This window comes from Diadema antillarum, unplaced genomic scaffold (genome assembly GCF_040938485.1).
Source record: "Diadema antillarum isolate AM-2024a unplaced genomic scaffold, OU_Dant_1.0 seq00001278_RagTag, whole genome shotgun sequence".
Classification (NCBI taxonomy): domain Eukaryota; kingdom Metazoa; phylum Echinodermata; class Echinoidea; order Diadematoida; family Diadematidae; genus Diadema; species Diadema antillarum.
The window spans coordinates 435,086-579,264 of NW_027272058.1; the positions used below are offsets into that span (position 1 = coordinate 435,086).

General features: G+C 38.0%; 3 protein-coding genes across 3 annotated transcripts; all 3 read left to right on the plus strand.

The window, feature by feature from the left end:
• Positions 1 to 4,129: 4,129 nt before the first annotated feature.
• On the plus strand, positions 4,130 to 94,556 carry LOC139745584 (liprin-beta-1-like). Its single transcript, XM_071655977.1, has 25 exons — positions 4,130 to 4,963; positions 8,817 to 9,046; positions 32,732 to 32,803; positions 33,978 to 34,091; positions 35,092 to 35,223; positions 36,011 to 36,073; positions 36,899 to 36,961; positions 42,183 to 42,231; positions 43,169 to 43,230; positions 43,748 to 43,826; positions 45,798 to 45,895; positions 46,819 to 46,971; positions 50,727 to 51,311; positions 59,778 to 59,982; positions 74,052 to 74,208; positions 74,901 to 75,044; positions 77,919 to 78,069; positions 80,520 to 80,720; positions 81,368 to 81,490; positions 83,863 to 83,910; positions 90,436 to 90,561; positions 91,609 to 91,797; positions 92,375 to 92,560; positions 93,304 to 93,381; positions 93,974 to 94,556. The coding sequence occupies exons 1-25, from the start codon at positions 4,891 to 4,893 to the stop codon at positions 94,016 to 94,018; spliced, it is 3,426 nt and encodes a 1,141-aa protein (XP_071512078.1). The 5' UTR covers positions 4,130 to 4,890; the 3' UTR covers positions 94,019 to 94,556.
• Positions 94,557 to 108,430: 13,874 nt separating this feature from the next.
• Positions 108,431 to 118,905, plus strand: LOC139745581 (putative ammonium transporter 1). Its single transcript, XM_071655974.1, has 11 exons — positions 108,431 to 108,527; positions 111,168 to 111,257; positions 112,257 to 112,487; positions 113,168 to 113,250; positions 113,955 to 114,089; positions 114,926 to 115,156; positions 115,909 to 116,047; positions 116,691 to 116,785; positions 117,327 to 117,453; positions 117,956 to 118,051; positions 118,811 to 118,905. Exons 1-11 carry the CDS (start codon positions 108,443 to 108,445, stop codon positions 118,903 to 118,905), a joined length of 1,407 nt encoding a protein of 468 aa, XP_071512075.1. The 5' UTR covers positions 108,431 to 108,442.
• Positions 118,906 to 124,874: 5,969 nt separating this feature from the next.
• On the plus strand, positions 124,875 to 139,380 carry LOC139745582 (putative ammonium transporter 1). Its single transcript, XM_071655975.1, has 11 exons — positions 124,875 to 124,926; positions 130,555 to 130,644; positions 132,087 to 132,317; positions 132,983 to 133,065; positions 133,465 to 133,599; positions 134,590 to 134,820; positions 135,642 to 135,780; positions 136,944 to 137,038; positions 137,467 to 137,593; positions 138,632 to 138,727; positions 139,283 to 139,380. Exons 1-11 carry the CDS (start codon positions 124,884 to 124,886, stop codon positions 139,378 to 139,380), a joined length of 1,368 nt encoding a protein of 455 aa, XP_071512076.1. The 5' UTR covers positions 124,875 to 124,883.
• The last annotated feature ends 4,799 nt before the right edge of the window (positions 139,381 to 144,179 follow it).

Below are 144,179 nucleotides of genomic sequence, written 5' to 3' on the forward strand. Positions count from 1 at the left end.
TTTACATTGATCATTATAAAAATGGTGTGAAATAAACTGCATGTACAGTTTAGTGCATTTTCTACAGACAAGTACAAATTAGGGGTTGCCATATTAAACCATAGTATCATGCTAAAAGCGGTGAATGACCACTTCTGATCAGTTGACCCCAAATTGCTACAGCTTAATAATTCACTTTGGAAGTTATAATGCGCGACCTCCCACTTCAATTATTTCCTGTCATTGACCCCTTTGAAGCCCTGGAAATAGTGGAATAATGACTGGCTGGTTTGAGTTCATATGTGAGTTCAATTAAAGCCTGTTCAAATAGTGATAGGTTCACTGCACTCGTATTACTTCATAGGGATTATAATTTCACCATATTCCTGTGTCATGGTGGTACACCGATATTCACATTACATTGTATTCATTGTTGTGAATTTTCAAACTTTCAGTATTAGCCACTCCGAAGGTCCTTCAAAATACGCAGCCGTCTACTGCTTCCTTTAATACTGTATCTGTTTTCACTTTCATTTTTGCTCTGAGCTGGTTTCCTGGTTGTATTGTGAAGTGAGCTTTAATTGATGTTGTTGTTTTCTATCTGTCATTTCTTTTCTGTTTTTATTAGATTGGAGGGGTGGGGGTGGAAGAAGGGTATTTGAAGACAATGTACCAGCTGTGTTGTTTCAAACATCCAGTGTGTGTACAAACAGCATATGTGTGCACATTCCCCATGCTTGAAGAAAGCTTGTTAGCAATGTAGCAGCATGATGTGTATAATTGACAGTCTGCTGCAACCTTTTAAGGCAATTATTTACTGAGAAACTGTTTGATTAAAAAAAAAAACAGCCATCAAATTTCGTGATAAAAGGACAAAGTGTTAGTAAAAATACTACAATGCATGTCGTCTTCAAAAAATAGAATTTTTCAATTATTTTAAGTGACAATAATTTGATTCCCCTGTTGTAAAGCTCAAGTTCTGCAACCATTTTGATCTCAGATCCATACGCAATACATGTCAAATTCTTGAAGTAGCAAAAGCTACAATCTTTGGTGAACATTTTGATAACATGTAATGCGGTGTCTGAAATAGGTATTAAAAAAAACCTGAATCATTGAGTATGCTTCTTCACCTTCAAAATGTAACAGCATTTTTGTGTGTAAATTTGATGTAATAGAGCAATTTTCTGATGATGGTGCATTTTGATTATCAGTTGAGGAGCTGTTTTCTATTAAAGTTCCTTAAAAAGTCTGGCATTGGAAGACTAGCAAACGTGCAGATAATCTGCCCAATTAGGCCTAATGGGCTCAATTCTGGTAATTAGCGTGCAGCAACATCACTCCTATTCTAAGGCTGAGTGAACGGTGAAAGGACTTGTTGATTGATATTAATGTTTAGAAAAAATGATGATGTAACAGTCTGGCCCTTAGGGTGTCAGACTGTAAATTACTTCAACATCCTGCTATTTTCTCTGTCTTTCTTTTGGTCTTTTTTTTTGGGGGGGGGGGGGGGGGGGGTTGAGTGATGCAGAGTATTCACTCCCTGTTCTGGTTCTATGGCAGTTTCTGTCTAATATGTGATGTTAAGTTTGATGCTAGGTGATTTGTGTGGTAAGATGTCAATCATAAACAAGCTAAGCTATTAATCAAATACGATGTATTACAAAAGAAATGCATGTGAGTGTACAGCATTTTTTGTGGGGAGGGGGGGACAAAAAAGTATTATAAATGTAAACAGGGGTGGATCTAGGAATTTTGTGTAGGGGAGGGATAGATAATACATAGTGTACATACATATGTACCGTTTTATCATCAAGACTTCAACTTGCAATGTAGTTTCCTGGTTTCTTTAATAGCTCTCCAAGTTCATCTGTAGATCATGTTTGCGTTTAGTAGTGCTACCCTCATAAAATTCATTTTGTCATCATTCAGGAACTTTTTAATAAATTTTTGTCAGCATGATTTGTATAGTCTGACTGACTGAAGGTTGCTTTAATAGGGATCAGGGGTGATGATATGATTGAGATACAGCACTTGTATTACTGCCGGGGCAAGAGAACCCATTACATTTAACATGACCAGGCAAATACAACTGTTCGGATATAGGAGAGGGATGTGCTAGTTGCTGTATTAAGATACGTGCTGTAAAACACGATATTTTCACGGCATGAAATTTTTGCGAATTGGAGCCGACGGCCTTTATATTTGCAGCATGAAATTTTCGCGAATTGGCTCTAACATTCAATGCATAGGACCTGTAGTGTAGACAAGATCTTAAGCATGCATTTTAATTTTGCGAAACTTGGCTCTAGCAAACTTTGCAAAATTAAAATGCACACGAACATTCCTTGCTTTACAGTATACAGTGTGTACATGTAATTATGATAATTAAATGGTAGTTAGCATGGGGTTGGAATAAGTCTTGGCACTGCTTAGGAGGATAATGATACAGACATGCTGGTAGCTGAGTGGTATCGTGGGGAGCTCCAGAGGATGCCCGCTGCTCCTGGGTACAAGATGTACCCCAGATGTGATGACCCATGCCCTGCTTTATACTAGATAGCATACAATCTGCAGGTGACGAACTCGGCCTATATGTTCGCAGTTACCATGGCAACAACTGAAATGTTTGCTAATTTGAATGGCCGTATAGCTAAATTGATCCCATGGAAACTGGCTGTCAAATTTAGAAAGTGGCAGTTGAGACAGGAGGGGAGGGGGGGGGGGTATGTTTTAAGCACATGTGCCTGGTTGTGACAACGTCATTCCTACCTAGGAAGAAGATGGTCCTTGCAATATGATAGTGTGAGAGAGATATTTGAAGAAACATCAGTGGGCGACAATTTGGTTATTCAAAGTGCCTAGTAGTTTTTCATTAACCCATATTTTTATCATGACAGCTTGTAAAAAAAACCCAAACAAACAAACTACTTGAGTTGAATGTTTCATTAATGATCTTGACCTTCAATATTGAATACTGATACATTTATATTCTCTCCTCCTCTATTTGTTGTTGTTTGATTGGTGACCGTTACACAGTTAGGAAATATGTGTTACCTGTACCATGGACCTACAGCTTGTACGTAACATGCCTGTAGTGTACACATTAATTTCTTGACAAAGTATGTACACATGTATAATGTACAATTGTATCTCATCTCTAAAGAAATGGCTGGAAAATTGAAATTGGAGGTCAGTCTTTGTGCTTGATATTGTTTGAAATCGTGCCTTCTTTAAATGTTTTCTAATTAAGTCTGTGAGAAAATATTTCACATTTTGTGGTATGGTAAAAAGCATATAGATGCAGTGCTATACACACGCATGTTGTATCATCAGCAAGACTATTGAACTCTTGACTCATCTGTACAGCGCTGTAGATGGAATATATTGATCGCCAAGGGCAACGCATGCAGGCCATTAGTTGGCAGCCATCCGAGAGTTGTCGCTGGATGATTTGGGCAATCAGTGCTGATTTGCGAAGTGATTACAAGCGCCGTGGCTCCAAATTGAATTTGGGCGCCCGTTGCAATTTTTCGCCGAGTACGTCTGAATCCTCCATGGATTCTACCTCGCTTGGGGTGAATTCCATGGCAATGACTACCATCAAGACACTATGCTCTTTGCCTGAAACATGTTCTCTTGTTTGAGTTCATTTGCCTCCTTTGCTTGGGGAAATAAATAACAAATTAAACATTCTATATACAGCATGTCCATTTGAATACAGTGAATGCAGAGATAAAATACTTTGTAGTAATTTACAGTAGTAATACACATCAAATTTTATCTCACTTTTATTCTGATTGATTTTATGAATGACATGTTGTGTTTATTTCTTGCGCATTCCAACAGGAAAGTAAAGGCGTGGGACTGTGCTGAGGAGCGCTCACAAGCCCCCTATCTACCATCTGGGCAAACACTTCAGGTCTCCCCTTATCTCATTCCGGCGCTGCTTTCCCCATGAGAGACCGCGTTGCTATGGGAAGTCACCGTTGAAGAGAGCCATCACCTGACTTGGGATGTCAACGTCGTGATTCCCGATGGTGATCGCCAGTCATCTTCTGCTCGGCAGTGGTGAAGTCTTCTTCCTCCTGCAAGCGATAACCAAATTTTGATATTCTACTTCTTTGATGATACTTTGGGCTCTCTCTCATTTGGCATCCCTCCAGCAGTTGCTAAATGTCATTTTATCCTAACGGACCGTGAGCGTGTGATGACGTAGAAGGAACTTTAATACTCTGCCAAGCAAATCAACTCACTTTTGATTATTATGCAGACCTTGCTCGAAGTCACATGCGAACAGAAGAGAAAATATATTAAACCGGAGTCTTTGTGGTGGACCTAAATTGGGTTGATGGAGTGCCCTTCTGAGGATTTCGAGCCAAGTCCGGAGTAAGATTACAGCGCCCCCTCTAATCCTACATATGTATGTCAAAGGAGAGAGGTGCGAGCCTCATCGACCGAGTTTTGGAAACTAAAAAGTGGATGCGGTAGCCATAGCAACGGTGCAAGAGCATTTATACTTCTGTGTTATCCAGAAAGCACAACATGAAGTGGGAATCGTGATGATGGAGACTTGTGAATTATCTCTTCATTTTTGAAGAAAATGCTAAAACGTGATTTGGCAGCTACATGTAGATGATGAGAAGATTTTCCCAAATGATGTGACCAAGAATTGCTGCACCAATTATTTTTGTTTTTACTTTTATAGGCGATGTGACTTCATTGGAACAGAATACTTAATGAACAACTCCATCACATTTTCCATTAATTGATGCTTGAGGAAAGGAGTATTAGCGGATTCAAATACATGTACGGTGCAAATGTACTTATCTCTGTCTGGTTGAAATTCTCAAAGGCTGAGACTTTGTGCACCACGGAATAAATTCAGGGAAGGGTCGCCAAGGCAACGGGATGACGAATCTTGCATCAGATGCCAGCCAGATGCTGGCTGCAGCGCTTGAGCAGATGGATGACATTATTGCAGGTAATTTGGTCAAATGCTGTGAAATGTTCTTCTTGCTCTAAAAGTGGTAGTACATTGTACATTGTAAATTCTCTAAGTTCTTTCTTCTTTTTTTTTTTTTTGGGGGGGGGGGGGGGCGGGGAGGTCTCATGGCTTTTCTGGAGGTACATTGTATAATGTTTGAAAACATATGACTATAAAATGGAGTATAATTGTAGTTGTACCCGTATGCCTGAACTCTCTATGAAAAGAAACAACAGGACATTTACAGTAAATGACACATGTTTTTTCATTGATACACGTAAAAGTATACTTCAGTTTGGGTGCAGTGACGTGTTTAATGCCACTTGCTCTCTTAATAGCATGATTTGTAATCATCATGATTTCTATTTTGTTTATAATCTACGAGGGTCTGCAAATATTCCTGTCTTCTCTGGTGCTTCTTGATAACAAGTCAGTGGTAATTCCAATTTGTCAGGGCTCTTCTATTGATTTGTTCTTGCTATTTAGAATCAGAGAGCAGGCTTACTGTAACTCTTGGGTATTTGAATAAAAAGATTGTTCTTTAATATTCTTTGTAACGAGATAATGTGCCAAACTCTTTGGACACACACACACACACACACACACACACACACACACACACACACACACACAGACATGTATGCTGTACCTACTATTTGAGTGGGGAATGTGGGAGCTTGATCACAGCCCACAAATTACTCACCTCCATGTTGTTATTAATAGCGGTCACAAATACAGAGATTACGTCCCAAATTCCCCTCGGGCGAGAAAAAAACAAAAGAAAAGTGGGCCACGAGCGTAATTAAATGCCTCCGATGATTCACCTCGCGGTTGTCTGCCATTCTGTAAAAGCTTCCTCCCGAAAACGACGTAAACAGAAGGAGAAGAAATAAAGAAGGGCAGAGTGGACATTTTCTGAATATTTGTTGAAACACCTGCGTGTTTTCAAAAAAGACAGTTTGGCACACAACAGCTGATAACATCTGTGACTGTCGAAGCGGTAGAAATATCGCCGTTGTGCAACGTTGTCGTGGGCATACAGTATATCTTAGTGCTGCACAGGGATACACACTATTGTACATGCTTTGGGAAGAGCTGTCTCGATTGCTTTGTGTTCTGTCACTATGTTGGGTGAGTCAAGTTTTCCACAAAAATTTTCTCTGCAGGTTTTCGCAAAGTTGTGTGCACAATGACAAACTTTGTGTTTTTGTAAATTTGTATGTCATGTGGTCGTATTGTACAATTGTTCTATTGAACATATCATGTCCTTTTTCCCCTTGTGTATAACTGTATACTCGTATACATTAGCTGGTATTGTACCTGTATGGGAAATCACACTAACCACGTGAAGACAAGGCCATGTGAAAGTTCTTCTATATAATATACAATAGATTGTGGACTGGCATCATTCCATTTTGATTTAGAACCCATATTTTCAGGAAAAAAAGCATGTTTTTTTAATTTTTGGTCTGTAAGTGTAAAAATAATACTGTCATCGTTATTATTTACAGTATGATTATTGTCATGGTTTTATTATGTACATTTGTATATATGATCATTCTCATTATCATGAATATTGTTTGATTTAAAAAAAATGAGATTGTGAAGGCAAAGAGAGAGCTAATGGGATTTTATTTTCAATGGTTAAAATCACATTCTGAGATTTTAGTAATCACACTTTTATAATATGGTAAGTTTTAAAGTTTGTTTGTTCCTTTGGCAACCATGGAAATTGAATTCCTTTCACAAGCTGATACAGAGGAAGGTGATTCAGACCTTTCCTCATAATAATAGAACAGGAAACTTCTTTACTTGTACAGTGTATGATATCTTGGAGGAAGCAGTACTATAGATTTCCAGTGCATTTATTTGGACCCCGAAGAATTTGGACTCGAAAAATTCCGACCGCTATTCTTGGTATTAATTGCGAGCATATTGTCACATAACATGGGGTTATTTCTATATTTCTTTTATAAAAAAAACCCAAACAAACTCTGAAGTGTATTATTGTATAGATTTCATACATGATGTTAGGAGACATTATTCTTCAACCATGCAAAATTTTGTGATGTTTGCAAAAGGGATAGGACCTTTAAATGTGAGCCACTTATAAACTTCAAACTAACCAGTTGGAATAGTACACCACCCACTCATTTATAGAGACAGAGCTTACCCAGGGGGTGAGACTGTCTGATGAACCATGCAGCATGAAAAACAAAACATTCCTCATCTGTCAATTGCCATGTTAGTGTGGAAGCTTGTCGCAATGATGAATGTGGTTTTCATGCATCCTAAATAATGACTTTTGACTTTTAATATGTGCGACGTGTTTGTTTGGCTTTTCTGTTGTTGTTGTAGTTGTCAAAGGAAAATGTGTGGTTTACCCTTGGAGCTTTACTTTTGTAGGGTAGGCATTCTTGTGGGCAGCTCATGCGTGGTGGGATGTACGTGTTAATCCATTCTTACACAGGAGGCTATTAGATGGGTAGCTTAATGTGCACCGATAACCAATGCGACACAATACAGTGGGTCTCTGCTTTCTGTGAAATCAAAGCACTGGCTTTCGTTCGGATCCCCTTTGTTATTGAAGACTGACAGCCCACAAGTTCTGAAGTGGGATTTTGTGCTGTATGTACAGTACACCTTGGCTATTTTCTGTTGTCGTTGATAGCTTTGTGTTGTGTCCAGCTGATTTCGCATTGAGCCCTTTAACACCGGGCAGCATTTTGGATGACCACCGGCTATTGTTCACGTGTGTGTTAATGACCGTCGGGTATTTCCTGGAGTGTTTCTAAATAGCGCCTGTGAAATCATACCCATAAACCCTCTCTGTGTGATAATCGTGGTCAGTTTCCTGTGTTTATCAGTGTGTGAAATCCTGAAACTCTCGGCCCTTCCACTCTTCAGTGGCGCATCAGTATTAACACGGCTGCGTGGTTGTGTTGGCTGGATGTACAATTATCTGAATAGCGCAGATTGTCTCAAGGTAGTTTTATAGTCATGCATTGCACAATTGTGATAGTGTACTTCTTGTTTGGAATGCCCCTGTAGTCCATTATAAAGAGGAAGGAAGTATTTTCACAGTTCAGGAATTGAGATCGCTGTCTACAGCGTTTAAACGTATGACACAGAGTTCTTACACACCGTCAAAGGTAACTGCATGGATGTTGTATAGTATCAGGCAGGAAATTACTCAGTTTACAAGGAAACCTGACATTGATCACTGGTCGTTTGCAGAATTTGGCTGGAATATCATAGACATTTTTTGTGCGGAAATCAAGGTACAGTATACATGATATGCACTAGCACATACTTGTAGGTACATTCGTACATTGTGTATCTTTCGTTCGGTCAGAGTCATCTTGTAGTATTGACATTTGTGTAACTTGCCATTGGTGCCAGATTGTCTTTTAAAAAAATGTCAATGTGTGCAAGAATTTTTGTGGAAGTTCAGGTGTTAAGGTGAAACAAGGTGCCTTTGTGTGATTACAGTGTTTTAAACAAAAGATGTTTGTATACCAACTTGTATTTTTTTTTTGTGTGTATGTATGTTCAAGCCAAATTTATTTAAAGAAGAAAAAAAAAATCAGTTTCTTTTTTAATGTCGATAATTTCAATGCCGAGTGTGTGCTGTCTTCCCTTTCTGTGGTGCAAGTTTAATGATGTTCGATTCTAGAATGCCCTACTTTTTACCAACAAAAGTTCTCTATTCTGCAAAATTGAGTGCCTAGGGGTACTACATTGTACTTGTACAGGCAGCTGGGATCTTCCTTTGCCCCTGTGCCACCGCTGACATGATCTTTCTGTGCCACCTTTGGTCTGCCACCTCTCTCTCTCTCTGCGCATGTAGGAACTCGCCTGCAATCGATGGACTACGAGAACGACGTCGTCGTCAACGAGAACCGGGTGAACATCACGCACCCGGTGGAGAATGGCTCCCACGCCGACGTGCCGCGTCTGGTGGACGAGCTGCGCTTCGCCGCCGAGCGAGCCATCGAGAACGGGGAGGAGAACCTCCTGAGGGACCGCATCGAGGACTCCACCAAACAGTACATCGTCCGGTTGCTAGGCGACCAGAGGGTGAGTGGATGACCAGTTGTCTTTACTGTATTTAACTTCTTGCTTCTGAGATAACATAATGTTTCCCCAAAGAGTTGGCACATGACATGCAGTGTACTGTAAAAGTGGATGTTTTCATGTGACTAATTTTTCACGCTCAGCCGGGTAAGAAGAGCTTCGCGTGTATTTAATTCTGCGTAATCAAGACACCAACTTCTGAAGCATATGGCTAGCAAAAATATTTGCGTGCTTTTATTTTCAGGCTAGTTTCTGGTTGTGCGAAATGTGTGAAAATTTCAATACTGTGAAAGTTACCACTTTTACAGTGCATGATTGTTGGCACACAGAATGATCCATCCTATTGGTGCGGAGAGTCCGGAGATGAAATCCAGAGGCTTATTACATTGTACCTTCCTTCAGAACCTATAGCCTTTCATGCTGTGACATATTAAACATTCTGTATATTCTGGACAGCAAAAATCATCATTCTGTAATGTTATATCATATTTGTTTGGTAGTTTATAAAGTGCCTCGAAATGGAGACAACTCCTTCAACCTATTTAAATGTGGGAGTCAGTGTCGTAGCATCACTTTAAACAAACTCTACCTACATAGCTAGTTATGCAAATTGTGTACTCGGCTGTGGTGTCTTTTTGGTTTTATGCTTGTGGCGTGTACTGAAGATTTCTCCGGAGCCAATTTCACAAAATTGTTCCCCTGACCGAGAACATCCCCAAGAACAATGTGGCTCTACTGTCAGATGATCATGTCTATCCACTTTGATTGCTCGCTGGTATTCGACAACCCCATGTACAATCTGTACATTGCAGTTGAATGCAGTTGCTCCTGCAGGCATTGGTTGACATTACATGTACCTTGCATCATTCAGAGTACAATGTAGCAAGTCGTATTGCTTCTCCACCAAAGTGATGTTTCGTGTGGTACAAACATGCAGAAGTCCCAACGGAATGATGGATTTTAGTTGTGGTAATGCATCACTTCACTGATTTCGCAGTTTAGTGGGGAAACCTCACCGACACCACCATTACACCAATATTAAGATCTACAAGCACAGACCAGGAAGAGCGGCTCTATTAAACTAGACCTGAAGTACAAACCTCTTATAAGTGTGCAAACCACTTTTCATTGTGGTTTGATACTTGTGTATTATAAACAATACTACTAAAGATATTTATTGAAAGATGGTTGTTTGAAAAACAAAACTGAACAAAGCAACAGAAAGTACTCAAATATTGAACATCTGCAAACCAGAAGTGGACACAAACATGCATGGGATGACTTTAGTAGATATAAAGATATGAGGATAGTTTGATAAAATTATCAGTATCAGCAAAGCAGAACTTGGTGCTGTGGAAAAAGTGCAAGCCATGAGCGACTGTACAATGTTGTGCATGCAGCTCATCTAGCAGGCTTTGCCTCTGTTTGCTTGTCTTTGACACACTACATTGTAAATGTATCCAGGCAGGACCACAAAGCAAACACAAGCAAACACAAATGAACAAGAAATGCATATTTGATGTTCAACCATGACTGTGACCTCGCTGCAGCATGCATTAAAGCACTGGTTTAATAGAAATGTCCCGGATCGGTTTCCAATGTCTCTAGTCTAGCTTAGCTTAGAAGTTGAAAGCTGCCAAGAAATGTTGGAAACTGATGCTCAAACTAAATACAGACTCAAAGCTAGTATATTTGATTGATCTCTTCTTTTGGAAGAATGTACATGTATTCCCTTGCAAATGAGTATTTACTGAGGATGTACAATGTTTGATTAAAAGGGTGTTGCATTATAGCTAGAACTGAAACAGATTATAGGTTTCAACACCAAACTTGAACCACAAGCACATTTTGCAGAGAAAGTAGAAAACAACAACAAACAAAACTGATAATGTAACCTTGGAACAAAGAAGACTTGCAGGTGTAGTTGCCATATCAACATCTAACATGCCCACAGCTGTTTGGTATTAATACCTCTGAGTCCTTTCTTTGCCAGGGATGTTAGAGAGCATGTTCAACACTATCTAGGGTTTTCTTTGCTAACTGACACTTTTTAAAGCATACATTGTACCTGTACAAAGGGTCCAAAACAACGTCATGGTACAACCCTGTGATTCATTGTATTAACAATATCGTTATAAAACATCAGTGCACATTTAACACTCCACTCCTCACTGCTTCTATTCTTCAGGTGTTTGCTGTATTTGCTTAAGGTAATGTTTGCACTCTAAAAGGTACCCTGTAAGATAAATATTGACTTGTGGGGATTATGACCGTATCTCTCCCTCATATCAGCAATTGTCACGTTTCTTGTCGTGATGATGTAGTATCATCTTAACAACAATTAGCTGTTTGCTTTGCAATGTAGACTATGCAATTGTGAGTGGAGTATGGACAAACTCTTTTGATTGCGCAAGGTATATTATGATAATGCAGAAATAGTACTTTGAGTTCAACAACTTTTGAAAGAGTTTCTATATGTAATTCTGAATTATTCTGTGAAGTTTGTTGAATCTTGTGTTTCAGGTGCTAATTATATTGTAAATGTTTTATGATGAAAGAGTAGAAGAAAGCACTCTAGAAAGATTTTCTTGGTCTGGGTAACCCAAGGAAAAGAATCACTGTGCCATTATCTGGTAGTAAACTGTGTCAAAAAGTATATTCTTGAACCCAAAACCAATATTATATGATATATATTTATAGTATTTTTTAAAAATTATTTACACGTCTTTCACTGATTACATGTACAAGGAAAGATGAACATTTGAGAGGACAGCTAAAAGCAGTTTTTCTACCAGTAAGCATTTGTGTGACCAAGCCATGCCATGTGTTTTGAATGTTTTAATTTTCCAACAAACGGATCAGTTTTTCAAACTCATAGAAGGGTTTGAACGTTTGATATTATAAAGAATGGAATATTTTTTTCGAGGAACTGTCCAAACTTTGCTTGAAAAAGAAAAGGAGCAACATACAAAACAGAAAGTTCCTGATGCTTTTTGCATCGAAGAGAAGAGTGCACAGTTGCAAAATACTATCTTCTTGATGTAATAGTAAATTTATTCATTTTCAGTACATTGTCATGGAAACAGTATAGAAGCTGTAATATTTTGCATCATAAATTCTTCACAAGATTGAAAAGTACAAACAAACAAAAACTATTCAAATATTTGGGAGGAGCAAAACCTTGTATTTGTTGAACTCCACATATAGTCAGGTGTTTTCCTAATATTTCGCCTTTGGCGGCAAAGTGTAATACATGTCATCTCTTCGTGCGCTCAAGCATGACCCTGAGTCGGCTTCCCTTCATCGGCCAATCAGAACGGAGTGGCACCAAGATGATATTGGATAGGGCATATTTTTAAAGAGACATGACGAGTTATTAGAAGAGTTGCCTATTGATCTTGTGAAGTAAAGAGACAGAAAATTACACTCATAAAATTATGTACAATGCATAACATGCAAAGGCTCTTAGAAACACAACATTTCACTAGAGAGAGAGAGAAAAAAAAATCACAACATACCATGTATGTTACTTTAGATACTCGGTAATTTTGGAAGATCCTATTCCAGTATATTTTCCGCTTGGCACTGAATGACTGTGCTTTAAACTCATGAGATTGTCTTGAGAATTACAATTATTGCAAGTTGCTGAGTTTTCAGCTCTAGAAAACAAGATTATGGCAAACCTCTTACAAAGGATTATAGTTCTCAGGTGGAGTGGGTATATGCACTAAATGTCAGCCCTGTATTTATAATGTGTAAGAAGTTAAACATGTTACAGTCAAGTCTCTAACGTGGATGAGATGTGGGTGCATGAAAGCATGGTATATTGCACATGCCTCGTGTTGTCAATATGCTTCACATGCTGTGTAAACATTGCAAGACAGGTGTACTGTACAGTTATAGTGTACATGTACAGTATGTACCCTTGTGAGTGCATTTGGGGTAGGGCAAGTCCAAGATAACACGCACGTTACGTATGGGACATTCAGAGACTTTTATGACCTGAAAAATAGTGTTAATGGCCTTTGATAATATTGAACTTCATCATGGTGATTGATATCTAGAAGAAGTATAATCTTGTAAAAAATTGAGAAAAATGACCTTGACAATTATATTCTAGAAGAGAAAATATGTGCCGTTACGTATGGGACCAGAAAAATTTTGTTTTTCTGAACATTTTTTTCAACCTCAAAACTCTCTGAAAGTATATCATTTTACAACTTGTAACTCACTGTGATGAAAGTCACAACACTCAAGATTATCACAGGTAAGTTTCATGTCATTAGGCAAAAAGCTCTAATTACAGGTTCTAATTAAAGACAGACATGACGTGTTACGTATGGGACAGTTACGTATGGGACAGTTTGTCCCCCATTCATTTAGTGTGTGAAGAACCATGTTTATGGGTATTTTGCATAGTCATTGAAGTAGAATCAGTTGAAACTACTCAAATACTGATCCAGATTGTCAAGGAAACAATATTCCCCAAATATTCACCATCATAATCATATTCAATCATATTTGTATATTTTTATGACCAACCTGGGTATGCATGCCCTTTGTCCCCCATTCGTTAAGTGTGTGGAGAAGCATGTTTATGGGTATTTTGCAAAATAATTTTGCAAAATACCCATAAACAAATTTTTGCATAATTATTGAGGTGGAATCAGTTGAAATTACTCAAATACTGATCCAGATTGACAAGGGAACAATATTCCCCAGATATTTACCATCATAATCACATTCAATCATATTCTATATTTTTTATGACCTATTTTTATCAGGATAGTTACTACTGAAAAATTGAATACCTGGTAGTTTAAAGTGTTTACTTCCATTGATGAAGGGCAGTTTGCCATTTAGTTTCAATAAAAAACAACTTGACACAAGAAATATTAAGTTTAATAAATAAGCAATACCTGCTGCGTGGAACCCCAGTGATCGAGTATACATATATGTCTGTCTGGCTGTCAGGTCATTGATTCGAGTCACACCTCAGTATGTATACCCATGAATTTTGTTGTGGCTACTACTGAAAACTGAATAAGGACAATTTGTGTATCACTTGCAATTAAAAAAAAAATCATTTTACATTTTATTTTTTTTCTATATATATCACAACCATTTCAAATTGGATCTCCATCACATAAACTTTGAATTCCTCTAGTCTTAGGATTTTATGCTCCTAAGTAATTCATATAATTGGTTTCCAATCATCTCTTTAAATGTTGAAAACTGAATCCCCATTTCTACAAAAAAACTATACCATCCCTTTAATGCTGATTTTTCATTGTGTATTTTGCCATTTTCCCCTCCCCCTTTCTGAAAATTGTTCAGTCAAGTTCATGTATTGTTTCAAGTGTCTATAACTCAAAAAGTAGCTACAATGTTGGGATGCTTTCTTCAGGATGATTGACCATTTGTGTACTGAGAGACCTTCCCAGCTAGCTACATGCATTCACATGCAATATGTATGAGGATGTCCCATACGTAACGCACTTGTCCCATACGTAACATTATTTCAATGCCTAATAAAAAATATTTCTTTTACTTTTTTTTCTTTTTTCTCTGGTATTTAATTTCTCTAAACAATAAATTAGAACTTTCCAAAAGGGCATTAAAATAACCTTAGCAATTTCAGAATAAACCTAAAAAAATGACCTCATTTTGTTACGTATGGGACATCTCATGATAGGACACGAGCTAATTTGCATAATCATTTGCATAATCCCTAAATTTTCATACCAAGTTAAACTATGTGATGAACTTCTTATGTCCACATATTAATCAAATATTATTTGCTTTCCTTTGAATTAATATGAATTTTTATAAATGTCCCATACGTAACGCTGTGTTTCACATATATGCAAATGAAGCCCTTGAAATTTGCATAAATTTACATAATATCATTTTTTCCTCCATGGAAATCAAAACTTCAACTCATAAGCTTCAAAATGATACCAAACATGTCAATATGGAGCAAAGATGAAATTTTGCCTTCTGAGGGGACCTTATCTTGGACTTGCCCGGTAGTATATCACACAAAATTTGTTTTACATTGATATAATGCTTTGCTGGCCATGCAACATGGCAAGTATTGTACTGTACCAGAATAAAATGTAACTCACAGGCTTTAATGGGACTGTACAGTAATGGTTGAGGTGAGGATTCAGGTTTATTACATTTTTTTGGTGAAATAATGAGAAACCTCCTTGAAATATGAAAGAGCATGTATGCGTATGTAATTTCAAGAAGGATTCAACATTTATTTGATGAAAATTGGCCTTGAAATGGCTGAGCTATCCAAAAAAAGCGGAGCTATCCAAAAAAGCGATCTTAATAAAATTGACAGGCCACGACTTTTATTAGGATCTCTTTGTTTTTCCTTGTTTTTAGATATCTCAGTCATTTCAAAACCGATTTTCATTAAATAAACTTTTGATTCTCCATACAATTGTATGCTCTTAAACATTTCATAGAGTGGTTTGTAAATATCTCGCAAATCCTTACAAGCTGAATTCTTATCTCAACCAGAACTATACAGTCCCTTTAAATATGTTTGTGTGCTTTCACACGCGAGGACATTTATTAAACTTTCAAAATACGCACTGTAATTCTTCAAGCTTCCGTTATTGAGATTAGAGTTTGATTAATCTAGCTGGGCAGATGACCAGACCCCCGATTGGCCTGTGTTCCATATCTCTGGGAGCAAATTGGGCCAGAATAATTTGATTAAGTCTGTCCAGAACACAGTGAAACATTCATTACGATTCCTGCAGACGATTGTGATGGTATAGTGGGTACAGCGAGGGAAAGTGCATGAAGGGGTTTACATTGTGAACCAATAGGAGATGGCTTTTAGAATGAACTTTGGAACAGGGGGGCATCAGATGCTGTCAAAAACTTCCTTCCCATTCAAATTCATCAAAACATTCATGGCTCATTTCATCAGAAAACGAACTGCCCAGAAATCAGCATGCACATTTTGAAATTCATTGTTTAAAGCAGAATTCTGTAAAAGCATCCTTCCTTGCAATGCCATTCATTACAAGTTAATACACCTTGAATATTTCTTTTTCAAAAGTAATAGGTCTACAAATGTATCTTTGGTTTCCTATAGATTTGTTTCAAACAGAAATTATGTAACTACCCAGCTCATTTTGACATTGACACAGTGTGACAAGATGCATTGTGCACACCTTTTGTTACATCACACTTCATACCCTTTATACACACAAAAAGATCTAAATTATCCAATAATGAAAGTTTGCATTGTTTCTGCCCAAAAGATGGGGCTGTAGGCAAAGCAATCAACAACAACAAAAATGATATTCCACTTTAATTTGCCAACCCCTATAGGTCTCGGTGTCTGCTAAAAGTCAAGTCACTCCGTCTGAAGGCAAATGTCATCAACTGATTGGATTAGATGGAAATGGGAATGTTTAGTCATAAAGAGCTATTATCGTCAAGGCAATTATCTGCATTTCTACATGACAAGCACAAATTGCAAACTCCAAGTTTAACGCAGGAGATTAACATTGAGTGGGCTTCATTTGCCGGAGGACAAGAATTTGGGAAATTCACGTCATATTCAGCAGAATTCTGCCACCTGACATTTTGACACCACAGTGTGTTTAACTGTTTATTCCCTTGTCTGTTTTCCTTCCTTCCATCTTGTGAGTTTTGAAATCATTTTTATGATCCATCGACTGTCTGCTGTTTCTTCTCCATATCTTTGTACTGTCTGTGGTGTGGTTGTAGTGTACAATTACATTAAACTTCAGTTGTCTTAGCAGGATACAGTTGTATACTGTGTTTGTACATTATTAATTTCATGCAGTAGAGAATATGCAATTACATTGTAAAGTCTAGACACAACTTTTGACTGATGGACGGACAACCCCAAAACAATGCCTCCGGCAACACTTTGTGGCAGAGGCATAAAAACCCTGGCTGCAAACTTGCATTTACAATGTACAAGTGTACTGCATTTTCATAAAACTTTCCATGTGAGTACAAAGAATACTCTGGCAGGTTTCAAGACAAACTTACAAATTTTGAATTCGGGGCACTACAGATGTATGTCATCATATCAAAGATCCGTAATACCTGCACCAGTGAACGCTCGCCGAAATCGCCTGGATCTGACTGTTTGTTTTGCGTCCTGCAGTCGCCAGGATGAATAAAATGAGTGATGGGATGTGGACTGCTGTCCACTTCGTCTCCGTGCCCTTTCACTATTTTCTGCGCGACCTTTCAAAGAAGATATCGCTCATCACAGCACGGAGAGGCAGCTTTTCGTTGCTCTACTCTTGCTGAAAAGCCGACGAATATCAAGTTTCACAATCAGTATTGACCAATGAAGAGGAATCCAAATCTTATCTGAGTATGGTATGTGTGTGTACATCTGATTTTTGTGTTTCACAAGCATGCATGACATGGGAAGTTTCGCAGGACTCTGTGCATATCCCAGGCTTTGTGTTTACCACAAATAATAATCCTCTTGACATGTATGAATTCAATTCCTTCATCTCTGCAAGAAAGAAAGAAAAAAAACCCCAGTCAATTATCAGTTCTGCAAATAGACCTGCGGTACAAACTACTGTAAAAGTGGAAATTTTCGCGGTGTTGAAATTTTTGTGCATTTCGCGCAACCAGAAAATAGCGCGAAAATTAAAGCCCATGAATATTTTTGCTTGCCATATGTTCCTGTGCGTGATGTCTTGATTCCGTGGAATTATAAACATGCGAAACTATTCTGACCCAGCCAAGCGCGAAAAATTAGTCGCGCGAAAATATCCACTTTTACAGTATTTTTTTTGGTGAAGTATAATTAGATCATCATTTTGCAGAGATTTTTAGTTGTTCATGTACTGATCCGTTTTCTTCATGTTTCAAAGTGTAAACTCATCAGCTGTTACTGTACATGTGTACACATTGTAAGTTTTCTGAGCACTACAATCTGCAATAATATCCTGAGCATTTGACCTTGAGTATGAGGCAAGTGTTGATAGGGGGATTCCCCCCAGACTTTCGAAAACTCCATCACCACCACCGTGCCTTCAGTTGAGATGAATGAATTGCATCTTTTCGTTTAGATTGTCATCATGTTTCAATGAATGCTTTTTAAGTGTCATCTACCGAGAATCGTGAAGAAACACAACAAAGGAAAGGAAGTGAAGAGGAGTGCAAGGACCATTGTCATCGTATTACGAAAGTGAAAGTTGTGGTGATGTAAAAATTTGATACGGATAAAACTTTGTGTTTCGATGTCAAGCTGTTGGCTGCAATGAGGATGGCTTGGTTTGACACTTGATTAGTTAGGTTCAGACGACAGGCCCTAACCTCGAGGTTAAGCTCTTGCCCCCCTTACTTCGATGTGCATCCACAGGATGAAGCTTAACCCCGACGTTAAACTCCTGCCCCTTTGAATGCTTTGATTTTTGTGTCCACACGGTGCTTAACCATGAGTGGGGACCCCCCCGTGGTTAGAGCGCTAACCCTGAGATATCTCGTGGCTCTTAACATCGAGCTAACCTCGAGGTTTGCTAACTACGAGTGCGTCTACACGGTCCCTAACTACAAGCTTAACCTTGAGGTTTCCTAACGTCGAGGTTAAGGCTTGTCGTCTGAACGTAACTACTGTCATTACAATTGTACTGTAGGTGCCAAGTATCCCTTATTCTGCGGGAGAATTCCCCGAAATGTATGCATACTGTATCTCCTCCACACTTCCCTGTGCATTCGTTAATGAGCCAAAATGGTCACTTGGTCTATAAGATGCAACCTGTTCATTCTTTGTTTGAACAAGACTTCCATGAATTGGTATGTAGCTGTACACTGTACATCAGGCAAGCTTGTATGCATTTGGAATTTTGTTTTGAAAATGAATGAAATGCCTGGTCAACTGAAGAAAAAAAAGCTTCCGTTTTAATAGAAATGTGCACATGAGCTAATTACAAACCGGCTTTGCGCAACACATTAATGAGAGTCTCTAATTTGGGAATTACTTTTTCTTTTTCATCATTAAAGATGCATGTAGAGTATACGCAAGATTATCTCACCAAATTTCCTTTGGTGTCTTCTCTTGCTGTACTGTGGGAATGCTTTAATAGTCACCCGGGCAATTGTACCACAAAGTTATTGCCTTTTTGCTCTCATCACCTTATGAGCATAAATAGTACAATGTAGGTGAGCAAGAGGATTATGCCTTGAATGCTTCCAACTGGATCTCCATTTTGCTGTTGTTTTATGCTTTTGCCAAGTTTATATTTGGCAACCTCAGCTGCTAGTCCATGTTTTTGTACGCCCGGCATCGAGATGCGAGTGTTTTCTGGTGTGTAGACCGCCTTCTTTACGTCAGAGATCTTGCTGTCAGAGATCTTGCGTCAGAGTAATATTCGGCAGTGTCAGGGGTATCTGTCAGATAAACCAGGTGAAGTGGATTCCCCAACTTCCCACTTCACCCCTCTGAGGGTAGGACAGCTCATGTGGAGGGAAATAGGCCAGCTGTGGCTTTAAAGGGAAACATCACGCCACATTCAATTTGATTTTTTTTTTTCGTAGAGTTTGTAGTAAAGTCAAACAAATAAATCGGACTGAAAGTTTCAAATATCATATGAAGAAAGTTGGAATATTGAAGTTTCATAGCATTGCCACACATTTTCTCTCAAACTGGATTATCTTTATTACAAGCACATACAAGTGCATTGTACATGAATTATATAGATTTTGAAACAAATTGAAATAGGAATATTATCACTTTATAACAAATTTCTGTTCTTGGTACAATAAATGCACAAGACTGAAATACCAATTGTATTTCTGTCTATAATATGGCAACATATAAATTGCTTTGGTTTAAAAGGTATAATTTTTAAAGTATTCTAGCCATAGAATGATTTTAAAAATGTCTCAAAATATGAGTGAAATGATTTATCGAGTAAAAACAAACAAACATAGGAATGCTGTATGAAAGGCCAGTAATGGATTTGAAGATGTACAGAGTTCTGTAATACCCTTGAGTGGCAAAGAAAAATTATATTTTGTAAAACAAAGATTACATCTGTATATTACTACAAAAAGACTTCATTTCAGGTTTATGATTTCATTTTAAATAGTTAACTTTTCAATGAATCTTAGAAAAAAGCAATTGTAGTGGTAGACATTTCTTTTTCAAGATTATCGAGAAATGAAGGTGAAATTTGTGACAAATTGCCAAGCTCTTGATCTAAAATCGAAATGTGACGTGGGGGCCAGTTGGCATATCCTCACATGGGACTTTTTTTGTTGGAGTAGGCTTTTTATGGTTTTAACAGCAAAATTGATGATTACCAGTGCTTCCTTTACAGTCAATGAATTGCTTCTGTATCACTTCCAAATTTCACAATTATTTATCGGAAGTTAGGTATTCCTTCACCAGCATTGGACTGCGCTGTACTCAAATTGATACTCAGCTAGACAAAGCTTAAAGGGCTAGTACAGTTTTGGTGGAGATGAGAATTGGGCTTTTAACTTTTTGCAGGATACCAAGAAAACACTTATGATATAGTACAGAACATACCATTTTGAGAGGGATTCAAAGTTTATTTGACGAAAATCGGGTTTGGAAAGACTGAAACATCCAAAAACAAAGTAAAACAAAGCGATCGTAATAAAGTGTGGGTCCCACACTTTATCAGAATCGCTCTTTTTTTGATATCTTAGCCATTTCAAAACCAATTTTCATCAAATAAATGTTGAATTCCTCATAGAACTACATGTTCTTTCACATTTTATAAGAGGTTTCTCATTATTTCACCAAAAAATGTTAGAAACCTGGAATTGGGTCTCAACCATAACTGTACGATCCCTTTAAACTTGATTAACATGTACCTTGTACCTACTTTTAGAATAGAGTTGTGTAGCTGGTGGTGCAAAAAAAAAAGATTTGAGTTCATCAACATCATATGAGACTCACTGAAGTTTGAATGGTTTTGAAATGTTTCAGAATTACTGTAAAACACAATATTTTTGTGGCATAAAATTTCCGCGAATAGGAGCCAGTGGCCTTTTTCACAGCATGAAATTTTCGAGAGTTGCCTCTAACATTCAATGCATTTTGTAGACAAGAACTTTCACGTACATTTTAATGTCGCGAATTTTGGCTCTCGCAAAATTCGCAAAATTGAAATACACGCAAAGGTTCCTCATTTTACAGTTACAGCACAATTGTCAAAACTTTTGTGTGGTGGAGTTTTTTTTTAGCGTCAATATACAGCTCAAGTTCATCAATTTCTGATGAAAAAAGTGAGCCATTTCCATTTTAAATGGCATTTTCAAGCAATTGTTTAAAAGTACATTGTATGTAAAGTTAGTATGATTTTCAGGGATATTATGGGTATGATGCAAGTGAATTCAGGTCACATGACTGAGGCAAATTCTGCGAAAGTGCTGATGGAGAGAGAGAGTAATCACTTGTCAGGTGATTACAACTTCCTTGTTGTTTATCCGGTTTGCCTCAAAATATTGCCAATGTGTTGCTTTCGTTCTGTAATGCTCATTGAATATAAAATTTCCCCAGTGAGGTTCATTCCCGTTGTGTGAAAATAAGTACTCATGACTTCCCTACATATTGGAGTTGGCATGACTGACTGTGCAACAATTTCAACCCACGCATTGTGTGAGGTGCATCTGATCGCCGTGACGACAACACCGAAATAGTTCATCTCACCATCTCACAACATGTGACATGCCAGTGATGATCAGACAGTACAGAATGGTGTGAGATCATATTCCTTTAACACTGCCAAATGAGGGGAGGGAAGGGGGGCATTTTGCTGCTGAAGTTATTTTCTGAAGTACTTTCATTACATGTAGATTGGTACAAACTCTGAACTTTACTGCACATCCTGCTTTGCAGAGCGATGATATGAAACATGGTTGAAGGTATTACACTTTGAAAAATTCAGAAAAAGCTGCAGAAATTTGCCAATTTGCAACAGAAACATGTCCATTTGTATGTTAATCCAAATGTGTTGTCAATTTAAGGATCGATACTAATTTATTGATTAACATTATAGATGCTTTTTATAATTCTGTAATAAGAAGAGAAAAACAAACACTGTCGTATAGGGCCTTAACAAAGAATTAGTTTTTGTGATTTATGTATGTTGTAATTTTGTGAAATACCTGAATAGAATAGAAAGAAAAAATATTGTACTGAATCACAGAAATTTGATTGGGGATTCAACTGTATCAGAAATAACCAAAGGGGTAGGCCTACTATATTAAATGTTCCTGAGGGCCAGTTAAAGAGGAGCGAAAAAGAGGGCATGTTTATAGCGAAACTTTCAAGGTGGGTTGTCAGAAGCAATGATTTCCCTGTCTGGATGAGACTTGACAACTTTGTCTAGGAGGATGACCCAGAGAGGAAGAGGAGAGGCTGTTGGGGATTAGGAGGGTGGGGGAGTTTTGAAGATGGAATAGAGGTTGTGAACTAGTCTTAGGTCAAGCCAGTGACTCTTTTATCAGTGCAGCAATTACTTGTTTCATGTGTACTTTTATAGCTATTTATCTCATTGATTTATTAACAGTCATGCACACATGCAGAAAGTAAGCCAGAGTGTTTGCTACTGTAGGTGAAGTATTGATGGAAATGACATTACAAATTTTTTATTGATATTTTCATAAATTTTTCTGTTGATGATAGCAGTTATTGATAAAGCGGTTCAGTCATTTGGCAAGTTAACAAATTGAACTCGAAACACAAAATATTTAGTCAATTCTGTGTTTGAGATTTAATAATCATTCATCGATATACTCCGTATTCTGTTGTCAATTCAGTTTTAATCCATGTGGTTGAAAAAAAAAAACAGCTTTATTGTTTCTGCTGAGTTCTATTAAAGCCTGATCTTGCTTGCTAAAATCTTACAAACTGTCCGTGTATTTAGATGGTTACAATAACAAAAACCACTTTAAGCTTGTTTTTCTGTTTTGCATTCCGCCAGATTGCTCTGTACGCAACAGTGTGTATAAAAGAGCCTTGTTACAATGATTTTGTTTTCATTTTGATAATCTCATTTCTTTTCTTTATTTACCTAGTACAGTATTTCAAATATTTATTTGGGTGTGTATCAATGTATTAAATTTCATATCCAATATTCATCATTTTGTTTCCATTTTTTTTTTTGTATAATTAGTGTACAATTGTATCTATTTTATGAATTCTTGAATGAGTTTTTTTTTTTTGTGACAAATGACCCAAAATTGCCTTGTATACCTTCTGCAGAATATGAGCATTATGATATTACAAGACAGCTAACAAAAGGTGATTGAATACAACATGTAGTTACCTACAATGTGTGTAGTACATATAATTCTCTGGAGACTACAGTAGCATCATAAGGAAGGTCTTTGAAATATTTTATGGTGGGTCTTATTTGCTGAGTCTGGTGAAGAATTCTAGGTGTAAGCAGTATCACGTCAGTGATTTGAAGCGCTTGACAGGGTAGGTAATAGACCATGAGCCAATAATAGGATCGCTGGCTGTACCAGGTGGCTAGTCTTTGATGATAGACCTCTGTTTCAAGTGTTCAGTCCGATGCTGACAGAATAAAGCAGGCATATACAGTAGGCCTATTAACATAGTACATCATACGAATGCTGGATTTGCTGTACAGTATTAAAGTATGATAATGCTGTGGTTATTTGAGGGGGGCTGTATTCAAATCTAATTCAAGGAATATTCTCTATACATTAGCACCTGTTAAACCCAATATAACATCAATATACAAGGCATTGTGGGCTAAAAAACAGTACACGTGTACTAGTAAACTACTGTGGAGCAAGAATTTTTGCAAATTGGCCGGTGCCGACGGCCTTTTTCGTGGATTGAAATTTTTGTGAATTACCACTAGCATTCAATGCATTTACATATTGTAATGTAAACAAGAACTTTTGCATGCATTGTGATAAGTTTGCAAATCTTGGCTCTCGCAAAATTCATGAAATTAAAATGCACAGATAAGAGACTGCTTGTTTGAAAGACTTTTTGAAATGGTTCGAAGAGGCTGCAAATTTTGGCCGTTGTATAAATTGGGGTATTTGTAAACCTTTAATATAAAATGTAGCATAATCATTTCAGTATTCAATGTAGGCCTACATTGTATGCAATGCCCTCCATTCGTATTATCTGTTGAGGACGGACTGATTTTGCTTCAACATGCATTTCCCATAGACACCTGCCTGAGTATACTCGGGACTCGTCCTCAAGGGGTTACATGTACATTTTAAGTTGCTCTCATGCTATGATTCCTGTGCACACAAGATTGCAATCATCATATTCTTTAGAGTGCAGTCTGTCAGGCACCCCATGCAATTTTAATAGGAACAGAGAAACCTTTTGAAGTCTCTTTCCTTGAGACTAGCCTCAAGTATACCCTCAGATTATACACTGTCTGGGCCTGGTGAATTACTGTAAGCCTTTCCACTTGACATTGGATGCTAGCTGAACTGAAAGTACCGGGAGCGTCACTTGGAGAATACTTCTGCCACTGGGGCAGAGTTTTTTGGTGTCATGGTCCGTCAGCAATGTCCTCTTGAATAACTGTGACAACTTCCAGATACACATGTAGATCTGTTGTGTTGCAGGCAAAACAGATGTAAACAAAACTCGGAGATCGTAAAAATACCACATGACTCAGATGGGGAAGTATGCCACCGAAAGTTGAACTTTCGGCCCCCACGAAAACGACCAACTTTTGAAATCTTATCTCCGTCAGGGCTTTCGTTTTAAAGTGGTGCTCCATGATCGGATTGATGCGTCTCCAAAAAGTTTTAGGCTGGTGAACTGGAGACTTGGGCCCCGTTGCTAGAAACTTTGCGTTTAAACGCAACTTGCAACTGATTGTCACTGGCCAATCAAAATCATTGTTGCATGCATGTCTTTTTAATAGGGCAGACCCTGAGCCAATCAGAATGGTTGTTTCAAAATTAGCAATTATTTGCAATTGATTGCAACTTTCTTGCAACGGGGCCCTGGCCAGATACGTACGATAGGTTCGTTCACAAGCACATCTGAAAACGGCAGTTTTCAAAACCCAATTTTCGGGATGGGATGTGAAAACTGATAAATCTTGTCTGTGGACCCCCCCCCCCAAAAAAAAAAAAACAAAAAAAACCAACAACAAAAAACAAAAACAAAAAACAAAAACAAAAAACAAAACAACAACACACACACAAACAGACAAACTATACAATTTTACAGTGTAATTGTTCTCAAATGCATCTTTATTTATCCATTTATCCATAAAAATTTATCCATTTTTATCTTAACCCTCACAATGCATTAACTTGCCACATAGGGCCTACAGTATATTACACTGAGGGGTGGGGGGGGGGGGGAATTGATGCTTACCACCAAGTCTCTACTTTGGGGTTACTTTGTCAGATACAATGATATTAAAGAGGTTGCTAGTTTAAAGTAGTTTCTCTGCTGTTTTTCCCCATAGTTGAACTTTGATGCATGGATGGTTGTGATGAGGGAATTTTCTGTCCAGACAATACAACTTGTTTCGAAGTGCATTTGGTAAAATTGCCTTCAATATTCTTCATTAATTTCAGTTGTGGTTCCATCTCGGATGCATGGCAGCTCACATTCCTCTTATCGAGAATGGTAATGGAGATTGACTCTGTCATGGGTTGCATGGGATCAGCATATTTTTATACCAGTTATTACACTAGGGAAAAAGATATATATAAAAAGGGTTGAAGACTTAAATCAAAAGGGCAATACCATTAGTACCGAAAACCATGGAATTTGAAAGGACTGTCAGTGTGGAAATTGCTCTGTTTTGGGCTTTCTCCACGCCGCGATTCTACCGTGTTGTGTCATGATTTTTGTGAATCAAAACATTCCTATGTCAAGGAAACAGGAGATGGATCTCGAGCCTTTCATACTTCGCTTGGAGTTTGGTTGAGAAGCTCAGGGAATGATTGGGACCAATCTAAGAAATGAATGAACATCTCTGGTTCAGTTTTTGGTCAGTGGTGGTGGCACACTCGTGCATACTGTGACAGTGCCTTGTACGAAACTCTGTGAGTATGAATTGCCTTTGGGCGACCAGTGCAACAATCATTCGTGGGTTGATCTGCACAGTTGTCTGGTCGATGGAAATTGTCGTGAGGAGGAAGCTTGTTATTTTAATTAGACTCTGGGTCGGTATGTGATTACATCAAGGCTATTCAGACATTGATGCATGGCTCCGTGCCCTGTATTCTCGACGCTAGTCTAGCCGTGCCAGTCCCCATGCTTTGCGGGACGACGCAGCGCAGATTGACTTCGGTTGCCTAGTCTCGGCTTTTGTGGTTACACAGCCAAAATCTGCACAGCAAAGAAGACCCCAGTGCGTCAGTCTATCAGTACGTGTCCAGATGACTGGTGAACACCACCTGTATGGAGGGCGAAAACCAAGGGGGATTTGAACCTGGGATCTTGGAGAATCTCGGTGGATTTGTGACTTTCTGTTTTCTCTACCAGCAGGCTGTCTGGCAGTAATCTCCTTTACCCCTTGTTATCGCAGAGATCCGCAGCATCACGCCGTCGCCTCAAGAGCCTCCGAGCTACTGTACCTGTAATTGATGTCAATGAATATAGATTGATCGGTCGATGTGTTTCAGCGTCACTGTTGTCATATATAAATGCCATCGATGTATGATGATCGTAGACTCACACAAGGTTGGCACCGTGTGCTCATAGCACTTGATATTGCTACAGCAAAGAACTAACCCTATGCCTCTACAGTAGTCGATGCATCTCTGACTTTTAGAACTCGGAAGCTCACAATTCGTCACCAGGTTGTACCCGTTCTACATGGGCGATCCCCCGATCGTTTTGGTCCAGTTCATTCATATATCTGTGTCTGTCTGTCATCCAGCTCTGATACAGCGACTTGGTCCACTGCTTACAATCGTAGGTACAGCACTACGCAGCATTGATTGACAATTACCGCTCTACCATTCCACCGTGTGCAACTCTGTGAACAACTTCCCCCGGAGCCGTATGCATGCAGGGCCTGGATGAAGTCCATTGTACCTCTGCACTGAAATTGGCACCGCATCACTGGTGGTACCCAGTTCCGTTTCAGCGAGCCCCAGTTCCGTTTTAGTGAGCCCCAATTCATTCATCCAATCTCACTCATTTTAAAGCGTCATCTTTTCTTTTTAAAAAGCGACACCTGGGCATTGTACATCAAGACACTGTTTGAGCAGGTGTGCACGATGTAGGCCTACTTGCACACAGATAACATAGTCGATTGATCTTGAATTGTTTGCCGATACTACCCAGGGTGGTTTAGAATTGCACACCTTGCAAAGAGCCCTCACACTCTTCTCGGGCTAGGAAAAGAGAAGGAGTATCTTGCCAATATTGGTGTAGCTACCGGCATCAATACCTGGAATACATTCAAACGCAACCAATAGAGAGCTCAATCTTGTCAGCATGGCTAGAAAATGTCACCAAATGGAGTGGATTTTATACCGCACAAACCAAGTAAGTTTTAAGTCTTTCCTTGATTAAGTCTAGATGTATTTCCATCTTAGTCTTTACATTTTAATATGTAGAAAAAGAAACAAGACAATTTATTGCTGTGGAAATGCAATCAGATTGTCCATGTGTATTCCCTTGACTGGGCAGTATTTGGGGTTTTAATGTTATGATATTTATCGCGTTGAGGAAAAATATATACTGTCTCCTGTGACCGTTATTAAAGGAGTTGCATAGTTTTGGTTGAGATGGGGGATTCAGATTTTAACTTTTTGAGAGATGATAAGAAACCCACTTATGAAATATTAAAGAGCATGTAAGAGGAATTCAAAGTTTATTTGATGAAAATTGTTTGTGAAATGGCTGAGATAACCAAAAACAAAGTAAAACACAGAACATTGTCCTAATAAAAGGTGGGTCCCACCTTTTATTAGGAACCTTTTTTATATATATATCTCAGCCACTTTATTACCAAATTTCATCAAGTAAAGCTTTGAATTCCTCGTAAATAGAATTGTATGATCTTTCATATTTATTAATAAAAGGTTAAAGAGGTTTCTCATTATCTCACAAGAAAAGATGGAAACTTGAAAGCACATCTCAACCAAAACTACAATGTATACCATCCCTACAACGCATTTTTAGCAGGGATTAATCTATCCTGATTCTTATCTCAAATATCCAAAGATGCCAAGTTCAAAAAACTTTTATAAGTGAGATTTAATGACTCAGCATCTCGGCGCTTGCGCGCATGCGCACGCGAACGAGGGGGGTGTCCCCCTCCCATGGTAGGGAGCTTTTTTAAATCATTAGCTCTTAATGATGCGATCTGGTGCATACTTAAGTGACTATTTTTTACTAATTTTGAAAGGCAAAAGGGAAATATACCTTCAGTTGCAACTATCACTTTAATCCTTTGAGCTATGCTCCTTATTTTTGGCCCAAATTGCAGACTTCACCAGATGCGTGAGAAAAATGGGAGCCATGCGTGAGATCGTGAGACAGACCCTATATAAATGCTTGAGTCTCACGCAGAATATGTGAGACTTGGTAGCTCTGAATATCCCCCATCTTATAAGGTGTGGAGGGACGACAAGGATAATCATTCCCCCCCCCCCCCCCCCCCCGCCCATATTTGGCTTCATTTTAATAGCCATGTCAAATTATTGAAGAATACTGGTTATATCCAGGCATGAGTCTACCACTTTAAAGCCTAACCCTCTACCATGTTTTAATACATAGGAGTTGACTCCGTAAAGGGACCGTACAGTTTTGGTTGAGACCTAATTTCAAGTTTCTAACTTTTTTTGGTGAGATAATGAGAAACCTCTAATGAAATATGAAAGAACATGTAATTCTATGAGGAATTCAACGTTTATTTGATGAAAATTGGTTTTGAAATGGCTGAGATATCCATGAAAGAGCGATTCTAATAAAGTGTGGGACCCACACTTTATTATGATTGCTTCGTTTTACCTTGTTTTTGGATGTTTCTGTCATTCCAAACCCGATTTTCATCAAATAAACTTTGAATTCCTCTTTTTAAAATGGTATGTTCTGTACAATATCATAAGTGTTTTCTTGGTATCTCACAAAGAGTTAAAAGCCCAATTCTCATCTCCACCAATACTGTACCATCCCGTTAAGCCGTTAAACACTAGTCCCTAGTATTCTCGGGCAGGTGTCTATGGGAAGTGCGTTATAGCAAAATCAATTCATCCTCAGGCTCAATGGGTTTAGTCCAGAGGGTGTGCATAGACGAGGTGTTACAGCAAGATGAGATTGCATTAGCTCAATTGAACATTCACAAAGGTGCACGAAGCCTGTTGTAAGAGGCAAAATGGATTCGGGGAAATAAAAGAAGGACATTAAATGTGGAGTGACTCATCTTCGTGCAATCTTGTTATCTTTTTTTTTTTCTGTCCCCATATTTACCTCTGCATGTGTATATAGCCCCTAGCACTTCTTGTCTACACAGGTATGACAAATACAGTGCTTGTATAGCCCTGGTTTATCTCTGACAGTCCTTGTATTTGCATATAATCAATGGCAGTAAGAAATGGATCACATTTGCAAGTAGCAGACACTCTTCAGATGTGATTGTGCAGACCTTCTGTTGTTACAAAGCTATTGTTGTATGTACTCAATTGTAGATGGGGAGGGTGGTGTTGAGATATTTCACAGTCATTCATATTCTTAGGCAAAGTTTGGGTTAGGCCTATTCATAAAGAAATGAATATTAAAACCAATGTCTCATTATGTGACATGCAGTTTATGAAATTTTGCTGAACTTTTCACCCACACATGCTTTTATCCAAACATTCAGTTGTGTGACCTTTGCTACATGTAAGTACTGTGCCTGTATGTAGATATGCTTTGTGTTTTTCCATCGGTGAGCCTTTGCATGACACTGTGTATCTTGATTTGTTTATCATTCATGTAATTAGGTTTGTGGATAATGAAAATTAATTGAGGGCTCTATTCTTGGGGGGGGGGGGGAGGGATTGTTACTCTGTCTATGGGTGTCGTGCAAGACAAGAGAATAAGTACGTTTATCTTTATGAAAACTGCACAGAGATTATCAACTGGCAATTCGTCATGGTTGAAGCATCCCTTTAAATCCCTCTGGCCATCCTGTAAATTTATGGCCGCTGTCCCCCTAAACTTGACCCCCAGACCAGTAAGACCCCTGACCAGTAAGACCCCTGCCCGTCCATCCCATCAAGGAAGATTCTCCCCAGTAATATAGTGGAGTCCTTGTTCAACGGGGCAGATGGCAAAGTCATTGCATTGATCCATCCATCACGCCTCTTACTCGCTGGCATCCCAAGATTGCCTGGAATGCGACGAAAAAGCCTTGTCAATTTCGGCGGAGCCTGGGCGAAATCCACACTGATGAATTTACTGCCCACTTAGTCTTGCCCTCTCAGACTCGTTCTTGGAGTAGTTCCACACCTGCACAAGGGCAACATAGTGAAATCATATTTGCGGGCTTAATACTCTTACAGTGTACATCTGCTGGATTGTACAAGGGTCTGCAAGCAATTTAAATGCCATAATGCGATAATAATCTGATATGAATTATACTAGACTAAATGATTATTTCAGCCATCTACATGGGTTCATGCCTGCCAAAACTATGTTGTATCAGATCCCCCTGAACATATGACAGGCGGTTGCAAATTGCAGCAGGGTGTCAATAATTCATGAATTGGAGACCATCGAGAATTACTCGGGCCCTGTCCATATCGATGGAAAATACAGTGTATACTGTAGGCCTACACTCCGCGACTTTGATATCACTTTATACTACTAGATATTGATAAATCCGGACTACGGATTCCGTATATTGTTCTGAGTCACATACTATGTGTATTGCATACCGGTATATATACGTACCTGAATTTACAGAAGAAAAGACAAGAAATTTACTGTATCAACCAGTAGATGTAGGGGAGATTTAACAGTCCTCCAGCTAGTTTATATTAATGTCTTTTTCTATTGCTCTTTTCATGCTGGTGTCTGTAGGGAAATTCCATTGTGATATCATATTTCTTTATAGGAAAACTGAAAAATCAGAGAAATCAGGCCTCCTGTACATTGTATATCCATTAAATATTGGTTTCAAAAAATTATGAACTGTAAAAATGTCTTTATACAGAGTAAGACAAATTGACAATTCTATACGTGATCAGGGAGGTGCTTACCTCCTTGGTGTGATCATAGTGTTGGACAGCTCTGTTTTGTTCACAAAATTTTAGTGATCTCCATTTCTCAAATATTTTAGAACAGACAGAACCTACAATGTATAGCTGTTGAGGAGGACATGCAGGAACAGATTAATTCTTATACAAGAACAGGTCTGGAAAAAAAGAATTTCTGTGGTGAATTTGCACTGATCTACATGTACACTGCAGGCCTACTACTCTTGAGTTGTTGTTTTTTTTAAATAAAACTGCATGATATTGTAATGGAATTTCCCTTGAACTCATCACTTCAGTGATTAAGGCAGGTTTAAAGTGATCCTCTTTTTTATGGGGTGGGGGGAAACTCTCATGATGTAGAACAAATTGTGCTGCTTTCATCTGTTTGGACAAAAGTCAAGAATCATTGCTACATGTATAGGCACTTAGTGTCCTAGGGGAGCTAACCCCATGGAGCTGGTCTGGCTGGCACGTTATTGAGATGTGCGCACCACTGTTCTTAAGACAGGCTATAAACAACACAAAAGAAAACAACAATCAAACAACGACAGCTAGAGATGGCAGTGCATCTCGGCAGCAAGATGTGGCATTGACAGTCGGCCGACCCTCCTAGGGTTGACTGCCCAAGCGATTCATCATTATCCGTCTCCTTAATGAGGGATTGACGAGTGTTGCCGTGGAGAAACCATCTGGTATAGCGAGATGGGGGCGTCTTGGTTGGAATTTAGAAGGGACAGACAATAGACGCGCAGGGAACCAGCTTTATAAACTGTGATTTGTGACACCCTCACGTTATGTAATTACCCGGACGACTACTTGCTTGTGTGTCTACAATTTGTGCTGGTATTTGATATTGTTACCGCTGTAATTTGCTCTCAAATTTTGTCACAGGACTGTGATGTAGACGGCGATGTCAGTTTATCACCTCATGTTGTTTGGTTACAGTCTTTTTTGTTTTATTGCATCTGCAATAAATTTAATGAGAATGAGTAGTTGCAGGTATTTGAGAATGAAATTCGTCCATTAGTTTTCATCTTCCATTTTGTTCAGACAAGACGGCCGGATAGCCTACATTCAGCTTCACAATTGTAGCGCTGCTGGTCTTCTATGCGGTCCAGTTGTTAAAATTAAGGGAGACCATGTCACTTGATGAAATGCAACCTGCTCTTCGAGATATACCGGATCTTTTATGTGTATTGGTTGTGACTCTTTCATGCGTGGGACTTCCAATTTATGTCATTTACGAGGGACAGAGTGTTTCGCTTCTGCTTCTATAGAGGGGACGACATGTTAACACACAACATTGCTCAGCAAGACTCCTCGCCGCTCTGATCATCATACTGTACATCATACAAAAATTGTACAGTATGTCATTTCTTCTTCTTTTTTGTGATGAACAAGTTTCCTGATATATGATTTGAATTTTGACAAGTATTATATTGTTGTCATTTTATTTTACAGGACATGACAGATGCTGCGTCAAATGAGAAGATCAAGAGACTGGAAAGTGACAAAAACAGTCTGCAGTTACAGGTAAAGACTTTACAATTATGAATGGACCAGTTGAATATTTCTGTGAATGTACACTGTACATGTATCTAGACATTTGCTCCTGTGGCAATTGCTCCAGTGTTATTTTCTCCAAGGACGTACGGTTAGGGTTAGGGTTGTGATAGGGTTTTATTTTTACTTTATTGTGAGGATTCAGACTAGGGTAGGGGTTAAATGTTTGGGGTAGAATTTATGTTTGGCAGAGCCTGCAGATACTTCATGGGAGGAAATATCATGGAACCGGGGAACCCATTGTCACTGCTGCAAATGTTTTGAGGGCTCTTTTGATTTTGTTATGTGCAATTTTTGTCATAAAATGAATAAAGGGATGAGAGCATTGTAACTACATTGTCTGTATTTTCCAGTTTTACTAAAAGTCTCCCTGTGGAGGAAGTCAGGTGAGGATGTGTGCAATATTTTTAGATTGCCAGTTATTTCATTGCCATGGCATTACGTTTATTCTGTCCACCAACCTGGCCATATATCTGTGGCAGATGTGTTCCAATTTTGTATTGCAGCATGCTTTGACAGAATCTAGATACCCATGGGTTGGGGGTCTAGTTAGACCAAGGTCACAGGTCAAAAGGTCAATGAACTTTCTGTAAAAAGCAATTTACTCTTGATATATTCTCACAGCAATGCTGTAGGATCACAGAATTCACACCACTGGTGCATCAATTACTTGTACATTGTAGCAATTACAGGTACTAAGTCAAGTTTTAGAAGGAAATAATTCAGTCAAAAGGTCGACAAGCTTTCATTACAAAAAAAAATCTACTTTTCCAATAAGCTTTTTCTGCCGATTAAAAAGGATCATCATGTCTATTATTTTATTTTTTCCATTTCAATGTATAGTATATTCCTGTGTTTTATGTACAATTTCAAGCAGTTCATGATTTTACTTCATTTAAAAATTCTGTTCACTTCGTCATGTACATGTACATGCATTCTATTTACCATTGTAATCTGGGGGCTTTACGCCTTTTCAAGCTATCGCTTTTTGTAGTCCCCGTTCTCCTCATCAATATTTCTTTTTTTGCCATGTTGATCTCACAATGTATTTGTTTTTATGATGATTGAGATGAATAAACGAATTGAATTGAATTGAATGTTGCATTTAGCATAAGGTGTTTTCCCTCTGTGTTTGACATTAAAGGTGAATGTCTTGACGGACCAAATTGAGGTCCAGAATGAGAAGATCCAGGAACTGGAGCTGGCGGTGGCAAAGAGAGGCAAGGAGCTTAGTGCTGCAGAGACCAAGCTACTGCAGGTGGGTGGTGGTCCTCCTCTTAACCCATTCCCTAAGGGAACCTAGTGGCCTGTGTATTAAGTCTATGGGGATTTCGGAATTCAGAATGGATCAGGGGGGCATTTCATGAAGCATTTTTGTCCGACAACTTGTCGGACAAATTTGCTCTCAGCCAATCAGATGCAAGGATTTCAGTAGCTTTTAACATTTTGTCAGACGAAATATCTGACAAAACGCTTCATGAAATGCCCCCCTGGTCAAAGGGGCAAGTTACAAGTTATGTTTTGGATATAATTTCCACGTCATGTAGTGATACACAAATCGATGGTGCCATGCATAGATTTGTGGAATTTATGATGGTTCTCGAGCAAATAGACCAATCTTCTGAAAAAACCGTAAACAAATTACTGTACATCTGTATACACTGAATATTTCGCGAGGTTTTCATTTTCATAAATTTTGTGGGTTGGATGCTATTCGCGAATTCAAAAACATGCGAAATGATCAACTTTGGTCTCAACGTGAATGTGATGTGCAAGCATACATTTCTACATTCATTACTGTACTCCACAATTATGAATTTAACCACTCGCGAAATTGTAGAGAAGTCCTGATTCACAAAAAATTGGACTCCCTATGCCACATACAGCACATTGAACAGTTATGATGACATAGGAGACTTGTTACATATTTCGGTAATGTCGCAGTGTGATATTCTAGGGAGAAGGAAAGTATGACAGAGTTCAGCCTCCACATAGTAGAACCAATTGTTGAAAGGGATTGGAAAGCAAAAGATGCATTTTTGCTGGCATTGTACTGCAAATCTGTTTTATATAAATGTGTAGATTGACATGAGGTTTGGATGACTTAAAAAATTCACATGTCATCAGTGCTTGGGTTTACAGCATTATATTCCTGAAAAATTGATATGAAGGACTTTACAAGTAATTTGCATATATCTCAAACAGCAGCTTACCAGGCTCATATTTCAATATTAATCTTTTGTCCCCTGTTCATTCAGGAATCCGAGATTCACTGTGAACTCGAACAGAGTCAGCAGAATTACGCAGTGGAGGCCTCGCAGCTGAAGGCGCGACTTGATGCTGTGGAGAATGAAACCCTCGTCGTCAGAGAACGTGCCATCATGGCCGAGGTGGGCAGCGACCAGGGGGGCATTTCGTGGAGTGTTTTGGTCGGATATTTTTCTGACAAATTGTTACAAGCTACTGAAATTCTTGCATCTGATCGGCTGAGAGCAAATTTGTCCAACAACTTTGTCGGACAAAATACTTCATGAAATGCCCCCCACGGATCTCTCTCTCTCTGTATGTCTGTATGTCTGTATGTCAGTCTGTCTGTCTTTCTTTTTCTGTCACTGTCTCTGTCTGTATGCATGATTGTCTTTGCATCTATGTGTTTGTCTGTATCTGTCTCTTTCTTTCTATCTATCTATCTATCATTCAATCACTCCATCAGTCTGACAGTGTGTTTCTGTCTGTCTGTCTCTCTGTCTCTCTCTTTCCCACCATGACTGAGAAGGCAATGTGAACATTTCTGAAGTCTGGACTGAACAACCTTTGTATTGCGTTACCCATTGTTTACTTCAGATACATGATATTGACAAAGTCAGATGAGGTGGTGTATCAAAATTATCATGTTTTATCTAGTCCATACCACACAGGATTTACATTTGATCATTTCCTCTCTTTCCAGGGTTTATGTAGGGGATACTCCAACTATTCAACTCACAGATGTTAATGTATGATTATACTTTCTAATTCTAAGTATGTGTATTTCATATCATCATTTAGTGAATATTTTGGTATTTATTTTATGTTCACACATGTTAATGTATAATTACACCTTCTGATTCAATATATTTCATATACACTGTATTCATTTAGAAAATATTTTGGTATTTGTTTTGTGTTCTTTCCCAGGCTAACATAGAGGAGAAACAGCAGGAGATGGATCAGCTGCATTCCAAATACCAACAGAGTCAGGTAAGGTCCATTCCTGTCTCCCGTAGTCATGGCAACTCCTCAGGGGAATATATTTGTTGACTTTGTTTTCAATGTGTCTGTAGCATTGTACCTAAGATTTTGACATGCAAGATCAGAGAGGTGAATTTCCAACAATGAATCGAATGCTGATGATAATAGTTATGATCGTAATAAGGAATCATTGATGTTCATGCTCAAAATTATAACAATCTTGGTCTATATTTGCTAGAGATGTTTCCGATGCTGCTTGTCCTGTTCTTGGTTAACCCTTATTAGCTCAGTAAAAAGAATTTCAACAAAAATTCGCTTATAGATTATACAATGAAATTAAAAATTTCAATACATTTAATGTTTAAATTCTTTACTTAACTTCTTTACTTACTTAACTACATGACAAGCCACAAAGATTCCAAATTTGATTGCATTTTCTTTGTCAGTGGGGAAGAAAGTGAATAAGACTAGAAGTTTCTGAAAGAAATAGAATTTACATAGATAATGAGACAAATTAAGCATAACAATAGATATCATCAATTTTACTATACATTCTTTTAAAACGCATGATGGGAATCCGACATGCAATGGTTGTTCACAATTGGTCAATAAATAGCCAAGGCATTAAAAAATGGGGAAGCGGGGGGAGGGGGCAAATTAGCTGTGAATGTTTCTGGTTTTGCAGTAATCACATGATCCTCTTTCAGCCAATCACGAGAGGGTACACATGTTTTTATCCAAAATATAATGAAGATTTCAATGGCAATGACGATGTTGTTAGTAGTGATAATTTTGTCTCATTGCAAGGCATTCTCCATCAATCCCTCTCTGCAGAAACTCATCGCTGAGTTACAGGCAGAATGTCACACGTGGCAAGAGAAATACATGGAAACACAGGTGAGCCCTTCTGCCTGTAAACGCTATTAGGTCATTAGGATGCAATGTGGCAACACAATAGAGACTTTGATGGCAAAAGGAAGCAAGTGACAAAAATCCTCCAAATCTCAATTCGTTTATACATTTAGCTTTGACCTAGTGTGTTTCTACTTACACGCCAAGTTTAAAGCCAGAGCAAGTCATCCTAATGAGAGGTGTCTATGAATTGAAAATGTCATGATTTTGCTCCAATATCAATGAAAAATGTCAGATACAATTTACCATAAACTTGTTCGAAGTCATAGTGATGTCACTTGCTTCCTTTTGTCGAGCTAAAGGGCTGTAGTTATCCCTTCTCCCAGGCCATGGAAATACACCAATATCAGAGCTGCCTAGTCTCACTGGCTCTGGAGGAGGCTACCTGAAAAATCACATACATTTGTACATCTTCATGTTCTGGCCGGAGCCCATAAAGGCTTCCCTCATTTTGGAATCATTGTGGCCTCGTCAAGTACATTTAGCACTCAATTAACTCCCTGAACACTCTGTGGAATCTCTCTAAACTTTGATGCGGAAACGTTGGCTGCCCTTCCATTGGCTGTATGTTGTGTGGAACTGGACTACAAAGATACCTCAGTCATGAGAATGGAGTATGATCAATAAGGGCAGTATAATTTCTTGTTGTATGTGTATGTTTAATATGAATGAAATGGATACTCACGATATCCTTGAAAATGTCATTGTGAAAATCTCATAGTTTATATTAAAGGATATGACCTTGTGGGTAGCATGCCTTACACCTGTATCTTTTTGTAATTGATATTTATGTGCTGCAGTTTATGGTAAATTATGTTGGGGGAATATTTGCTATGCTTGCCAAACACAATATACAATTGTATAGTGCCAGTTATCTGCAGTACTGGATTATCAGTGTTTTTTTTCTTTAACACTATGTATGTTTGTAGACAGTAATGTGTGCTTTGTCTGTGTGAAAGCTGGTTCAATATTTAATTCCCTTTTTATTGTCCCTTCCAACTGCATTTTTATTTATTTATTTATTATTATTATTTTTTGTGCCTCCTGCCATACAGTATAACTTTGAATTATTTTCCACAAGGTGTTCATCTTAAACATATGTGTCTGATACCGTCCATGTGTTTTGCTCCTTGCAATGGTTCTTCCGACCTTTGACCCAGGTCAAGTTAGTTAGGTCACAGACTGAGGCAGCCGAGCTGAAAGCCCGCCTCCGCTACAGCCATGTGAGTGACCCTGGATGAGTTTGTCGCCCTCTATCTTTCTTCACCTTTTTTTTTTCTTTTTACTCATTTGAGAATGCTGTTCCACGGAATGCTGTGATTTTTGTGCACTTTTGGATCGTTTGTCTCACCGTGTCCCATTTTGTCAGTCTTACCAGTGTAGTTTGTTTGAGTTTGTCTTTACATTATAACTTTTTATTCCTTAGGGTCATCAAGTTACACTTTACAGTACAGTGAAATATATTATGTAACAATTGTATCATGTTGTAGGAGTGTAGCTAGTTTATCTCTCTAATGAGGTAGAATTAGTATTGCTATCTTGATCGTTGATGTTATCGTCAGCAGAATTATTCTAAAATTCCTGTCATGTGATAGAACAGACAAGTTTCAATAGTTGTTGGTACATATTGCTATTTTTCTATCAGCATTATTGGCATTATTCATGCTGATACTACAGCTTCTCTCTCAGTTTCGCTATCACTCTCATGTTAACATTATTTTAAATAGAAATATTACTTCCATGTAAATTGAAAATAACAGAATTCACTTTTAATGTGGGTGCAGTTTAGAAAGCAAAATCAAAACTCCATCTGTAGGAAACATTAACGTTGGGGACGTTTTGGAAAACAAAATCAAAACTCCATCCTGAGGAAATAGTTATGAGGTATCAAAACTGTACATAAATCTGTAAACATGTATCAGTATCAGTGACCAGTTTCTTGTCCCTAGTGATTTTTATTCATTGGAATATTTACTTTACTATGAATCTGAACTTTTCCCAAATTTGCATCTACTGCACAGATGAGGCATGTCTTTGCGTTTCGGTCACGTGTTGCATTTCCTAATTTTTTTGAGTCAATTTGGATGTCTGTGCATTTGCCACTACATCTCCGCACAATCTGTTCACAATTTTTGTGTACGGTACACATTCTCTCTCTCTCTCTCTCTTTCTACACTCTATCTATCTGTCTAAATCTGTCTATCTGTCTATCTATCTATCTATCTATCTATCTATCTATCTATCTATCTATCTATCTATTTATCACTTTACAGTTTATATCTAAATCTGTTTGTCTGTCTATCTATCTTTATCTATCGATCTGTTTATCTATCTACAGTATCTATATAGATCTGTCTATCTCCCTCTCTTTCTAGAGAAACCTAGATGATGCTCCTTCGTGGCACATCTTTGTTCCTTCCATGATAAGGTTTTAAAGAATGTGACATGCTATTTATGGAATATTCTCTGCAGTAAATACTTCACCCACAATTGGAATGCTGTGTTTGCACTCTGACCTTTGAACCTTAGCACCGCCTGCAGATGGAGCAGCTGGGTTTAATGGCATGCAGGAATGAAAGGTGATAGGTGCCAAGGAACAATGTTACAGTTGTTGCCTTGGTAACTGCATCCAAGTGTATGGTCCTTTCACGTACAGTTGGGCCATCAGTTTGATAGATAACATGCCGTGCTTGGCTCCTCTTTCATTATTATCTCTTAAATAGTGTAATTCGTAGATGTTATGTTATTGTCTTCTTTTTGTTTTTTGGTGGGGGATGCTGTTGAAGTGGCATTTATTGCAATTATATCACAATCATCTCCTTACTAGATAAACATACTTTTATAGAATTAAAGTTTAGGGTTTAATGATGCCATGTTGAGCTGAAATTACAAAGTGTGTAAATATGCAAATGCAATGGAGTGAATACCATTTTTGTCATTCTGTAGATTTGTCGGGCTGTGACTGCTAACACAGATGCTTTTCTCCTGTTCTCTTTAGGTGCACATTTTACATCTAGATTCTGTGGAAGACTTCATCAGTTTAAGTCTCCATCATAGCATGACCTCCAGCCATGACCTTTGACCCTGCTCGGCAGATCGTATGCCCATCTCCCAGTACCCGTGCTTGACCTTTGTGTTACATTACATTTGCGTAGCGTAGAAGAGCAGGAATGCGGCCACAATTACATTTTGACCCTAACCACCTCTTTAATCCCCTCTCTTTGCCCGTTACACTAACAGAGAATGGTGTTTAATGTTCTGTTTCCATAGGTCTTGATGATAATGGTTATCAACCATCCACTCCATGTGGAGAGACTGCATTGTGCCTGCCTGCATTCTCACAGCATGGACTTCAGTAATGGCAGTGCCAGTTTCTGCGCGTCATTCAACTTTGTTGGGAATGAAGAAAGAGATTGTTTTGTTTTGTCTGGGAAGAGGGGTTTTGGAGTTTCTGCATATTCCTCTTCCTCGAATATCATCTTATGTGACCCATCACCGCAAAGGCCAGATAAAGTCGGCAACCAGTCATTTTTCTCTTGTGGTATTTTCAGCTTTTCTCGAGAATGAATTGAATTACAATAAAAATGATTATGTTCAGAATAAAAAATAATGATGTAGAAATAATTTCAGTCTGTAGACCTATTGGGAAGATACTACAGTATGATGAAGGCATAAAAATTGCAGTCGTAACATTTCTAGTTTCAGACTCTTCAACTTTTTCCAATGATGCATACTTTGCCCCCACTTAAAGTTTCAAGAATCTACAAAATGCCGCAGAGGTGCTAAGAAACCTGGCCACCCGAGAAACACAATATAAAAGAACAAAACGTTGAGTCGTGGTCAAAGACTTACAGCTCTTTGAAAAACTGGTTTGATCAATTCAACACACTAATGGTCCTACATCAAAATTCAACGGAAAAAAAAAGATGTATCAACACATTTCAAGCCTTTGTACTTTAAACCACAGATACTGTGTATTTAAAGCAGACTTTTATTTGCATTTTTTTTTCCTTGTTGCAAATTTTGCAAAGGTGCTGTTTATTCATCTTTAAAGCTGGGGATTCATCAAATTTTCTCCTGAAAAAGGACATCATTTATCTCTCATTCCTTCACTGTGGGTCTGCATTGTGTATTACAAGCACTTTGTAAAAACAACAACAAACTGTTACAAGTCCCAACTGACTATGTATTATACTTGCAAAAACATATACAGTAGTTGGGATATCAAGCAGTTGATTGTGAACAAATATCAACTTTCGTATAGATTTCAACTCAGTCACTGTACGCAATGCATCTATCTTTTACTAATGAGTACAGTTTTATCCCAGTCACATGATGATGTGTCACATAATATGTTGTTGTCTGCCATCCCAGCAAGATCAAATGCATTCTTTCTGCATCGTCGCATGTTTCCAGAGTCAGTGTGTGCGTCATTTTCCAAGTATTCTTGATTCTGAACTTCCTCTAATGGACGTGCGTAGACAAAAGAAGTATGAAACTGATATTGCGGAAATGGTGGAATATAATTTTTGTATTCTTGTTAATCTGTAATCATCATATAAACTTTGGGATTAGTTTCTGGTATTGTGAGAGAATTCAACATTCAGAATTTTAAAGTGCCCAAGTTTTGTTTATATCTTCTAATTCTTTGAGAACTCAAAGGATTGATTACTCTCTTGTTGCAATAACATGAAAAATTGAGTCTGGAGATATACTGTACTTTGTGATAAGTTTTAGTGATGATTTATTCTGTGTTAATTGGTTTATTTGTTTGTTTGTTTTTTCTACAATCCAAATGTTCAACATTGAATACAAACTTTTGATGATATAATGATTTTGAAATCAACTTTGGAGTAGGTTAACTTCAGAAAATATCACAGTGGAGAGAGAAATGAAGCACAATGCTGAACATTTTGATTTGTAAATAGAAGTGATATTGTAAAGTCTTTACACTTCAGCCTACATTTGTAACTTGTTGAGACTTGCCGCATGGAAATTGCATTTCTGTGTTGCCTTTCTTTTCCAGGAGTAAGGTAAACAGATTTTTTTGTCCTGCATTTTTCTATCGTTGTTGTAATTGGTTTTTATGAATTTTGATTTTCCCAATTTTCAAAGTTTGATTTGATATTGTCTTTTTAAATTCACCCCTGGTATTCTTGATTTTAAGAGATTCTTTCTGCCATATCTGTTTTGCCCCTGCATACAGGCTCTCCTCGATGACTTACAGACGAAACAGGTCCGCAATTTGGATGAAGGTATGTTTGCCATTGGAACTTTTCTTTTCGTATTAGAACTTTTTTTGCATTGTTATGCTTTCTTCTTCTCCTTGCCTCAAGCCCTAGACTTGAGAATTTTGTCTATCTTAGTGCTTGGTAACCTTAAATACTCCCCCCTCCCCCCCAATACTCTGCTGAGTATTATACTGTGTAATTCTGTCTTTAATACGTGTAAAGATCACTGAAAACTTGCTTCAGAAAATTCAGGCATTGCACTTGAGATGAAGTTGCAAGCAAAGATTTTTGAAAATGATTTACAATTGGGTGTGCCCTTTTGTTGATTGATCTCCCAGTGAGTCAAAAAACATGATTATCATGTTTAGAATATGCACTTTAGTATTTGTGTGGCTTCCTTTCGCTGAGGACCGTGTAGCTGTGATCCTTGAAAGGCCATCCCGATGTGTACCTGACATTGTTTTCCTGCTTTGGAAGGTTTTTGAGAGGATTCTTTCAGGATTTCAGTTCCTTCGACTTGAAATCTGAGCATTTCGTTTATTATTGATAGAAATGAGACATGCATATTTCATATGATTGTTTTATCACTTTCACATAACTTTTTGAGAGAAGTGAGTGCAAAACTTATATGCATTTTAAATCTGGAAATAATGAAAGAAAGTTGTGACAACTACTTCTTCGAGTTTGTTTTGTTGTTGCTGTATCTCGAACGAGATCCTTATTACCTACTTTACAGTGGACAATATCATAAATTTAGTTTGGGTGTTGTGATGTCTCTACAGAGGATACTCATAAAAACAACAAGATTTGACTACCACATGCTCTATTTTATTCTCAAATTTTGTTCTTGCTGTTTTGTGTTATATCACACATACTGAGTGCAGTGATGTGACAACTCAATGACTTATATGTTTCTCAAGAATTTTTTTTTTTCTTAACATTTATTTTTCTTTTCATGCAGAAGTTGAGAAGGAGAAACTAAAGATAGCAGTCGACAGCCTGATCAGTGGGACCAAGGAGAAGGTGAGGACACAAAACTTAGTGTGTAGGACTAAGGAGAAGATTTTTTTGGCAAACATTTTCTCTTAGTCATTGATGTAGGGATTTTTTTTTTCCGTTCAGAATATTATAACGGTGTTCAGTTTGGTATTTTAATCAAAGAGCTTATTTGATTGTCTTTTTGAATATTCATTGAGTCTGTCACCATACACTCGAGTAAAGTTAGCGCTGTACAAAATACAATAATAAAATCAATTAAGTTGAAGCAAAGTTTGCTACCTACAATTTGTACTTTAAGTCTCCATATCATATAGCCTTGAGTTGTAATAATTCATTGAGTCTGTCACCATACATTTGGGTAAAGTTCACCTGTACAAAACAGAATAAACTTAAGATTAAATTCTTAAAGTCTTATTATCATATAGCCTTGAGTTGTAATGATAATGGACTGTTCAGTGTACGTTCAGTGATGAAAGTCAGATCACCCGTGGCAGGCCTATAGCTTAATAGTCATATCCTATATTTCTTTCCCTCTGAACAGGACAAGATGATCGAAGAGCTGAACAGACGACTGGCCAAGTTTTACAGGGTTCAGGAGCTGGCTGCAGCCCAGGGCAGAGGTATATTCAATAACACCATTCTTTATCTTTAATATGAACTATGCCCATGCTTCCTTCTACTACTTTCCTTCTATCCCCCCCCCCCCCCCCAACTTTCCACCTTCTCTACCTTGGACTACCTTCCTTCATTCATAGATTTCTCAGTAAGGGCTGGCAGCAACTCAATGCAAGGTTGCTATTAAATGGAGCCATAGTCTTTTTAATATCATGGACTATTTCCTTGTTACTATCCACTTCTCTTTCTGTTTTGTCTGTTACTATCCCTCTCAAATGCCCCACCTATCTCCCTTTCCTCTCAGAGAACTGTCATATACTGTACAAGCTGAAATTTTCAAGGTGGTTTTATTTTCGCGAATTCCGCGAATCGCCTTTGAACCGCGAAAATAACGCCACGCGAAAATAACAACGCGAAAATAACAACACGCGAATAGCTAAGTCCAGTTAGACCCTCGCAACCGCGAAATTAACAACACGCGAAAATGTCCTCCATGTAGCAATTCGCGAAAATATCTGTATGCGAAAATTTCAGCTCGTACAGTACAATGTAGGTATATTCCTTGTTTGCATTACATCATGTTTATGTTTATCTACCTCCTTCCTTGCCATGTTATCTCAATTCACCAATACTGTACACTGTAGTTATTGCTGAATAACCCATAGACATTTAATAGCAAAAAAGAGTTACACTCATCTACTTCCCTATATTCTAAAAGGAAAACTGATTTCTTTAGTAACAGCTTTCGAGAGCTCTCTGCTAAAGTTGCTAAAAGAATCATAATATAATTATTGGAACGTTTTTGTAAACAATATTTTCGCTGTAGGCCTACTATTCGCCCCTATCCCTGCCACATCCTCCTCTACCCCTACCATCCCTACTATCCTCTTGATACTAATGATTGTTTTCCGCAAAATTTCGTAAGCTGCTTGAAATATCGCTTGCACACATAATAAGGAAAAACCTGTTTTTGCTCCCTCATATAACATTCCTGTAATTGTTTTTTTTCCCCTTGATTTTATTCAATGAAAGAACCAAGGAGGTTTAAGAGATGGGAGATCCAACTGGCTGTAATTATTCAAACAGTTGTCACTTTTCTATTGATGTACAAAAGAATTCCACAGGTGCATCTGTGCCTTTGGTGACGGGGTTTGATGCCGCCGTCTTGCTGAGCAATCTGAAGATTCATTTTGAACGTTAACTTAATGTTGGCTATATTTTGCTTGTTTATCTATTAATTGAAATGAAATCTCACTTAATGATAAAGCTCATTAAACAAAGGTCAATCCCTTCAAGAAATATGTGCAAAAGTGTAAATCAGAGCTGTATCATGTGAAAGTGTTTAAAACTGTACCCCCCTGGAAAGCCGGTTTTATCACTTTTCCACTTAATTCCTCCAAATAAAACTGATATGGAATAATCTTCGAGTATAATTCTATATTAATAGATATATCAGATTAGTGGCTGGGCACGGCCAGTCGAGTAATTTTCATTTTCATTTCATCATTTTTTGCGCAATTTCTATTCGCGCATCCCCATGTTTTTACCATTATATACCACCTATCTTTTATAAGTAGGGATGGCGAAAAGTAATTACCATCACAAAGACATATTTTCATTAGAAAGTGGCTGATGATTATGCAATGAGACATGAGTCAATTGTCTTCCTATCTGTGGGGCAGATCCAGTTTGCCACATGCTTCAAATACTTTCGAGTGGCGGCATCAAACGTGACTTCAAAGGAAATACGACAGTTGTGACTCCATTCTCTTGAACCTCCTTGAAAGAACAAAAGACATTGAAAATGCACATGTATTAATCTGGAATCTCATAAAGTGAATAAGTTTCTCTTTCTGAGAAACTTATATGATGTAATGTTTGTATCCTAGTAGTAATGGATACAAATTATATACATGCATGTCTGGTTTTGCAGTTTTACGGTAGTTCATATTTTCCTGTCTCAAATTTTTTTTCAGTGGATATTGGTCAGCTGCTGGACATTGAGAACCCTCGCACGGACAGCACGTCGACCTCAAGCTCTGCTACGGGAGAGACTGACACCTCCAGGGAAAGTGTGAGTAGCACCCCATGAGTCTCACACACTTTATAGACACTGCTGTAAAACTGGAAATGCTCGTGTGCATTTTAATTTCAGGAATTCGGCCGTTCCATGGTAAAAGGGTCTATCTTGAGAAATGTTACTTCGGAGAAAAACGGGTTTAAAGTTTGGTGTATTTTTCATATTTAATTTTTTATATTTTCATAATACATACCACTCACAAGCCATTCTCTTTACAAACACAAGAGGCAGACATACAAATACACCAAACTTTAAGCCCGTTTTTCTCCCAAGTAACATTTCTCAAGATAGACCCTTTTATCGTGGAACGGCCGAATTTAGCGAAATTAAAATGCACGCAAACATTTGTTCAGAGATTGGCACAGATCAGTGGAAACACGTTGTTCAGCGATGGAGATTACCTAATCACTCTCATGTGGTTAACATGCCTTTGAATAGACTGAGGCACATTGCTACATCTGATTGGGCTCGCTATTAAACCTACCACTGGGTCCAAGTTTAGATTGATGAACAAATGTTGATGAGATCCTTGGCAAGTTCAGCTAATGGCTTATGTGCATGAAGGATTAAGGATTAAGGATTAAGTACATATTAACCTGACCTGTTTACTGAAATATGTTCTGGCAATACTACTGTCTGTGCCTTCTCCAGGAGCAAGGCCACATGTCTTATGATATTCCAGATAGATAATGTGTGTGTGTGTGTTTGTGTGTGTAAATTCCTCTCATTTTTTGTTATTGTTGTATAGTTCTATTTCTGTGACACCACAAATTATTGTGAAGCTCCTGTCTTACAGAGGCCTGCGCAGGAATTCATCAAACTGTGAAAATCAAAACTTTTTAGCAGATTGTTTGGATTTCCTTCAACCTGATCTCAGTGCTTCACTAACAAAGAAATGCTTGCTTCTATCCTTTCAGAGGCAAAATGCACAGGGGTCATCACCTTTGACCCCCGAAATGGACTTCAAGCACGCCATAATGGTGGACAGGACGGAGGACATGTTTGGCGCCAACGCGGGTCGGCGGTCGGCCAGCCTGGAGAACCTCCAGACGCAGCCCCACCCCTCCACGGTGAGTATAGGCATCCCCGCCCCCTTGGTGGCACTCTCTGCATGCAGCCAGTGCATCCACGGTTCAGACCACAGGTCCCATGTGTGATTCTTCCCTTTAAACGAGAGTCTTGCCAACATACATGTACATATAGCAGTGATATCCCTCAGTGGCCGTTGACCATCCTTGTACATCTCCTAAATCCGAGTCCTGTTTGACACCCTAGAGATAATTGCAGTCATTGAAAGCTACAATTTTCACAGTTACCATGGTGATGGCTTGGGTGCTCAAATGTGATTGGTCCCTTCCTAGCTGACACCATAGCAACTGAAATTATGGAAAGTTTTAATGACTGCAAATTTCTTCTATAAGACAGGCCCTAAGATATCGTTCAAGCAAGGCTCAACTTCCTTGAATCTCTCACAAAGCGGCCAGCATTTTTTGGGAAGGCCACATGCAAGTTGAACCCATCTATGATAAACTTTTTAATCCAACTTTTATAGGAGGCCAACTAAAACCTTGTTTTCCCAGTTGCAATAATAATTCTAAGGAAAGAAAAGCGTGGCTTTAGAGATCATTTCTTTAATAAAGGGCAAGAGAGTCAAGCTGAGAGAGAAAACTTGCAAAACTGCCTCGCCCCAGAGTAGCATACCACAAGTAAAAGGAACTCAACTGTTCACACGCATGCATGTAGGGAGAAGAATCTTATTTACACTGTTATCAAGTTTAAGGACAGCCCTGCCATTTTTATTGGGCATGGAACAGGGGAAAAAAACAAGAAAACAAGGGGCAAGTGTTATGAAGATGGCGGCGCATGGGGATGCAGCATTTCACACCTCAGAAGCCAACTTTGGCCAATCCTGTGAAGTTAGCCATTCTGAAGAGCGCCCCCACTTGGTACAATAGCTCTCAGGCAGGCCCCGCATGGTCCTATCCCACGGAGTATACCAAGTTTTTAATCCTCATGAGTGTAAACGTGCCACAACTAAGCACTGAGTTCTTACCTAGAGTGACCATTCTGAGAGTGTATTTGCCGTAGGTGTGTTCTCACTGAGCTGTGTCCTAATCAGACAGATGCACGTAACACTAATACTTGAAATGTTGGCACATATCCTTCAATATTTCAATACAGGCTATACCTCCACAAATTTCTAGTTTATTTGATCGTATCAAAAGTTACAACATATAATGTTAATTTTTGATCAGCATCATATGCATGCGTATTGTCTTGTATCTTCTCAAAGACACAAGTTGATTTTTTTTTTCTGTTAATATGTTTTAAGGAAGGTTTATCCTTTGTATTTTTATAACATGAACAAAATTGAATGTGATGGAAAAAAAAAGATACTGATTTTCCTAAAGTTAGTGCCGAATGTCAAGAATAATGTCATAAATATTCATGAAATTCAGCATCACTAATATAAAGGACGGAAAGTTGTATGTCATGGAAGAATGTAAATTAAAAATGAGCATTGGAAGCACATAGATAAAAAAGAAACTAATCAGCAAGTGAACCCCAACTACCTATGTCTAGGAGGATCTTTGTGTAATACCCAGTTCATCTTCACTGCCATTGGTGATGAAGAATCAATGAGACCCTTTTACAATTCTGCACAGCTAACCTCTTTTTGGTTTGGTTGCACCCTAATTGAACCAGTCTTTAAACTAATTGTTTACTACCTCCAGTGCCTATCAGAATTACTACATGGAGCTGGTAAAGCTAGACTACAAACTTTGTTTCTCGTTCCTGAAAAAAAAGTTCTGTTGGAGCAGATTGTGAACTAGTTGGTACTGTAGTACCCTAGATGTTTTTTAATTATATGTTTCAAGTACTGTATACGCTATATATTTCGCAGGGGTTTTATTTTCGCGAATTTCGCGAGTCGGGAGCTACAAGTGTATTCGCGAAATTAACAACACGCGAAAATATTACCTTCCAAAATGAATCCCTTGCCTTGATGATACGAACATTTCAGTACTAGAGTACCATGTCACGGCTTACCGAACAGACCATACTGGCTAAGCTTGTTTACGCACGTCCACGTCTACTTACGAATACTGTAGAGAGCCAATCCATTATCGCAAGGGGACCACTCGTGAGAAATCTAGTGCGATGGACTTAACCACTTCAAAAATGTTGAATTCTAACTTACTAGTTCGCAGAGTTTGGCAAGTCTTTTTCATGCAGTGTATAACTAGTATCATTCTTATATGCTAGTAAGTTGAAAATTCACACTTTCTTTGCCACTTCATATTTTCTCTGGTCCCCCAATCGCGAATTTAACCACTCGCGAAAATGTGTGATATCGGCAATTCGCGAAAATTTATGTATGCGAAAATTGTAGCGTATACAGTATGTTTTAAACAGGCCCAAGTGATAGTTCCTTGTTACTGTTATTTATGATAATCAAATTGACATGATTACTATTATGATCATTTTTCATTGCATTTCAAGTCAACAAAATATACCCCACAAAAATTGTGACATTGGTAGAACAATATGATAATGTCAGTACCTACCCTACCATGCCATATTTGTTGAAAGAAGCAGAATATTAATTGATGATACACCTTCACATTTTTTCATGTTTCACCCACAGTTAAATCATTGCTTATTTATTTATTTATTTATTTATTTTTAACATCCAAGAATGTTGTTTTTTGATTTGTCTTTATTTTCTCACCCTGTAGCGATTGAAAAAGGCTAGATCAACAATGGTAAAAACCTGCTTAAATTTAGGACCAAAACAAAAAGTATTGCATCATACTCCTTATCTAGAAAACTTCCTTTGTATTTATACATATCACTTTCTGAAATGGCTATCCTTCTTAATTGGTGTTTCTCAATTAAATATCCTATACCTTCGTGTACAATAATGCAAATATTGCCTCTAATGCATCATCATTATAGTAAATCCCTGTACTGAATGTTCATGAAATTCCTGTAATAGTGTTTGAAGCTTTCATAGACTACCTTCTGGTTATCATGTAGTTGTAGATTGACATTCTTAATTGAAAAAAAATTTGGACCTGACTTGCATGCAAGCCTTAACCCACTGAGGACGAGCTGATTTTTTTTGCTATAACATTCATTTCCCATAGACACCTGCCCAAATACATACTTGAGCAGTTAGTGTTCAGTGGGTTAAAAGATACAACATCTGTAATGTTCATCCTCCTGTTCTTCCCTGTTGTATAGATCTGCCACAGCAGGTAGATATCAGAAATATTATATACAGTACATACATCTAGATATGTTTGTAGTATTGTCAATGTCTACATGTATGTGAATTAATGTATAATTATATCAATGTGAATATATTTGTTTCAGCATCATGTGTTTGCTATTAATCTGATCTACTTGTATCTATTAATATAATGTATGAAATATTGTTGTATATATTCACCTTATATTCTTAAAGTATATTTCATATATATTTCATAAACTACAGGTTGTCTCGTAAACATGTGTGAATTTTCCGTGTGAATTTCAACTTCTTGATAATATAACAAATTTGTATAAAATAATGACATCAGTCACTGTGTGACACATGCATTTCATGACTTAAAATTATTGCATTTTGAGCATTGTGTGCATTTTGGAGTTTCTCTTGTTTTGGTTGGACAGTTACTTTTCCTTCAAACCACCACAACTTGTAAAAACTTGAGTAACTACTACTACCATGTTCGTCAGTGTTCTTTTGAGGAATCATTGTGTTTGATCATCAACTACTTATATTTTTGCATTGTCCTTGCATGTTTTTCTGCCCTTACAGAATGACCCCCCTTCTGACAGTACTCTATCCAGTCTTACTCCCGACACAAATGACTTGAGACCACTCTCAGATAAATCCCCCCAATCCTTAGAGGTCCTTGAGACCCCTCCGACATCGGAGGCTGAGCGTAGCCCTGACCCTCCCGCACATAGTCCAGATGCGGCTGACCACTCCCTACCGGAAGACATGCTCCAACTGACCGCTGAGCTCACCGAGGTGCCTCCCTCGGACACTCAAAAGACCCTGCCCTTCCCCGTCCACTCTCACAGTCCGCCAGACGCTGTGAAGAAAGTCAATTTCAATCTCGACGCCACCACCGAAATTATCACTGACCAACGGAGCTCGGTAGGTGACGACTTTTGTGACCTCGTAGAGGACGAACACGTAGCTGCGTTCCTTAATCAGGGCCTGATTGCCAGGGAACTGGCCAATGGGAACGCAGCTAACGAAAACGGTGCCACCGACTCTAATTCTGACCCCAACCTGACAGACTCCGACGACGCGGACGTAACCCCCTTCCGACGCGATGCTACCAATCTTCCTGGTCACATGACCCTACCTGCTACGAAAACAGCAGACCCGGAGGTAAACGTTCAGTCTTCTGTACCTATGCCTTTTTTTTTTCTCTCCAACTTCAGCAAAGAACCATTGCGCATCATCTTTGCGATACATCTCATGTCACTCTAACAGCATTCATCTGGCCCGTAACTCATCAAGTCTTGGGAACATATTGCTGCAGAAATTCTAGTGTTGTCATGAAATCGGCAACTCTGAATTTTTTTGCATATCTTTTATTCTCAGTAAATTGGTAACTCTGAATTTTCTTGTATATTATTCTCAGTAAATTGGCAACTCTGAATTTTCTTGTATATTATTCTCAGTAAATTGGCAACTATGAATTTTCTTGCATATCTTGTGTAGTGGAGAAAGATTCATTGAAAATGGATAAATTCATTGAGTCTGCACAAATCAGAAAAAGCTGTACAAAATGTATCAATTGAACAAGAACTATTGTTGCCAATTTAAGAATCACTTGTGAATAAGGAATAAAGAGGGTCATAAATTTGTGCACCTAACCACACAACTTTTCATTAAAATATCAAGGAGGGACTTGAATGGAAGTGCATATTTTGCACAACTTTGTACGAAAGATAAATGATTACGAAATATATGACATAAATAAATATGAAAATTAATAGAGAAAATCTTGATAAACTATGTAGCAGCAAACCATAGAAATATGATTCCTTTGACTAGATGGGTCAATTAATGCATTTTTATGTTCATCACACCAGGCCTCATATTTGTTCTCTAACACTAAACAGATGCTGAATTCTAATATGCCTCCACAAATGGAAGTCATCCAGTACTCTAGTCCATTATAATAAAAGTTCATCATGCTACAAGGCAGTTGTGTTGTGTACTCATAAACTGGAATCGCGCCATGAGCATAAAACAAAGTCCCAGCGTATTTGTCTATGCCAATTTTGTGATCTGTTTTCATATTTTTCATTTATCATGCTGGATTGAGCATTCTTCCTCTAAATGTATGGGATGTTTCCACAAGTATAGGACTCCTGAGCTAATCAGTGAAAGATGTATATTTTTGCAGAGAGTTATGCACTAAACCTACAATGCGTGCAAACATGTACTATGCATAAAAGATGCATATTTCTGGAAGATTATATAGTCATTTTTCAGCACGTCTCATGGATTGGTTACAGTTTCAGAGTTAGGATGTGATGTAGCCAAATACTCTTGTGAAGAAATCTATGATAATACATATGGTAGAGAAAATTTGTAGAGATGTATAGTGTAGATGTTTTTGCACAGCTGTGTCTAATAGCATGCTCTCACAAAAAAATCGTACAGAATTTCAAGTCAAGCATGCTCTCACAAAAAAAAAATCGTACAGAATTTTGAGTCTATAGGTGAGATAACTACTTATCCTTGAGATTGTATCTGTAATTGGTTTGCAAATTTTACAGATGGCAGCCATTATAAAAGCTCTTACCGCAGCATCAAATATGTTTACTGTGAGTAGCCATTTTTATTTTCAGATGCACTTGCCTTTAATATGAATGAGTTTGCATTTGCCATGAGACGACCGTCGACTTTCGGCTTGAATGATACAACCGCAGCACTGACCCACTTTATGCATTTTTCTCACTGGCTTACTGGCTGTGTGATAAAATTTACCAAGGTCTGAAAAATTCTGTCGATAGAAGCTCTTGCAATGCCCTACATTGTAGGGGCAAAGCAGTGTTTAGATATGAACACTTATGCATAACCCCATGCTTTGGAATAGTTAGTAGCTATAGAAATTTGTGTCTCTGAGTTTCTGGTTGAGAAATTGAACTGAAAGACATTTCATTTCCGTAACCAATGACATGGGCAGGTCTTTGTTGAACTCAAAGTCACAAGTCCAATACTATCATTTCAATGAGATATGATGATAGTTTTATTTTTTTTTAATAGCTTGTGTAGCACCTTCAATCCACGTTATATTGCTCAAAAATCTTTGTAACTATTATATGTACTTTAATTTTGATATCACCCCAGTGATTAGAATCTATACCTACATGTACAATGTACATATAGAATGTATGATGCTCATGTACACCCGTATATAGTATGCTCTTTGCACCCTCGGGTCTTATATGCGGAGAAATATACCCCCCCCCCCCCCCCCCCCCCGACTTACCCTGATGGGCATTCAGTCAAGAGCCCCATAATCTTTATGGATAGTTACCCTTTCATTTTACTTGCCCAACCTTAATTTTTGATTGCCCCAGGCAAGCAGGGCAAGTGGGTTTCCTTCAATATCCCTGCACCCCTTGGGTAGCAGTTCCATTTGATAATGATAATGATAATGAATAACATTTATATAGCGCTTAAAACTGATGTTTCTAAGCACATCGATCTGGAAAAAAAAAAAGAAAGAAGAGAAGTATGACATTGAAATAAAATACAGCATTATGTAAATATATGTATTGTGATATAACATGCAGCAGCAAAACAACATAATTAAAGTTAAGTAAACATATTAAGTTTTCAACAATGATGAGGTCCTGTAGGTTCTTATACCCCCCTCATTTAAAGTCAGAGGAACTGTACACAGGCTGCTTATTCTTCATTTGCTTCAGCTGTACTCACATTCTGTTCTGAGATTGGTTTGCACTATTATGTTGCCGTCAAGTTAAAATTAAGTTTCTCGCAGGAGAAAACATCTTGCCAAATTGCCTCGTGCTTCATCAGTTTAGGAGCTTGGCTGGAATTCGCACTGCAGTAATTGCATTTTGCCTTGGCTTTTAACCTTGCGTAACACCCTAAATCGCCTCTTTCCAGTGTAGTTTTGAGGATTGAACGCTGCTTTGCATTGTGATCAAGAAAAAAAGTGAACCTGTGTCGCACCGTTATGAGTCAAAATGGCATAATCCCTCTGATTCACTGGTGTCATATATACTGTGAAGTCACAGTGTGGATGAAAGTCAGTGGGTGAGCTGGTTGACAGAAAGACATTATGTGCACTGTGACCTGTTTGTTGAAATCTTGTGAGAAACCCATGTGCACTCAAATGAACTTATATGACCTCTGTACAACCTTGTGCATACCTGCAAAACTCTTGTGCACCCAAACTCACATCATTCCTTGAGCCCCCGTGCGACTGTTGGAAAGCATCCTTATCCTTATGAGAAAACATACTGAAACGAACTCTGCTACCTGAATATCCACTTCTCCTGAACAATTTGTTTGAATGTCAGCTAATATTACGAGCTTGGTGCGAACTTGTACAAAACCAATGTGTGCGTAAATGGACCATTAGGCATAAGCTGTACTGGGAAGAACACTTATATATGCACTTATATGTTCATAGACTTATGATAGTCATAGAAGAACCTTATGCAACCTTGTGCAACACCTATGCACACGCGGATGAATTATATGAATCTCACCCAACCCTCTAGAAAACATTGGTTCACCCAAGTAACGTTTTTTCTACCTCATTCAAAGCCTGTTTGAACCTAGATTTAAACTTATATGAGCACTTTGCCTCCTTTTATAGAACCTGCATTCACCATTATGACCTTATATGAGCTCAGTGCAATCCTATATGAATCTTGTGTCTCAAATAAACTCATGTAAGCTTGTCCCATTCATCACCTAATAAAAACATTGATGTGAAGTGTGATTATCTCCTGACTGGTTTGAAAAAAAAAAGAGATGATACTCTGGGTTGAAAATTGGAGCAGTATGGGGTAAAATGTAATGGAGTCATATCTTATGCAATGCCAGCAGAAACATACATCAGAAAACACATTATGCATTGCATTGTGGGAAAAAGTTAGCACGTCAGATGCAAGACTGATCCCATGATGAAATATATTTTGCATATTCAGATATTTCTTATTTAAGGTAACCAACCATTACAAGAAGAAGAAGAAGAAGAAGAAGAAGAAGAAGAAGAAGAACTACTACTATTTCTACTACTGTATACTACTGCGTCTAACACTACTACAATTACTACTACTACTACTACTACTACTACTACTTCTACTACTACTTCTACTACTACTTCTACTACTACTTCTAATACTACTACTACTAGTGCTACTAAATGACTTCTACATCATTACTCATAACTGCAATGCTGTTATTGCTATTTGTAATGATGTAGGATTAGTATTCAATTATGATAATAGCTAGTTTTTAATAATAGCTGGTTTTTATATAGCGCATTTCACACACTTCAGGGTTTCAATGCGCTTTACAGACTATTATTACCCCGGTCACTGGATACATTATTTCCAACCAGCACTAACAGTGCTCATTCTCCACTCCCTGGGGAGCATTCCAGCCAGTCGCAGCCATTTTACAGGCGCGGACATGCTGATCAACCAACATAAGCTTTCTCATCCTACCGGGTACCCATTTATACTCCTGGGTGGAGAGCAGCAATGTGGATAAAGTGCCTTGCTGAAGGGCAAACGTGTCGGGCTTGGCATGGGCTCGAACCCACGAACCATACCACGCTCATGTCGTTCACAGACGAGCGCTCTTATCCACTCAGCCACGACACCTCCACCTAATGACTTGATAGTGACTTGCAAGTGTTTGAGTCATACTTGTGATGTTCATGACGCTGGTGCTTTGGCTTGTGAGCAGGGACAACTACAACACTGCCAACTCATCCTCCATTCAAAGTCCATCAATAATTAATACATCCATGCCACCTAATAACCCACTGTCATCAGAGTATTGTTCATGTGCATTAACATTTGCTTTACTTCCGCAAATACATCACATGTGATTACAGAGCTGCTGTGATGAACTGATGATTGTATGATTGCAGAGACTCCAACCCCAAGCACCTTCTGATCTGGAGATTCTCCCGCCCGAAACCCCTAGCAAACGGGAGACTCCAAGTTGATGTGTGCGAAGCGCGAAGTTCCTAGGGTTCTAGATGTTCTCTGGTGCTATCTACGGCTTATTTTTTCAACATACGATATGCAATAAGTAAGAAATCCTGTCCATCGGGAGACACAGAGCCAGGGCGGGAGAAATCAAATCTCAAACGGGAGAACGGGAGATTTTGCAAAAATGGGCTTTCGGCGGGAGATCTCCCGTCAAAAACGGGAGAGTTGGAGTCTCTGTGATTGTAGAAGTAATCTGCTTCATATCCGTATCCCAACATGGGCTCATTAGACTAGAATTAACCCTGACCAGAATTCATCCACCCTTCGTGGACATACTCTGTATAATTGTTTGTTTACGATCAAGACTACCTCATTTAATCACGCCATGTATGATCTATATCTATGCATTTACTCATTTTACCTACAGGAGTTTTAATAGCTTGAGTACTTCATATTTATTAACCTTCTATCACTATTTTAAAATGTTTATATTTTGTAAAAGTGGAAATTTTCATGTGAGTAATTTTTGTGTGTTTGACCAGGTGAGATGAATTATGCTTGTTTTTAATTCCACAGATTGAATATATATGAAAAGTATGTATAACAAGCAAAAAAAAAAAAAAAAATTGTGCTCGACTATGTTGCTCAAATTGCGCAAAGATTTCCACACAATGAGAATTTCTACTTTTACTCTAGGATTTACCATCGGCTTTTCCTTTAGTTTATCTTGTAGAATGTCATTCTGTCCCCTGTTACCTTGTCCCCTCTTGAGTAGCTGCAGATAACTTTCTAAATTTTAGTGTAAATTGTGGAACTTAACCCTTAAGGTCGCCTGGCACTAATCAACAAGAGGCCTTCAAATTCCTCACAGGTCTTGCATTTGAGAAAGAGAATGGTGAACAGAGACAGCGTGCGTTTACAGGAACCACTTCATCCAATACCTGTTACCATCGGATTTGAATAACAAAACGCATCTGTGACATTAATTTTTTATGTTTGTTTGTTTGTTTTATTCATCTTTCAGTGCAACATGGTTAATAGAGTATTAATCCTGCTTCAGTTTACTCATGTTGACTTAAAGCTCAAAATTTGTAAAAATTCAATTGTGTAAAAAGTTAATTGGTCTTTCAAAACTAGATGTGCCTGTATAACACAACCCTATTATGTTTCAGTGTGAGTTCATTGGAACTTTTGTACTACATGTATGTGTGAAATACTAATTCATGATACAAACTAATTTTTGTTCCTTGTGCTTTTGCACTTGGTGATGATAATTAATTAGCAACTTCTTTAATCCAGTCTGAATGAGAATAACCCCTATATTATATGTTTGCTTCTTGAGTGTGATATATATCTTAACTCATTGGAGCATGTTTTTACCTCTGCATTCACAGCATTATTTGCATTCTGTACTCAATAGGAAAATGAACAATGGTATAACATGCACTTGTACAATACTCAAATGAAAGGTTATTGTGGTGTGATTAGTGAATGGTAAAAAAGTGTGTGAGTGTTGTGTGTGGTTCATGCAAGCTTTATGTGTGTATTGTGTGTGTTGTAGTCAGTAAATGTATGTGGGGTGTCTGTGGTTGTATGTGTGTGCCTGGTGGTTTAATTATGCAATGTGCAAACTTTAAGCTACAGAGGGCTCTCTCCAAATAAAAGAAAAAATGAAACTGTGCTGAAAGTGTTATAATGATATCCCTTCTCACTTCCTGCAACTACTGAAGAACAGACATGCACAAATAAAGGAGAGGTCTTTACATTGGAAAAATGTGAGAGGATGCCAGGGCCCCGTTTCATAAAGCTGTTCGTAAAGTTACGAACAACTTATGAGCGACTGGTGATCAGTTCTGATGTGCTATACTTATCAGAATTTCCATAATTCAGCACAAGAACTGATCACCAGTCGCTCGTAAGTTGTTCGTAATTTTACGAACAGCTTTATGAAACATCCCCCTGGTACTTTAACTATGTACTTGTACTTGGTATGCCATTTAGCTGAATATCAAGTTTGTACAGAGTGTATGTATGTGCTTGAAATTGGAATTTAACAATAAGATACATCAATGTTTTTCTTTCTAGATTGATATTATAGATACTGTATCATTGCTTGATATATAGTAGTTTTGTTATAAAAACATTGCTAGCAGTACATTTTCACTTTTAAATGCGTGCAATACAAATTATCTACTGTTACTCATTAACCACGTTCATTACTCATTTCACATATTGAATTGGATAGAATTGAATTGATTTAACCGATACAGCAAACAACACAATGCGGTAGAACCACATCTGGGGTGACAATACCTCTGTATTTCAGTTGGGACATATTAAAAAACTTCCTTACTCAATCTTGAGAAACAAAGTGCTGATTTAGATTTTAGAGAACAGAAAGTATTATTATTGTGATCCAAAACAATATATGTACATTATTTGACATCAACATTTATGTTGTGTTGTGAAAAATGCTTCAAAAATGAACTTTTTTTTTTCACACTCCTGAAACTTTATAATTTTTGAGATACACTTGTCACCCTAGGGACAATATGTGAATGCGTACAAGCAATGAACGGTGAGCTTCAGGTGAGTGGTATTTTTGGAGTATAGAGTATTCAATGGTATTCAAAGTAGGGTTGAGTGTTCCCTTTAATAGTCAGCTGCTGGAGTGAGGAGCGTGTTTACATGATGTATGACTGAATTGAATCTGAAGGAGTGCCTACCCACCGAGTGTGTCATTTGTATAACATCTGTATACTCACTCCCTACCGGTATTTTCCTTTTCCACCCCCACCCCCACCACTCCCTTTTCTCCTACCTTCCTTTACTCCTCAATATATCCACCATGTGAACATTGCTCCTATCAATCCACCCCCCCCCCCCCCCCAAAAAAAAAAAAAATGCGTCTTTCCGGTCTGGCATTCCTTTGCCTTGAGTCATCTTTTAATCTATCAACCATGCTTCCTCTTTGCTGTCATTTTTTTTCTCTCTTCATGTATCTGTGACACTCCTGTATTATGTCAACATTATGGCTCAATTCATTTTTTTTTTCGTTCCCTTCACATCATTCAATGTCTGTATGTATGTTCCTTCCCACACATTTCCATCCTCATTTTCTTCCTCTTTTTTTTTTAATGTGTTCATGCTTGAGTCTTTGAATCCATTTCTATTCTTCACTTTTTTCCTCTTTCTTTGTTTTCTCTTTTCTCATGCTGTGATTTATGTACTGCTTCTTTTAATGTTTGATTTTTTTTTCCTTTATTCAAATATTTGTCTTTTGTCTGTGGTGATGTTAATTTTCTGACTCATGTTGTGTGTGCTTTGTGTCTTTTGTTGTCATCTTGTCATTCTATTCTCCTGAATTCAATTGTCCCTGCTGAAAATCAATACCCATTGGAAATGAACAACCTTTGTTCAATTTTCTCTTTGTCTTGCATGCCAATACATGAACTTTCTACTGCAAACTTTTCTGTGGAATGACCCCTCCCTGTCTCTTTTTAACGCCCCACCCCCCTCACCTCACTACCGCTGCTCTCATCATCTTTTAAATGTTTTCATGCATTCACCTCGTCTACATTGCCCTCTCCTCCCACCCCCCTCCCTCAACACAACGACCCTGCACCCAAAACAGACTGAAATAGCGTCGAGGTCCAACCCCTCAGGCTACCGGACGCTGCCCTCCCCGCGCAGGAATCAGGAGTTCCAGCTACCGCTGCAGAACCAGCAGGCTTCGGCGTCGGCCCACGGCAGTCCAGAGACCAGGAAGACAAGAGCGTCCTTCGGCAAGGGACTGTTCAAGAAGGGCTCCAAGAAAACATCCAGCGCTCCTAATTTAGGTAAGGAAAGAGACATAGAAATGGAGGTAGATGGATAGATACAATGTATATAGGTGGATACATGTAGATACATATTGTAGATAAATAGATGATAGATGATAGATAGATAGTCTTTGATAGATATTAATTCCCAACCTAGGTAAGGAGAAGACATAGAAATGAAGGTAGATAGATAGATAGGTGGATATATACATATTGTAGATAGGTGGATAGATAGATGATAGATAGATGGATAGATACATGATAGATAGATAGATAGATATGAATATTGAAATAGAAAGGTAGATAAATATAATATAATATACAATGTAGATAGGTAGATAGATAGACATAAATAGAGAGATGGATAAATTAATAGATGAATATATCAAGAAATAGATTAACTGATGAATAGGTAAATAAATTGATGAATAAATAGGTATATAGATAAATAGGTAAAATGGATAGATGGATTGACAGATAAGGAGATAGTTAATAGCTAGATACACTATATATAGACAATGTAGGACAGAATATGAGTGACAAGATATGAGAGAGGGCAAGAAGGAGAAAGAGAGAAAGAGATAGGCTTGATAAGAACTTTACAGGCAGAGAGAGAGAGAGAGAGAGAGTGAGAGATAGTAAAGGTAGATAAAGACTGACACAGTGAGAGAAGATAGGGAAAGGTAGATGTTGACAGAAATATTAAAGATCTGTAAAATATGTATACTCCACTCCATTGCCAGCGTACATGTAGATGGGCAGATGTACATGTATTGAAGGAATTTATTTACGTAAAGTAAGATGCATATGTCAGAAATGGACACGGTAAGAGAAAGAATGAAAGGTGCAGCAAATGAATGTATGAGAAAAAAGAAGAGAAAGAGAGGGAGAAAGTGAGAGAGGGAAGAAATGAATGCCACAGTAATCTTGTCTGATATTGCCTTGAAATTCATCCCCGGTATAACTCAGTGAGCTATTTCTGGTCTATTGAGTCTGAAGTAATCCATTATCACAATTGAATGATTTCGAACAGCGTTCGCCGACATCAGGTTTTCATACGTGCATGATGATATTTTCCCCCTCTGATGGTGAACACACATCATGGAAATGCAATATGTAATGTGTAGAGGGATTTATATGCAATTAGCGTTGAAGTAGAGTGTGGGATACACACATGGGAGTTACAATGTAGGCTCCTATGTAAAATGTACAACGTAATTTCACCATTAGTAAAATGATGGATTATTTTTAGTGCATTTGTGTGTGTGTGTGTGTGTGTGTGGTTTCATCACTATTCTTGTTGTTTCTATGTGTTTGTTAGTATTCCGTTGACCTTGTGCTATTAGAGGCATTATTCAGTCATGATAGAGTTGTCTGGCTCGTAATTTGCAGCATGATTAGCTCCCTTGTATCATGAAAAAGTGACTTCATGAAATGCGATTGTGCAGTGCGCAGGCTACTCCTGTGTGTAAATGGCTGCTGCATGAGCACACTGATGATTACGATGACTTTGCAAAGTGCCCCATGGACACTTTTTGGACTGTGTAGGAAAGGTAACGAACTTGTCGTGCCTGACAAACCATCGGTCAGCTGCCGTCGATTGAATACTGAAGTTGAGTGGACATAGCTAGCCCTTCCTGAAGCCACGTAAAAAACAGCTGGACGTGAAACTCAATGTGGACAGTGGCAGATTATTAAGCTCTGCCACTGGTACTTTGTGTTTTCAATTGACTTTTGATTAACCTGCGTTTGAAAGTGCCTCATGCTCCGCAGCAGGAATTCAGTAGACAGAAGGGAAGGAAGTGAGTCTAAAGTACAATCATTCTTTGCGTCTGTTTGTGTGTGTCTGTATGTCTGTGGGTGTGCATGTCTGGATGTTTTTTGTTATACTAACGTATATTGTGCTTGTAGGGTGTGATATAACATGAATTAAATTGATTTAAGAAGATCTAGTATACCCACGGCATTGAAATCTACACTAGAGAAATCTCTGTGTAGGTCTACATGTATGTTCAGATACTGCACAGGATAGTTAGTATTCATGTTCCATTCTTCAACAGTAGTCAAGCAGTCATATCATGCTGTGCAGCAATGCCAAACAACTTGAAAGGTCTCCAAGAGAAAAGTGTATTTTCAACATCACATTGTCTGAATGCATTGTGCATGAAAAGGTTGTGCATAGATGCCAATTGTTAGGCCCTATTTTCTCTTTCAGTATTGAGCACAGTTTTTTATTTGGCAAAAATTCTGCATTTTTCATGGACAATATCTAAATATCATATACAAATGTATATATATTTTTCAAATTGTATTGCTACACATGTCTTTCTACAGGGAAGATAAACATAGTGTTTTCCACATAAAATATAGGCCTATCTCTATACCTGAAGAAAACTGCAATGCTGATCATACAAGGTTGGTATCCCTTGTTGTGGTGAATAGTTTGAATGGCTTGCAGGAAACCTTGCAGCCTTCAAGAGGTCATGGACATGAAGAATTTACCAGAGAACATCCTTGGCCCCAAGAATGAAAAAAAAAGAAGCTTGAAAACAGCTATTAAACCCAAGAACTGAGGAAGAGAGAGAGATGAGGGTACTTGTTACAAATCTCAAAGATGCTGTCTGTTATTTCTGGATCTGATTTGATGAAAATGTTGATTGCACTGCGACATTGTTTTGGCACAATCTCAAACATTTGTCAGAACTTCGCCAACCAGCCGCCAACCGAGCTGCGTGACATTGTTCAAATGGACAAGGGAACACTCGAGCATATCAAAGTTATAAAAATTATGCTCATTAAATGGAAATATTTATGAACAAAAATATAATTATGAGTGATTCGGTTGCTTTGAAAAGGATTTGCTGTATCCCTGGTATGATAATTGGAAAAAGTGTGTACATTGAATCCAGTTGCTGGAAGTTTGCCACTTTTTTGAAGTGCATAGTCATCATTTTATGAAGCAGTTTGTCCATAAAGTTATTAATGTTATTATGATTATTTTTTTTTTTTTGGGGGGGGGGGGGGTGGGCAACATTAGAGACATTAGTAACATTTAAGACCATGCCGTTGAGATTTTAATGCTTGAAATGCTGTTAAACTGTCGAGATGTTTGGCCACTTGCCAGTAAGCGAGCTGACAGGCACAGACAGTCTTTTCAATTGTCAGGATTTATAGTATAGGGACCTACTGCTTGAGAAGATGCCAACTACTTGAAGTTTGTGCCTGTGCTTCTGCTGTTTCCGTTTAAAGTGCATATCTGCACCACACTGAGGGTGGCCTTTTGTATTCAAATCATATTACCTCAGACAACCATAACGGGAGATTTTCATCAAAATCAGATCTTGTTTATATAAGAAAGTTAGGGAATTGTGAAGTTTAGAATTATAAAGTTTTATGTCTTTCCTGTGTTTAAAGAAATCTTCAGCTATATTTACTTGTTATGGCATGGAATCACTTTCATCCTTTGTAATACATCAAGAAGCGGTTATCTCGTGATAACCTAGCAACTGTATGGTAAAACTAGAAACATAAACATTACACATTATGAAACTTTTTGCGAATTGGAGCTGCCGGCCTTTTTCTTGACAGGAAACTTTTCGCAGCTGCCACCGGCATTCAGTGCATTGTGTAGACGAAAACTTTTGCACGCATTTTCACATGCAAGAAGCTTTCATATGCAAGAAGCTTTCATGAATCTTGCGAAGAGTCAACATTATCAATAGTTTCATGGGTGTGAAAATTTCTGACTTTACAGTAACTTTTAAGGGGACAAATGGATGCTAAATCATTGACCAAACATGCATTGCTTGTCATACATTTGTCTGTGAGCCAATGAGAAAGTTGCAAGGCAGTGACATCATCACCAGTAGGAAAGTTGTGAGGTGGTGATGTCATTGATGTCAAGTATGATTCGTTTACAATGTATGTGGTTGTGAAAATGTCACTATTCATTCAAAACATGAATCTTTTGGTAGTCTATAACTTTTATTGCTTGATTCTGATGAAGCTTCTGATTTTATTGTATAACAGTAACATGGTGTGAACTGCACTTTAAAATGCATTCTCTGTCAAAACATTCAGGTAGTTCCTGCCCAGGAAACTAGGGCAAGAAACTAAGTAGGTGATCAATGTAAAAATGCACTTGTGTGCATAAATTGGGGAGGGGGGGGGGGGGGGAGGATTTCTTCTCAATAGACTTGTAGTGTAGCACGAAAGTTTTTTTTTCGCTAAACTTGCAGACGTCAAGCCATTTAACTGTGAACACTGGTCTTTATTTCAGATACAATTTTTGAAAACTACATCCTACAAGACCATGCTTACATTTTACACTATGATGGTTTTACAGTATAGCAGATGATACACAATAAAGCTTCATGGTACACTGTACACTCTATGATTTACACTACACTCTAGCTGTGACACGCTAAGTTTGTGGTGTACATCTAGATGCAGTGTTTACACTGCATAATAGTACACAGTACACATTTTGGTACACAGTATAACTTTTGGTACCCAGTATATCTGATGGTGCATAAAAATGTGAAATTTGAGTGAACTGTCCAACAAACTGATACACACATTTGCTGTCACTACCTCGTCGGTGCGGAGATAAAAATACAGCTGTAATATATATTGAATCATACTATCGGACCAAAAATTTAAAGAAAGAAGAAGAGAGACAGACAGACAGACAAACAGACAGACAGACAAACGGAAAGTTTAAAAAGATGAGGGGAGAGAAATGGTCGTGTATTTTAATTCAATAGTGGACAAGTAGCACCTACACAATAATTGAATTGACAGTGTTTGTACAAAAGTAAAGTAGTTGTGTCTACAATCTGAGTAGGATTTAGAAGGGATGGGTGTGTATGTGTGTGGGAGGGGGGGGGGTGGTGCTTTAGGGCTCCTAAGAGGAGAATGAGGGTCAGGGTTGTGATATTGGTAGGAAACTGGTAGCTTGTTAGGGGGTAAATAACAACAATCGGTTCCTCGAAGTCACTCTATTATGACATCACAATACAAACAAGGAGTTCCAAGCAGCTAGGCCATTGAAAGGTTAAATGTGGGCCAAAGGCTATAAAGGCATTTCCCTTATTGTGGATTCATGCTGTTTGTATCTTCTTTTTTTCCTTTTTTTCTTTTCTATTGCCTGAAGCTCATGTTTGTAAATCGTACAAATATTGACAAGAGCCTACTACGTCACGCTTTACAAGGCAGTCAAATACCCGTGACAGATACACAGAGGAATATGCATTGAGAGAGAGGGTGAGGGAGAGAGAGAGAGAAAAAAAAAAGAGAGGAAGAAATGTAGATAAAAAAGAGACGTTTCTCACCTTTGGAACCCAAGCCTCAATTCAGCCACTTCAATTGCTTGCTTGTTGTTCATTTTAATCAAATATTGGTGGATATTTGCAGTGTCATTAAAATTCCTCCATGCATACACACCGGATGTATCCATAGCTTTTGACTGTCAATTTTACTGCCTCACTTTCAAGGCAGCATTATTGTGTTTAAAATACCAGTGATTGATTTTAGATGTTATCTTTTTTTTTTTTGGTCAAAGACAGCTTGATACAAGACTATGTATAAATCTGTTTTTAGTCACTCCTGTATTTGTTGCTGTTGTATCTGTTTTGTGATTACACCTGTATACACAGTTCAACAGTCAGAGAAGGAATACAGAGGCAAAAACTCTCTTTACATGCCAGGATTTGTCTATCTGTTCTTAAAGGATGCCAGCTACTTGAAGTTTGTGGCTGTATACACTGTACATCTGTGATTTCTTGTGGAAGTGATCACCCCAATTTCTCAAGTGTGTGGATTGTTTTGTGCCATTTTGGAACATTGGTTCATTAAAAGGGAAGGATAATGTTGTACATTCGTCCAAAAGGTAATTTATAGCATTTTGATTTTCAGTGTACACAATGTGTAGAAATATTTTACATTTTGTGTATTACACTATACGCAAAATGATACATTGAAAATACTAATCCATATCGTATCATATTATATCATCTTTCATTGCCTCAACACATAATTTTATTCTGGCCTAGAACCTGGAATACAGAAGATGCGACATTACATGATTTCTATTGCTATGTGTATTTTTAATTTCTGTGTTTGTCATTTTGCCCGCGATAAGGATTCTGTGAGGATCAAAAGCTCAGGCTCCTTTTGACTCCAATTTCTACAATTGATACATTCTACATAAATTTGCATTATATGAGTTTGACAACAGGTGATGATGTCTGATGAAATCATCCAAAATTGACATGATTTGGTTCATCAACTTGCACACCTATTGACCTGTACAATGGCAGTATATACTTTTAACCCAACACCATACAAGGTGTATGGGACTGATCATGATCATTGTAAAAAAGTTATGTACAATGGAAGGGTTATGTAACCTGACACCATTCAGGATTTACGAAACTGAGCAGTTTAAGGTTATGCTGTAAAACCAGAAACATTCCCAGCGTTAATCTTTCATAAATTGGAGCTGATGGCTATTTTTGTGGCACGAGACTTGTGTGAATTGTCATTTTTTCACTGACTTTTGCATTGTGTAGACAAAGTTTTTTTTTACCTTTGAGAATCGTGGCTCCTCACAAAATTCATTACAATTTCATGTGCATGAAAATTTCTTGTTTTGGGCAATTCCATGGGAATGTGGACATGGCACTAAAATTTCAACTTTCTCATATTGCAAAAGAATTACTCATTATGTATTACCCATATATTGAAGTTAAAGAAACTCAAAGAATTATATCAATCGGTCAAATATTTCCCGAGAAACAGCTACAAATGTTGAAGACAATTTTTCAGTCATCCAAATTGCTAAAATGCATGTTTAACTTGATATAATTTTTTTTTTAATAGAAAAATTCTGCTAGCACTTCAATTAATTTATTTTAAAGAAGCAAATTGGTTCTACTTCAGTCTCCCATGAGGAAATTTTTATGCCACCTTCAAAAAATTCTAATCACCACATGAAAGTTCAGCCCTTGAGCCAAGTAACGCGAGTTACCGAAACAAGAAATATTTTTCATTCTGAAGGAAGCAATGGAGGTAATTTGTTGGGAATCATAATTTTCTAAATTCATCACACCCTGATACTGTACACAGGATGTTGACTTGAATAAACACTGTTATCACATTAAAAAATGTCAATGAAAAGTGTAACGCGAGTTACCATGTAACGCGAGTTACCGGCATGTAACGCGAGTTACCAACTATAAACACAAGTTTCCCCCAACATAAGCAAATTTTAGCACTTAATTGAGCTAGATTGTGGTGAAAACAATCAAATGCAATGCTATACCCACTATGCTGGACTGAAACAAAGGAGGGCAGCCTAATAAACTGTGATTAGCATCAAGGCCACTGATCACATGCCACATTGAAGAGTCTAGCCTGGCTTTCAGTGCGTACTGTACATGTATCCAGCAGTGAATGAGACCATTAGATTTATCTTTTGAATTTCCTGCATCAGTATTACAGAATTTTTATTACAGAATGCTATAAAGCACAGCAAGTGTTGGTTCTAATCCTTGTTCAGTGGTCTACTGAAGATGACACCTGTCCGGAGATCAGGAGGTTGTGGGTTCGAATCCTGCTCAAGTATGTATGCCCATGATTTTTTATCATGGCTACTAATAAAACACTGATCAATTCAGTGAGCTTATTAACGTTGATGTAGGGCAATTTGTCAATCAGTTGCAATGAAAATATCTCAACGGAAGAATTTCATGAATTTGAATAATTACGCAGTACCCACTGCATGTTATAAGGATTAGAACCAGCACTTGCTGTCGGGCGAAAGCTCGGTGGTCTAGTGGAGATGACACCTGTCCCATGATCAGGAGGTCGTAAGTTTGAATACTGCTTGAGTATGTACGCCCATGACTTTTTTATCATGGCTACTACTAAAACACTGATCAATTCAGTGCTTATTTACGTCGATGTAGGGTAATAAGCCAGTTCGTATGTTATACACTGTAGCTCATGTACACATTGGTACAAATGACCTTTCTTTTCTCTCAGTTGGTTCGGCACTTCACTTGTTTTCAAAGCAGCATAATGCATAAAGCTTGCATGACATAACAATTTATGGAACTTCTGTTCAAAAAAAGAATGAACTTGCATTTAGATCAGGGGATCAGAATACTCCCATCAATTTATAATTTAGCAGGCATCCATTTCATTATTTTTGTATTGAATGCAGTAACAGCTTATTTCTGTTTATATTGCAAAATACCATTCTTGCTGTCAGGTGGATGTGCTGGCAAGCATCATTTAGATAAGGATCGCATGAATAATCATCGCATCACAGATGCTTAATGTCAGTGAATTTACAAACCAAAATGTCTGTTCGTACAAATGATCTTTTTTTGTTCATGCACAAAGTGGAATTACGAACTGGTCTTTTTGTCAATCAGTTGCAAAGAAATGTACTAGTTTTCACTCCTCACAAAGATAGGATTTGAATTTTTGAAAGATTGTAAGCTGCTTCGTAAACTTGTATATAGGGTTTGATACTTTTATGTTTTGTTTTAAAAAGACTTTCAACATTTTTCATCTTTACACTCTGAAACTTACAATGTAATAATACACCTATATCATCTAGTATATATTCAAACATATTCAAGGTCTCTATGAGGAGTGAAGCTCTTATTAGTCTTAAACACACTCTTCTATTGGGTTTATTAGTAAAATATTTGTTTAACATTTATTCGTTTTACTATCTACACAAATAAGCATCTCTCAGATTATTCAACACAAGATTCAGTGCCATCAGAACAATTGTATGTCATCAATTTGTGTCACCCTGTGTTAGTGGACATAATGTAACGCGAGTTACCGTAACGCGAGTTACCGACATAAAGGCTCCCTACATTTTTCCAGGTCATTGTTACTCAACTTTGATATTGTTAATTTATGAGTCCTAACCCACTATCAATTCAAGGTAGGAAAACTTTTATCAAGATTGTCTAGTATGAGGAGACTTTCCAAAAAGAGGTCTTCATAGAATTGACCATGTCCTTTTTGTGTAACGCGAGTTACCGAAATTAAATGATTCAAGAATCCCAACATGTTTGTCCTTTATTTTTCTTTTTGGATTCATTTAGTTGGTGTATGTCTACTTAACCCATGATGAAAAAAGTAACGTGTAGATCCTACCAATTACAAAGATATTGGCACATTATCCCAAAAATGTACCCATTATTTGTAATGCGAGTTACCGTGGAATTGCCCTTTTACAGTAACTTGTACATGAACTGGATTGTGTAGACAAAAATGTCTGCATGAATTTTACTCTCACCAATCGTAGCTCCCTGTAAATTTCAGGAAGGTTTCCTGTACATGAAAATTTCTGGTTTATAGTATGCCTAGGCCATGCCAGCATCTATTGAACCCAACACCATACATGATGTATGGGACCACACAACAAAGTTATGTGATGTAGTATGAAAGCTACATGCACTAACTCTATGGGAAAGCACAGGTACAGTGCTAAAACTATGTCTCTGCATTTTATGTTCATATCAGTTTAAGTTTATGGCAACGTAATGATGATATAGAAATTTCATAATACCCTAACAGAAACAATAAATCAGGTATTAAAGCTGGCAGTCACCGGTACATCTGAATTAAGGATGGCAGTAAACACATGGAAGTACTTTCTGTGTATTATAGTTGGTGAGAGAATGCTAGTTAGTATTAGGAAGACAGTGTATTGGAAATGAAGACAATTTTTTTGTGCTAGTAAAGTGAAAATGAGTGCCCTTTCTTTTGTGTTTATGGCAGAAAATGCAGTCGCGAGCAATCATGCAAGCGCCACTTTAGGCTCCTGTCTGGATAGAATGTAGAGATTTGAAATCTAAATTCAATTGCATGACATACATGTACAATCAGTGTATATTACGTGTACACACTGTGCAGGACATTGTGCAGTCTGTGTACATAGTATGTGCAACGAGTGTTGAAAAAAAAATTACATGGCATGATTCTCTAAATAGATTTATTCCCCATCACACTCATAAACACATCATGTGACCTTCCTTTACAGTCAAATGCATTTTAACGGCTAATTGCCCTTCTTTTGTCTGATAATGAGATTGTTAAGTGGAGGCACTTAACAATGAATGCCAACTATTAAACAGCGAGATCTGTAAAAGGCCGTGTGGTTGTTTGTGTTGCATCTAGCCAAGCGTACCGGCTGTGAATTGCCGGAGATGACTCAACCACACGAGGCAAATTATTTCTGGTATTGTGTGGCTGCCTGGAAAATCCCTCGGATTATCTAATCACCTCACTGATCTTTGTGTGCTGTAAGAAAGCTGAGCCTCCTCCGCATTAAGAGAATGATGTGTCTGCATCGTGACTGACAGCCTCCCTTTGCGGTCGCCATGGCTACCGCATCACCCAGACCGATCTCTGTGTCTGCTCGGAATCGCTTCCACCGGTGGGAGGGCGATGATATGACTAATTAGACCGCAGTGCTGCAGTTGGCGAGCGTTAATTGCGAGCGTTTAGAACATCTGTGTCACGGCGTCATCCGCTGGATGTCTGGATGAGATTCCAGAGACTGTGATGAAAATGATGTAATCTCCCATTTGATGAGAGAGAGAGGAGGAGGAGTTGGGGTTGGGATTGGGGGTTGGAAGGGATGTGGAGGTGGGGGAAAAAAAGTGAAGAGGATAGAGTGCAGGCAGTGGTGTATGTGAACGTTCTGGAGTCCACTGACTGAATCTAATTGAGTGGCCCTTCTTAGAACTTTGTGTTTCCAGGAAATCTTACTCACAAATGAGGGTGCAGTTATAGTGTTAGCAAGTGGCGAGTGATATTTTCTGTGAAATTATCTCCCACTTCATCCGGTGATGAGAAGCTTGCTCACTCGCTCACAAACTTTTTTTCGCTTCTGGTTAATGTTATTTTATCTCACTTTTATTTCACTTCTGGCAGTGGTGAATGTAAATGTGACCATTCTGGAGTCCCCTGAATGAATCTAATTGAGTGGCCCTTCTTAGAACTTTGTGTTTCCAGGAATTCTCATTCACAAATGTGGGTACATTAATAGTGTCAACAAGTGGCAAGTGATATTTTCTGTAATATTATCTCCCACTTCAACCGGCGATGAGAAACTTGCTCACTCGCTGACAAATTTTTATTTCACTTTTGGTTAATGCTCACGGTATTCACCCATCGGATATGATATTGTAAACAGCAAACAAACTAAAACAAACAAACATGTATGTGCAAGTACTGTGGAAGTGGAAACATTAATGTGATCAAGTTTTTGGCACAGGGCCAACTTTGGTGAACCTCGATAGTTTTACCCCAAATGTGCTCTGGTCGCTGATTGGCACATCGGCTGGAGTGCTTTCTTGGCCGAATTGAACAGATGTCTGGTAATGAATTGCCAGTGGAAAGAGATAACCTAATCCAAGTGATTCTTTCTTGTCTTACCATGGTCTTCCAGTAGGAGTGAGGCAAATTGTTATAAAAACCTGAGAAGGCTGGTGAAGAGGTAACTCACATTTCGAGGAATTAGAGATCTTTAGTGTAAGTTACAGCTCAGTACCTGGGTGCATAAAGGGGTTAACTTTTGTTGATTAGGGTATATATTTGAATGATTATGCTCTTCAGTTCATGAAAATCATTACTGTATACATTCATGCAAAAATCGTTCTCAAGTGCTGATTTGGGGGATTGACTTTGAATTGTATTCCTTCAAGCAGTCTAGCATCTTCCAGAGCAGTTTTTGCATCCTCACACTCAGTAGGCCCTACTCTGTTTTAAAAAAAAAAAAGATCTACTTTAGTTTAATAGTAGGTTGCCAATACATTTGGCAAGAGTTCTGAGAGCTCAAAATGTGTCTTGCTACATATTGAAGAGACGTGAGAATGAGCGAGATAATTTGCTAGAAAATCGTCAGAAAAGTTGGTCTAAATTTTGCTCCCATACCCACCCCCCCCCCCCCCCCCCCCCCCCCACCGACATTTGGTGTGTGATGCAGGAGGCAGTAAGTGCCAAATCAACACTTTTCATATAATACCTCCAAAGTGATATATTTTATGGAAGGCCAGTTTAATGACCCTGGCACCGAAAAATGCTATTATTTTTCTGTTTTGCCAGAAAGTTTAATTATCCGCATGAGTTCATGAGGCGAAGAAAACAGGAACCTGAGGAATGAACCAATCCAGTGACTCACTCATTCCAGCAAATGACTGGCAGAAAAACATGCCATTTTGAATGTTTTTAATTCTATTTCAAGATTTTTCCAATAATTATGAATGACATTATAGTTGCTATTATAGTTATTTTCATGATTTATAGTAGTATAGTTAATATCAGGTTGATTATCATTATTCGTTCTGATTATTGTCATCATTGTTATTGTACTGATTTGTAGTATAATTCTCACCAGGAGTTACTGAAATTGTATTGTTTTTACCATATTGAAATAACGATTATTATTAGTTCAAAAATGTCAAGAATTTCGAATGTTCCCTACAATTACCAATGATGTTACTGTTATTATTGAAGTAATTATCATCATTCAAATATGATTACACTGTATATTGTTAGTTTCATTTTTAGCTTCATTATTATAATTTTTAGGAGGAATAGTATTGCTATTATATAGCTATTTTTTTATCGTAATAATCATATTGATAATTACCAATATTTTATGAAGAATGTACAGACATAGTTGTACGTACACTTTGTATTGGTAAAATACAGATCCATTCGTGCGCATCACTCACACAGTAGCAATTTCCCACTATAAGATAAGACTCCCATCTTCAATGTCTAGTCCTTGACCTCAAGTACTTTTCATATAAGTCCTCCATTGTTTGTATCAAACAAAGCAGCTTGTCGTAGGAGTTCTATGTCTGTGATGACTCCGATTTCACTCTCCTTCTTCCTCTTCATTTCTTCCTCCTCCTTTTCATTTTTTCTTTCTCTCCCTTTCCTATTTTTTCCACTTTCTTTATGTTGTATATAATTATTTTGATAAGAGTCTATTTTGAATCTACACGATGTATATGGCCATTTGAAACCTTCAGATATTTGGAAAGATTATACCTGTTTTCTTCATCTTGTTCTTGTTCTTCTTCCTGTTCTCTTGCTTTAAGTTCAATTTATTTTTGACCTGAATACATGTATGTCTTTTTAAAACCTCAATCTAGTATTCTAGGGAGAGAGACGGAGAGAGAGAGTGAGTGAGTGTGTGTGTGTGTGTGTGTGTGTGTAAACCAGTGTGTGTGTTGAAAATAAATCAGTTCTTTCTTAACTGTTGTAAATGGTACAGCAACACTATGAAAGCAGAATTTTATTGTTAACAGATGTTCTGAGGGCAGGAACATGACACCTGCTGTGCAAGACTTTAATAGCTCATTATATCGCTCCTCTCTCAAACCCCTCACCCTCTTTTTACATTGAAGCTCTCATTCTCAGCAGTTTGATTATTACTTTCTCCATTAATCACAGGAGGGTGTGAATAATCTAGGTTTCTGTTATGAAGTCTGCATTGCCATTTATATCAGGTCCTGAATATTGTTTTGTGGTCAAGGAAGGAGTGTTTATGCCATAGAGCTTCATTGTGTCTGCAATACTGTGAATTAACAAGGGCAAGTTTACAACAATTTATAGTGAACGAAAGTCTGTGCAGCGTACATTTTCTCTTCAGATCCAAAAGAAATACATAGAATGTTTTTTTTTTATGTCTCTGAAGTGTACTATTGTGTCTTTACTGGATGAGGAGCATTTACCTTCCTTATGATGTATGTAGCTCTGTACACATGAACACTGTATCAAAATGCCTTTGGAGACATATCCGTTGAAGAGTCATATTACAGTGCACACCCTCTATTCCACGCTGCATCCAGGCAGCAAGTTTTATGTGGTAGCATGAAGAAGTACTTTGGAGACTTGCATCTCAGTTTCCACCAAGCATAACAGCAGTGAGAGTTTGTGATGCAGAATTTGTGACCACACCCCTTATGCACATTCTCACTGTTCCCCTCCTCCTCCTCCTCCTCATCCTTCTCCTCTTCCTCTTTCTCCTACTCCTACAGCCATGACAGAATCCGAAGGGGAGGATGGCCTTGGGGTGCAGCGACCCCGCAACGTCACCTTCCAGAGCCTGGAGAGGGGCGGGTACCCGGCCCCGCCCGGAACTCCGCCCCTTGACTACCGCCGCCGCAAAGGAGGAATCAAGAAGCTAATTGGAAAGTAAGTCCTGTCTACCGTGGATACCTTCCTCATTGTGACCTATGTAGTCATGTGATCTCCCAAAGAGTTTCATATTAATTTTTTGACTTTATATCATATTTGGATTGAAAGAATTCTTGATGATGGATTTCTCTGTGAAAGTTGGGTGAAATAATCATTTATTATTGCTTTTATATTGAGTTGAACCATCCAAATATGAATTTGTCTTTTCTTATTAATCAAGAAATATGTGTATGATTGGATTAAGACTTCATGGTCACTGTCCTTATTATTTGCTTGCTGCTAGTCAGTCCACAAATGTAGTCATTGCATTTGATTTTACTATCTATCCTAGATTTTACGTGCATGATACTATTGTATTAAAATTGCCCGTATGATAACCTGTAGGCCTTCAGGTTGGAACGATGAGTAAGAAGTGTCGTTCACTCTAAATTATATGTCCATTATGTTTCATGGTCACTCTGTAATGTTGATGTGAAGGAGCCAGTAAAGGAAGTTTGACATTTTGTTGCCATGACAACTACTTCCTTCTGATAGGTTTCTGAAAACCTTGAATTGTATTCTTCGCTTTTGAGTCGTGCGGCAAGGGACTATGCATATTGATTTCATTTTTCATCACTTTGAGGATACCCAAAGGGGTCATGACTTTGGAAGTGTGAATCACAACTACGTTGCTATGGTAACCCCTCCAGGTTGAAGAGGAGCGGCTCGGCCACCCTGAACCCGGAGGAGGAGGACGAGGAGGTGCAGGTGGAGTTCACCAGGAACAGCCGGCTGCGGGCCACGGCGGGACCGCGCCTCGCCTGGTCCCGGGACCTCAAGAAGAATGGTTCAACGTATGTATCAGTCCTTATTCCAAGTCTTGCAGAGTGGGGGTTGAAAAAGGGAGAGGGGGGCGAGGGGCGAGAGGGTTGGTATGGGAGTGGCGGAAGGGGCTGATAGTGAAATAGATTGCAGTAAACATGCAATACACACACATTTACGATTCATAGTTTTGAAAGACAATATCACCTTATTAAAACCGGTAGATGGGACACTTTTACAAATTGGATACTGATTTTTTCATGTTTATAGTTTTTTTTTTTTTTGGGGGGGGGGGGGGTGGAGTCAGAAAGGGGATGCAGTGAAGTGGAAGTTGTATAATTGAAGTGCAATGTGATAAAACTATTTTAATAGCAATTAAAAGGATTAGCAACTAAAACGTTCTATTCCTTGCCATGTGTATGAAAGAGACTACAGTTGTGAAATTAATTCAAATAATTTATTTTCTACCTCTTCTGTACTGAAGTAATTTGGGCACGAGTACACCATCTTATCCTCGGCCCCCACTGTGTAGTGTGAATGCAGCATTGTTGATGCTGAAAAGCGGTTGACTGAGCATTCTATTTCAACTCTTTTGGTTTTAAACTTACAGACAGCACAGAAGTGAGATAGATATATCAGCAGCAGTCAGGTTTGACCATACGTTTTTCATTCAATGGTTTTGGTCAATATTAGCGGTAGCACTTGATTACACTGTATTATACATTTATGAAAACAATTATGGTTATTGATATTATCATTATTATATTGGCATCATCATCAGTTTTATTATTTTCAGCACTGTCAATACTGTATCAATGATCTATTTTATTTGCCACTGTTGCAAAATTAAGGAGTGTTCAAAAAAATCTTAAAGGATTCGTACTTGGTGTCAATTGTACATCCCACACTAGCTGATAATCAGACTGCCTGGATAGATGAAAAAAAAACCAACAACAACCAGTCAGGGTCACTATAACCATTATTTGTTTTACTTTGCTTTTTCCCCTCCTGACCTAGGAAAGTGCCCTTGGGCATGACATTATGCATTAAGATGTGATATAAACATATAGTACACAATGCAACTTGCACTTTGGGGAGGGGTGGATGGGTAAAGTTGATCAATGCTATAAAATGTGCTGCTTATTATACACTCAATTATAGTACATGGTGAATGTCCATGTGTTGAACCGTTATCAACACACTCTTAATGGGGCTCACAGAAAGGGTAGCACAGTGTATTAATATGCCACCACACACACTATTAAAGGTGTATGCACACATTTTGCATTATACATATATTCACACCACTTCTGCCAGTAGCCAGGCCTATGCACTTCTATAAAAGATAGTTGTTACTTTTGTGTAAAGATACTTTCACAAATGAGGTTACAGACATTTTAGCGAAATGTTTTTTTTTTTTTTTTTTTTTTTTTTTGGCGATTTGACATCAAGATTATCAGAAGTGAACTACTACATGTACCTGTCTGTTCACAATGTTTTTGCATGTTGTTAAATTTGCAGCATAACAGTGATTCGCGAAATTTGCAATAATCAAACTCTTGCGAAAGTTGGCTGTCAGGGGTTAGAGCTGGATTAATGCTTTCAAGGCATTGTTCACTGAGATTTGGGGAAATCAGTACAAGATATTATGGCCACAAAAATTATCTATCCTACAGTGTACCCACTCATCAATATATTACTTTGCAATCTCCATGTAATTGACTATCGTTTCATCTTTAATATCCATTTGTCTGTCAAGCTCTCTTTGCGTGTATCTGTTCCTATCTACCTACATCGCTGTGTCTATTCATGTATTTTAATAGTTATTTATTCATTTATTTTCTGTTTATCAATCTATCTATCCTATATATTTGTCCATGAATTGTATCTGTTCGTCTATCTATCTATCTATCTATCTATCTATCTATCTATCTATCTATCTATCTATCTATCTATACCTATCTATATATCTATCTATCTATCTGTCTAGATCTATCTATATTTATCTATCTATCTATATATCTATGTATCTATCTATCTGTATATCTATCTATCTATCTATCTATCTATATCTATATATCTATCTATATATCTATCTATCTATCTATCTATATCTATATATCTATCTATCTATCTATCTGTCTGTATATCTATCTATCTATCTATCTATCGATATCTATCTATATATCTATCTATCTATCCATATATCTATATGTCTACATATCTATCTATCTATTTATCTATCTATATCTATCTATCCATGTATCTATATATCTATGTATCTATCATCTGTCTATCCGTCTGTTTATGTCTCTATCTGTTGTCTTTGTATATATGTATCTTGAGATGTATCTATCACTCTCTGTTCATATGAATACTGGACCAGGTGCTATAACTGCCACCTACATTATAGCATCAGCACTGATTGACAATGCTTGTCAGAAGATTTGTACATTATTCTACATCGGAGAGGATTCTGTTTTATCTTTTCTTTTTGCATTTTTGCTTCATCTTTCCTTTTCTGCTCACCTTTCCTTTTTCCCCCGTTTGTCCACAATCAAATCAAATGACCAGTACTGTGTATGAACATAGCTCAATGGTATCCATTATACACTCAGACCTTTTGTCCCCCTTTTTGTGTTTTAAGAAGATTTTACTCTGACTAGTTACCTGGTGAAATAATTTTCCAAGACTTGGCACAAATTCATCTAAAGTCTTTGCCACTGCCCTCTCAAACTCACACAGGCATTCCAAATTAAATGATTGCAATGTTCATGTGTCCATGATGGCAATTTGTTGAAATGGATGAATGCACTTCCAATACTGCATCATCAATGAATCCAACTTTGTTGAATCTTTCCCATTTATACCTTCTTTCCGTTTTCTTCCTTTTCACCGGCTTCCAGGGATGTGAACGCACCCTTTGCCAAGTGGGAAGGTGATCAGATCGCTGACTGGTTGCGAAATATGGGGCTGTCACAGTACGCCTCCGCCTGCAGGGTGTGGGTCAAGAACGGTGGGACGCTGCTGACCGCCACTCCCCTGGACATAGAAAAGGTGAGAGTTCTTGCTTCATAATTTTTTTTTTCACAACAACCTAAAAGGCCAGAGTTAATAAAAGTTGTCTTCTTCTTTGACTCTGCATCAAACACTTTTGGTATTGCACAGATGGCTGGCCGGGTGTATAATAGAACAACAGAGACTCCAACTCTCCAGTTTTCGACGGGAGATCTCCCGCCGAAAACCCATTTTTGCAAAATCTCCCGTTCTCCCGTTTGAGATTTAATCTCTCCCGCCCTGGCTCGATGTCTCCCGTTGGAAAGGATTTCTTACTTATTGCTATCGTATGTTGCAAAAATAAGCCTTAGATATACACCAGAGAGCATCTATAACCCTAGGAACTTCGCGCTTCGCACACATAAACTTGGGTCTCCCGTTTGCTAGGGGTTTCAGGCGGGAGAATCTCCAGAGGTGCTTGGGGTTGGAGAGTCTGTAACAATGAAGATCTCTGTCATTGGCTGCACTTGATTGATGGTCATGTCTTATAAAATAGCATGACTCTAAAAAAGTCTTCCAGGAGTGGTCAGTTATGTATCTTGGGAGATTGGAGAAAGGAAAGTAAAGCATGTGATTTACTTTCGGAGGCCTATTCTATAGTCTTGTTGAAGCTGCATGGCATGCTAAAGTCCAACTTCCACTGGGTGACAAGGGGAAATTAAAGGCTGACAGTTGTTTATGGTACAGTGTAGGTATGTGTGCTTTTTGTTCGCTCTTCCGCACTGAGTATCTGTTCGTATCTGTGCAAAGCTCATAATGAACAACGAATAGTTTACTGTCAGATTCCTACTGCCGGAACCTGGTGCAAAGTTTGCTCACCTGGATCCCGAGCTTTACATATAAATCTTGATCATGTGTGATTGCTCTTGGCTCATAATCCCCGTAACGTAGCACTACAAACACAGCCTCAATGGGGTTTGACTGTCACTGTCAAGTGTATGCTCCAGTGCTTATATTCGCTGACAGGCAATTCTGTTCTAGCAGGCCTGCACTAATCATGGTTTCCGATTTGTACTACCCTACTTCAGTCAAACTTGCATGTCTACTGATTTTAATGCACATGATAAATGGATGTAATTGTCAAGATTGACACAATCCGGGCATACAATGTATCTCATCACAATACAGGTGTTGCTGATAAATCGTTCATGATTGCTTCATTGGAACGTGTTTACCACGCACATGTTATGTTTGACTGGTTGTAGCTTGACGTATTTAGAGAGGATTATTCCATCCCCCATGACTCTTGTGTAGTCCCACATATAGAAATGGAAGTAGTATGGCACACGGAGCACTTGTTTCAGCAGAGTAGAACAGTTTACCATGACTATTAACTTTCAGTCTATATGCTGCCACTGAAGAGAATGGTTTGCTAATGATGAGTTATTGTATATCAGAATGAAGTGGTTTGTTATACATACTCAAGTGTCTCATTCATGTAACTGACCTTTGTTCATCCAATAGATTGATAGGGCTCCATTTCCTGCTTCCTGCATTGTCCATGGACATCTTGACAAATGTAGTCACAGTACAGTGTGTAGTTACATTATGTAGTAGTTAGTAGTGAAGTGTAGTCAGCTCTTGTGTATGATTGGAAACTCTGGTCACTTGCCAAGCTAGTCTGTTTCCAGCTAAAATACTGAGCTTTCGATCTGCAATGCGAATGCTGTTATGACACTGTAGGCAGCAATCATGGTTTATCTGTACATGCCCGAGACAGCCGTTTCCATTGTCAAACCCGGAGAAAAAAAGCATTATCTTAACGTTCATGTTGCAGAGCTAAAACTCACTAATGCCTTTCATTGATACAGCATGTAGCATTCAGTTGAAGAATATATACAGTGCATGCTACCTGAAATTGTGGTCAATAGGCATCTGATTTTGATTGATGTACTACCTGAAATTACCTCTGAGGAAACGAAAAAGTTTTCTGTGTGGCTCAATTCTGTTTACATTCTGTTTACATTCTGTATATCGACTGAAATGGTAAGGGAGCAATACATAACTTTTATCTTGCTAAAGATAGATACATACATGTAGATATACATTTGTACAATGTATGTGCAAACAGATATTAAGCTGGATTGATAGTCTTTTACCCACCAAAAAGCATGCCTTTTTAGTCGTCAGAACACTGCAATGCTTTTTAAAAGGTTTGCTTCCCTACCGTCATGTATATAGTTGTGACTCATATCACTAGCCGGTAAAAAGGTGAAACTAGCACCTGCATTCCTCTGACCCCCTCCTCCTCTTCTCCCTCCATCCCCAGTACTTGGGGCTGAAGAACCCACCAAAAAGCATGCCTTTTTAGTCATCAGAACAATGCAGTGCTTTTTAAAAGGTTTGCTTCCCTGCCGTCATGTATTGTTGTGACTTGTATCCGGTGAGAAGGTGAAACTAGCACCTGCATTCCTCTGACCCCCTTCTTCCTCTTCTCCTTCCGTCCCCAGTACTTGGGGCTGAAGAACCCGCTGCACCGCAAGAAGCTCCAGCTGGCACTGCAGGCCGTGGGCTCGGAGCAAGAGGACAAGCCCGGAGAGCTGGACTACCACTGGGTGACCCGCTGGCTGGATGACGTGGGCCTACCCCAGTACAAGGACACCTTCCTGGAGGCGAGAGTGGACGGCAGGATGCTCCACTATATGACAGTGGTAAGTTGCCATGTCCTCTTTCATGATTGAATCCCACTACCGCCATCCCCCTTTCTTCAGGAAAGGATGATTTAGATTTGGAGATGGAGGAGATCTGCTGGAATCCTATTTCATACAAGCTTTTGTTTAATAAACACCTGACATCTCTTTAGTTCTCTGTGTTGATATTAATAATTCAAAAGTGTTTAACTTTTGTTTAAAAAACTACCTGACTTTTCTTTAGTTCTCTGTGTTGATATTGATAGTTCAAAAGTGTTTAACTTTTGTTTCAAAAGCTACCTGACATTTTGTTAGTTATCTGTATTGATATTAATAATGCAAAAGTATTTAACTGTTGTTTCAAAAGCTACTAGACTTCTCTTTAGTTCTCTGTGTTGATATCAGTAATTAAAAAAGTGTTGAGGAAGGCAAGTTGCCTCAACAAAGAAGTTTGTTTGTTTTTTGTTTTTGCTATTAAAGGGTGCATACTGTTGTAGCTGTATTATCTACTTTTATTTTGATGCAAGAAAGACACATCTGTGAATACAAACCCTTTCTGCAAGAAATAATTCTTCTTATTCATACAATGTATCGATGCATATAATGAGATTATACTGCTGTACAAACATCTCTTTCCCTTACTTTCTCTGTCTTTCTGGTATGTCTAGGATGACCTCTTGCTGCTGAAAGTGACCAGTGCCTTCCACCACACCAGCATCATGCGTGGGGTGCAGTGCCTCCGCCTCAACAACTTCCACCCCAGCTGCCTCCGGAGGAGACCCACGGATGAGGTGAGAGATGGGTTACCATGGAAACATGGCCCATGCTTGATTGTGATGATGATGGTAGTGATGATCCTGATGATGATGATGATGATGGTGATGATGATGATGGTGATGATGATGGTGATGATGGCGATGATGATGGTGATGATGATAATGGTGATGACGATGATGGTGATGATGGTGATGATGGTGATGATGGTGATGATGCTGATGATGAAGATGATATGGATGATGATAATGATGAGAACATTAATGATCACAGTGCACGTCATCCTATTCCCTCACTGTATACCTTCCCAGTTTTTGTAGCTGTCATCATTCTAAGCCAGGACTTTGGAAACTCCAGCATCATTGAATAGTTTCAGTGGAGTTAGCCAAGTACTTCCAGAGAGGGGAGTTGCCAAAAGTGCGAGGGATGCAGTTCGAAAAAGATTAACATCAAAGTGGAATATTTCAATGCAGAGAATGACCGTATATTATCTATTCCTAAGTAGTTTTGCATATTATTTTGTATATCATTTTGCATATTTTCTGTTAATGGCTGAGCTGATCCTACCATTGTGTAATATCTAGATCCTTGGACTATTGGATGTTTACAAATTTCTTTACGTACAATGATAAAGTTCTAAAATATTTATTGTACAGTGTAGTCATGATGACCACCATTTTTGTAATTGTATAATCATGAGTATAGATAGTGCAGTTATGACGATAATTATGAATATTATCTTTATTGTTATTATCTCTGTAGGCTTAGGAGGAGTTAGTTCCGATATTTCATTATTGCTATTATTACAATGGTAATGACAACATCATATTTATAATTCGTATGCTTATTTTACTTTAGAATAAAGTCTTTACAACACAAAGATGCTGATCCACCTGCATATATCAATAAAGCAGCAAATGTAATACGTCATAAAGAATAGAATGCAATAAAGTTGATAGGAAAGAGGTCGAGGGGGAATGTGCAAAGGCATGGACAGATTCTTGTTCCATCAAACCTCGTATGCGACGCGTCTTAATTTACTTCACTATGAACATATTTTTTGGTTCTGTTACAGAAAGAACACTTTGTATCATTCCCGTTTACCATGAATAACATGTTTATGCATGTTTGCGTGTTTATCTCCCCTGCTCTGTGTTGTAAAGATCCCCTATCGGAATGCCTGTCATGTGTTCATTTTATTCTGTCCCTCCGCTTTGTTCATTCTTGTGTATGCCAAGCAATAGTGCAGCAGGCATCAATAAGTGTGTGTGCGAGTCCATTTGTCTCGTGGAGTGTGTACGTACTTTCCGTGCATGTGTATGAACCATTTGATAACTTGTGATAATTCCTACCTCATATGTTTCTGTAAACTTTTTACCAGCCCCTCCCCCCTTTTGGAGTTCCATGCCATTCATCCATATTCTTCTCATCTCTTCAATACTGATACACATACACATACAAGACCTAGCCCACCCCCTCCCAGCACCACACTTTGTAATAAAAATTTATATTGCTAGCTTTTCCCCCAAAACAACTGACAATGTCATATGAATTCTTGTTTGCTTATGTACAAATGTATGTTCACATGCACATCTGTAGTGCAATTATCGTTTAAAATCTGTCTGCTGAAGAAATCATTTGCAATTTGCACGATCAGAAAAACCCCCCACCAAATTTGGAGTAGAACATGAAAAACATAGAAGTTGTAAAGTTCATTGAAATTTATTTGTGCATTCATGTACATTTAAATATTTACCGAGCAGCTCATATGTACTTGCATTCTGTCATCCATTAAGCAATGTACACTGATTGCGTATGATACGTGTATTTCATAGTTGAGTCATGATAAAATTATTTCTTTTGACATGTAGTCATGAGAATTGCCTAGCATTCCCAAACTGTATTTCAATCTATTTATCTGTATTATTGCAGTCATAGCCATCAATCAATTTTGTTTGAGACACATGTTCACGCCTCTTGTATGTATGAGCAGAATACTTAATAGTGATCATCGCTCTTTCATTATATGATTACCTGGTACATACATATGTAGTTTTCTCTTTCATTTTTTAAATGCTTTTGTGACTTTATTTCACCGAAAATTGATCTGACATTTCCATGCATTGTAGAAACAACTTTGACGAACTAATGGGAAACTGTGAACAAAAACAAACAAAACTCCTCCGTGTAATCTTTCTTTCAGCTTTTCTTGTGCACATGGAATATTTGTTGGGCCTCACGGGTGACGCCCACGAGATATTCCGCCCCTTTTATCTCTGTTTCCTGTTCTTCATACATGTGTGTCATTTGTGTGTATATATATATTTTATCTCTTTTTGATTTGGCTTAACAGGTCTATAACTTCTTCTCATGCTTTTTATTCCCGCAGCCGTGGTATAAAAACCTTAAAAATATGCCTCCGTGGAGTAACGAAATGGTACAATGCATGGATGTTCATCAATGTTTCTCACACTTCAATATCTTTAATATTATCTGCACATTATTTAATATATGCTGCAAGCTATTCTTACATTATAATGGCCATTGCTACATAACTGATATAGTTTTGTGCTTGCTTATTAAAACTCTGGTGAGCCTTCAATGTGTGGAAAGAATGGTACAAATTTCAGTCTTTGTGCGGCGTGATTCAAATTGTTGGGAAGGAAACTCTAATATCTCTTAATTCTATTCAGGTCATGATAGTGTGAGAGTTCTTGTGTCTTTGAATTTGAAGCCAAAAATAAGGAGAAAAAAAGAAAATATCCTGGCATGAAAATAATTGTAAAGATCAAATATATGGCACTTGTCTTGATGGTAGTGTGGAAATTTATCACTACCAATTACAATTTAGAGAATGGTCGAAATCCAAGCGAGATTGTCTACCCATTTACTAGGCATTTGTTGATCAATTTGGTAGCCTCTTAATTTGAGGACTGCACGTATGATTAAAAGATTATATTAATTCAAAACACAAAACAGAAGAGAATAGAAACTACTGTGGTTTTAATAGTTGAAGAGAACTCAGCTTTTTAAAAAGTCAAATTTACCCTTTGTCATCCCCTCAGCATTTTATCTAACTATTATTTGCGTCTCGCACATCAAGTAGCATTGTAGGGTGAAGCCAGAAAAGACTGACATTTACATCATTCTAGAAAATATTTCAAGCTCAAATGTACGTGTACATCAGTAGTAGTTGTAGATTTGATTTTATTAGCGGCAATTTTATTTCTCCATGTGACAATGTGTGCGTCTTGTGACATGAAAGTACAGAGTGAACTTGGAAATGAGATTTATTCTGCATGTACTGTATGGCAGTGGCTTTGTGCTGTGTGAAGTTTAATGGACCAGTTATTCAAAAAACAAACAAACAAACAAACAGCACTGATGTACAAATTGTGGGGGGAAAAAAGAATTCCCAAATCAGTGGATATAGATAAAGATGAAAATGTTTATATCATTTTACTGCTACATTTTGAAAAGGAGGACCTTTTTTAAGAACACAAACCTTCGCATACAAATGATCAACGCAAAATTCAAGGTTATTTGAAGTTTTCTATGTTGTGAAAAAAAAAATAGAAGTCATTTCAATTCAAGATCTCTTTAAAAAGTTTTGTGTTTGTAAGATAGCAGTCCAATTCTAGGTAGACAGTGGTTTGTATTTTCTACATTGAATATCCATTTTAAAGTCTTAAAAAAAAAAAAGGAAGGGAGATGCAAAATATGTATGCCTATGTTTGTGTTTGTGTTTGTGTTTGTGTTTATGTTTGTGTGTTTGTGTGTGTTTAGGGAGGGGTGAGTGGATTGTTCCTCACAGCAATGCATGATCTTAAGTAGAAATATTCTTTTGAACCAGATACAGAACTCTTCCTTGCTCGCTCTTGAGTTAATCACAGAGTTAATCACAACACTAATGTTTAACATAACACTCTTCACTTCCACTCACGATGTATTGAGTAGTATGTTACCGTAGAATGGCTATGTTGGTGTAGTACACGTGTAGATACTGTATATATTGGTGTTAGTCTTTCTGTGGCAAATGTCTACACCATCTCAAGTGAAAAACCCCCTTCTCTGTTGACAAGTTTCATAATGTTTTTTTATTTGTTCTTCCACTGACGGGAAAACTAGTGATGGTGTGTATTAAGTGAATCATACTTACTTATATATGTACAAGGAGTAAAAAGTCAGATATTGCATATGGTCCGTAGCTAAAGGAAGAATTAACACATTTCCTTTGGGAAACTGGTGGGTTGTGTACAAAGTCAGGGGAGATGTCAAAATCTTGGCACTGAGTGGGTTTAATAGTAAAATACATTAGCACTTCATATGTTCCTTCTACTAATGAGGACCTAGCAATGGCAGACTAGTCCATATTAGGGCAGGTGTCTATGGGAAATGTGTGTTGTAGCAAAAATCAATTTGTTCCTTAATTGGCTAATGGAATCATTCTTTTGTATTAAATAAACAGGGCAAGTATCATTATATAGTCAGGAACTGATTCAAACATTAACCCTTGAACGATGGAAAGCTTACAGCGTCTGCTAAAATCTCGGTGGAAATTTCAGAACTATGCATTGAAGAGATTAAATACATCGACAGTCTGCTCTGTTGCACAACCATAATAAAATATGTGCTGCGTAATATAAAATGTCATTATGTCACATGACCATGTGAAAGTGATCATGTGATGGCAGGGGTGGATAGAAGGGAGTTATAAATTGCAAAGCATATGAAACTACCCTTTACATGAGTGTGTCACATCACAACATCGTAACATTCCTTTGTGGGGCAGAGATCTGGAGTGGATGAAATCACACTTGTGACATTGCCTCTGAAACAGTTGGCTTTATAATGAGATCGTTTAGTTTTGGTTGAGACCTAACTTCAGGTTTATAACATGATTTGGTGAGATAATGAGAAACCTCTCATGACATATGAAAGAGCATGTAATTTCAAGAGGAATTCAAAGTTTCTTTGATGAAAAATGTTTTTTAAATGGCTGAGATATCCAAAACAGAACAATTCTAATAAAAGGTGGGACTCACCTGTAATATTAAGATTACTTTGTTTTACTTTGTTTTTGGATGTCTCAGCCATTCCAAAACCAATTTTCATCTAATAAACTATGAAATCCTCTTAGAATGGTATGCTCTATACATAAGTGGTATCTTGCAAAAAGTTAAAATCCCGATCCTCATCTCCACCAATATTATACTATCCATTCAATAGCCCTACATCTGTAATCATAAAAAGAGACTAGAATACTAACAGTCTGGGTAATCTATGCTTTAAAGTTTTACATGATTTGTCAGATACTTGAAAATATTGAATTTCACTCTTTATTATCATTTTCTTTTTAAAAATGATGTATTTGTTTTCATTTTTCCCAACACATAACAGTAATCGCCAAATGAATGGTGATTTCTCCATTGTCAATGTCGTATTTTCTGTTTCAATAATTTTTCTCTTCTTACAAGAGCAAAACCATACATTAGATAAAAAGCAAAAGGACACTTGATCATCGCAAACCTCGCTTGATTAGCTTGAGAAATAATTTCAACAATTTTTGTTGATATCACTTTTGCGTTGCAGTAATTTGCTTGCTTTAATCCTTCTTTTTTTTCGTGGCTTCATCGTCAATCTAACTCACACAGGCAAATCAACTTCTTTTTGAAGTTGGATAAAATAGTAGAAGTTTTTGGCATAATTGGATGAGAAACAACAAATTTTTAGGATTTTAAACTTTAGCATGTTAATGTCCAGTTTTGACAAAACTGCTGCTGTATGTTTGATTACATTGCAACTCAGTACAGTTTTCTGGAACAAGACATTGTCCTGCTCTTAAAATCTGAATACAGCTTACAGGGTAGACTGGTTTTAAGTATTGTACAGTATTTACATGTACATTGTATTTAAAAACCCAAAACAAGCAAAAAATTAAAAAACAAGGCATAACATCATGTCACCTACTGATACACTTACTACGAAAGCTGTTACAAATGCATGCACACGCCATTCACTTCTGATATGAACTTTACAAAGTTCAGTCAAACCTGTCTGTAGTGGCCTCCTGTCTATAAGGACTACCTGCTTTGTTTTCATTGAGTGGTTACTATAGACAGACACACATATTAAAAGAAAAAGGAGGGGTACAATATGCCTTGCACTTGTGTTAACCCTAACTAGGCCGGGGGGGGGGGGGGGGGGGGGGGTCTCCGAGGCCCCCCCTCGACGTTTCGCGCGATGTATCGCTATCGCGAGAAGCTATCGCCACGACATTTCATGACTTTTTTTCTTTCAAGTTTCCCGCATCTTTTGACACCAAATTTGCGATGCCCGGGTGCGCGGTTCCGAAGTGTCGCATAAATACAATGCACGTGCATGTCAGACCAAAAATTGCTCAAAAACGTGAATTCGTGTACAATTTCAATGCAAATTGTGTTTACAGGCAAATTTCATAAAAGCATGATTTTTGGGGGGTTTTATTGATTAAAATCAATTAGTAACTTATTTTCTTGTTCGGAACAATGTCGCGGACAAATTTCATCGAAAAAACAATGAAAAACATAAAGTCAAAAAAAAAGGAGATACATAAGAAATTCAAAAAACAATAAAAAACTTAGGAAATTTTTTATGATTGCACAATTTTTTTCTCTTACATTTGCTAAGGACACTAAAAAGAATATTTACACAAAAAATGTGTGTTTTGAGCTTTATTTAGTGATTTATACCAAATTGTTTGATTTCATGCATCATTATGCATAAATTAGCATAATTTAGCATAAATGATAATTTTTTGAAAATTTAACTTTGTGGCACTTTAGATTACATCATAGGCAGTGTGTGTGCCAATTTTCGTCGCGATCGCGCAGTCGATGGCCGAGATCTGGAGGGGGGCCTGGGAGGCCCCCCCCCCCCCCCCTTCCCGGCTCTATGATCTACCTAAATAGCCTGGCCTAGTTAGGCGTTACTGTAGACAGACGCACATATTAAAAGAAAAAGGAGGGGTATGCCTTGCACTTGTGTTAACTTGTACAAATCCATATCAAAAATCAAGGGGGGGGGGGGGGGACGGAGATGAGTGTGAGAGTTGGGTAAATCCCATCATGAATCAGTGATATTAGCATCATAGACTTTGCAAAGAATATAGAGACATTTCCTCCAACAATGTACAGTCACTGTAGAAACATGTACAAACTGTATGCAGTGACACAATACCAGGAGCACAATTTGTCTCAGTAGTCTTAATCACAGGAACTTTAAATTTTTTCTTTCTCACATCCATTGAACTGTGAAGGGGACAGGTGGCTTATCGGGGTTTCCTGTTGGGTCACATTGTAAAGACCGCTTTTGGCTTTTTTAGAATAATGTTGTGGGCTTTGCCTGAAATAGAGGGAGGCGTTTTCCATGATTGGGACATTGCTACCCACCAGGAGGGTCAAAGTCTATCTGTTTGCATCATATTTTTTGAAGGACACCAGGAAAGCCATTGAGACATAATCCAGAATTCAAAAGATAAAATCGATTTTGAATTTCCTTACCACACAGGCTGCCATATACTTACAGTTGAAATCAACTTTATAATCAATTTTAACTCTTCATAAAACAGGGCCCAGAAGACATGATATCAACCCTCAACCAATCAAATAGAAACAAAAGGTTACCATGACTCTGAAATTCTTAACATCTGTAATGGGCAATGGCTGCAAAGTAGCTGGAGATATTAAAGGGTTATTAGTTGGGGCGTCCATTTTAGGGCACATATTTTCCACATGCTTGTATCCCAACTATGTGTATGTATGTGACTATTGTTGTTCATTGTAATTGTGTATTCTTTAAATGCATTTAAATTGTAGAATGGTGTACGTGTGGCACTTTGTTATATGTATCTGTAGCAGAGGAAGGAATATAAGTATCAAGTACTTTATATGATAAAGGCTCTGGCAAATTCAGCTCAATCCATGTGTTGTGTTTGGGGATGTCTTGACATCTGTATATCTTTGCAAAACTAACAAGTTCTTTTCAGTGAAAATGTCTAGATTTCATTGGGATAAGAAAAAAAAAATAGATAGCAGTGTAGTTCTTCAATTAGTGTAGAAATCATACCATCAATCAAAGAGCAAGATATTTAGGTCAAAGTCAAGCCGATAGGTACTCCAACTCATGGTGGAGGGTTTTTGATTCAGTAAAGAAATAGCGAAGTGTGACACTGGGTGTAAGAATGTAGAAGAAAATGTCTTTCTCGTAGATTTAGTTGGTAAAATGATTTTGACTATTAAGCACTCTATTTTGCTCTTTGCCAGAGCCGTAAATATATTTTTATATTTTGCATGAAAATTTGTCTTCTGGTGATGGTTGTTTTTCTTGAAATTTTAGATTTTTTCTTCTTGTTCAAAACACCTGTAGCAATGTATTAGCTCATTCTTTCTTCCCGTTGTTATTGGATCGCTTAGGTAAATACCTGGAATATAAAGTTGGCCTGTAATATTGACTGTTTGTCAAGAGAATAGAATACTAATTTGGTGATTTTTACTTTAGGTTTTACTAAGCCACCAGCCTCATATATTTTTTATCTTGGAGAAAGGTTAGAAGAAGTTAAGTGAATTTGGAATATTATTGTCAAATGGCTGTTCCACAATCTCTCTAATATAATCAAATAAACTTCTTATCTTTCTTTTTTTTTGGGGGGGGGGGGGATGAACAATATCAAAAGCTTTCCAATTTGCCCCAAATTGGAACAATCTTCAATATGACTCAAACCTTTTTATCACCAGATGTTTCTATGTCTTCTTATATTGATCATATGTATGTAGCTATTTGTATGTAGATCTTTATAGTAAAATTTCAGTCAAGTGCATAACCTATGTATTTATAACCATGTAGACGTTATTTTGTAGACCTCTTTTATGTAAAGTTTTTGTATTTTACACCCCTCTCTCCTCCCCTCCCTGCCCTCATGTAGCCTTATGAGACCGGCACACAGGTCACTCTCTGGACCAACCATAGAGTGATGGAGTGGCTGAGATCAGTGGATCTATCGGAGTACGCCCCCAACCTGCGAGGTAGCGGAGTACATGGTGCCCTCATGGTAAGATCTAGAAAAAACCAGAAGTGTTGTCAATTGATTTCCTTCCAGACCAATTTGCCTATGATAGATGACATAGAACAGAATGGAATAGGATAGAATGGAATAGAATAGAACAGAGTAGAATAGAATAGAATAGAATAGAATAGAATAGATTAGAATAGATTAGAAGAGAATAGAATAGAATAGAATAGAATAGAATAGAATAGAATAGAATAGAATAGATTAGAATAGATTAGAATGGAATGGAATGGAATGAAATAGAATGGAATGGAATAGAATGGAGTATAATAGAATGGAATAGAAAAGAACGGAGTAGAATAAAATAGAATGGAATGGAATAGAATAGATAAAATAAAATAATAACAGAATACAATTAGAATAGAATACTAATAGAATAGAATAGATCACTTAAAGTGATTACCTTTAGACCAATTTGATGATTTGAATATTGCTATTAACCGGTTGAGGACGAGTCCGGAGTATACTCGGGCAGGGGTCTATGGGAAATGCGTGTTGTAGCAAAATCAGTCCGTCCTCAACGGGTTAAAGAAAAGTAGATTTTCTTTACAGACTGAAAATTCAGTTGAATATTGGTAAGTAGTAGTTGATTTCATTCTAGATTTTTTTTTTCAATTGAAATATTGGTAAGAAAAATTCTGATTTCCCTATTGACTGATTTGTGTGTTAAAATATGATAAAAAGTGATCAGACCTGCTTGAAGACTACTGCATTGATTGAAATATATCAATGAGAGGACAAGGAAATTTTGCTGTTCGTATATGTTTCCTTCTATCCCTGGCAGATCTAGACCTATGCATCCTAATTTTAACCATGTCTGTTCCAGGGACCAGGGGGATTTCATGAAAATGCAGCTTCACATTTTTGAGATTTGAATGTGTGTGTGTGTGTGTGTGTGTGTGTGTGTGTGTGTGTGTGTGTGTATGTGTTTTCCCCTGATATAGTAATGTACTGCCTAAGATTCTGATGTGTGCCATGGCAAAATGTACATGTCTATTTCATATTCCTTTAAAAAAAAATTCTAATTAGGTCCTAGAGCCAAGGTTTACAGCAGAGACACTAGCTGCTATCCTCTGTATCCCAGGCAACAAGACGTTGCTACGGCGACACCTCAGCACCCATTTCATCTCCCTGATTGGCCCCGACATCCAGCAGCAGAAGCGAGAGGCGGAGAAACAGCCGACCTACATGCCCCTCAACTTCCTGGCCAAGGTCAAGGTGAGTTCAGTGAACTCTGAGCTATTGTGATGTCATAGGGTCATGATAGCCATTGTGATGTCAAAGGGTGTAAGCCATTGTGATGTCATAGGGTCTTTGCCATTGTTGGCATGTGATTGTGCAACACTTTAGCTGATGTCATGTGATGAACAGCTTTTGGAGAATGTTTCCTAACCTTATTCGGATTTCTGTTACTGATGCAGGTATAATTGATCAAATTTACTGTGTTTTTTTTTTAGGTCAAGAATATCTCTTCAAAGTACATGTGCTTTATATTGGCTCTAAAGCCTGATGTAAGGTTTGCAGTAAATGGAAAGCATACTATTTTGTCCCATGTGTGACCAAGATAGTGTACAGTTGCAGCAGTGATATACATGTAGCAATTTACAATGTGATGCAATCATTAGTATGAAAGGAGATGGAACTACAAGATTCAAAAGGACATTGGATGAAAATTGACAATCATTAAACATAAGTTACACATTTGTAAAGCGTGTCATTCTGCAAAAAGAGACAGCAGTATTCAATCAGGCGTGTGAGTTGTGACCATCTATTCCTGAAAATTTGTTCACGGCAGCCCAAGAAGAGGACGTTTGGGAAGCAAAAGCGAGGGACGGAGCTCGACGACTACGTCTGCCCGATGGATCTGGGCCACCAACCCTCCATGAACGGGTCGAATCACGTCAATGGGAGCCGACCGCCCCCGCCCAGCTACCGGGTGGAGGTTCGGCGGGCTGACATGGTACACCGACAGCAGGATGAGGTCGGGGTACAATCTGACCTTTGACTCCGTTAACTCATCTCATTTGTGACGTTTAACATGAAGCGTTAAATGTTATGTCCAGTAGTGCACATGTCCAGTGGTGCACTTGCTTTGCAATTGCTTTATCCTTTTTGATGTTGTTGTTTTACCAAAATGCTGGATAATTTTTTGGCTATAAGGATATGAGGATTATGCAACAGCACAGACTTTATCGTTATTGAAATCCAAGATTCCCAAGATTCCTGAACTCAGTGTATAGTGATATGATGATGTTGTTCGGCAACGTTTCTGATGATTTGTACATAAAATGTTTCTTTTTTATATAATAACAGAAAAGTAGTTACTGCAGCTGCTCTTTTTCGAAGTCATTTGGTTGAAGCATTGTAATTCTAGAATAATTCAATGTAAAGGAAGAAATGCAGACCTCCCAACCAATCTGAATGTGGAGGAAAGAATCTGAATTTTGACTCTTTCTCGATCTTGTTTCAATAGGAGTTTCCTATTTTTATTGATGATTTTACGACACACTCATATGGGAACTGCTCTTTCTTTCCTACTTTTGAGCCAAATTATCCCTGTTTTTCAGCTAGAAGGGATGGGAGGTCTGGAAATGTACTCTTCATGGATTTCTTTCAGACATATTCAATGGACAAAAAACCCACAATAGAAAGTAACACATCTTCGGAACTTTACCCTTTCAAAAATGGTAAGATTTGCTGTATTCACTTTCAATCCTTCTGCAGAGAGCGGAGGGAGGAGAGATGCAAGAAGGAACGGCCAAGAAATTTGGAGCCCTGTCAGAAGAGATCAACTCATTGACGGTGAGTCTATCATTCCATCTTACCCAATCAAGGACTTCTGTCTCATCATTTGCCATCGAGTCTGAAAAACTACGCTTCTGGGGATTGGTGCTCCATCTTTTTCCTTCATTTTTTGATTTAAACTATTCATTGTAAATGTTCACTTAAACCTAACATTCCTTCCACTTTTCCCTTTGTTGTTCATATAGGAATTGAAAGTTTATTTAATGAAAGTTGGTTCTGAAATTGCTGAGATATCCAAAACAAAGAGGTCCAAGAAGAAGGTGGGATCCATCTTTTATTAGGACCTCTTTGTTGTCCTTTATATATATATATGTATATATATCTCAGCCATTTCAAAACCGATTTTCATCAGATAAACTTTTAATTCCTCTTAGAATTGTATGCTCTTTAATATTTCATAAGTGGTTTCTAATTATCTCACCAAAAGTTGATATCTGAATCCCCCATCTCAACCAAAATTATACCATCCCTTTAATTTTGCAATTGAAAATACAAATTAGTGAAAAGACAAGTCTCTTTGGTACATGCACTGCTTGATGTTTTGAATGACAAGTATTCAAAACTGTCATGATCTTTTTCTCAATTTCAGACCATGCTGTCAAACTCGGACATGGAGCGAAGCACCCACGTGTGATGTGACGAACCAACCTCTTATGCAGGATTAGATTCACTACATGCCCAACCTCAGGCCCAGCCAGTTATTGCGCTGAACTTTTTGCAGACAAAGGAATATATGCAAGCCAAAAGAACAAGTGGGAACATCTGGCACCGTGTCCTGGCAAGATTTATGCGGAAGTGTATTTTTATAAGCCGTGACGAGTATTTTGGATATGTGGATGGAATAATTTTTCTTTTGAAAAGGCAAAGCAGAATTGTGATGATTACGTCAACTGACATGGGAAGATGATTTACGGTGCAGCTTGCATACTGAACACTTTGCAGGAATGAGCTATTCAGATGGTTTCCCTAGTTATGCACATGAAAAATATATGTGAAACACAGACAAAGAGAAAATGCCCCGTAATTGTGAGCATTGCAAATCGGAAGCTTCTTCAAGTCTCGTCTCCAACTCAACGGAAGCGTAATTGGTGGCAAGATCCTGGCAGAAACACCCAATTCTGTGAGAACCACGCAGGAATAGACCCATTCCTCTATCAAGTGAATTTAGCTTGCTGAAAAAAAAAAAAAAAAAAGAGTATGCACATTGTACGGGGTCTTCCGTAATTCTACGCAGGGATGGAGTACCGAATATTTCTCCATCGCAGATGACGTCAACTGACCCGCTCCCTCTCAGACTGTGCACAGGATCCAATGGGCTGCCTGCAGTCGAAAGGATTTACCTCTTTCTGTGCCAGGGACTTTGGACGACACTGTGTACAGCGCTAGGTGGCTTTTTTGTGCAAATTGACACTCATAGCACACATAGGGTTTATTGAACAAAGTCCCAGTGACTTGTCAACCTCACTTCATGGAAAATGAAAACATTGATACTTGACGAATACTAAATGTCATTTCTATGTTGTTGTATTTTTTTTTTCACATATAACTTGTGATAATTGATTTCCTGTTGTCACTTTGTATTGTTTGATGAGAGGAAAATCACGATGTAATTCTGCAACAAGAAAAACTTGACTATAGTGACGTGCGGAAAGTGCTATTATTTATGAAAATATTTATGTTTTTTACTCACCTTTCTAATGAATTGTTAAAGTAATATGAACTCAAGCTATGGTTTCTCACATTTGAAACTGGTATTTGTACATTTTGTCTTCACACCTGTAACTTTGCTTGTGTTGCTGTCTTTACAATCCATACACCAATCAGCAAGTGCTTATGAATGCTCAGATTTCAGGGTTTTCTTGCATCGCATCTTTGGCCTTGTTTTCCTTCTATTGTTGGCGGAATATTTCACCAAAGATTAGTGACTTTTATTTCGGGGAATAACGAAAAAAAATAGAAAGAAAGAAATTATTTGCCGTCAGGCTGTATTTCCCATCACAAGCTCTTCCAATAAATGTTTGATTATTCTATGTAGATTTATGGGTGAATTTTTAATTGATGTACAAGGAAAATTTTGTAAGCAGAATTCATACACTGAACTACCAGAGAAAATTATTAACCTTCTGAGTTGTATTGCTGGGTGTGTAAATACACGTGAGAGAGAGAGAGAGAGAGAGAAAAGAAAAGAAAGTGCACTGTGTTGTCCCTTACCCTCTTATGTTCCCCACAAAACTGACGTCAAATGTGCATAATGAAATAAAATCACCATCCACCAATGGTCCCACAGTATTCAATTTCACGTCTGTCACCGTTCAACACCGTATGCATGGCTGTTGCTACTCATGCCTGGACTGCTGATATTTTCATGTCAACAGAGAGGATAGGTGAACAATGCTGCCTGAAATGTACTTCAGCTTGAGAGAAATGCATTAAATACCTGGTAGCGACGGAATTCATGGAAGGCATTGGCCCGATTCTTTCCCCGCCCGCAGGGGTATGTACGAAGCCTATATGAATAGCACTGACCAATCTGCGAATATATGCTTCGATTCCACCTTCGATACGTGGGCTTATAAGGGAGTTCACGGTTGTGATTTGCGCATGTGCAAAACAAAGGTCAAATGAGACTGTCTGTGTGTTTACCACTGACTTTAAAATGAATACAATCCTTGGGCAACTGAGAATCTGAATTATGTCATTACAATGTGTGTCTTTTAGACTGAATTGGAACGTACAGGTGTAAGTTATTCATTCATCAACACTGATTAGCAAAAATCTCTCCATGCATTTCATGAGCATTGATTTAATACAAGGTGCCATGCTTCAACAAGGAATTCTTGATCACAACACATGTCCGTGTTGTTTGAGAGTCTGTGGTGTATGTGGGGGTCAAATGAGACACGCGCTAACCGTGAACTTCCTTATTGGTATCAGTCAACTCCAGTGGTGATTCTATTGCTATGTGTGTACTTAATACACTGAGATCAATGATGAAGCTGTACACAATTCATTTGGAGGATTCTTGAATATATCTGAGCCAGGCCAACCTTCCCACTCCACGATATCACCATGCTCCCGAGTCTTTAACTCGTTGAGGACGGGCTGATTTTGCTACAACACGCATTTCCAATAGACCTCTGCCCGAGTATACTCGGGACTCGTCCTCAACGGGTTAAGTGTGCTTACATTTGGTCAGTTAGGTTTGATGTTTGTTTATGGCCATACCAAACGCATGTGGTTTACTCACCAAAGTGCTACATAGTGTGTTTGAAAGCCAAGAAAAAAGAGTTGGGTGTATTGCTTGACCTCTAAATTTACTTAAAGGTGCATAGTCCCGGTAGTGTAGAGGGCGCTGTTGATGATACTGCCGATCACCGTTAGCATTGATACGAAGATTACCGAAGTTTAGCTGTCATCAAGAGTAAAGTGTGTGGGTGTTGCTAAGTAACGTTGCCTTTGTTGTCTTCTCTGCGCATCGTGCAGTCTGTAGTAATGCCAGGGTGCGTGCATATGTGCTTGTTATTATGACATCACAAAAGAAGTTTGCTGAAGCTGTCATCCCCCTCAGCCGAATCATGAGCCGAACTGTGATTCGACCACTGACTACAGTGAATCGGACTTCTTCGGACTCAGGAAAGTGGGCCAAAGCGTAAGCGCTAAAGAGGAGTCAATAGCGTAGGTCTCTATAGGAAACTTGCGCCGTGCGCCCGCGTACGCATGTGACTAAAACACCGGGACCATGCACCTTTATATAATTTCCCATTAGAATACCATTCTGTTTAAATGTCGCACCCCTGTAATGTTATTCTCATTTTATTTTTGGCTTTGGATTTTTCACTCTATACCTTCATTGAAATAAATGAATTGATTACGTTCTTGGATGATTATTATGAAGTCATTATATATCTTTAAAAATTCAATACAATTTCTGGCCTTGTTTAATGGATGTCAATTATGTCCATTGAGATTTAGAGATCTCTCCTGTATTGGACAATAGATGAATTTTTGTTTGTGTTTTTTATTTTTGTGTTGAACTGCCCTTAATGTGACATCATTCTCAAATAGGATTGAATATCATTTTGCCGTAAAGAAGTGGCAAACATCAGCGGTAAAAAGAGGTGATAATTGTTCTTGGTTCTTTCCTCTGTAAACTTGCATGGCTGAAATAAATTCTGGTTATCTTAAGTTAGCTCTTGCCTGCTCAATATCAGATTCCTTCCTTCTGTAATATTTTGCTTCAGCATATTTGGTAACTCTCCTCAGAAAGTCTCACAGTGCAGGTAGTTCTTTTGAACCACATTTTAAGTTCTACACTTTGTATGTGTTGTTATGATATTGATAATAGATTGATTAATTGATTTCATGTATTTGTTTTGGAGAGAGCATTTGAATTCTAATGGCAGTAATGCGGACAGCCATTTCTATTTCTGCTGTAATATTTCTATTCAGTTTGTTTTCTCTCATTTTCACACTTATGGCGAATATGAGGTTGATGGATAGACAGTTGGGGGTGGGGGGGGGGGGGGGGGGGTGATTGGGAGTTGCAGGGTCACCAAATCTTAGGATAATGACCTCTAGTCCTACCACATCAAAAACCTATTTTATAACTTTGGAGCTGAAGGGTTTCATTTTTTTTCTTTTTTTTGATAGTTCATTTTTAGCGTAAAGTTATTTTCACTTCTTGTGGAAACCAGAGCTTCCTTCTATTCGCATTTTTTTTTTTTCGCGCGAGAGGTTTTTCTTTTTATGTACGAGTCGTAATTGCTCTTTTCTCACATGTGTGGTATATGATAAATTTCTAATGCATGTATACGGTAGTATTGGTGAAAGTGACTATTTTCATTCCGGTCCCAGTATTTCTATTTAAAGTAGGGTAGAATGCTGTTAACAATGTGAAGTTTGGCAAAAATAGTCGAAATTATGACTGATTGCCATTAAACCCAAAACAACAACAACAACTGTTAACAATGTCAGATATAGCTAGATGCCTGATACAACAAGATGATTTTGCAGGTAACAGTGAGTAATATTAGCAAAATATTGGAGGTGATATGAAGTAGTACATTGATGAAATTACAATATTTTAAATGGCAAATTCTCTTGTTTAATCCTTCTGAGGTTCTCCCGTACTCTTAGGCAGTTAGTTTTATGTTTTGTCTCTGAAATTATCAGAAATAATGAGAAATAATGAAACCCCCTCCCGCTTCTTTTTTCATGCCATTCCAGTCATTGTCTCCCTCTTCTTTCTCCCAGGATTCCAGTAAACATGCAGGAAACTTGCATTAAACAGTAACTTTACAATATGACCCTCTTTTCTTTTGTTAGTCCCTAACATTCCTTTTTGTGTAGGTACAGTTGTAAATTAGGGGGAACCTTATTACTACTCCCTTGTGGAATTCTTATTTATTTGTGCATGTTGAGTTCTCTTCCCTTTTCAACCCACTCTATACACTCTGAGAAAAAAAAGGGGTTCAACGTTGAACCTTTTGTCACACTTGGAGCACCTTTAGGTGCAACTTCGCACCTTTCATACCAGAAAGGTGCAAAGTTGCACCTTTGAGGGAACTTAACTGGTCTGGAAGGTGCAAAGTTGCACCTGTAAAGACACTCCCTGTGTGACACTGGTAAAGGTGCAAAATTGAACATATTTTAAATTGTATACAAGCGAGTGGTAAATGCTATCATTGTTGTCGGGGTGAGAGCAGACCTTGTTTTGAATTGAGAACTCTCTTCTTTTATATCAGTTTGTCAGTTATGAGAGGATTAAGGTGTGCTTGCACAGTTCTGAACTCTGCCTTGAAGTTTATATGTATAGAGAAATTGGTAAAATCATGATTTCTGCCATTCAAGTGGAGTTTTTGATATGTTCACTTTTTTATATTTTCATCGTTTGTACAACTACAGTGTACATGTACACTCATTTGTATTTATATGTTCAGTTTTTCATATTTTTTTTGTGGCTGGTGATATGTTTACAAGTTTACATATACTTATATTTACAAGCGTATGTTTGTATTGTTACATCAGTTAAAGCTGAAGCCTTATTTATGTTCCATGTAATGTCACTTCAACCAGACTGACATTTGATGTTGCTCTGACTCCATTATTTATGGGCATGGGTTTTGATATACAACATGCATTTTAATTGCGGAGGATCATGGATCTATAACTCTGTATTGGTTTCTTAGAATTTGGCGATTACATCAATGCATGTTATAAGTGAGACCGAAAATAATTCATAACGATGAAAGAAAATGCAGTACGTGCCATTTGAATTCTAAGTATACAACCGTATATTGGAATGCAATCATTGGCCTGAATTCATGAAGGTGGTACAAATGAAACCATGGTTTAAACCATGGACAAAAACCATGGAGCGCCAAGTGTCGCACGGAATATTTGGTTATAAAATCAGTCATTTCGTTGATGAAATGATTATTTTTTAACGAAATGACAACATTTTGTAACTAGATTAACTGAAATGATAATTTCGTTTACGAAATGGTCATTTTGTCGACGAAGTGACCAATTTCGTAATGAAATATTCCGTGAGACACTTTGCGCTCCATGGTTTTTGTCCATGGTTTAGACCATGGTTTCATTTGTACCACCTTCGTGAATTCGGGCCTATATGTTTGACCTATATTTTGTACTACTCTGTTATCTCCAGACTTGTCAGTATAGAAAATTACTAATGAGTTCCAATAAGTTTTCCTATCCGCCTTATATCTATGATGTGATTGATTACATTTTGTTTGTATTTTATGATTTGTGTATTGCACAGCAGTGATGAATATTTTCTTTGTGTCAACCAACATACTGAGTTTTCACTATATTTGGCTTCATGCACTGATATTATTGTTCAAGGATTTATTTAAACTTCAAAGCCTCATTGTATAGTTTTTGTACATAGTTCAACAAGGTTTTTTGTTTGTTTTGTAACAGGGCATATTCTTTGAGACAGTGGTAAGCATTCAGTTGTGACAGTCTCTACAACTACAATAATATCTTTCATGATGATTTCGTCAGAAATTTGGCTTACTCTCTCTGATAGATTGATCTATTCTCTTTCAATTAATTCTTTGTATCAAGAACACTCCCCAATTATTCATTTTCAAATGAAGTCCTATACCCACAAGCCAAATCATTCTCCGTCATAGTATAAATTTTGTGTTCTGCTTTGCAGTATTCATTAAGGGGGGGGGGGGGGCAAAAAGTCCTGCTGTGCAATCTTTGTGTTCACTCACTGATTTGCAGAACTGTGAAAAACCTGGTCCATGTTTATCCGAAATTACATTTTATTGTATCATTACCCTTTACCTGTCACTTCAGACCTACCCCTGACTTTAGTCTCAAGAAACATACTTTAATATTCATTTCCTTTTTGTTTCCTCAAATTAATGTGTACTCCGTGAGGCTGGCTAAAGAGCAGTTATTCTTTCTGAATCTCATTTATACATTCTTTAATTATGATGTGAGAAGTTCACATCACATGACAATGGTGTAAAGGTCCCAGTTATACAGACTAATTGTATAATTCGTTGTAGATGTAGCACAAACTTGGTCAATTCACCATTTTGCTTTTTCCACCCAAAAATGTAAGACAGATAGAAGGTTTTTGAAGGGTTTTCTGTCATTTTCATGTTCTGTGACTTTTCGCATCATTACATTTTTTTTTTCTACATTTTATTCATTGATTTATTTTTGCTTTGGTGCCTATTTGGGGAATGCAAGAAACTGCTACTGCTAAATTTGAATTGATTTTCAAGCAAGGAAAAGCATGACTTGATAAATACCTTTTGCTTTGTTTACAGAGTGAAATGTTAAATACGACAATTATGCTGTACGTGTCTCTCAGTGGTGTACCCCTGTGAATCCACTCAAGTCACATTATGGCATACAAATGGACATACAGTCTGAATTGAAATAAATTTGAGATGAATTTCAGTATAAAAGCATGTCTCTTGACTGAATGAGTATACAATACAGAGACAGAGGGAGAGGGTAGAAAGAGAGAGAGAGAGAGATAGATAGAAATAAAAGAAAAAAGGACAAGAGAGGGAGAGAAAGGGTACAATTAGTGCATAAATTGTAGAGAGGTCTGTAGTTAATAATGAAGAAATTATGGCATTATTGATGTATGTATATTGTAATGAGTACATATCACAGCAGGGTGCTACATAAGCACTTGCCCGATTGCCCGGGGCAAGTGAAAATCAAAGTCAGGCAAGTGTTTTGGAACAATGAGAAAAATGCTTGCCCGAATTGGGCAAGCAAAAAGTTTTGAAGCCATCTTTACTTCTCACCACTTAGGTGAAAAAGTCCCATCAATCCAACACCAACACTCTATCCAACCAAGTTTGTTACTCCCCATATGTGCTGTTTATTCAAATGATTGGGTTTTATCAAGCCCTTGGCTTTACAAGTGATTTCTTATATCTTTAGAGTTTCTTTTTGGGCAAGTATAATTCATGTTCGGGCAAGTGTTCTGCAACAGTTTGAAAATTTGCTTACCCGACCGGGCAAGTGGTAACAAAAAGTTGTGTAGCACCCTGCACAGAGATATAAACATTGTTGTATTTTCTCTTTCTCCCTCGCCCTCTCTCCCTCTCTTCTTGTATAGCGCCCTCTTCGCTCCCTCCCGTTTGGGTATTAAAAAAACCCTAAAAACAAAAACGGGGGAGGGGGGTAAACAAAGCTTTATCAACATCAATGATTTTCGTTATTCCGATGATGGTTCGTATAACCGAAAAAATAAAAATGAATCTTTAGATTTTTCCGAAGGTTTCTCAATCCAAACGCAAACAGAATCTGCGAACTAACGAACCTTCGGAATTACGAACTTGGATTCATTTTTGGATTTACACCAACCTTCGGAATGGCGACGCTGGTTTCATTTTTGCATTAACGGTCTTTCGGAGTACCGAACATTCGGAATAGCGAATCTTCGGAATAACGAACCTTCGGAATAACGAACTGTAACCATAAAAACAATCCGACGCAAGAATCACTGATTTCAATTAATTTTTATCCTGAGTGTAACCACGTCTCACTGCTTAACGACAGGGCGTTGACCCGCGAACGGCTGGTGTATCAATATCACGGGGAAACTGTAAAATCGCAGGCTGTAGTAAAAATACATTGTACTCGATTCATTTCATGGCTTAGAAATCCCACACCGGATTCGGTCTGGTGCGCCCTCTACAGCTGTAAGCCCAACGATACACACAAAAAGAACCTAGAAAAACACGCAAAAAACCACCCCAGGATTGCGCATTACAGCCACTGAACAGACTATAGAATTCATTGATCACAACCCGAAACCAGACGCGCAATCGATATCTGCAACCAGCCGTAACCAGACACTGTCAATTGACTGTAGAACGAAGGATACCCCACAGACACGAGCTACAAAACTTTAATTTACAGTTGGTCAGGAGACAAGATGTGAAAATCCTCATTATTACCTCGTTTTTGCATATCAGCAATTCTATCGGCGTCAAATCAACAGTGCAGCGCCCTATAATAACAGTTATCATGAGAACAAGCAGATAAAGTGATCAACTGTTACCTAACAATCATTGTGCTGGATATTATCAAGATACAAAGTTTAATGTTCGAGGAATCTCTGAACTTCTCTCCTGCTTTCTTCTTTGTGTTTTTTTTAATGAATTTGTGACATTTGAAGAAAAAAAAAATCCACCCCCCAAAAATAAACCTTAAAAGAAGAAGACAAATATTTTCTACATAATTATACAAAAATTGCAAAAATGGGAAGACAAGGAAGATATGACATTTTGAATTTCACATTATTTTCGAAAAATATTTCTTGGCCAGTCCTACGGATATTCAAATGAGCAAGTTGATGATGTCATACCCTCACAATTTTCATGTATCGTTATGAAATTTGGGGGAAAAATTTTACTTTTAGCTAATACAAATAAGAGCGTGTTCACATTAAAGATACATTATGGAGTTAATATTTTTTCTTTTTTGCTTTGGGTGATTTTAAGACAAGGTTTGTATCAACCAGTATATATGCAGCTGAAATATGAGGGTTTTTTTTTTGTCATTCCTGAATCTAAAATGAATAAGGAAATGTGAATGCATGACATCGTCAACTTCCTGATTTGAATATTCATAAGGACTGGTCAAGAGATGTTTTCCGGAAAAAAAGGTGAAATTTCAAAATTTTATATGTTCCTTAATTCTTATCCAAGTCTTTGTCATTTTTCTGTCATTCTGTAGGGAATATTTTGCTCTTTCTTTTCATGTTTATTTATTTTTCGGGTGGAACGAAAACTTCACCATAATAATCATATGAAGAGCTTGTTCGCAAAACCCGATAAGTCCATATTTGCCAAATGGAGATATTTGCGATTAAAGGTCAAGAAATATAAAGAGAATAATAAGAAAATGTTTGCTTCTTTTGACCATAACTTAAAAAATGTGCCTTTATATGTAGTGACCAATACATCATTTAAAGGTATTATTTTGTACTTCATGACAGAGACCGTACTTTAAAATCTTCAAAAATGGACTTATCGGTTTTTGCGAACAAACTCTTCATATATCTCACCCAATCAGATGTCAGCATTTTGATGTCTTACTTTTGATTTGACAGTTAGGCCTATACGACTCCACGCTAGTATAGCTCGATGCCAGAGTGCAGTTAAGTCTCCTTCGCTATTTCTTCTTTTGTCTGTCAAGGCTGTCTGACAAAAAATAATACCTATCTTTGTGGGTATCACCTGAACCACGTATTGGAAAAAAGAAATTACGATTAAATTTGAGGGAGAACAATAATAGGTATAGGTTGTAGGCCATTGGACGTCGATTGCAAGACTTTTACTGGGAAGACGCTCAAAGGTCCTGTTTACCTTTGGTAACAGTGATCAAAAAAAAAAATCAAGATATAACATCTAATGCATTATGTGTAGGTCTGTTGTACCACAAAACATCCTAAGATTTTCGCGATAAAGCCTAAAATATAAGGAGATATTTGTATTTTTCTCAATAAACCGTAACTGTAGACGGTTTAGTCTGGAAATATTCTTTTATAACTCTTGTTCACATATTTGATATTTTAACAATACTTAACATCGATTTTACTGATTCTCTTATTTTTACAGTGCTTGTTTCTATCCCTAACTCGCATTTTAGAACTATTTTGAAGCACTAATGCTGGGATTTTGTTTCATCTGCAAATGGTAAATTATGCCTTTCATCAGTTGGTAGCCTACCTTTCATATTATTGTGCAACAGTTTTCACATCCCCTGGAGTTTGGCCTTTTTATAGTTCTTGCAACAACTTCAAACGTTATGTTATCAAATAAGAGCTTGACCTAATTCCACTGACCTGAGCCTGTTTTATAAGGGAAAACAAATCAGGTATGGGGGGGGGGTGTTGGTGAGAAGATGATTAAGTGTAGGACAAGTTCACCTTCATAGACATGTGGGTTGAGCGAATGCAGCAATATTAGTAGAACACATCAGTGAGAGTTTGAGCAAAATCGGACAATCCGTTGAAAAGTTATGAATTTTTGAAGTTTCTGCTCAGTCGCGGCTGGATGAAAAGACTACTATCGCTTGTGATGTCACATGAGTACAACGATATAAAGAAAGAATAAAGAAAATGCAACATATTTCCATTTTTCTCGCATAACAAAAGACGACTCGACTTCTCTCTTTCAGAAGGCAGGGGGAATAATATTACCCTTAACATACGTCGGTAGCAAGTCGAAGAAATGTCAGTGCACTTTATACAAAAAGTAAAGTTTTGTGAAATTCTCTTTTTATTTTCCTTATATAGTTGTACGCATGTGACATCATACTCTGTAGTAGTCTTCTCTTCCAGCAGTGATTGCGCAGATACTGAAAATATTCGTAACTTTTGAACGGATTGGTCAATTTTCCTCAAACTTTCACTGATGTGTTGTACTAATATTGCTGCATTTTCTCAATCCTTATGTATATGAAGGTGGACTTGTCCTTTAAGTGTGTACGGAAATAGTAATGCAGTAGAGCATGTCAACGTGTTTAGAATGAATCGGGAAGGAGACATTTTAAGGTATCGCGTTTGGCTCTCGTTCAATTTCTATTCTTTTTGTTTTTGTTTTTTGTTTTGATTTTGTTTTTTTTGTTAAAATGAAACAGAATGGCTGTCTGAATGCCTCACGATAGTGTTATACTAGCGTCTATAGCTATACACTGTTGAATATACCAATTCGGTTTGGGTGCTGTTTTTTATGGTAATTTCTAACAGGGGAGGGGGGTTGCTTCAAAAATGCGTAGAAACAAGAGATAATTAAAATTTATGCACTGACATAGCAACGCACCTGGCTCATTGCATAACCCATTGAAAGTGTTTTGGATCTTCCGTAGGCGTTTTCACATTAGCCTGATAAAAATCCAAGCTCCAGATATGTTTTGCGATCGCAAATTAGCGCGCTATTTCATTTCCTATTCACATCATCCCTAACATTATCAAATAGCGATAGTTCGCATGAATTATACTGCTATTTCGGAAATTTCCCGATCGAGTTGGACTCGAGAAATTTTCTCGATCAATTAGCGCGCTAATTTGTACTCACATTATCAAATAGCCCGCTATTTCGTGATCGGATTAATTTCCAAGTCAGAAAATAGCGCGCTATTTCGAAACATCGGGCTGATGTGAAAACGCCTTTTGTAAGCCCCACAGTTATGGTCGCCATGAGATACAGAGCTCTTAAGTCGGATTCATCATGGAGATCTCACCTTACTGGATTCATTCTATGGAGAATCATGTCCCATTAGGCTGCGTCCACATAGAACTATACTATTCGGGTATTCGGTGCGCGTTTTCAAGGGCACGCGAATAGCTTGAATCGAACGATAGGATTTCCTAACACCGGGTCACATACGAGGGCACTATTCGAAAATGCCGAATAGTTATAGTATAGCAGAGTGGGAAGGGAATCGCGCTAGATCGATTTTAGAGCAGCGTATACCTGTCCATCTTTCGTTGATGAAAATGATGAAAATTTTGGTCTGGATTTGCCCTTTAGCAAAAATAAGCATGTAGACTGACATTCTGATGCAGTTTAGAAATTGTTATTGCTGGGATGATTGCGTAGGAGGAAGAAGTAGGGAGTTGATGGTGCGGGTGATGGTGTACTGGGTCCAATTGACGGGGCATATACATAGCGAATAACGAATAGTGAATACCGTATACCGAATACCATATACTTCTATGTGAACGCAGCCTTCAGGCGTATGAGTTAGCTAAACATGTCATACCTTCACGTATTGTCCATTGATCGTGTACCAAAAAAAAAAAAAAATGAAGAAAATTCAGTATTTCTGTCATTGAAGTTTGAACATAAGGTTATATCCTCATTGAATAACTTCAGGTAGTGATCAGTTAAATATAGGAGGATTTGAGCCTCAGGCATAGTTGAGTTTGAATGAAAAACTGGACATTTCAAAATTTTATGTACAAACTATAATCATACTGTCGTAAGTTGTGTAAGTGAATGACATGCTCACTTACTTTGTTATTTGCATATTCATAATGACTGGAACTGTTTCTCCCAAAATAGCGAAACTTCAAAATGTCATAACTTCCTTATTTTTCATCTGATTTCAATCAAAATCATACTGTTGAACTCGTAACATTTCACTCTTTCTTATAAGACTAACTTATAATTAGACTGGCGTTCCCCTTTAATCTCGCCTCACTTGGCAGTTTTATGTGGTTTTATGTGGACGTAATCATCGTAGCGCCTAAAGCGGCACATCCTTGAAAGATTATGAAATACATTCTTTGAGCGTTAGATAACAACACTGGAATGTAAGCAATCTACGCACACCACATCCATCCACACAAACAAAGAAGGAAACAAGAAAACATGAGACAGGGAAGAACGACGACAAAAACAACAATAACAAGAAAATCACACCAAGGGGCCCCCTGATCGCCATAAACATTAAATGAAGACAATGCACCATTTTAAGAAAGAAACAAAACAGCACGATTCTATAGACGAGCAGGGGAGCGATGCATACAGCACACATACACATCAGGGCAGTGTTTTGTGTGTGTGTGTGTGTGTTGTGTGTGTGTGTGTGTGTGTGTGTGTGGGTGTGTGTATGTGTTTGTGTTTGTGTGTAAGAGAGAAAGAGCTTCTCAACACCCGAATCAATTGACCCATAACATAATGGAGGACTACTTTTATCTCACGTTGTTTGATTTCTTTCTTTCTTTCTTTTTGCTGCGTTGTTAATCTTCACCCAAGCTCATTCACATAAATCGATCTTGACTCCAGAAAATCCTTCTTTCGAAAAGAAAAAAAAAGTAGAAGGGTTCGATTCAGCTTCACTAAACACTGAAGGTGATTTTGCCGGACTCCACCCCTCAGCTTCCCCGTCCTCGATTGCTCGTGTCCTCGGGTCATGGAGGAACCGCATGTGGAAGGACTCGCTTTCACCCGTAACTTCACTTATTGAAAGGCGGAGCTTAACTCCGTAGCTTATTGAACTCCTGCAGAAATAGGCATTCGGTGCCAGGCACGCCGAATCTGGTCCTGGATCTAACTGGACTGTGACGAGAATTTCGCAATCGTTTATCACATACCCCCTCCATTACATTAATGCCTTTGTCCATCTCTTCTTTCAGCTCCAGGTCCACCATATTCCGTTAGTCTTTGTCCAGGCAAGACCACTGCTTTCAAATTGGGGGATAGCTGTGGACAATCGCTCCATAGGACTGTCTTCTACCGCCACCGCCCTTGAACTCGAGTCAATAGCGTTATGTAATACGACAAGCCTGGCTTGGTGAAAGGCGCGAAGGTGCATTTTTTATCGTCTGAATCTTTCCTGTGTCTACACTCCCGCGTTGTTTGCTGGCGGCGGACGTGCGTGCGTGGCTGTGGGGCGCCGTGAAACAGCTGACGTGAAGAAGTGAAACTGAACAACATCATCATCGTTTTGAAACAACTCTCACTCCGAAACGTTCACTTTTATTTGTGCGTGTGTGTTTGTGTCGGCAAATAGTGTCAAGATGTCGAACTTGACTATGGAAGATCTTTCTCAGCAGCTGGGCGCTCTTAAGACAAATGCGGACCACTTCTTTCTTCTCGTCATGTCTTGCATCATATTTTGTAAGTAAAGCATAGGCTGGAGCCTGACATTGTTTCTTTACGATTTCATTACGCACCACGGTTCGAGTTCATGCTTGGCTGTATGAATTCGTTCGTCAAGTTGGGCAAGACTTCCATATGTACCCCCCGCTATATGTATAAGTAACATATATAAGTTAATTGACAATTTGGGATTAGGATTAGAGTTTACTCAGTTTAGGATTAGGGTTTAGGTTAGGGTTAGAGTTAGGGTAACATTGATCTCGGTGTCCTAGGGAAATGTGGACTTGAACAGAGGAAGCTAATACAATGTAGGTGTATATTAAATAGTGGGGGGTACATATGGAAGTCTTTCCTCAAGTTGTCCCACAAACAGACAGTGATTATTAGATAGACACACAAAATACTCTATACCTTTCTTTGAATAGTGAAAAGTCGTAATACGGCGTGGACACACGAAGCTTTTAAGCTCTGTTGTCTATGCAGCCTTTTTGGAAGATGAATTATACAATAAGTGAGCTTTTTGAGAAGGAATGTGAGGCATCAAAAATTCGGATTCAGATCAATTTATTCTCTAAGTGCATAAATGCTAGAAATGCTTAAGTTTGGTGAGTTTTCCTAACTGAATACGGCTTTGATAATAATATTCCATCCCCATTGCATGTATAGTCACGGAAACGTAGAAGTGTATTTCTGTCACGAAAAATCTTTCTTGGTCTTGTGCTTATAAGTTGCAAGATTTCAGGGATTATCTGAAAGAACAAAATGTAAATACATAAGACGGAATGTGAAATGGATTAGAAGGTATATGAGGTAATAATAGGCGTATTTACCGTCACGCTGCTTTGCCGTACTGTACACCTGCACTGTCGCCTAAAAAGGAGATGTCGCTTCCGCGTTTCGTCAACATCAAGAAAAGAGTTTTGCATTCCTTCAGTGTATCATGGAATGTGTCTTACAATGGGGGTCACAATGCATGTATGAGGCACCTGTTAGAAAGCGCAAGAAACGGGTGGATGGATTCTGATTATAAACAGACTAGTAGATTTCGAGAGGCGTTTATGCCAAATTAAAATGTACAAACAAATAGACAGACAACAAGAACAACAAAACAACCAACTCATACAAAACGAGGCACGCACTCACACACACCCATGGTATTTTGTATACGTGTATATACACACATGTTTACGCTCAAAACAATATAGTGGCCTAATACACGTGAGCAAAAAAAAAAAAGTTGAAAAAAAGTATGAAGAAATACGTACCCATCCAAAATCTATTCTTCTTTTCTATCTAAAATGTGTGTTAAATCCTGCCAAAATATGATAATTACTTAAAATAATGATTAAATGCCATTTTTCTCCTGGCCATGATCATGGGCATGCAGTGGAAAGCATCGTCTAAAGCTGGATCTAAATACAAAGGAGTAAATTCTGAGTTCAGAATCATCCATAATATGTCAATAGGTAGATAGGCCTAGGTATTTCAATGATTGAAACATTAAAGAATAAACGATTTTTGTTGTTGTTTAAAAAATACAACCTTCTTGACCTTGAACCTTGTAGTACATTTAAATCCCTTTCAGCAGCAGCTCCTTGGAACTATTCCCGCACAAGAAATGCATAAACGCATAACAATCCATCTTCTATTATCATTATAATCATAAGCCTACACAATTACGTGGACTATGATTATTAGGTGTCCGTGTTTTTGTTTTTACATCTCGTGTAGCATTTAAATTTCGTTGCATTTTCACCTCTTATTCTTGAGGGAGGGCGTGAGTGCGTATAGTGATCGGAGTGCAGAGAGTAAAGTGACTTTCAGAAGAACGAGCGAACGAAATGATCATCACACGTGGTGCGTGACTGTTTTTGAGGGTTCAGAGCGGTGTAAGAAGGTGTCGCCAAAATTTGTTAGGAAAGCTGCGAGGGTGAGGGGTAAAATTGCATAGATGAGTGCTTCTTTTTTTTTTTGTTGGTTCTTTCTTTGTGTGGGCCAGCTTTGGGGAAAATACTTGTGTCTGCATGCACTGCGCATGTACGTGCTTATGCGTGTGTGAGAGCTCTGTCCCAATTCGCAGGAAGTTTCGTGGGTGGGTGGCTTTTGTAGAACCCAACGTGTGGTGCGCCGCTCGAGGTGGATCCTGATGCGATTATCGACTTTGAAGATGCATTGAGCGAATTTGCTCATGTGTTCGCCACTGTTTTCATCTCTTGCATTAAAAAACAAAAGAGGCCTGATGTGCACGCTACTAGAGCGTGATGCTTTGTGAAAAGTGTTCCTTTTTTTCTTTTGTTATTGTTGAAGGGGAGAGAGAGAGAGAGAGGGGGGGGGGGGGTAAAGAGTATGGACCACATTTAAGGTGACAATAACCAGTTAGGCGTGAAGTAATGGATGGCTAACTCTGTATAGAAAGGATTGGAACGGTATTGTGAACAAAACATAACAATGAGGACGTTCCCTGCTATATGTGACCTGTTTTCGTGACCCTAAGACGTTTTCACTGTATAGAATAATAAGCGATCACATTACGATTGCAATTAATTACAATTATTGAAAATGAAATTAGAGAAATCATGAATAAATTTGCTAACGTACTTGTTTCAGTACATTAAAACTAGCTCCTGTTTACCATTATCGTTTTTTTTTCCTTCACAGTGATGCAGGCTGGATTCGCCTTCCTGGAAGCCGGATCAGTTCGCGCCAAAAACACGACCAACATTCTCCTGAAGAACGTGCTTGACGTGTGTAAGTGTAACTCCAAATGAAGAGCCTGCAACCAAAAGGCGCTAAATCCATCAGATTTAGCGCCTTTTGGTTGCAGGCTCTTCAAATACAAAGCACATGATCACATGATAAAACAAGTTCTGCTATCTGTGTGTATATCGTAGAGTATCGAGTTGATATATATGTCACAGTCTTTGTAATAGCTTGCGTTGGTAGCCTATCAGGTACTCGCACAAACACTCGGGCCAGGTGAGGGTTGTTAGAATCACTTTTAATAGCCATAGAACGTTTGAGGCTTCCGATGAATAGCCATAGAACGGGTGAGGCTTCCGGTGAATAGCCAAAGAACTGTTGAGGCTTCAGGTGAATAGCCGTAGAATGGTTGAGGCTTCCAATGTGCGGACTATGTCCTTTAATTGACATTAATATGCAGGAATGTCAGCTCAAAATGCTGCGGGTTTCGTCCTTGGAATAACTGCAGTGAATAAAAAAGGAATTGTGAATATCTAGGGATTGATAGCATCATTCACTGGGTTGAAGATAAACTTATCTCAGTGTTTCAAAGGCAATTAAAAAAATGACCATTGATTGTTTCGTTGCTGTTCATCATTATGAGAAAGGTTACGAACTTTTTTTATCTCTCGATTGTAATATATCTCAATATGATATACCAAACTCTCCTCTCTTTCTCTATCCCCGTTCTCTCCCTCTCCCTCTTTTTCAACATGTCAAGAAATCTACGAAATATATAAGTATAACTGTTTCTATTTGATATAATTATGGTCACAAATCAACATAACAAAATGTCCTTCATCGTTTGAAGAAAACTAAAGTACTACATGGGTATGAGATTTGCATCTCTCCAACGCGAAAATGATTAACGCAGTGGATGTATACCTCTACATTGTCACACGATGGTAATAAATTTTGTGCTCAATTTTACATAATTGTCAATAGGTTTAAAATAAGAATTTACTTTTTCCAGCTTCTGATGTTACATTTTTATTCTATATCCACCAGGTATTGGTGCGGTGGCGTACTGGGCCGTTGGGTACGCCTTTGCGTTCGGGGGCCAGGCCAACGCTTTCATCGGCTACCGGTACTTCTTCTTCGAGAACTTCCCATCCGAACTCTACTCCCACTTCTTTTTCCATTTCGTATTTGCGGCCACCGCAGCGACCATCGTTTCCGGCGCCATGGCAGAGCGCACGGAATTTGGTGCCTATCTCATCTACTCATCGGCAATTACAGGTACGGAAAATCGTCCCCTTTTCGCAGCCACCCTGACATCGAATGTTGTGTCAAATCGGTCGTTGTTCTTGTAGATATGCTTGCAGGGAGAGTTGTATCTAGCTTCTCCTTTATGTCTGGAACATCTGTCGAATCATTTGGTTATAAGGATTAAAATTAGCTTCTCTATACACAATCACAATGAAATAAAAGCAGAAAAGAAGTGAACGAACTAAGCAAAGCGCCCTCCTTGTCAAACCTTTTATAAGCATGCTGCTTCCGAAGAAAACGCATTAATTGTTTTCTTTTACTAATATTTTGAGCATTCTTATCTAATCAATTAAATGATTTTAATGGTTATTTTCTATATACATTAAGATCCGTGTTTAATACTCGATTTGTGAATCTATTTCCACTTTATTTGATACAGGCCAAAGATCGCTTCGATTACGATAGTATGACAATGTGAGCAAGATTAATGTAACAATAATCTAACATTCTCATTAATATCATCGTTATCAACAAATCAATTAATCAGTACGGTGAAGTATATAGCTTTGCTGTCATCGCTCGTCATTCTTATTGCTGTCCCTATTGTTACGTCCAAGGTCATTATAATTGACGCCGTGAAGGAAAAAAGGATTTTTTTTTTTTTTTTTGGTGGATGATATTCACCTCTTACTGTCCGATTAATGTTTCAGGAATCATCTATCCAATCGTGACCCACTGGGCGTGGTCGTCGGAGGGGTGGCTGGCTAACGGACCGAAAGAGCTCGCCTACCTGGTATTTAAGCTAAATCCGTTACAAGCAAAGAACACATCTTAACTTATTTATCTACTATGTTTATTTACACAAGCTATTATACCATTAAGTGACCAAAATATATCTCAATCACAACTTGGAACTTGGCCGAAAAAAAACCCCGTTATCAATTATGTATATTTGTAAAAAGAATACCTACAGCAAAATATGATTTGCACTGAAGTATAAGCAATGAATAATAGTGTACTTGAAATTCTTTAGATAAGAAAGCACAGAATAGAGTATCGTCTACGATTAGACTTTCTAAGAGAGAGCAGAATTAACAGTCAAATGGAAATCACTGGAAAAGGGAGTTTGGTACAGAAACTTCAGTTTGTATATATCCTTAAAAAGATATACATAATTCTATTTTATGTATATAATTAGCATAGAAAACATTGCCATGAAAACAAGATATATGAAATATACCAGTAGTTTTAATGGATGTAATATCACCGTTCACAAAGTTATAGCGACCCATGTACCGATGTAAATGGCTTGTTTTCTATCACTCACCTACAGTGGAGTTTTAACATCAAAGTGTTAAACAGGATAGACTGTAGCTTCGGACAGCAAATTCCAATCCAAAAATAAACCGTTTTAATCGTGGTTAATTGTTGTAAGCTGTTATTTTTTGCGATGAATTCTCATCGAAATTCCTTCAATTGTTCCTTTTCTCTACAAAGGACTTTGCTGGGAGCGGCGTGGTGCATTGTGTCGGCGGTACGGCGGCCCTGGTAGGGGCGGCGATACTCGGTCCCCGTATCGGACGGTATGATGAGAACGGCAAGCCGCAGTCGATCCAAGGACACACCATCCCAGTCAGTGCTTTGATCTTTTTATTACATTTTTCTCTTTTTGTGATATGTTTTCCTCATTTTGTTCTCCACTGAAAGATTAAATGCATTCTTCAGGAATATGTGGAATTTTATTTTACCCTGGTGTGTTTAGTTTTCATGGGTTCTATCTTTTAAGTCAAGAAATTTTTGAACGCATTTACCAACCGTTTTCCGACATTATTGTTGTCCGTGTGTGATATGAACACACTACAAACTCTCGAAGTAAATGTCTGCATATAACGACTGCTTTCTTTCAATGCCCGCTCCCTTTATGGCTCACCAATCAGGACCATATGCCAATATATATGATGACTTCCTTGTTTGAGCACTACAATAATAAAAAAAGGTCCTGTGGTAAAGGTTGCGGACACTTGAACTGGATATCCTGAATTCGAACAAAAATACGATGAAAAGGTCCTTTTAGTCCCTCTTTTCCTCCTGACCAAGGTGCATTAATGGATACCTGAGATTTCAACAAGGACAGAGCCTACATGGAAAACAGTCCATAAACTAACATGGCTGTCCTAAGTAAATACAACCTTACAATATTTCATATATGATTTGGTAATTTTCAAAGTATTTTTATTGTTCCATTGTATTGTCATGCCTATGAAATCTGTTCTATCATTCGCCAGAATGTTATCATACGTTGTTGTGCCTATCATTACATTCTACCACTTGCGGTATTTCCAATCATTTCTAATATTTCTGTTATCATTATTACATCAACAATGACTATACATCTTTACCAATACATTTGTTTGTCTCAAATACTATTTGCAGCTGATTTATATGTCTTTTTCCTTTAAACTTCACAGATGACAGCTTTGGGCGGATTTATCCTCTTCTTTGGCTTCTTTGCCTTCAACGGTGGCTCCCAGGCCAGCATCTCCGCCGAGGGGGATGGCAAAGTGGTCGCGCTGGCGATCGTCAACACAATCATATCCGCAGCCTTCGGCGCTCTGGTAGCCATGGTTGTAAGACGCATCGTGTACAAGGGAAGCTACTGGTCTCTGTTAACCACCATCAACGGCGGGCTTACGGGCATGGTAGGGTTGTCAAGTGACGCTTGTATGTACATAATCATGTGATATTTGTGAGTATAGAACGTTGTTACAGAATGATTAAAAAAGTAACCAAAGAGTAATGCTTTTGGTCAATAAAGATTTACCAAAAATGACCACATTTCCCCTCTATGGAATCACGATCAGTTTATTGTGTGGCGTCTATGATTTGATACAGAGAACATAATCATGTTTTAGAGACTTGATATCCGAAAAATGAAATTAAATGATATTTCTATGATGGTCATTAAACGTAGAGATTTGGAAAGTGAGGAAGTCCCCTCATGCAGTTGAAGCATAACCATTCTATTTTACAGCCGTTTATCATGTTCAATTTTGTTGTTGTTGTTCATAAATCCTCTACTTTTCAGTTTGATGAATTTTGCTTAGTTCTCTTTAATTCAGTATAGCCAAATTAACATAATGGTCATTATTGTACGTTGATATTTAGTGTCAATTCTCCGAATGATCGAGATGTTGCACATCTATCAGGAACTCGTGGACTAAACAAAACGGCTGATCTTAGGCCTGCAATCTGAACAGGGTTTTTCACATAATATTGGTAATATGATATGTTGAAGAGATCGTTTTGACCAGCCAGCACATTAACCCTATAAATAAGCAGTTTAGAAACTTTGTGCAACATGCGAAAGTGCAGGTATATAATTGTTGCGTGTGTTTAATATACAATGTAGCATTCGACAGCTTTGATTTCGCTTGCCCCTTGCATTTTCCAGGTCGCCATTTGTGCCGGTTGCAATGTAGTCCACCCATGGGGAGCAGCGATCATCGGAGCCGTGTCTGGTTTGACGTTCATAGGTTGGAGCTGTTTGATGGAGAAGATCAGGGTGGATGACCCGCTGGATGCCGTGGCAGGTTTGTATAGTCGTAGGACCTACTGTCAGGTTCTTGATGTAATTCTGCGACAGAAATCATTATTTCGTGCTCATTAGATTGGCAACCCTGAATGTTACTGAGGACGCGTCATTATTGAAGAAAAATACCTATTCGTTAAAACTCGTTAGGTTTGTACAAAATAAGTAATGAGAAATTAACAATTTCAGACAAAGACATTTACTTTCAGGTTCTGAAATGTTTTGGTAATCTAAAAGTGAATTAGATATAAGTCATGCGATTTGGAGGTCTAGGGTATAACCCCCAAAAGGCTCAATTTAATCATTTGAAGTCTATTCTTACATCATTTATTTCATTTCAATAAGATGTAAAACGGCATTTGATTCCTGTGTGGAGAGCTTTAACCTTACACCAAAGAATGGACACAGTACAACTCTCCTCCGCCATGAAAACCACATCACAAAACCAGTGATCAATCGGCATAAAATCACCAATTGACATTTTCAAGGTTATCTAAAAGTTTAAAGATCACCCACGATTGATAGATTTTAGCTCCTTCCCGATTCTGCCTTCAGACAATCACTGATTTCAAAAGTTGAGTGGGCTTACTTGTATTTAGAAGTCTTGATGTACAGATGCATTTTCTCTCCCCATGTTTACTCAGTTCATCTCGGAGGGGGCCTGTGGGGGATTTTAGCCACGCCCCTTCTCGCCATGGAAACGGGAATCGTCTTTACGTTCTCCAGGGCAGCTTGGGAGGTGAGTGAAAATCTTAAAACAATATGGAACATCTAAAAAAAAACAGCTAAGATTATTTCGGTGCACCTGATGGACAAATTGCTCAACATCGACGTAAACAATAATCCTTTACGTCGATCGGATATGGGGCAGTTTGTCAATCAGTTGCAATAAAAACAACTCGATGGAAGAATTTCATCAATTCAGATAAAAAATCATTCGATTTATTTTTACTGATATTCAGACATTTGGATAACAATTACGACACTAACAACACACGCTTGCATAGTTACTTCAATAGTACTGTCCAGAGAAAAATTATTGTTTTAAGAGCAGGTACAGCACAGTGTGACGGTAAGCGAAGCTTTAACATTTCCAGTCACTATTATATGCTACGAGATGCAGGGATACATGCTCGCGCATATACCACAGTAGACACGAGTGTGTGCATTTTGCATGGATATAAATGCAATTATTTTCTGAAATGAAGACATAAACTCTTTCCTTGCGGTTTATTCCTGCGTAACTGATGATTATATTCATGTTTCCATGACAACTGTAGGCGTTCGGATGGAACCTCCTCGGTGGTATGGTGATTATTGTCTGGGCTGCCGTTACCTCTCTTATTCTCTTTGGCACCATGCATGCTGCGGGAATTCTGCGAGTTCCGCCGGAAATAGAGGTCAAAGGTAAGTTTCTTTTGTCATTTTTCTATAAATGTCATTCTCTGTTTGCGTTCCCGAATTCGCACCAAAATCCCAGGTCGATCTATTCCATGCCAAAGATATTCGATTTAAGAATATGAAGGAACGTCTGTTTATCATTGGTCATTTTCTGATTTGCTGTATTCTCCACTTTTTTTTTTTTTGGTGATAGTCCTAGTGTCACGTACTTTGTACTCGTGTGTCCTTCTAGCATTGTGAAATGCAGCATTTATGTGTAATATGGTTTATTTTGAAAGAGCTAAAGAACAGTCTATTAATTAAAAAAAAAATAAAAGAAGTTGCTGAGGTCAGCGCGTGTGCATTTTGTGCACCATGGGATATATATAGGGACAATGGGTAACTAGTCCAATTCGAAACGGAATAGAACACGGGGCAGCCCAATGACCATTAGCGGATTATCAATCAGGCGACCGAAACGTTTTTTTTTTTCATGTTTGTTTGTTTGTTTGTTTGTTTTTTGTTCCAGGTCTGGACATCCCGAAGCACGGCGAAGCGGCCTACCCGTACGCCAGCTACGGCAGTGGTTGGGAAGAGCGAGGGACCTCCAATGGTTTCCATGCAGGTAACGGTCTAATTCCCTGGCTCACCCCTTATCACCCCTTACCTAAAAGTAATGGGAACATGGCGGTATGGTGTACGGGACTCCTGCACAATAGTTCGGTTCCTGTCTGATGCCCTCATTCCAGGACAAGGTGTTTTGATTTCCGATTCACATCCCCCGGTTACGTCCTAACCCGAGAATACAGATAATCACCTCACAACGGAAGAATGATCTCAGTACTAGGGTCTTCGGGAACATGTGAACATGTGCGAAAAAGAAGTGTGTGTGTGTGTGTGTGTGTGTGTGCTGCTGTTGTTTTTGCTGTTGTTGTTTTTTATTGTAGAGCTTGCCGTAGCCATGACTTAATAATTTGTTGTATTTTACGATTTGACAAAATGCACCGTAGATAGGTTAAACATAGGGCTAACGTGTTTGCAGTAAGAGCTGCTAACAATTTTTCCAGCACTCCCCCCCCCCCCCAAGAAAAGGCAAAAAAAAAAAATACCCCCCCCAAAAAAAAAAAGAAAAGAAAAGAAAAGAAAAGAAACCTAACCAACGACCAGGAAGCAACATGACCAAAAAAAAAAAAAAAAAAAAAAAAAAAAAAAACACACGAAAGGAAGAAAGAAAAAGAGAAAGAAATATCTTTTCGAATGTAACAGAACTTTGAAGATGTCTTCTTTCTTTGCCCCTGTTCTTTGTTTTTAATGGAAAGTAGTATCTTATACTCAGTTGTTTTTTTTTTTTTTTTTTGCTTCTAAATGATGCTGTTGTTGCCAGGTAACCACGATTATGTGAATGCTGCCTTCAACGGCCAGGATGTGACGAAAGCCACATACAGCGCGGATAACAGAGAGGCCGATCTGCCCCTTTAAGACCAAGTCGTCATATCAACAAGGCGTCAATGATCATTTGGTCACGTGATCGACTTATTCTTTTTAAAAAAAATTGTTGTAACAAATTATTATTGATTTCAAAGCATAAGGTGATGGATGGCTACTTCATGAACTCAGTATCTAGTGTCAGGACCTAAACTGCATTATCCAATTTGCGAATGTGCCCTTTGAGACGGTTAAAAACATTTTGCTTTTTCTTTTGAAAGAAAATGAGAATCAGAAAAAAAAAATGAATCAGTTGAAATTAAATATATGAAGCAATGATTACTGTCAGTAAGGAATGAAATCTCAATTGCATAATACTCGCAAATATGAATATTTCTGCTTCGATAGATTTCCCCGGTCCAGTTCTCAGTATACGTATTCACGTGGACAAGTGGTCGAAATTCTGTATCCCGTCTCAAACGTTTAAGAACTCTTTCAAAGTTTTGTACCTTCTTGAAATGGAAAGCACGACTGTTGCGTAACAATCACTCTCCCGATAATAGAAAACACTTGCTTTGGTTTGGAGATTTTTGCGCTCACGCGAATCTTTCATCTTGCTGATACCTAAGCGAGTATGATAATAATTGTCTTATTCTTTTCATATTCATGTTGTAATGAAATTTCTCGGAAGAGTTAGAAAATAAGGGGCGGAAATTCTTATTCAGTATTGTGAAGGTATAGTGTCTGAAGCACGTCGTATACTTTATTTTTATTGTCAAACTACATGATTAGTATAAACCTTGATGTTATGACCTACCACAGACTGAAAAAAAAAGTTGGTTTACCTTGTTCTTGTTGTACGATATTTTTCTTTACAGGTTATTATTGAGAAGAATCTATTTTTCTATCTCATTTTTCAAATGCAAGCTTCTTTTTGACCTTGTGATGTTAGAATATTTTTATACAAAACTGTTCAGGTATTCCTTTTTCCGCTCTTGATAAGGCTGTGATTTTTACTTCGTTACTCAGTTTACTCAGATTGTCTCACGATGAATGAGAATTATTTCGAATACTTATTACGTTTACAAGACTCTGGTATTCGTACTGGTACTGGCATTAATGTTCACGTACTATAATAGTGTTTTTCCTTTTAGTATTTTGAAAGGTTTGTTTAATTTGTTATATTTTACAATGTTTTCCTTCTTCAACTTATGTCATGTCCTCTCCTTACTGAATATATTTCATAAAATACAGACACTTAAAAAGCAAAATAAAGGGTGTGTGAGGTGTGACTTGGTTGAGTTTGTGTTCAATACTTCTACTCCTTTTAACAAAACTAAGATTAAAGTGGATATTTTCTTTTATTTCTTTATTCAATTTTTATTTGAAAAAGAACAAAATCAATGAGCAAACAATCTGTTTAGAAAATAACGCTATTTTCAATGGGTATAATGTATGTATATCTTGATCTTCATCTTTATTCATCATTTTACTGGCGACATTCCAGGTTGATACCCAGCAAAGACGTACCATCTCTCTTTGCAAAGTGGTTGTATCAAGACAATGACAATAACTTCAGCCCAATAACTTTCTGCCGTGAAAATAGTGCGCGCTGATCACCAGTGGTATGAAAATTAATGATCACCGAGTTGTCACCTGGAAATACTGCTACTGCGATTGTATATGGCTGGATCGACAGTACGTGATTTAAAGGAAAAATGTAGCCCTTAGCACGTGTGGTTTCATTTTATGCATAATGTGAAGTATAACAAAACGCGCCATTTAAGTCTGCCAAAATTTGGACAATCCGTCCAAAAGTTATGAAATCTTTTCAGCCAATACCCGTGCATAATATGCTTTCATCATTTACAGAGACAACTCCAAGTTGGATATCACAGTTGTGGAGCGATACAAAGAAAATACAAGTAGAAATGCAGGAAATTTATTTTCTGAGTGCACATATCCCCTTGATTCATTACCAAATATAATGCGATTTCCCTTGCCTTCAGAAGGAGTCACATAAATAAAGGGCTCTTCCGTAGTTACTACAAAAATATGCGTAGGCAAATTTAGAGAGAAAAGAAAGTTTAAAGGTTCATTTAGACTCGATAATGAGATTATAGATCAGATTTCGAAATGAAATATTAGTCATATAATACAAATGAACTGTACAGTACATGTAATTATACAGTATATCATCATCTCTTTTTCTTTTTCACTCAAACAAAAAAGAGCAATGCTGATAAGTGAATGGCGTTTCTTAGACCGGTTCTGTAATGTCCTAAGCTTTTATGCATGCTTGATGTTAACAAAAGTTGCCCTTTAGCAACTACAAATTTTGACGGAGACTTGCCCAACCTAGCAGCAACTATATAAAAACGATTTCCTGCCTACATGGAGCATAATGGAAGGGAGCAGGTGAATAAAATACTTCGTTACTTGGCAGATGCAAAAGGAATACAATACTTATAAATTGTAATAAATTAAAGAAACTGTATAATTGCTAAGTTTAATATTATTGAAACATGGCACTTAGATGCTATCAATCGTTTGAATATTCATTTGTATTATTTACTGACATTTCTTTTTCTTTTGCGAGCAAACACAACGGAGGGATGTAGGCCTAATTGTCTTACTCGGCAAGACTGGAATTGATCTGCATACAAGCATTACGAAATTTGATTCCACAACTTCCCTTACGTCCAATAGAATTCAAACTTTAACCGTCAAGTTCCAAAGTATTAAGTTGGCTGCAAGTTTCCCGGCATACCGAAAATAGCGCTGAAGAATCTACGGATGGCATGATGTTTGTTTGTGAAGGGTCTATTGTATCTTTATTGTGCAAATAGGAGAGCAACCTGCTCAGTCATGCACTGACTTGTATTAGCCTACACCATGGATGCCGAATGAATGGGTGTTTCCCCTCGACAAACTCGAGAGAAAGTTATGCCTTGAGCGCGCAAAGGGGCCTTGACGTCATTCTTGATGCATGGAAACCAGTCTGAGTATAGACACCTTCGATTGCCGTTAGGCATGTTAAATGGATCGTGTAGTTTTGGTTGAGACATAATTTCAGATTTCTAACATTTCGTTTTTTGGTGAGATAATGAGCAATCTCTTATGAAATATGAAAGAGCATGTAAATCCATGAGAAATTGCATGCTTATTTTATGAAAATTGGTTTTGAAATGGCTGAGATAGCCAAAACAGAGCGACTCTAGTAAAGTGTGGGTCTCACCTTTTATTACGATCGCTTTGTTTTACTTTGTTTTTGGATGTTTCGGTCATTCAAAACCCGATTTTCATCAAATAAACTTTGAATTCCTCTTAAAACGGTATGCTCTGTACTATTTTATAAGTGTTTTCTTGGTATCTCGCGAAAAGTTAAAAGCCCAATTCTCATCTCCACCAATACTGTACTATCCCTTTAAACTGCACATTACTTGAATATGTGACCATTCTGAAGCAAATAATTTTCACATAACAATAGATATATAACGAACCCTTAAATGAATCCCACAAGGACTGGAACAATCATCCCCCAGCATTCCCACTGATCAGTATCTAGCCATCCCCTTTAAAGACAAAATTGGCGTACTGGAGCAAGACGGTGCCACTAAATACAAGGCAATTAAGTACCTGAAAAACCAGTCGTCTGTCCGACGGCCACACAAGATTGCACGGTGCATCTCGCCCTATATACAGCGCTTCGTTTCTTTTACAACTTTTTAGTATTGGAATTTGAGGCACTTGCGAACCCTAATTATTACGCAATTTGCTACGTATAATCACCCGGTGAAAGCTGCAGGTTAAAGCAATCCAAGCAGAAAGCAACGACACGTAATGCTGGCAAACGCACGTTGAATATTCAAAAACATGTAACTTATTACACTGACCGAAGCATGATACTGTCACAGTAATCACTATACCATTGAATAGTCAAATATAAAGTAATTCATGCGCAATATTTCACACACTGGCACTCTCCCGTCCCCACCCACACATACGCACATAAGTGAATGAATGTATGCAAGAATGACTAAATGAATGACTAAATAGATGCATATATATGTATATATATATATATATGTGTGTGTGTGTATGATACACCGTGTATATGCCTACATATTATTTCAATTTATTACATAATAATGAGCAATTTATCCACAGAATATTTCAAAGCAGTAAAAGACGTTAGATATGAAATGATATAGATAGGGAATACCGAACAAAACACACTACTCGTGTGTAAAAAAAAAAATTGTGAAAAATGATAAAATGTGATTTTCACTGAGTTTTCCCAATTGTCTAATGGATTTTGTTCTTTTTATTCCAAAGAAGTGTACTCGCATGAACATGATATAAGCAATTGCCCATTTTGGTTTAACCTTTGGTACGTCATCTGATGTGGAGTCGGGTGAGCGTAGTTATACGTAAACAGTGAGGTGATATCGTCCTCTCATCTAATTTCCATAATATTATTTGTCTGGAGATCACTTTTGGGCCAGACATTTACAAAATCACTATATTCTGTAAATTCATCATTTGCCTCGAGCTCTTGTTTCTACTTTAGTTGGATATTTCTCGAGATTATCACAAACTTAAAATTGGCAGTGGATCTATAGGTATATAAGCGCCCAAAGAGACAACAATAGGGAAAGAAAGCGTGCTTCAAAGATTGGTACCTGCGACAATCACTTGCGCTGTCGGGTTCTGTAGTGATTTAAAGGAAACCAAAACCCCAAGAGAAATGTGGATTGAGTGAAGGTAACAACATTAGTAGAACACACCAGTGAAAGTTTGAGGAAAATCGGACAATCGATGCAAAAGTTATGAATTCTTAAAGTTTTGGTGTTGGAACCGCTGAAAGAGGAGATTACAAGAGGTTATGATGTCATGTGTGGACAACAATATAAAGAAAATATAAAGGGACTTCCACCAAAATTAATTTTTCATGACAATTACACATTCTATCAACTAAATACTGACATATATGTTAAGGGTAGCAATAATATCCCCCTGCCTTCTGAAAGCGGTTAGTCAAGTGCTTTTTCATTATGATAGAAAAGTGAATTTTTGTGGAATTCCCTTTATGATATTTTCTTTTTTTTTTTTCGTTTAAAACAGTCTTGAGAAACACTAACATGTTGCAGCAGCTCGTGTTGGGAGCGTCTATTGACAATGTCGCTTATTATGTAGTCTACACTGGTCTGTTGTACTATTATATGCTACGGTTTTGTCACGCTAGCTTGAATTGGAACCGATTCGTCTGCACGTGACAACATAACACCGTCCGGCTCTTAGCGGTCCGATGCGCCGAAGTGCGTGCAAGCACAAGTTAAAATACAGGCAACACGCGTGCCTCACAAAGTTGTTTGATAGTGCAAAAAAAGTAAGCATCAATATGACCTTCACATGGAATCGTCTCCGCCGCCATTCTTCCTTTTAGCAGTCACGCGTGACACTGGAAAGGTACCATCTCGTAATATTTCTCTCTTTCTCTCACTCTTTGTGAATCCTCGTCATGGTTAGTTGATCTCGCTGAAAACCCGAATCTGAACCGGTCTAGGAGAACACTGAACCCATTGCTAGCCGGGGTCGTCTCGTGTTATTAGCCATAGTCTCCTCTGAGTTCCTCCGAGAACCAGTACATCCACCTCAACTTGTCATGCTTGTCGTTTGCAGCGGCTTTATGTTGATGTTACATCATTGAAACGAAAACGCTCGAATATTTGACGGCGTACCTTGAAATTAAACTACCTTTTTTGTTTAAAGATATCCAGACACAACTTCATCCTAGATAGATTCGAACGACAGAAAGACGTACAGAGAAGAAGACAGAAATAGAGAAATTAAAGAGAAGAAGAAGACAAGAGAGGTATCGGATTTAGTTACTAAACTTCGGCAAAGTTTCTCCCAGGTTTTCGTGGAGTTGTGCGGTTGTCGCAGCTCTGGTTTCTGCGAATTCTTTCAAGATGTCGAATTTAACTTTGGCGGAGATGACGGGGCAGTTGAGAGCACTTCAGGCCAACATGGATTCCTTCTTTCTCCTCGTTATGTCCTGCATCATTTTCTGTAAGTAAAGTTAAAATGCATACATTTGTATATTCTTAGCCCGGTATGCTGATCTCGATCATTCACTTTTGCAAAGCCCAAAGGAGTATACTCTATACCTTCATAACTATAGAACTAATTTGTCACGACGTGTGAGCACGTTCAGACCATGTTGAAACGCGTTCACCCCACTCATTCCATGTTTTATAACTATCTGTTTACAGTCATTTATTTATCATCGATCTACCAAACTATTATAATCTACCTGACCGACGCATCACGTATCATATTTGTAGTTACGAGAGGTAAAGGATTTCACTAGATTATCATACATTTTGATTAAATATCAAAGAAGATCTAAGAAGAATATCTTGTACATGACGGAAACTTAAAGTTGCCCAGAGTAAATCTGTCGTCATACGTTTATTGATCTTTTTTTCTGTCATAATTATTGATTATCTTCAGTTGTTCGAAATCGTTCGTATGTGCTAGCAGACGTTGCAGTTGTTATCTAAGTGCCTTTTATTGCTGCCAAGCTTTCGATCCTTTTTACAGGTCTTATTCAATTAAGGGCTTGGGATGTAAACAAAATGCAACCAATTTGCATACACGTGAACATTTACGGTGTATTATGAGGAACTTGCAACGAAAAGACGCTAAATCAATTGGAAAATGGTGGATGTAGAGCCTTTTGGACGCAAGCTCTGCATAATATGTCTTCATTGAGAATCATTGACCTTAATGTCATGAAGTATATGTGCTTAGATAAACTATGTGTTTGCGCACATTTATTTTGAAAGATAGATTCCAGAAGTGATATATAATATATTTACATATATATTGTATTCAATATATAAGATGATTAGATTTGCCGAAACATGTTGCAATGAAACAAGGCCATAGTGTAAACATGGTCCAAGTCAAACTCGGTGTAATGGAAAATATGCAAACTGCATCGATATATGTAAAGCATTCTGTCTGAAGTGTAAACTTCCCGTAATGTAGACATTATACTCAGGTTTAAGATTTAAGCAATCTCATTATTCTACACTGATTTATATAATTCCATTCTATCTCATATTCGCTGAAATTTCCTCTGCCCTCACCGTCAACTTGTTATTCATTTACCTTTCTAATTCTTTCAAGTCATCTCTCTCTCTCTCTATATACATATACACTCAGCAAAAACAAAGAAAGTAAACATTTAGATTTCTCATAGAATATTTGGCTGAAAGCTAATGTATTATATACCATATTGAAGGTAATTTAATTGGCTATTAACCTGGTAGGTCAACATAAATGGAAACTTTACGCATGAGTGAACACCATTGTTTTTCTCTTCCAGGACACAAAAGTAAAAATTGCAAAACTGAACAAGTTGTCATTCATGCGTATGTGCTCTTCCATAGAACAATAAGAACAAACAACAAATTTCACACAAAAAGAAACATGAATTCAGTTGAAAAACTAAACCTTTGATCTCTATGATATCTTAAAGCCCAAAAGATCAATGAAGGCTAAAAATAATGGAGGAAAATAAAGCATCTTATGTCAAATCAAAATTCAAATGAAATAAGAGAAGAAGTAATAACAAAAATGGTACAAATTTGAGCTTTTTTTTTCAAATTAGGAAATTGTAAATAATGTTTGGTTCTTGAAATTGTCTCATGGATTCTTAAATCACTAGATTAAAAGAAATAGATAAAGAAATTCTGCTCATTTAATCATCTTTATGCTTATTATTCCCTATGTCATTTGAAGTTTGACTTGACAGACAATTCTTATTTTTCCCCTTTAGTTCCCCACTTCGTTTTTCTTAGAGGTTATAAAGAGATAAAGAGAACAAAAACTTATTTTCCTATTTCATTCATGTCTCTCATTGTGTTAAACTGGTCTTTTGTTGTCAATGTTATCGTGAAGGGCACTTGCAATGAAAGAGAACATGTCAGTTTTTGCAATTTTTAATTTTGCGCCTTGGAGAACAAAAACGAATGTGCTCACTCATGCGTAACGTTTTCTTTTTAATTAACTTATTAGTTATATAGCCATTTAAATTCCCTTCAATATGATATAAAAAACTTTGATTTTCATAAAAATCTTCTATGAAAAATATGACCTCGAAAAAGTGTTTACTTTCTTTTTATGCTGAGTATATACATATATACATATGTATATATTATATAGATTAGTATATATATATATGTTTATTATATATATATATATATACATATATGTATGTATTGATATTTATTTATTTATTTATTTATATTTACATTTATATTCATATTTATATTATCCCCTGTCTCTGTCTGTTACTGCTATACAAACACGTGTGCCATCTCTTTTCTCAACAAAGTCACTTTGAGGACAAGCGATCAAAGGTCGGTCAATGTCGGGATCGAGCATGAACAAAAATATAATCCATCAGACGACAATGAAAAAGCGCCAGAGTCATATTATATTTGCGAGACACCATCTTTTGTGATTGAGTAAATCATGCTTTCTCTTGGTCTGAACAGCGTGCAGAGTAGTGCTTTCGGCATGTCGATCATTGCCTGTTCGATTGTATCATCTTCCTGGACAAATTCACTACGTTTGTCAGGATTTCATTTGTCCTTACTTGAGGGAAACGTTTTGTTTTTACCAATAACATTTTGGGGGAGTTGCTTTAGGTTTATATGGTTAACGTGTAATGGGCCATAATTAGCCCCGTAATAATTGTGATACTTGAGTAAAACGGAGGAAAATGTCAAACAAAATCGATAATAGCGGTCTGATGGAAATTGATTTAGATGTGGTTGATAAGAATTAATTCTTCGACGAAAAGCAAACTTCATCTGGAAGCTCAAAGTGTATGTTGTTTTTTTTTTTCCAATTTAGAGGTACTACCTTGTTGCGGAGTATAGGTTTACAAACTAAGAATGATGAAGTATACAGTTTGAGCGATGCAGTCGTATTCTTTCGTTTTAGAAACTCCGCGGAACTTGAGCAGAATCCCTCCCGAAAATTTAAGGACTGAACTGAAATAATTAATTTGGTTTACTTGAAATCAAAATACAACTAACATTGAATCTTTCGTGCACTTTATTGATTTTTGGATATATTTATTTCTAAGTGTATATAGCATATGTCTTTATGGGGATCATTAATTTGTGTGAAACATTGATTAAACAGGAGCTGCACCAGTTGATCGAACATCGCCGTAAATGTGGACAAGGGTTCTCACTGGCCACCAGAGATTCAAGGCACCAGAATAATTAGGGTAAATTGATTTCCATCGTCTGGTTTCACTTTTTGTGTCCAACAAGACAGGTCAATGCCCTTGGCGGCAGAAGGTCGCAAACCCCAAATTTCCATAAGAGCGGTTTTGTATAGGCGCATGTAGCTCAGGATACGCTCTCAGTATAGTCCGCTAGGTATAATCTTTACTAGATACCTCCGACTGCCACAAAATAATAGTTCAGGACACGCTCTGAGATAGTCCGCTAGGTAGCCCTATACTTCTTTCGACGGCCACAAACTATTCCAAACCTCGTGGTTTTCTTTTTCAACACTCAATGCTCCTATCGACGTCATGAGCATCACAAATTGGCTTGGGGGCAAATCATAGCAATCAGTTACCAGTTTCACCAAGGAGGACTGGTGAGATACCACCTTGGTTTTACCCATTGAGGGCAGATGGTGCTGATCATGTGCAGTCGTAGGAAACATGACAACATTAACACTGTCCTCACTGCGCTCTAACTCTTAAACATTCTCTCTCCCCCCGATTCTGAGTCTGGATTCATCGGCGTTCACGTGAATAGCTTTCAGAAGTTCAACATAAAACTGGGGACCAATTCACGCGTGTATCACGTCCTCAGTGAACTGTCCCTGGATCGAATCGACAGAAGACCTTATTGCTTTTTTATGAGGGAATTTCAGTCACAATGAACAGTAGTATCATTTTATTCGAAATGAATACAACCCTCAGACTTATAAAAAGTGAGACGTTGTCACGAACGCAAGCCGCAGCACGCTTGGAAAGAGAATGAATAATTAAACGACTTCTAGTTATCTCAACTAAAACTCTATTCCCATCCTTTGCATTACTCAGTTTTTTTCTTTATGTATCTTTTTTGGGGGGGGGGGGCGGTGGCGGGGGTTGAGCAAGGGTGTTTTACAGGAACATGATATTGTTCAGATTAACTGAACTAATTACCTTGCCTAATGCAGGGGCGGATCTAGGAATTCTCTAAAGGGGGGGGGGGGGGGCGTGACTGATATTTCTGGTGCCACTTCCGGGTTTCATTTCATTTTTTTCTTTTTATTTTCTTTGTTTTTAACGAAAATTAAAGGGGGGGGGGGGCGTGCGCCGGTTGCGCCCCCCTCTGGATCCGCCACTGTAATGGCTATCTGCCAGAAATGTGAATGCGCAGACACTACATTACGTTCACTTTTTTTTTTATCATTGCACGATTGCAACACGTGATACTGCACATCTCAGTAAATAATGATCATTATTTTCGTCCGTTGCTGAGGTCGAATAGGAAGATAAAATGTGCAGTCACGGTGATGGGGGGGGGGGGGGGCTGAGAAGGGGAACACACAGTTGATAGAATGCTTTGAACGCCTTCGTCTTGCACGTCAGGGGTACATTTTTAGACAAAGCGGCGGGGGGGGGGGGTTGCAACAATCCTCCACTGATATAGTTAGTTGTTAGTTGTGTTGGATCTTAGATGTAGTAAATTATTTACGGGTGACTTGAAATGATTTTACTTACAGCTTAAGAATTCGCCATCATTCGCATAAACAGTAACCAAAGTACTCGTGTAGAGTTATCCTGCTCAATTTATAATTTCCACTCACTACTATAGTTGGATCAACGGCGGGACCGCTTCACCGGGTTGAACACCCTGCTCTTTGCGAGGAATAAATGAAGCATGATCTTATACGTGGTTGAGCTGTGACCCTCTCACACACGAGACCTCCATTTAAAGTACTACCCGAGGGACAGTGTTTTGTCTCTTTATAGAGACACCACGGTATGATTACACACAATATTGCTCAGTGGGACTCGGGAATCGAACCCGGGTCCTTTGATGCAGACGCGCTATTCCGATTGAGCTAACTCGCCATCAGTGACAGTGAGTCACCCGTTTACGAAGAGTGAGAAAAGCATTTTTTATGTTTCACCATCGCAAGTCAAACTGATCTTTGTTTTAATTGAGTGAGTTCAAGCTAAATACCTCCCTCAGCCCCACCCCGCCATGGCCCCCCCACCCCGCCAAAAAAAAAAAAAAAAAAAAATGAAAGAAAAACAAAACACGGCAACCCTTAATCTTTGGAGGGCACATTATGATAAGAGGACCTGGAATAAGATTACAAAGTGTCTTTTCATGATGCGAATTTCATTTCTATTTCTACTACTTGTTTGATTTGAGTCAGCCTTGAAAAACTCGGAACCATGAAGCAAAAGCTGATGCACACAAACATGTCTTACACCTGCGCGACTGAAAAAAAAAATAGTCACCATTCCAGAACCGACATGAAAACTTTGTCATTTGCCCTATGTAAACTTCGGTGAACATGTATGATTGTGACAGTATAGTTTCATTGCAACTGCTAGCATTATGACACGAATATGTAACCGCACTTTGTGTATTTCAGTAATGCAGGCTGGATTCGCCTTCCTGGAAGCCGGCTCAGTTCGCGCCAAAAACACGACCAACATTCTCCTGAAGAACGTGCTTGACGTGTGTAAGTACTTGATTACCCGAGAATGGAAAGTTTGCTCAGTTACAGTCGCCAACTCTGTCAAAGTAATGTAAACAAAAATAACAAACTCAGGCTTCGAGAATGCTTAATAATTATCATTATAGATATTGTTGTTGATATTATTATCGTCAGCATAATACATGTATATGATGATGATGATGATTGTTTAGATGATCGAAAGTGGTTATGACGACAATTGAAAAGTCCTGAGATGTTTTCTTATGAAATGTATCAGATGTTACGATTTGTGCGTTTACCACACAGCCAAAGTAATGTGCAAAACATTAGTTTGGTAATGCTCATTTTAGCCAGCGTTATTGTTCATGATATAAAAGACGTCCAAGTGGTTTTTTTTTTTTCAGGGGCAGAGCTTAGTTTGTACAGAAAACAACAACAACAGCATAACCGTAAAATGAGTATAAAAGCTTGATCATGCAGTTCCAGACTTTGAGACTTGTAGACCTATTCACATATGCCTGAGAAGTCAGCATAGTATTGAGTATCGGGGGACCTTTCGGGATTATTTCACCTGCTGCATTGTTCCGTGCAGGCGGTATGATTACTCCATTGAATTTCAGGGATTTGCTTCCTCTTTCAATCGCATTCACAGGAGAAACAGAGTTACTGGTAACCATGGTAACCCGCCATCTTACCAAATACAAAAAGGTGTTCTTGTCATGATGTAATCCATGTGAACGTAGCCTACTACGTAGTTTCACATCTAACACGAAATGGAATCATGATTTCAAGCCTGTGGTTGCCAGTTATATCTTGTCTGCAAGCAACATCACCATCAATGGTTTTAATATCTTGTGCTGTTAAAGGGATTGTATAATTATGATAGTTTTGAGGAGATTTTACTTTTTCGTGAGATATCAAGAAACCGGTAGTGAAATGGTACAGCGCATACCATTCTAAGAGGAATTCAAAGTTTAGTTGATAAAAATTGGTTTTAAAATGGCTGATTCATCCAAAAACAAAGTGAAACAAAGCCATCGTAATAAAAGGTGGATCCCACTTTTGATTAGGATTGCTCTGTTCTCGGTATCTCAGCCATTTCAAAACCAATTTTCATCAATAAAATGTTGAATTCCCCTTGGAATTAGACCTACATGCTCTTTCATATTTCTCAAGAGGTTTCTCATTATCTCACCCAAAAATGTTAGAAACTTTGAAGTTAGGTCTCAACCAAAACTATACGATCCCTTTCATGGCTTTGGAGGAAGTAAATACAGTGGCAGAGTAGATGACAGAGAAAATACGTATATAGATATAATCCCAGAATGAATCGTGGAGCCACACATATGAAGTTTTTCATCATAAGTGTGTTTGTTTATTGTTCGATTCGAAATCATCGGCACATTGTGGATGCATTATTAGCAAAATGTATTAGAAGTTGTGAACATACCAAATTTCATTTCCAGGTATCGGTGCGGTTGCATACTGGGCCATTGGTTACGCCTTTGCGTTCGGGGGACAGGCGAACGCGTTCATCGGCTACCGGTACTTTTTCTTCGAGGGCTTGCAGTCAGAGAATTTGTCCCACTTCTTTTTCCATTTTGTATTTGCCGCCACCGCCGCTACCATCGTTTCGGGCGCCATGGCTGAGCGCACTGAATTTGGCGCCTATTTCATCTATTCTTCAGCTATTACTGGTAAGTGTATCAAGAAGAGAAGATATACACATTTTATACATATATATCTTATATATATTTTTTTTTCTGTACGGTAAAAGAGTTTGATTGCAAAACGTCTTTAGCGCCATTTTTGAACATTTCTAAGTTAGTTTATCATCAGATAAAGCAAATAAAGACCGATCCATTGATTCCTCACTTTTTGCTTAAGAAGGAATATTTTTGACGCTCTGGTAAGAAATATCCCATATTTCTTATTATTTCCTTTGTATTTTAACATTTCTAATAAGTTGTAAGAATGAGTAAACTCGTTTTGCAACTAAACTCTTCAATGAAATCTTCGTATCTTCAAAAACGGGATTTCGAATTTAATTCAATGATTACATTTCGTGCGAGGGCAAATGTTGCTTGAGAAATGACTTAGCGGTATGCAATGAAAGTTATATTAGTATTTCGCTCTTATCCTCCTCATCAAAAGACAAAAGTTCCACTGATTACCTAAGAGGAGGTCAGCCTTATAATGTTGCATTCAGCATTAGACACTATAGTAGACACACAAATTATTATCATACCGGATGTACAGTGGACATCGATGGATGTAGTAGATCCGGTCATAGCCAGTATATTTCTTTTTTTTTCATGTTAGTGGTAAAATTTACCAAATTGTTCTCCCTTTTATATTCCAGGAGTGATATATCCAATCGTCGCTCACTGGGCGTGGTCAGCGGAAGGATGGCTTGCTAACGGACCAAACGGTCTCGCATACCAGGTACGCCCTAATAAGCTAAGATTACTACTCCTTACAGTGAAATAGGCCTAAACTCACACACATTCACATCAGTTCACAAATTTCAGTTGAAGTTTGACATTTCTTCCGAATACTGCAGTGACACTTTTTGCACAATCTTATTCTAGTCTCACGTTTGCAATTTTTTTTTAATGAAAAAAAAAATAATGTTGATAAAATGGCAATGACGACTATTCTACTACTGCTATTAGTGTTTGAATGATGTTGATTGTATGTGGTAATGACGAAAAATTAGAAATGTTTCTGTTAAAACAGTGTCCTTTCTTGAAGGGGTGGTGACGGGGAATTAACTCGCCATTGAAGTGTCACGGTGATGAATGCTCATGAAAAAAACGTCCAAAAATCGTTTTCTCTACAAAGGACTTTGCTGGAAGTGGCGTGGTGCATTGTGTCGGCGGTACGGCGGCACTGGTCGGGGCAGCGATCCTCGGTCCCCGTATCGGACGGTATGATGAGAATGGGAAGTCCCATCCTCTTCAAGGTCACACCGTTCCGGTAAAAAGAAATATTATTCATAATTTAAACACGAATGATTTCCCCTTCTTTTTCTTTTCGTTCGTTTGCTGGTTTTATTCTTCATCCTTTTACTTTTTATCTTTCTTTCCGTCATCTTCCTTGATGAATCTTTTCTGGACACATTAACCCCCCCCCCCCAAAAAAAAAAAACACCCTGCATTGCAATTACCCTTTCTGCCCCTTCTCTTCTTCCTCGTCCTCCTCCTTCTTCTCCTTCTTTTGCTTTTGCTTTGTCTCCTATTTCCATCTTCTTTTCTTTTTTTCATTTTCTTGTTTTCATCTCCCTTGATTCTTTTTCTCTTTTACGCACTATTTCTGCATTTGGAACATGCTCAGATTATTTCTGCAAACGTTTTAGGGTGCCAGACCGTTCAACCCAGATACGTCATATTACATGTATTATGTATTCTTTTTCGTCTATTTTTTCGACTACCGACATTGTTTCAAAAAGTCCTTAAAAGTAAAATGAATGGCTAGTAACCGAGCAATTTGCTCTTATTTCTAAAAGATGTTCGAGTTATCGCATTTGAATAGTATGTATAAATAGGTCAGTTGTATCACAAAACATCCTACCATAATAAAAATGTTGCAATAAAGTCTGAAATATAAGACGATGTCACTATGTATTTCTCAATAGACCATAACTGCAGACGATTTATCGCAGAAATAATTTTATAATACGTATTGTTCACATTCTGTATATTACTGAACATCGATTATACGGATTAACATTTTTACATTGGTTGTTTCTATCCCTAACTCACATTTTCGAACTATTTTGAAGCGCTAAGCTGGGTTTATGTTTCATATGCAAATGGTAAATAATACACAGCATAATAAAATGACATTAGATAAGCCGAAGATATAGAACATCTTGGGTTTTCAAAGAGTCCCAACGATGTGCAATCATGCCCACTTTTATAATCATACTGTCATGTATTGGTTTCTTATGCTTCCGTTGGTCTGAAGATGACAGCTTTGGGCGGCTTTATCCTCTTCTTTGGCTTCTTCGCCTTTAACGGTGGTTCCCAGGCCAGCATCTCCGCCGAAGGTGACGGTGAGATTGTCGCGCTGGCTATTGTCAACACCATCATTTCCGCAGCATTTAGCGCCTTAATAGCCATGGTGATCAAACGCGTCGTCTACAAGGGAAGCTACTGGTCACTTCTGACCACCATCAACGGCGGGCTTACTGGAATGGTAGGGTTAATGGCTTCATTATATTTTCATTTTTTTTGAAGTTATATTCAGAGTGCACATAGTGCCAGTGTATTCCCGCTACAAACTTGCACCTGGGATCTCAGTGTGTGCATCTGTAAGGTGTATTCATTATTCTTCATAACATAATGTTTTTTTTTTTGTCTTGGATAAGGAGAAGAAGTATGATAAATAAGAAAATGAGATGGTCGTAAACTAAACGCAGTTCAATTACTTTTTAACTGCACTGATAAGTTCAGTACAGTTCAGGGGGGCATTTCATGAAGCATTTTGGTCGGATATTTTTCTGACTAACTGTTACAAGCTACGGAAATCCTTGCATCTGATTGGCTGAGAGCAAATTTGTTCGACAACTTTGTCGAACAAAATGCTTCATGAAATGCCCCCAGATTTATTGCTGCATTCCATCTTGAGGACAGAATACAAGAATTTAGCAATGTTGGCATATTTACATGAAATATATTCGTCTATGTACATTAATGTAATACAGTCTTGTAAGAAAATTGCACAGAATTCAATGATGGAAAGACAGAAAATATTGATTATTCTTCTGGTCAAAGCTCTGTGGTCCAATCTAAAAATCAATGTCCTCATGCATTCCGTAAGTATACATGGTATAGGTTATGCAATAGCTGTCTGAACGGAGTTGCCCTGAACTACAAAGATAGTAACGCTCAAAAGTTGCTAATTTCTATTAAAAGGGATGCACATGCCATGTAGTGGTCACTGTAACAACACAGACAAACACTCGGAATTCAACAGATATAGTAGACAATTTCGCTTGCTCCCACGCATTTTCCCAGGTCGCCATTTGTGCAGGATGCAACACAGTCTACCCATGGGGAGCAGCGGCTGTTGGGGCAGTGTCTGGAATAACCTTCATAGCCTGGAGCTGTCTGATGGAGAAGGTTAAAGTGGATGACCCCTTAGATGCCGTGGCAGGTCTGTTTAACCCTTTTCATGCCATGTTCATCTTAGCCGGAACTGCCAGTCAAATCACCTTATTCCTTCCATTCTACGATTCTAAGGAGGGACACCATGCTTGTTCCCTAAGTCTTTAGTAAAGGGAAAGCCGAGCTGGATATGTGGGAAAAAAGAAAAGCAAAGAAAAAAAAAAACAGAAACCAAAGCGAAATCCCCAGAACAAATCAAAACAACAACAACAACAACAACAACAACAACAACAAAACAAACAAACAGAAGAAAATGTTACAAAAAAGGTGCGTTCAAGTTTTCCTCTTTCTCTTTGGACTTTGGAGAAATGTAAAAAAAAAGGAGGGTGGGGGCGAGGGAGTTGAGGGAGTTAGAAATAATTATCAGATGCCGGTATCAAATTACTGAAATCCTAACTCGATCTGGACATGACTGGAAGCTTAATTATCATATATTTTTCCATTAAAGTGAGAAATATTGGTCCTAGTATAGAATGAGAGCTCAGCTGAGATAGATGGTAGATTATGTAGTGATCTGGATTTAGGAAATAAAGAGTCCAGAAATATTGGAACTAGTGAAATTGGAGGAGGGGTGCTTTAGAAGGGAGGGAACGAGCATGCGTACCCTTTATAATCATATTGGGTGAGGGGGCCGGGCTCCGGGGCAACCATCAAACAGTGGCTTATCATCTTAGCCTACACCCAAACTGTGGCTTAACCCCAAAGTTCAAGCAGGAACAAATGTGATAAATAGAGGCCGATTCAGACTAAAATTTTGTCCAATTTAAAAAAAAATGACAAAACGGAAACGAACCCAGCAAAACGTGTGATAACCGCGATAACTGACGAAAAAAATGACAAATTGTCTGCAGTTGGTTTGAGGATTCATGCAATCGCTAGTAAGATAGGTGATATTTGTTTGTACCGTAATTAAGGTTTAAAAAATATATGTAGGCCTAATACGTTTGTCGATAACGTACGTCATTTATAGCCCTATATACGTATACATGTAACATAGATGAATATAATTGTGTAGACCTTATGAAAGCTATAAGTTCCTCTGTCTCTTCCTCACTCTATTATGCTTTCTTGACTTTATGTTTCCACATTGGAGTCAGCTTATCAGTTTGATAGTGGTATGGAATTTCACCGTAAATCTCTCTTTTTTTTCAGTTCATCTAGGAGGAGGACTCTGGGGTGTTCTAGCGGCCCCTATTTTCGCCCGGGATACCGGTGTAGTCTTCAGCTTCTCCGCTGATGCTTGGGAGGTAAGAAGATTCACTTTCGTGGATTCTGCAATGATTGTACAGTCTTCCTCTTATGGCTATAGGTAACGTTTGCATACGATATAATTAGAAAAATTATACGTTAGAGTAACGGTGACAGTCTGCTAAGAGGATTATCGGTGATGATGTTTAAACTATAGTCCCAATAATGTAATAAAAATTGTATCAAAATCAAGTAGTAATTCTCAGGGATGATTGATAATCGATGCCTTCATTTACATGTAATTGGTAGAATTTATCAAGACAAACCCATCCTATTGTTCTTGTATTGTTCTCTTGTTAGTGAGAATAATAAATTCATCTTCAATCTGACGACATATTTGAGATGTATCCAACAACTTCTAAAGAGTTATCCTAGTCACCATAGAGGCCCGCTTATGATTCTTTCTCTGTTTCCATGACAACCGCAGGCGTTCGGATGGAACCTCCTCGGTGGTATGGTGATCATTGTCTGGGCTGCCGTTACCTCTGTCGTCCTCTTTGGCGTCATGCATTGTGCGAGAATCCTGAGAGTTTCACCGGAAATAGAGGTCAAAGGTTAGATACCGACATAGTAGTTTCCCTGATTTTTCTTAAAGGCCTGGAGCTAGGAAATGAACACCGTTTAATGATACTTTCGAATATTTTGAATTTCCTGGATTCTGTTGGGTTATGAAGAAGTTTGAAATTCTAATGAAAGTGTAAATATCACAAATTGACGATAATTATAATGTTCAGTGTGGGGATTGCAGCTCTACAAGTAGAGCAGCAATTGGGAGAATCTGGTCAAATGGCTTCGAATGACCGTCTCTTCACTTAGCATCAAACCTTTTGACTTTTCGAACTCGAAAAAAAAAATCGTTGCATTATTTTCTACCCAAACATTTCATTGAATCCTCAATTTGTGGGAGATGAAATAAAACAACTTGAACTTGAAAGATGCTCTCTTGCATGGTTAAAGTTATTGCTTACCATTTGGAGCAGTGATTTAAAAGATGCTTGAGTTATCAAATTTTGATGCATATGTGTAGGCCAGACGTATCACAAAACATAATACCGTATAAAATTTTGCAATAAAGCATAAAAATAGAGGTAGATATCATTCATAGTGTCATTATTTTCTCAATAAACCATATCTGTAGACGGTTTGGTCTAGAAACAATTCTATTCCAACTATTCTTTGCGTTTTGTATCTAACAATACTCAACATTACTGATTACAATTTTTACATTGATTGCTTCTATCCCTAATTCACATTTTAGAACTATTTTGGAACATTGCTTTGGGTTTTTGTTTCATCTGCAATATTAATGGCAAATAATGCCTTTAACTGCAGAAGTACCCAATTGTGCAAGTACTGTTCTTTGGCCGTAATCATGTACAAACTACATTTCGGAGATGAGTCTGGAAGAAACATCAGAGTTGCTGCTCTTGGTCTTGTAAAACTCAGCTGGATTAACATAATCATTGTATCTAAACACCTAAATGAAATAAAATGCATCAAAATGAATCATGTTAAAATCAGATCGCTGGTAAATGTGAAACCTTTCACTTTCGTAGCCTGGTAATCATGTTTTCTTCATTTGTTTTATACAGGTCTAGATATTCCGAAGCACGGCGAGCCGGCTTACCCCATGGCCAGCTACGGTAGTGGTTGGGAAGAGCAAGGGATGCCAAACGGCGTTCCAGCAGGTAAATCTCTCAGGTGTACATCACGAGCTCGACAGGCCACGAGTCATACGGTCCACGAGTCATGCTCAGTCCACGAGTCACTAGCTTTTAACTTATTTACGAGATGCTTAGAAGCCACTTATTACATATCCCAGAGCATACAATTCTCAGAGGAAATCGGTTTATTTGATGAAAATCGGTTTTGAAATGGTTGAGATGTCCAAAAAAACAAAAACAAAAACAAAAATAGAGTAAAAGAAAGCGATCCTAATGTAAAGTGGGTCTGAGGGTCAGGCTTAGACAGAAAGAGAGAAAGAGAGAGAGAGAGAGAGAGAGAGAAGGAGGAAAGGACCATTCTGAAGACTTTAAAATTTCATTATTTCAATAGCTTCGAATGGAAGATTGGAAAAGACGGAAAAATAGTACTTCGTGAAATGAAATTATAGTATGATGTGTTATCATGTGTTACCCAGTGACAACTGTGTGCTTGAATCGTATGTACATGTATTTCTTACCTGGGAAAAAGAAAGAAAAGAATATGATAACGAAATATGTTTTTCATCCTCCCTCCGCCAGGAAATCAAAGTTACACGAATGCCGCCTTCAATGACCGGGAGGCCACCATCCGGGGGAAGTACACCCAGAAAGACGGAGACACCGAATTGCCTTTGTAGAGACTTGGGTGGCGACAGTAACAGCACTAAAACTCTACCAAAACGTTGAAAATTAATCATATATGAAGTGTGATCTGAGATCTTATGAATTTTTTGATAATTGCACTTTGTGAATCTAAAGGCATAAAATTCAGCAACAATGAATATATGCAATGAAGGTGAGGAAGACAGATTAAAAGAAATACAGTTGAAAACTGAAGAGATGATGACGAAGTCCCTACTAGAGACTTTCCATCATTTTTTTTCTGACTCTGACGACAAACGGATATTTAGTCATATGAGCGCATCTATTGTCTCATCTTACCGCTTTCTTATTCTGACAGCACTATCATTATGATTACCAATGATTACAGTCAGAATATATTCTGTCGGTCAACCACTGAAAGAGAAAGGGAGAAAAAAGTGAGGATATTAAGAGAGATAAGATATTTGTTTCATCATCTTGCAATCCAGTCAGTCTCATTCAGTCATCTACTCAGACATCCATTGATGGCATTAACTGTGAATATTTACTGTAATCAGTGTCTGGTGTCAAGAAATGAAACAAAAATGATAGCCTTCCAGATCGCGAATTAAAATTGCGTAATACGCTTTTCTTGTTGGTGCAGTGCAGCCTTGTCAAGCTGCTTATAGGTGCCAAAAAGAAAAAAAAAAGAGCAAAATAAATGCAGAATCAAATCGAAGAAAGATAAAAGGGAAAAGCAGATGACCACAAAATCATCACTCAGTGTTTGACCACGCCAGGTAAATGTGCTCCGAAAAATTTCGCAAACATTCCGCCTTAGAATCAACGAACAAACATAGAATTAACTCAGTTTTTTATCTCGGGTATCATAGATACTTTTAAGCTTAAGCGATGTCGAAGAATTCACATGTGTTTAACGTTCTGTGTAGAGAATCTATATGTGTTTTATTCAAGATTTATAGTTTACCAATTCATTTATTCCTCTGCCATGTATGGGTGTGGTCAGTCGAGATATCGTCTTGTTTACTATTAAACGAAGAATTCCTGTCGGTGGTTCCAAGCATATAATACAATCCATCCTAATTATAAGGTCAGACGAGTAAAGTGCATTCAGATAGTAAAGAGAAGGAAGTTATTGAATTGAAAAATTACAAATGTATTTAATTAAATTTTAATGGAAAGCGTAGCCAGGTGATGTAAGTTTCTGAAATGATGACGTAATTAACTCATGACTTGGGCTTGTGACAAAAATAGTATAACATACACATTCCAAATAAAAAAAAATTCTTATCATTTATTTACTTTTCTGTTTAAAAAGTCATGGTTGCGAGGTGTTTGCATCAAATTTCTACAGATGGTAAACTTTTTTTTTCACTATTACTCTATGTAAAAAGGAAATTCATTAGGCGTTTTCACATCAGCCCGAATCCATGCTCGAGATATTTTCCTATTTCCCAAGTCAGAAAATAGCGCGCTATTTCGAAACATCGGGCTGATGTGAAAACGCCTAATGAAGATTTTTAAGGGTGTAGGGCTATAGGAGCCTTGTAAGACTGTGTCGTCAAATACTCCATTTTTCCAAAATATTTCCTGGAAATTACAATGTTACGGGAAAGCATGACCATATGAGTCTTTGAAAGTCTTTGATTTTGTTTTTATTATGGATTCAATATTAATCAATCTTTCAGCGTTCTGTCTGGTGTTTTACTGGACTGGTGTTGATAAACCCCATCATTGCCATTGTCCTGCTTTGTCTTGGAAATACATGGTTATCTATTTATATATCTCTTTTGCATTCTAACTTTGTAGGGCCTTCCTGGATTGTTGGTAATAATTTGTTGCATTATTTCATGATTCCAAAACCACTGCTTTAGTGTTTGATCAAAAGCATAATTTGAGGATGTGGTCCATCGCACGCATAGAGATACTGATATTAGACGCTTAAGTAACGATATAATCATCCGTCATCATTGCCAATACTATATGCAGTCATTTAAAAAGGGGAAATTATCTATAGAAAATGCTCTGTATCAGCAAAGTGATCATTTTAGCGACATAATTACTCAGGCGATTAAGTGACACATGAAATGATAGGATACATTATTGGGAACACAAACGAGTTTCAATATGCTGTTACCCGCTGGTTATGTACACGTTTAATAAGTATACACTTCACCTGGTTTATCAATTATCGACACTCATATGTGTAGAGAGTAAGGTGTTTGTGAAATCAAGGATTTATTTGGTTTTTTTTCTGGTTATTTATGAACAGCTTCCATTCATTTAATTGATTTAGTAGACCCTACTGTTCCAATCAATGTAGATGCCTGCTCCTCCTCTGCAATTTCTCTTTTTTTTATTGAAAATGTTCTCTGTAGAAGAACATAATCATTTCATTGTTTTAGAGGGGTGAATCTCAACCTGCTAATCAACACAGTGATGGGATACTGAAAGATGGTAAATATTGTGTAGAAAATCATCACTTATCGCAAATTGTTTTCAATTAATCATTTCTGTCGTTCCGAATGAACGACTGTATGCAGGGCTCGACACTAACGGTGGCCCGGACCAAAAACGCACGTCGGGCCACAGAAATTTCAGAAATGAAGAATTTGGTGGCCTGATCGGGCCACTAAAAAAGGTCGGATGTTTGCCTTTGGGCCACCAAAAATAAAAGTTAGTATGGAGCCCTGCTGTATGTATTGCGATTTTGACTTGATGTTTTCTCGTGCTTTCCAAATACAGAATATTTTAATAAAACTGTCTTTAGTAACTGTTGTTATCCAGAGAAAGACTGTTGTTTATGCAGTGGCGGTAAAACTCATTGTCCTCACCATTTAGTCTAGAACTCACATTTCGGCTAGTTACGTAATTCATGTCTGAGGCCCAACTAGTTAGAAGTAAACATACATGATTGATGATGATGATGTTGGTGGTGGTTGTGGTGATGATGAAACAGCATTTATATTGAGCCATATAGAAACATTCGAAGGTCTCCGAAATGTTTCTTTGCAATTCTCTCCCCCCCCCCCCCCCGGCCTGAAAACTCATACTTCTGCTCTAATTTAAGTCTCTTAAGACATAATAATGGAATAACCTTCTTTTGGGAAGTGTGATGTGCTGTGGAGATAGAGAAGATTCAAGTTGAATGTGAAATACATCGAAGATGACATTGATATGTTGGCATACATGATAAAGTCATGAAAAACTACGGGTTTGTTGTCTACTTTTCTGTTTATCATTATCTTCTTTGTGCTCGTCTGTCCTTGCAGGTTGCATGTTATCAAAAGTTTATTTAACAAATGGAAATCAAGAACAAGTGAAGAGTTTAACCGGAAAATGAGTGAACTCCACTCTTGTTGCTTTCAGATATTTGCTATTAAATAAAGGCTGCTAAAACCACCCAGAATGAAATAAGAAAATATGAGATTACTTTTGAATCATAACTTCAATAATACTCCTTGTTATGTATCAAAGTTATAGGTATCACTGTGTGGCGCTCAATACAGTGGACTCCCGTTATAACAAAACTCTCGGAACAGATTTGCTATATAAAAATTTCGTTATAACGAAACAGTTAAACAATTAAAAAAAAAAACTCAGGGTCGATACTAGTGATTGTGTGGCCCGAACTTTTATTTCGTTGTAACCGGAATTTCGTTATAAGTGCACTGTAGCCCGTTTTGCAATCAAATAGTTCAGTATTACCAGTGCGCACAATCCTGTCATACCTGCACCATCCTGGTAGTATGCGATCTGGTGTCCCCAAACTCTAGTATTTCTGATGATACATAACTTGCCCCACTTAATTTGCCAGTGAAGAAGAAAACGAACATACAAATAATGAAAAAAAAGTTAAGAAAGCCCAAACCAAAATAAAGACAGTTTGGAGAATATCAGCTTGAAGGGTACAAAGGGGATATGAATTGAAAAATTGCCTACTGATAATCTTTGAGCAAAAATCGAAAAGTGTGAAATTAAATGACTTAAATCAATATGGACGAATGGTCGTACCGTTTATGATAATACATATGAGTAGTATGAGTGCTCTGTACTGCACCTGATAAAATTGTGAAAAATGAAATGATAGTCACGTAACACATCACATGGAATACACAAGATAGACAGGTACGAAGAGAACATAAGATATGTACGCCCCTATTTCATACAAGATCACGAATACCAAGTAAATATTCGACGAACCTGTCCTTCACCAATATACTTTAACAGAAGAGATATTCCATCAGTCACGTTCGGACTATGTTTTGGACAAAGAACATTCATGAAGTGGAGATTGCATCATGATGTTGACTGTTCATTAGCTCGAGTGTTGTCAGACAAGTAAGAAGAACGCATCCCAAGTAGATGGCAAGTATTTGAACAGGACGATAAATAACCTACATTCAAGCTCAACAACTGGAAATGCTGAGAGACTGAACGTTACCTAGTGAGCATCATCACCGGCCGAGCATAGGTGCCCTCGCTGGCAGCGGACTCCATACCGTTATTTCCAATACTATGTGGTCACACTGCACACAGTTACTGACTTCGCTATGTCCAATAACTTTTAATCCTTTTGAATAGTCCCACAAACGTGATTCTACGTTAGGAAAAAAAAAGACTTCGTAAGCGGCCACCAGTCCTGTTCGCTATACAAGATGAATGTAACGAGTGCACCGTTTCACTACCATTTTGTCATCTATCGGTATCCACTGGCGTTGTTGTGCGTCTTGGCGGCAATACTCAACGCGGCTATTCTCGTCACGCTCTTGTGTGTGCGGAGAGCGAGACAGCAGCATAATATTTTCGTCTTCAGCCTAGCCCTGTCAGACTT

Coding starts and splice junctions, on each gene's coding strand:
- LOC139745582 (XM_071655975.1), top strand. CDS start 124,884: ATGGATTCCTTCTTTCTCCTCGTTATGTCCTGCATCATTTTCT. Junction 133,600..134,589: donor TTCAAGGTCACACCGTTCCG/GTAAAAAGAAAT, acceptor GTTGGTCTGAAG/ATGACAGCTTTGGGCGGCTT. Junction 137,039..137,466: donor TCTCCGCTGATGCTTGGGAG/GTAAGAAGATTC, acceptor TGACAACCGCAG/GCGTTCGGATGGAACCTCCT.
- LOC139745584 (XM_071655977.1), top strand. CDS start 4,891: ATGACGAATCTTGCATCAGATGCCAGCCAGATGCTGGCTGCAGCGCTT. Junction 46,972..50,726: donor CGCAGCCCCACCCCTCCACG/GTGAGTATAGGC, acceptor CTGCCCTTACAG/AATGACCCCCCTTCTGACAG. Junction 90,562..91,608: donor GAGTACATGGTGCCCTCATG/GTAAGATCTAGA, acceptor AATTCTAATTAG/GTCCTAGAGCCAAGGTTTAC.
- LOC139745581 (XM_071655974.1), top strand. CDS start 108,443: ATGGAAGATCTTTCTCAGCAGCTGGGCGCTCTTAAGACAAATGCGGAC. Junction 112,488..113,167: donor CTACTCATCGGCAATTACAG/GTACGGAAAATC, acceptor TTAATGTTTCAG/GAATCATCTATCCAATCGTG. Junction 114,090..114,925: donor TCCAAGGACACACCATCCCA/GTCAGTGCTTTG, acceptor TAAACTTCACAG/ATGACAGCTTTGGGCGGATT.